The 119,154-nt window shown below is 38.9% G+C and overlaps 5 protein-coding genes and 1 long non-coding RNA gene across 7 annotated transcripts; 4 read left to right on the top strand and 2 right to left on the bottom strand.

The window, feature by feature from the left end:
• Positions 1–9,646: 9,646 nt before the first annotated feature.
• On the top strand, positions 9,647–34,513 carry LOC120108321. The gene is made up of 3 exons (XR_005509720.1): positions 9,647–10,169; positions 32,737–32,937; positions 33,266–34,513. It is a non-coding gene; the product is annotated as an uncharacterized LOC120108321 (long non-coding RNA).
• LOC120108313 lies at positions 11,876–14,661 on the bottom strand. Its single transcript, XM_039121904.1, has 2 exons — positions 12,495–14,661; positions 11,876–12,388 (listed from the first exon to the last, which is right to left on the bottom strand). Exons 1-2 carry the CDS (start codon positions 12,531–12,533, stop codon positions 12,026–12,028), a joined length of 402 nt encoding a protein of 133 aa, XP_038977832.1. The 5' UTR covers positions 12,534–14,661; the 3' UTR covers positions 11,876–12,025.
• Positions 34,514–46,240: 11,727 nt separating the features above from the next.
• LOC103719455 (dof zinc finger protein 2-like) lies at positions 46,241–48,740 on the top strand. The gene is made up of 2 exons (XM_008808705.4): positions 46,241–46,471; positions 47,180–48,740. The coding sequence occupies exons 1-2, from the start codon at positions 46,448–46,450 to the stop codon at positions 48,116–48,118; spliced, it is 963 nt and encodes a 320-aa protein (XP_008806927.1). The 5' UTR covers positions 46,241–46,447; the 3' UTR covers positions 48,119–48,740.
• Positions 48,741–55,465: 6,725 nt separating this feature from the next.
• LOC103719456 (ORM1-like protein 3) lies at positions 55,466–63,071 on the bottom strand. The gene is made up of 3 exons (XM_008808706.4): positions 62,554–63,071; positions 60,885–61,033; positions 55,466–55,936 (listed from the first exon to the last, which is right to left on the bottom strand). Exons 1-3 carry the CDS (start codon positions 62,737–62,739, stop codon positions 55,798–55,800), a joined length of 474 nt encoding a protein of 157 aa, XP_008806928.1. The 5' UTR covers positions 62,740–63,071; the 3' UTR covers positions 55,466–55,797.
• Positions 63,072–94,657: 31,586 nt separating this feature from the next.
• LOC103719457 (transcription factor bHLH155-like) lies at positions 94,658–102,795 on the top strand. Of its 2 annotated transcripts, XM_008808708.3 has the most exons (11): positions 94,658–95,176; positions 96,103–96,192; positions 96,631–96,739; positions 97,236–97,277; positions 97,671–97,730; positions 99,499–100,996; positions 101,090–101,337; positions 101,422–101,523; positions 101,646–101,798; positions 101,929–102,054; positions 102,142–102,795. In XM_008808708.3, the coding sequence occupies exons 1-11, from the start codon at positions 95,076–95,078 to the stop codon at positions 102,322–102,324; spliced, it is 2,712 nt and encodes a 903-aa protein (XP_008806930.2). In that variant the 5' UTR covers positions 94,658–95,075; the 3' UTR covers positions 102,325–102,795. The 2 variants fall into 2 exon arrangements, with proteins under 2 accessions (XP_008806930.2, XP_008806929.2); XM_008808707.3 differs by having other exon boundaries at positions 99,499–101,337.
• Positions 102,796–104,467: 1,672 nt separating this feature from the next.
• Positions 104,468–108,985, top strand: LOC103719458 (anaphase-promoting complex subunit 8). The gene is made up of 4 exons (XM_008808709.4): positions 104,468–104,702; positions 104,773–105,169; positions 106,850–108,100; positions 108,290–108,985. Exons 1-4 carry the CDS (start codon positions 104,617–104,619, stop codon positions 108,377–108,379), a joined length of 1,824 nt encoding a protein of 607 aa, XP_008806931.3. The 5' UTR covers positions 104,468–104,616; the 3' UTR covers positions 108,380–108,985.
• The last annotated feature ends 10,169 nt before the right edge of the window (positions 108,986–119,154 follow it).

The raw sequence follows: 119,154 nt of genomic DNA, 5'->3' as shown, positions 1-119,154 counted from the left end.
ACGGATGAATGCTAACTAGTTAAGTCGAATTGGCAAAACAAATTATAAAAGTTTAATTCGTTTCCATTCCAAGCTTGTGAATAAGTTGAACATAATACTCATGGAGATGATTGATTTCTAAGTCAAAGAACGTTTTCAATCTTCTAGCGGCTTCACACCCTAAGCCACTCCACTTTTAACTCCCGAACAGGATGTCGTCCAATGCCCATGGCTAATTCAAGTATGGGAACAAAAAAAAAATGAACAGAAATAAGGAACTGAAGTCATCTTATGCATCCCCTCCCCTGAAATAAGAAATCAGGTCCTCCAAATCTTTGTGTTCATCCTCATTCCTATTATATATAAAGACTCCATTTTCTAAGACCAACTCTCTTGATTTTAAATAATTTTTCTCTTCGTATGCGAACAAGAAAGAAGAATTCTACCAATCAAAAGTAAGAGAGATGAGAGCACAACCATCCTACTCACTGATTGATTGGATTAAACATTCATATGATGCTTGTCTCACTTAGACCAATCACATATGTTGCAATGTGCTAAGTGCTAATAATAGTTGGAGGGAAGCAAACTATGCAACAACCAATAATGAAAGGACGTACAGCTCTTATTACATAAGACCATACAGAAAAAGGTCTCCCGCTGTGTGCTTACACTTTATTAAACATCTGGTCTTTTCTCCATCAGGCTGTGGCGGTCATTGAGTCGTTTGAGTTGGACTCACCGGTGATGGCTAAGGACATCTAGGACCCCCCTCCGCTACCATAGCGCCCAGGTTTGTTCTTGTCTCTTGGGAGCCCCCACCTCTTGGCCATCTTAAGATGAATTTCTATGGAAGTATACCTGCCAATGGAGATTGGGCAAGAGTAGCTTTTGTGATTAGAGACCACAGAGCCAGGCTGATTACTGCGGGGGGATGTCGCTCCTCTGAGGCCTCGGCATTCGGGGCGGAGCTCAGGGTTGCATGGATGGGATTATCCCATGCGAGATATGTGCTGGAGGCGGACAGGATCATTTTGGAGGGGGACTCTGCTGTCTTGATTGATCGCCTTCAGGTGGAGAGGCGGGTGGTGGTGGAGCACCTACTTTTGTGCGACATGTGATGGATGCTACGAGATTGCCGGGCTATTCAGGTCAGACATGTTCTTCAGGAGGCGAACCAAGCTTCTGATTGGGTCGCCTCCTTCGCTGCGCAGCATTCAAAAGAGTTTCTATGGATTCAGCAGGTTTTAGTTTCAGCTGTTTTTACTAGTATTCTTGTTAGTGATGTAGCTGGCTGTGCTCATGTGAGAGCTGCTTGAGCAGCCGAGCCAACAAAAAAAGAAAAAAAAAACATCTCTAATAAATCAATACTTCACTATTGCTACAACTTGACACAATATGAGGATAAGAAAATAACCCTTAGCCTAGCTTTTATTTATTGCTTGGCATTCACCATGTCGAAGCTAGTCATAGTTAAAGCTACTCACCATTTCAAAGCCCGTAGATGATAGGAAGTATTTGTTTGAGCAGAGAGAATTTATAGAAGCTTGCCTTCCACTGAATGCGCATTCAATACACCTAACATATACTCAAAGAGCTATGTACAAGATCTTGGTGAAAATGTGGCAAGAGAACAACGGGAGGATGCCAAAGAAGACAAACGATAATAGCAACAAAAGATAAGGAGTTGTATGGCTTCTGAAGTACTATAATATGTGGCATCTCCCACCACAGTGGGAATATATTAAGGGGAAAAAACAGTTAAGGAAGGCAATGAAACAATGAAAAAAAAGAAAAGAAAACATTGATCTTGCAATCTCAAGATTTTGAAGAATATCAAAAATCATATACTTAATCTTTAGAAAATCATATTTTAAATTTTCTAAAATCACTATCTTTCAAAATACTATTAAGTATCTTGGATGTCCAGTCATATATATGATAACTAATATTCCCATTCCTTATCCTTCTTTAAACTCTTTTGCATAGTTTATTCCCAGTTGCTATTTGGCTATTTAGGTAGCTCATTTCCATCATATTTTAATTTGGTCATTGGACCAATTTATCAAACTAACAGTAGCAAATGAAAGACTTGCATGCTGCATGGCAACGGCGAGGGATTTTAGATATAAGAAATTTTTTAGAGATCTCTTAGGAGACTTTCTTGTTTTAAAATTTATTTATTTTCAAACCTAGAGCTAGCATTCTTTTTCTCTTCTTTTGCCTTGGTTCTATAAAAAGATTCAAAGCGACAAGACAGAAGTCCTCGGAGGCATCATCATTGCATATCTCACAGGTCCCAATATTTTAGGGATACTCAAAAATCACCCTTTGATGTCATGATAAGAGCAACAACCTTAGTTAATTTCTCTCTCTCTCTTTTTTTTTTTTTTGCTTTGGAATTTCTCTTTTCAATATGCCTATCAGAAATAAAGGAAGTGGCTTTCACTTCATTGAAGATGAGATCTATTTACTTGTTTGGTTTTTTTATTGAAAGGGAGGCAAAGGCCACCTAAAAATTTTATTAAAAAAAGACTAAAATAATATTTACAAAGAATGTACAAGGAAGAAATAATTAACCTAACTCTTGAAAAATCACTCACAATTTCATAGTTAACAAGATGCCTCTTAAATTTTCATGGAAACTTGGAACTAATCTTGTCCCCTCTAATACTTTTATGAGAGAAAATGAGCTTAATTTGGTTGAACAAAGCCAACCTTGGTAGTTTACCAAAAAAACACGCTGTTTCCATTCGCTGGTCGTCGGTCACGTCGATGGTTTTTTTTTTTTTTTTTTGGTAAAAGTGGAATGATGGGTTCTATTCACTTAAAAATTTTCAGGGAAAAAAACCGGCGGTCGTCTCCGCGACTATTTCCGCCGACCGGGATTTGGACCGCGTCGTCGGCCGACTTTTACACTCTCCCCCCCCCCCCCCCCCCCCCCCCGTTCGCGAATCCTCTCCCGAAGTATCGCTACCGGACGAAACGGGGGAGCCCCCGAAAGAGAAAGAGCGAAGCCGGGGGCCCCAACGATCAGCGACCGTCCAACTGATGGTCCCCGCCGACGGATGGGCTGATCTGACCCCATGATCTTGCCGATGAACACGGAGCGGCTGACGCTGGTTGTTGGTCGGCACCAAACTGTATCGGACGGACGGTATTGCTTGATGGATCCCTTTTGAAATACGGACGACTGGGGTGTTCCCGACGGTGAGGTGGTGGCCGTCTGACTCAAATCTGGTGGTGGAGAGGTTGTTGGCATGCTCTGCGCGACAGGCTGGACGGAAGTGTCGGATTCCCGACGGTGAATTGTGATGCCCCAAGATTGTACTCCTTTGGCCAGAGTTCTCAAAGTATACAAAAAAAAAAAAAACGTAACTATTTATAGAAATAAAATTTCTATTTTTATAAAAAAAATCTATATGAATATAAAAATTTTTAATTTTTATTAGCAGAAAATTAGAATAATTTTTGTTTTAAAAATATCTTTTAGCTTTTAAATAGAATATGTTCAACTAAATTTAAGTCATTTTATAATGTATCATCTTTCTACTGTCAATTAAATAAAAAATTATATTTTCGATCCATATATTCAGGCATTATTTTTTCAAAAAAAAATATTTTGATCAGAAAATATGCTTCTCGTGAATCAAATGAGTTTGCATGAATCAAACAAGTCCCATGATTAAAGTTACCATGTTTGAGGTTGGAGTATCGAGTACGCATGGGTAACGTAGAACAGTAGAAGAGTATTTTGGTCATATTCAACGATAGGAAAAAGTAAGGCGGTCGGTGCAGTTTGTCTTACGTGGTTTATGTTATCCCTAAGTTGCATCAATTTTTCAACACCTTCCATGGAGAAGGATTGTATTTTCAAGTCTCTAGGAGACTAGAACGTGACATCCTTCTACTAAGGAGCGTGCACCAACGCAACGTTTTGTGCTGCATCCGTCGTTGAAATTTGCACCAGTCTCGTGCACCAATGCAGCTCGGCAGCACCAATAACCACAGCTTCCATGTGCTTCCATGTTCTTAGAGCCTCATGAGACAAGCAGGCCACCAATCAAAAGAGCAGTCATGGACTGGTAATCTAATATATATATATATATATATTGTAAGGATGGGCTGGTGATCTAATTAATTGGCTTTCCCTCTGCTCGTGGCCTACCCCGACGACCGCATTGATCTTTAGCTTAACATTTCACCATCACGACTCGTTTGGTTCCCAAAAAAAATTAAAAAAAAAAACCTTTTATTTGGTTAGAAATTTAAAAAAAAAAAAAAATAGCATTCTCATAGAAATAAAATTTTTATATTTTATAAGAATTTTTTTTTTAGAGACATAAAAAAGCTATGTTTTTACTGATTGTGAATTGGAATTTTCTTTCCAAAAGTACTATTAAGCCATCACAATACATAAATAAGATCATTTTCTTTATTAAGAGTATAATGAATTTTTTATATAATTTTTTCAAAAAAGTAGATGTTCAACCAAATATAAGCCATTCTGAGATGTGCTAATTTTTCATGACCAACCAAATATACTAGATTTATTTTTTGAGGCATCATTTTTTTTTCTTTCTATGAACTAAACTAGTCCAAAAGAAGCCATATCTAGTCCTTCCTTTTGGCGTAGAGATCTAGCCAAGTCTTGTTATTAGCCCGACGGGAGCCCTAACGAAGTCCACACGATGAAACGTTGCACCTAATTCCCTCCTCGGAGCCTCCCACTTCATGCAAAGCTAGCCACCTCCTTTGTCTCTTAGCGGAAGCACCAAACACGTCTGTATCCTTTACTATTGGTTAAGAACTATATTATCCTTCGCAAGACTCGATAGGAATATTATAGTAGGGGATTAAGAAGTAATTCGTGACGAAGCATTGTGGAAAAGGTTTTATAATTGTCCACCTTTTACACAACAAATCCCTAGATGGGATCCTTCCTCTCACCTTCATACCCGGGATTCCTGCATGAGATGCGCCACTGCTAGGGCTTTTTGCAAAGAGACTTCATTCCTCTGTACAATGCATGTGGCGCACGTACCAAGAGATCAAAACATAATGAACAGTTAACAATGAAAATTCTATAATTAATTGAATTGTATTAGTATGTAATGTTTCTCGACACGGACGCATCGATATAACATAATTTCCGCTCTAATACAGATGTCATGTTCCTAGTGTTCTCCAATGGATGATGCTCATACTCTCCATCAGCGTGCATTTTATATTTCATAGTAATTTATGTTGTAGAATATAGCGAGTTCATGGCACCAAACCCTAGCCTACCATTAGCTTTTTGGCTCGTGTCATGTGGCTCCCCACACGTGGGGATTAGGCAGCCAGAAGGAAGAACATTAGGAGGTAATCTTTTTCCTATATTGGTGCTGCCTGAGCACCTGCTTGCAATCGTATCCATGATAGTCGAAAAATATAGGTAACACTATCGACTTTATTAATGCTAGTGCGTGGTGCAGAAAGCCATTCTTCACGTAAAATATTGACCATGTAGGATACATATGTAATCATCCCTCCGTACGTGTAGATTGGCATGCTGATCTTTGTTGCTCATGATCAATTAATTCCTTCCCATATGGACACAGTACTATCAAGAAGAGAGAAGTAGTATTAACAATTTATAGAGATGACAGTGATGATAAGTCGCATTAGGGACATGCAGTGCATGTGTAAGAGAATGAAACCAAGATGCCCAGAGGTGATTCAATGAATTGGCTGCCTTCATTGCAAAGAACTTTTTCATATATTCAACTATTTTTTCTCCGTTTCCAAATGAAGTCAGTCCTCACTATGTATCACAACCAACATGAGACATCAACTTTTGTACGTTACACATGAGAAAATTATGTATATAATGCTTTCACAATCCAGTGCTATATACATCGATCAATAGACATGCCACGCCTTAGGATAACTTATGTATATCATGAAACCAGGAGCCCAGTTACATGAATCCAAAATTCGTCAAGTAGACTAATTGGATTTTTGCTATTTGGTAGAAGTGCCGTGTAACAGACGTATCACTCCTTATCAAAATTAGAATTCCACCCTATAAAATGACTTAATAGAGCATATTATAACTGATGGCGAGTGAAGAGAAAGAGATGTATAGAACTCACCTAAAGAATTTTTTGGCCACGTATGACTCCTCGTTGGTAATGGTTATAATTATTATTTCGTAAACCATATTATAGCATGGAAAGAGCCAAGGAACGATGACTTTTTGTGAATGATTTACAACATCCAGTGATCCAGACTACGTGGGCATGTCGCCGCCCACATGCACGATTCCCTCGATCACTCCTTAGAATCTTAGATTAATGCAGTCCGGTCCAAATGCGAACTCCTCTGATACGGTTGTATTGAGGTGGTAATATGCCTTTTGTCCAAGAAATTCCCATCCCTCGTACACCAATCCAAATTAGATATTTCATGTCTAAGTCTTGCCATCAGAGCCCAGAGACACTTGTAGAGAGTGAAAGAGAAAGAGAAACCCAGATGCTGTGCCTGTGAAGGATCATGGGCTGCAGCGCTTTTTCCAGTTGCCGTGCGACAAGGTTGCCGTTGGGCATTTAAATACTGCCCATGTCATGACTCATGATAAGGTTCTCCATGATACCGTGGACGTATATTGTGGCTAGAGTGATATATATTTCAGGCAAGAGAGAGAGAAAGAGAGAGAGAGAGAGGGAGTAGAGGCAGAGGTGGATGCCGTTGCCGCCAAAATCCGAGCCCATCATAAGGCATTTTAAGATTGATGCTGATGAAATCCGTGCCCATCATAAGGCATTTTAAGATTGATGCTGATGAAATCGGCGTATACTTAGGTCAGTTTGATTTCCCTAAAGAAGATTCGCTGATCGGCGGTGACCGTGCTCGGACGAGGATATTAACACTTGTTGTTTGACCTGAAATAGAAAAAAAAAGAAGTTTACTTGTCGGAGTTTGTCTAGCAAAAAATCTTTCGATACCTAAGTCAGACAGAAATGTTAGAAAAACAACAAAAATTTGAGAAAAAGTGGCAACATGAGTATAGAAAAAGTCAAGAGAGCATCAAAAAAAAAATCCTTAAAGGTCCCTCAAGTGCTGGTTATATAGGTGAGGATCGGCATCCTTTTTTGGTCAAAAATAGGAGGGGAGGGGGAGGGACCAGCCCACCCACGTAGCAGCCCCATTACTGGGCCCCCCTTCCACTAGGGAATGTTCGATACAGGTCGCAGGTTTCGCGTGCCTTCCCCGACCCGTGGGCTCACCCCACTGGGTTCACCACCTCACGTGTGGGTACGTCACCCCAGCGCCACCTTGGTACAAGTGGAAGGAAAGCATAACCGCCAACAAGCCAGCCGAGCGTGGGGCATCCGGTCCCCTAATTTAATCGACGCCCGCGCGTTTCGAACTCGGGCAACTTGGGCGGAATTATCGCCCCCTTACCACCAGGCTACTACCTTGGTGGCATCCTTTACCAAGTAGGGCGATCACGTATTTTAACTGTTCGGTAAATGCTTGTGCATTATGCTCGCACGTTACATCTATGCATTATGCATGTAGGGTTGGCGCAATCATAGGCCGAGCTCTAACAGCCAACCATTGGAGAATATTTGAACATCTCTACGATACATTTATAAGGTCATATGGAATACTCCCATTGATTGGCACGTTCACGTCGGCTGAGGTTGGTTGTAAGGCATATCAAATTCTATTCGGATGAGCATGGAACCGACCTTTCTCGACGGTGAGGCACTTCATTTGACAGCGCACACGAGAGAGACACAACAGAGATAGAGAGATCTGAGCTAGGTTAATGCAATTGATAAGGCGGCAGATTTGAAGACTTCTCGTTCTAGAAAGTTTTCAGCGAATGGGTGGTGTCAAGTGTCATACGGCAGGTCAGTGGTGGACTTGAGCCTAGCCCTAGACTTCTGAAGGCATGGCCCAAGTTCGCTCAGTCCGCATTGGGCCCCGGTTCTAACCTCAGCGTTTGAGCGACCATGGAATTGGGATTGGTGGGGGGCATATAGAAGGTTGGATTCACTAATTAAGCCCAATTCAGGATGTTTTGCTTATAGGAATTGGGAGGTACGAATTGGTATCTGTTTTCCATCTAGCCCATTTCTCCTTTTTTTTTTTTTTTTTTTTTTTTTGTTGTTGTTGTTGTTAGAGCGGATGGCTGATACATTTCTAGTATGAATACATCTAAAAAAATTAGAAAATAGCAAGTCTCGGAGTGCTCTAGGCAGTTAGGCAGTTTCCTTTTTCCAACCCACAAGGCCTCTCCGGAGTGGTCAACCATATACGAGGCCACCCAATCCGCGGTCCCATTAGTCTCTCTATAAACATGTTTGATCTGGAAAGCAACATCGCCACTCAACATGGTTCAAATATTCTGGAACAGGGGGTGGCACCCACCTACACCATCGAGGAATGTTGATTTCTAAGGTCCCATGAAAAGGGGTGAAAAACCACAACTAAAGAGGGCTTGAGCATCATTTTTAACCGTTGGCTATAAGTTCAGGCAGCAACTAGAAGTTCTTATTTATTACATTAATAAATATTAATTATACATTAAAAATATATTACAATAAAATATTATGAAGAATAATAGTGTTATATATAATACCATATAAAAATTATTATTTGTATACTATGTTATTAGTCATATTGTTTTATTATGATATCTCGTATTGCATATTGGATTATTATTATGTTACTATAATACGATATTATGGAAATATTGTTATACTTATTACATTATTGTAATATGATTATAATTATCACAAATATTATAATTAATATGCTAATTATGTTTTAATTATTTTTACAATAATTATAATTATAGTAAAATTAGTATTAGTATTAATATTATAATAGATTAATATATTAATATAATAATAGTAATATATATAGAATAGTAGATCAATATAAAAATATGTTAATAAAACAATATTAATTATATTGATATTATTCAAAGTTAGAATACATGTTATATAAAATTAATATTTGTAATGTATGATATTATATTATTTGTGTTATATTATTTTAACATCCGACATTACTAAATCAAATATAGTTGCATTATTAGTATTGGTGATATTGATGTTATTAGTATGATGAATATTAATATTATATAAATATTCAATTAATACAATAATATTAAAAACAATATTTCTAAATAGTCATGTGGTATAACATTAATATTATAATATTAATATTTTATAATCAGTTATAGGATTTGCAAAAAAAATATTAATATTGATACACCAATATTGTTTTGTAATATTGTCAACAGTAGATTGATATTAAAATTAATTATGATAATATGTTAATATTTTATCTTAGTAATATGACTATATATTACATTGATACTAAAATTAGAATACTAATATAAACATTAAATAATATCATTATATTAATTTAGATAGAAATTAGTAAAATATTACCTTTGATAGCTATCAAATTTGCTTCAATTCCTGGCATTCCTTGTGCTCATCCAAACACAATAATTGAACTAATCAAGTTTAAACTTATGCCGGCACTCGGATGCCGACATTAGCTGCATTTAACAACTGCGTATAATATACGCCCTGTTTACAGTAACGTTACATCATATTAACGGATACTTTCCTCCGAACGGTCCGATTCGGATGGAAGGGGGAAGCCGGTCAAGAAAGCTATTTGGTGAAAAAGAAGAGGGTACCGAAACGATCCGATATTTCGATCCCCCAGCCATGGAATCCGGCAAGCCGCTGCTCTTCGAGATGCGCATGGTGACGGCCGCCAACTCCCTGGTGTTCTCCTCCTCCGATGGGCCGTCCGCCGCTCCCCATTCGTTGGCCTCGATGCCGAGTGGAAGCCCACCCGGAACCACCACGGCGGCGAGTGCGACGGCGGTGGCGGAGAAGCTACCTCTTCCGCGTTCCCCGCGCCGCCCTTCCACACCGTGACCTCCTCCAGATCGCCTGCAGGGTCCGCCGCGAGCCGTCGGATTCGGCGGTCGGCGACTCGCTGGTGTTCTTGGTGGTCCTGCTGTCCGTCCCACTCCCGGCCCTCTATGAGGTGCTGAAGGAAATGTTCATGGCTTCGTCGGTGCTGAAGCCCGGTTCAGGTTGAAGCAGGACCTCATCTATCTCTCCTCCACATTCTCCTCCCAGGGTTGCCGCGCCGGCTTCGATAGAGTACCCTCTGTCTCTCAATCTTTATTTGAGCTATTTTCTTGAAGTTTCATATGGATTTGAGGTGATAGTTTGACGTTGCGCATTATGGGAACATGTGTTTTGGGGCATAAATTTGTTAACTTGACTTGTTGATTATTGGGAGACCTATTGATAGCATCGTGGTATTTTGCATTCGTTTATTCATGTACACTTCAGTGTTGACTTTCTTTTTGTGTTCTTAATTGCGTTATTGATGGTCCTAATTTCGTTTTGTGGGACTTCTTCTTTTTCTTCTTCTGTTGTCGAGATCATTGCTAGTATTTGTCTTCTTGACGCATCTTACTGGTTCTTCTTCTTGGTCTCATCTTGTTTTACAACTTAACTGCAAGCCTTTGTAGTTGCCATGAAAGGGAAAGTAATTAAATAGCATTTATGCCTTCAAGAAAAAAAATGCTGCCATCAAGCTTTGCGCCTGATGTTACATGGAATTTGCTCCACTTGTTTGAGGAAAATGCTTTGATTAATTGCAGTAGTACGTCTACATACACATTCTCTTGGATTTTTTATTCTGCACAAGCGAAATTCTGTTGTGAGGTCGCCAGCTTAAGCTGATTTAGGTACATTTAAGGATTTCACTTACCAATGCCCGCAGGACGGGCGCTTACTATCATTAAAACTGGTGGCAGGAGTGTTTTCAATTGCCACGTGATTTTTTTTTTTGTTGTTGCTGGAGCGGATGATTCATATAGATCTAGTACGGATATATATAAAAAAATAAAAATACAACGTATCTTGGAGTGCACTTGGCAGCTCACTCTTCCCAACTCAAAGAGTATCCCTGTAGTGGTTGGCCACGTACGAAGCCACCCAGTCTGCAGCTCCATTGGCCTTTCTGTAGACATATGATGCAGGAGAAGCGGGTCGCCGCAAGCACGTCGCTTTCGATGAAGGATGGAAGAGGAAGAGCAAGCACATCGCTCTCTTGTGATCATACCACAAAAGAAAATTTGTGGAACAATTTTATTACTCAAAACTTTGATGAATCCAATACAAGGGAGTGGGGCCTTTATATAATAAGGGCGAGCCACACACACTACTAAAAAACACGCGTATAGTGACGGAGATTCCCGTCATTATACCGTGTTTCCGGTTACTAATACGGAATTTGTGACCGGAGCTCCCGTCACTGAATTGGTTACAAAAACACGCGTCACTAAATTCTTAGTGACGACAGCGATTCCCGTCACTAAACTCCGTGACCGAACCGCCGTCACTAAGCCGTTACAAATCCAAAAATTAAATATTTAAGAAATTACGTATTTTCCATCACTAACCAGTCCCTGAATTAGTGACGAAGGTAACTTGGTCACTGATTTGTCACAGAATTCGGTCACAAGTTTGGTCACGGATCTGTCACAACCTTCAGTGATAGATTTTGTCGTCACAGACATGGTCACAAATTTTGTCACTAAATTTATCATTAATTCCGTCACTAACCTAGTGACAAGGTTACCGTCACTAATTTGTCATAACTCACTGAGCAAAATCAATTTTTAGTAACCAAAATTCTGTCACTAAGTTTATGACTGCTCGTCACAATACTTGGTAAACAATTCAGTAACCAAATTTGATCACCAATCACATTCCAATAACCTGATACATTTGGTATAATGATTGGCTTATAATAATAATAATAATAATATCAGTAATAGCAAAGGCGTTTAACATTACGCAAAAGTCATTTAACATGTCATTCAAAATAGGCATCAACATGTCCTAAATCCATCAAAATCAAGGTCCAAAAGTATGTCATAGAGATCAACAGAGATTTCATTCCTCCTACGAATGCAAAGACCTATCATCTAAGGCAAAAGCAATCATAATGAAGCATGATCAGCAGAACCAGAATCACCATTACTCTCCTGATCTGCATGCCTTGGTCCAAAGCTAATCTCTTCTCTCATCTTTTGAAGAACCTCATCTTGCCATTTTTTCTTTTCGTGCTCAAGAATACCTAGAAGGTCTTCACGCGTGTGTAGCTCTGGAGCTTGACTTGTAGAGGTGGAAGAGGATGATGATTGCCCAATAATTCCAATAAGATTCTCCAGGGGACTAAAGCCATAGACATGGCCATGAGTTGGGACACCAGTTGCCTCAAACCACAAGTCATAATCACGTGGTGGAGCATCTGATGTGGAGGCATCACCATATTTTTTGGAGTATTCAGCTGAATACTTTGTCTGCCAGTTGATTTGAAAGAAGAGAAAAACATTATGGTGGATCAAACAAGAGATAAACATGAGCAAGCTCAATAATATTTATGAATCATAAAAAAATTATACTTACCATGACAGCTTCACTTCTCTTATCCACATATCCTCCCATGCCTTGCTTTGTCTTATGCGTCCGATTAAAAGATTCAACTATTGTTGGCTCCCTACCAAACTTTATTTTCTACAAAAGAGAAAAAAAAAATTCATTAACATATAATGGGCTGATTTGAGATGATTGAATAATAATATGAAAATTATTATAGAAATCTAATTGAATAAAGATGTGTACCAGTCGTTCGTCATGATTGACAAATGCGATTGATCCTCCACAGTATTTAGAGATGCTACCATTCTTCATGGTGTTTCTATTTTTTTGTTGGCTTCTGATTTCTTCTTTCATTCTAAGAAATCCAAATGTCAATTAGCTTATTCCAATTTTCTCTAGAAATCCAATTAGGGGGTTTATCACGGGCTCTATTTAAATCTTCTTTTGATTCCACAAGCTTTTGGCTTCTGACCCTTCCTAATGAGGTTGTCAACCATCGCTGACAATGCTTGTTCCAAACTTGATGCACATGATGCAATTGTCCTGGAAGAATTGTGTGTATCTCCTAACAATATATAGGTCGCAAGTAATCAGACTTACTAATTGGCAAGTGTAATAAGGGCAAAAGTTAATGATAAGAAATATAAATTAATTACATCACCTCAAACTTATTCCACATTCCAACTTTAGCATGTGCAGGGACCTCCCTCCATGACAACCAAGGACCATTGAAAAATTGGCGCATGATAGCAACAGCTTTGTGGCTGACCTCATAATCAAGATGCCTGCAATTTAAAAAATATTTATTAGAAAATAAACTAAATACTTTAATGCAACAAACACATAAACAAGTTAGTGATAGAAGAAAGTGATATTTTCATACATTTCTCTTGTGCACCTAACAATCACTTTTCTATTTGTATCAACAGGGGCTTTAAGGATTGGCTCTCGGCCATTGCTCTGTCTTGGATCAGCCCTAAGTTCATCATTCATCTGATCCTCATTCATTGCATCCTCATGATTTTGCACTGCACCATTCATCTGATCATTTATTTCTTCATCTATATCCACCTCTTCATCCATGTCCTCATCAAGGATGCAGTCATCATCATCATGACTTTCCTCGACCCGCTCAGGCAACCTAGGAGGTTGAGGAGGAACTTGAGTAGCAGCCCGAGATTGAGTAGCAGCCAGTACTAAAGCTACTTTTCCATTACCTGTTGGTTTTTCTTTTCTCTTGGCCATAGCTGCACAACAATAAAAAGTTATAGTTATTTTCCAATATGAATGTCAATAAATTCAATCAAAGTAAAGTGCAATCAGTGGACCTGTTGCTTTCCCTTTGCTCTTTTCCATATCTACACAATTATAATTTATAAGTCTAAAATTAGTTATATTAGCATTCATAAATATGCATGTTGTTTTTTAATCTTCCTCAGCCTAATGCTCCTCTTCCTCGGTTTGTTCATCTTCAAAATCTTCTTCTTCATCCTCAAAGTCATCTTCCATTTGGTTAGCTGTCAACTCAATTTCTGCTGCATCAATTTCTTCTGCATCTCTATTAACACCAACCAAAATGTCTGGATCATCAAGCTCATCTATCATCGAGATTGGGGTAGGAATCCTATGGTTCTCTTCTTGATAAAAATCAAGAAAATTTACTTCTGTCCCACTAGGAGGGAATCTACCTCTAGCTTTCGTCTTAATTACTGCCCACCACAATCTTCGATTCTTCTTCTTACCTGGGTAATCAGTGTAGAACAACTGATGTGCTTATTGAGCTAATACAAAAGGATCATTGGTTGGAAGTCTTAGTCTGTAATTGATCTCAACGAGACCATGTTGAGGGTGCACTTTCATACCCTTATTCGTATCATACCAATCACATTTGAATAACACTACTTTATTACCAACACCAAAATAGTCTAACTCGATGATGTCAACCAACATCCCATAATAGTCACTCTCAAAGTCATTGTAACTGCTTCCCTTAATGCGCACACCACTGTTGAAGGTTCTTTTATTCTTTCCATATTCTTTGGTGTGAAATCTGTACCCATTCACAAAGTAGCCCTTATAACATTTAACTTTATTCCCAGGGCCATATGATAGGTCCTTTAAGCGCCCATCAACATGATTTTTACTGTCATTAACCTAGCATGATAAAAATAATATCATAAGATCATTGAAAGAAATGATATATATATATTACACTAACTTATCCTAGTAGAATAAATCAAGATAAAGTCTAATTTATTATTATATTTATGAATTGTGTACTCACATATGACCTAAACCAAGCCGGAAACTCCATTTCGCGTCGTCTTTCCAAATCTATTTGGCTTATATTTGGATAAGATTGCCGGATATAATCATCAAAATACCTACAAGACAAAAGCTATAATCACATATGTTTTACTTAGTGTGCATTTTCAAGCATGATTATAATTAAGTACTTGTGTAACTTACTTTCCAAAAGGTTGAACCTCCTCACAATTCAGAAGAACATATAATTCAGCAGCATTATACTCCTGAGTAGTCAAATGCCTTCCAAAAGGTTTTTCAAAAGGCCGACTTGATGAGTAAAAATGGACAGATGATCCACGAGATCAAACTCTCCTTCGTCATCATTACGGGGAACTCGATTTAACCTCGTTTGTATAGAAGGCTCAAAATAATGCGAACAGAAAGTTGATATTTCTTCTATGATGTAAGCCTCGACAATGGAACCTTCAATCGATGCTCGATTCCTTACCTTCTGCTTTAGATCATGCATAAGCCTATAAATAAGATTAATATGTTAATTTCTCAAATTTAATGGATTTAAAGAAATTGTTATGTTTACAGATTTTACCGTTCAAAGGGGTACATCCATCTGTACTGCACGGGGCCCCTGACCTTAGCTTCATAAGTTAGATAAACAGGTAAGTGCTCCATTGAGTCAAAAAATACATGAGGAAATATCTTCTCAAGTTTGCAGAGAATAACCACAATATTTTTCTCAAGAACCTCCATATCTTGGACACGCAAAGTTGTGTTGCATAAATATCTAAAGTAACAGCTTAATTCTGTTAATGCATCCCACGCTGCAGCTGACAATACTTCACGGAATGCAATTGGAAGCAATCTCAGCATGAAAACATGACAATCGTGACTTTTTAACCCGTAAAACTTATAATCATCCAGGTTAACACACTTCGATATGTTTGAAGCATATCCATCGGGGAGTCTTAACCCTTTCACCCACTTGCAGACCTCCATTGCTTGGTCTTTGGACAACACATAGGAAGCTGAAAGCTTAACTAGCTTTCCATTAACAAATTGAATCCTCAACTTAGGATGTTTGCAATACAACTCCAAATCTTGCCTTGTTTTCATATTATCTTTAGTCTTCCCTTTTACATCCATACAAGTGTAAAATATATTGAGAAACATATTCCGAACAATATGCATAACATCTAAATTGTGTCGAATAAGTAGTGTATGCCAATAGGGCAACTCCCAAAATATGCTCCTTTTCACCCAATTATGCTCTTTGCCGAATCCAAGAATGGTGTGCTTAGGAGCTTTCAAACCAAATGTTATATTAGGCAAGGCAGAGACCCTATTGTTCAACTCCTCACCAAACAGTCAAGGAGGTGGGGGTTCTGTCTCTATTCTACTATTGAAGAAACCATCAACTTGGTATCTGTATGCATGGTCCATGGGCAAGAATTGACGGTGGCAGTCAAAAAAAGAAGTCTTCCCACCATGTTGTAGTGTAAAAGTTTTCGAGTTCTCCATACAATACGGGCAGGCCAACTTTCCATATGTACTCCATCCTGAAAGCATGTCATATGCAGGAAAATCGTTGATAGTCCACAATAAAGCTGCCTTCATTTGAAAATTCTCTTTTCTAGAAATGTCATAAGTGGTGACCCCTACTTCCCACAACATTTTAAGTTCATCAATCAAAGGCCTAAGCAAAACATCGATACTTTTGCTAGGGCTCTTAGGTCCAAAAATGACTAAACTTAGGAAAATATAGGGTCGTTTCATATACATTGATAGTGGAAGATTGTAAACTGTTACGAAAACTGGCCAACAAGAATAAGGACGAGCTGATTGGCTAAAATGGTTAAATCCATCCGTACATAACCCAAGTCTCCCATTACCTGGCTCGGTAGAAAAGGATGGATGAATGCGGTCAAAGTGCTTCCAAGCCTCCCCACAAGCAGGATGCACCATCTCATCTGAATCACCTCCCTTCACATGCCATGACATGTTTTCAGCTGTCTTGCTTGACATAAAAAGCCTCTGAAGTCTTGGTGTTATTGGGAGATATCGCAACCTTCTATAAGGAACATCTTTTCTCCTACCACCACCATTATTTCTTCTAAGTTTATATCGAAGATGACCACAAATAGTACACTCAATCAAATTCTCTGTTTTCTTATAGAATAGCATACAATTATTCTCACAAACATCAATATTTGTATACTTCAACCCTAATTTCCGAAGCATTTTCTTTGATTGATAGAAATCAGATGACAGCTTCTAACTTTCCGGGAACATATTCTTCACTATTTTCATGATTCGATCATAGCAAGATATACTCATATTAAATTCAGCCTTGCAATTTAATAATTGACTAATAGCAGATAACTTAGAGTGTTTTTTACACCCTTCCCACAAAGGTACTTCTGCATCTTTCAACAAAGAATAAAAATCTGCAGCATCCTTGTTTGGCTCTTCCTCATGATTAGCTTCAGGTGCACTCCCCAAATGAAGTTCCTCTTCTGGACCCATAGCTTCCATCACCATGGTTCTATATTGCTCACCATGTTCATAACCAACATCCATTGATATGGATGCTTCTGCTGCACTTGTACTTACAGGAGGAACTTCCCCAAGTAACTCCCCATGTGCAAACCATGTTGAATACCCCAGTGTAAACCCCTTTCTCAATAGATGAACATTGATCGTATCACGGCCAAGAAATTTCTGGTTGTCACATCTTATACAAGGGCATCTAATCTTATCACCACTACAATACTCTAACTGAGTAAATGCAAACTCAAGGAACCCTTTAACTCCATCACAGAACTCAGCTCTTATGTAACCATTTTCACAAAGTCGGTGATACATCCAATTACGATCAAATGATATAGTTCCTCTAAAAATCAAATGACAATCAAGAAGAAAGTGAACCTAACAAAGATAGACAATAAGCCTCTTCAGCAAAGATGATATAAAATGATATGAAAATAGAGCACACTATTTCAGCAAAGATGTGCATGAACCTAACAAAGATAGACAATAAGCCTCTTCAGTTTAATATAATTCTTCAATGGAAGCACAGAAAAGTAATCACTCTAAAAGAAGGGCCCATGAAACTGATTAGATAACTGAGGTAATGTGGCAATACTGTTTACCATGTCAAGCAAGAGCACAATAGGAAAAGGTTATCCCATGGCACTTCATGGTCAAGGTAAAGAAAAGAATTTGTCCAGAAAGGGACCTCTCTATGAGAGAAAGTAGGGGCATTATGAGAATTTCACACTATCTAATTAATAAAAGTCCCACCCCACCATTTTCCCTTCGAACGAGTACCCAAGCAACAAGTGCAACATCACAGCACAACAGCCATTCAACCCCCTCCCTCCTTTTCTCTCTCAGCCAACCCAATCCCTCCTCTCTCTTTCTTCCCACCCAAAACAAAACTACCGTCCCCAACTTCCCAAATTGCCTCTCTGCAGGCTAGGAAACTCTCCACCTCCCTTCCATCAAGGGGGAAGACTCGTAGCCAGCTCCTATTCCCGTTTTATATGGGGCCTTTGCTTCTTGTTGGTCACGGTCAGATAGAAAACAGGCAAGAAACCTCTCTCCCTCCCTCCCTCTCCTTCGCCTCTCTCTCCCTCTCTCTCTCTCCCCCTCTCTCTCCCTCTCTCTCTCCCTCGTTGGATTACCTTGTCGCCTGCTGGGATCAAAGCGTCCAAGAAAACCAGATATTCGGTTACATGGATTCAAAAGAAAAGAAGGATGCTCAGATCTAGGGCATTAAAAGAAAGGAAATCTTTTGCGCTGGACAAAGCAAAAGCAGGTGAAGAAACGAAATACGTATATATTTAAACCTCCACGGAGAGATCAAACAGACAAAAAAAGAAAAACTTACAGGGATCGAGAGACGAGAAGAGGATTGCGGGAGGAAGCGATGATCTTTCCTTCAGACGGGAGAGGGGAATATTAGGGCACGGGCAAAAGAGGCAATGGGTTTCCTTTTTTTTGCTGAAGGCAATGGCTTTTCTCGTCTGGGATTTGCGCTATTGAAAGAATTTGGGCGGGGCGGTGGGTTTCATTTTGGATTCCCTCTTTTTACTTTTTTTTAAATTTATTATTACTCAAAACTTATATTTTTAATATTTTTAGAATTAAAAATTAAATTTGGTGATGGAGATTTCTGTCAATAATCCATCACTGCCAAAAATAATCTTTTAAAAATTTATAAACACTTGGGTTACAATTTTTGTGACGGCTGAATTTCTCACTGTTTGGTTGCAATTTTGGTTATCAGTTTTGTGACAGATATCCCGTCACTACGATGGTCACTAAATTTTGGCGCCCACCCTACCCGCGGATTCTATAACCGGTCTGTCACTAATCTGTCACTAAGTTCACACCATGGTGACCAAATTTCTGTCTGTCACTAATCCGTCACAAATAGTGACTGATAACGGGTCGTCACTAGTTTTCCGTCACTATACGTTTGTTTTCTGGTAGTGACATAAGTAGAAAGACAAGAAAAATAAAGTAAACTTTTAGGGCAATAATTCTAAAAATGCTGAAAAGATTCAATAGGTTGGTTCAAGCAAAATTTTAAGACAATAATTTTCAAAAATGCTGAAAAGATTCAATGGGTTGGTTGGCTTTTCCTTCTTTGGTTGGATTCTCCAAACTAGGTGCGGCTTAGATCGCAGGTTGGAGATTTAGAGTGGATGCCTTAGTTGGCCTTTTCTTCTTTGGCTGGATTCTCCAAACAAGGTGCGGCTGAGATCGCGGGTAGGAGATTTGGAGTGGACGCCTTGGTTGGTCTTTCCTTCTTTGGCTAGATTCTCCAAATTAGGTGCGGCTGAGATCGTGGGTAGGAGATTTGGAGTGGATGCCTGCGTCAGGGCCTCCCTCCTGTGAAGAACTCGACCCTGAGTTCAATTGAGTGATGTTTGATCCGTGGTACTCGTATAAGTCCTTTACATTAAATGTTCGGGAGATATGCAAATCATCAGGAAGGTCCACGATATAGGTGTTGTCGTTGATTTTATGGAGAACTTTGCAGGGTCCAATTTTCTTTGGCTTCATCTTATTGTAGGTGCCCGTTGGGAAGCATTCTTTTTGTAGGTGTGCCATGATGAGATCACCTTCATTAAAAGTTTTGATTCGTCGATGCTGATCTACATCATGCTTGTATTTGCCGTTTGCCTCCTCGATCTTTTCCTTCACCTTGGAGTGCATGGCGGAGAGCTTTTCAATCATGTGGTTAGCGGAGATGTTCATCCCTGGGAGCTTTGGGAAGGGAACCAAATCGAGAGTATGACTCGGCGTGCGACCATACACGATTTCAAAAGGAGTCTTTCCGGTCGATCTATTGAGCATGTTGTTATATGCGAACTCTGTTTGGGCTAGTGCTAGGCCCCACTGCTTTGGCCTCTCTCCTGCAATACAACGAAGGATGTTACGCAGGGTGCCTTCCTTCATTTTGAAAGTTGTCTTCCATTCTATCTGGTGGTAGCCGCTCTTGAGGTCGACCTTGGAGAAGATCTTGGCACCTTCTAGCATATCGAGCATGTTGTCCAAGCAGGGGATAGGGAAGCGGTACTTGATGGTGATTTTGTTAATGACGCGGCTATCGATGCACATCCTCCAGCTTCCATCCTTCTTGAGCGTTAGCAATGCTGGTACCGTGCAAGGGCTCATGCTTTCGCAAACTAGTCCCTTGCAGATCAAATCCTCCACTTGGTTCTGCAGGATCTCGTGCTCCTTGGTGCTCATCTGGTGGTGTCGAAGGTTTAGGAGGCTAGCACCGGGTATGAGATCGATTTGGTGCTGAATGTCTCGCATGGGAGGAAGGCCGTTAGGTAACTACTCGGGCATGATGCCCTTGAAGTCTTGGAGTAGGGGGTGCACATCTCTTGGAAACTCCACTGGTTTGGCCTCCTCTCCTTTGATCACAAGGGCATAGGTTTCTCCGGTGTCTTTCAGATCACTTTCAAAATTATTAGTAACTAGGAAGGATCGTCCCTCCACTCGGTAAGGCTTGGGACGACTTCCTTCTCACATAGGTCTAAGGACAATCTTATGCCCATTTTTGGTGAAGGCATAAGTACTGTCTCGACCCCTATGGATGGCGTTTACATCGAACTGCCAAGGTCTTCCTAGTAGAATATAACAGGCGTTCATATCTACTATATCACATAATATCTCATCTTCATAATGTTTTCCAATAGAAAAGGGAACTCTACAGTGCAAATTTATCTTGATTTCACCAATGTCTTTAAGCCACCCGATTTTCTAGGGTGTCGGGTGCATCTCTGTAGGGAGTTGGAGCTTCTCTACCATTGACTTGAAAGCAATGTTTTCACTACTTCCGTCATCGATAATGAGGTCGCACACCTTCTGGTTGACCGTGGACCTGGTTCGAAAGATGTGATGCCATTGGGAATCAAGTTTCTGGCGTGGTGCGTATATCAATCGTTGCACCACGAGGGAGAGAGCTTCCTATTTATCCTCGTAGGTGATGGCCTCGTCGTCATTGCCCTGCTTATCTAATGCATCATCGTGTCCCTCGTCAATGTCTCGGCTTCAGCGAGATTGGTCATCACTCGTTTTGGGCATTGGTTAGATAGGTGCCCCGGTTGATTGCACTGGTAGCATTTGGTTCCTCGCGATGGAGCATACGAGTTGGTGGAAGGAACCCGTGTCGCGTTATTTCCTCCGGTCGGCTTGGATTGGTGATTGCCAGCCTCTTTGTTCACAATGGGTAAGGCCTCTCGAAGAGGAGCCTTTCCTTTGTTCGGGATGATCTCGCTTGTTGAAGAGGTTGGGGAACCTCGTCTGTAGGTAGGGCCCTTTTGAGTAGCCCGCTCTAACTGCTTTTCGACCCTTGTAGCTAGTTGGACCGCGTCATGGAGACTGTAGACTGGTTGAAGGTAGATCCTATCCTGGATAGAGAGTCGGAGTCCACCCATGAACCAAGCAACTTGTTGCGCTTCTGTCTCCTCCAAGTTGTTGCGAGCAAAGAGCTTGTAGAACTCGGCGGTGTAATCATTGATGGACCGTGATCCTTGTCGACAATTTTGATATTGCTGGAAAAGGACTTGGTCATAGTCAAGGGGAAGGAATCGGGCTCGCAGCAACTTCTTCATTCGTGATGAGGAACGTATGGGTCCTTTGCCTTGTTGCGTGCGGGAGATTTATAGTTGCTCCCACCATGCTGAAGCGCCTCCTTTAAGCTTGTAAGCTGCTAGCTTAATTTTCTTTTCCTCCGAAGTCTCAATGTAGTCGAAGAAGCGTTCGACCTCTGCAAGCCAATTGAGGAAGTCCTCGATGTGTGGATGGCCATTGAAGGGTGGGAGATCTACCTTCATGCGGTAGTCCCTCTTATTGCGGCCTCTGTAGCGGGCACCACTCCGGTGAGGGTTGCCGCCACCATAGCGATTACCATCACTATAGCAGTTGCCTCCACCCCCGAAGCGGTTTTCACCACTGTAGGGATTGTGTAGGGGTTCCTCATCGCTAGAGGAGTCGTCGTGGGGTGTGCGCGGAAGAGGATGAGTCGTGGGCCTAGGGCGAAGTAGGCCAAGAAGAGGAAGGGGGGTTCATCTCGTTCTCTGCGTCTAACATTAGGAATTGGATCCTCGTGACGAACTTGCCTTCCGGCATTAGGAGCAAGTGTCGGAGTAGAGTCGTCGTCATGGGTTTGGGCAAGTCCCAGGGCTTGGGTTATCATCACCAAAGCTTCTTAAATCTTCTTCAAATCTTGTTGCATCTTCCGTTGAGCCGCACCGAGGGCTTCAACGGCCAGCACTCCCGGAGCACCATCCGCGGAGTTGGAGCCCCCCGATCTGTTGGTGGCACCGGCCATTGGAAGGAGAGTGCCTTGTTCTGATACCACTTGACGTAGGGGAAGTGGGTCGAACCGAGCATGTCGCCTTCGATGAAGGATGGAAGAGCAAGAGCAAGCACGTTGTTCTCTTGTGATCACACCAAAAGAAAATTTGTGGAACAATTTTATTACTCAAAACTTCAATGAATCCAATACAAAGCAGTGGGGCCTTTATATAATAAGGGCGAGCCACACATAAGTAGAAAGACAAGAAAAATAAAGCAAAATTTTAAGGCAATAATTCTAAAAATGCTGAAAAGATTCAATGGGTTGGTTTGCTTTTTCTTCTTTGGCTGGATTTTCCAAATTAGGTGTGGCTGAGATCGCAGGTAGGAAATTTAGAGTGGACGCCTTGGTGGCCTTTCCTTCTTTGGCTGGATTCTCCAAACTAGGTGCGACTGAGATCACAGGTAGGAGATTTGGAGTGGACGCCTGGTTGGCCTTTTCTTCTTTGGCTGGATTCTCCAAATTTGGTGCGGCTGAGATCGTGGGAAGGAGATTTGGAGTGGACGTCTGCGTCAACATGCATGGCCTGGAAAGCCACCCGACCACAGACCAATGCTCGGATGTCTCAAATCAGAGGGTGGCACACGTCCGCACCTCCAAATGTCCGTTGAACCCATCCGACGACCGTAGCCGAATCCCCCTCAAACAACACCATGCTAGACTGCAACACTCACCAAGCATAACTAAACCCAGCCGCATGATTCTTCACCCTCTGTTTGGCTTGAGGGAAAAGGTTAAATATAGCCAGTAGAAAGTTGCCAATTTGTCATTTTCTAGAGATCATTAATTAAGCTGGCAGATGCCCCACTAAGAAATCTGTACTTGTTGAGGGCAAATGAAGTGTCAAGACAGGGTATCAGCCAAATTTGATTGAGGTCACCTACATATTTAATTGCTCTAGGATTTTGTTTGTGAAAATCATGATATCGAGGTTGTTGATGGTAGGGACACAACTGACTTAGTTTCTAATTAATTTATCTGGGCATTGGGCTCGGAAGAAATGCAAAAACTCAAAATTCCCAGGTGAAATTTGCCACTTGGTCCCATGTTTGTATCTGCTCTATGAATTGGAAAGGAGGTTTGATGTGATGTGAAATTAGCAAAGGCTTTGAAATTACGGATTTATGATATGTGGAGAAAATTCTTCACCTTTATGTACTGTCAAAATCATTTTGAAGTCTTAGAAAATACACTCAACGTGCTGAAAAGAAGTCTGATCTGATTAATGCGTACAGAAGATGCAGAGTGTTGGATTTAAGATTAGGCACCCAATAATTGGAGGTTGCAGGACTGGGCATTAAATTAAAATCCAGAAGTGTTCATTTCTACTGCTAACCAATTACATGAAGAATCTTCTCAAGAATGACCAACTACATGGGGTACATACATGGATAATTTGAAAGATACATAGCTAAGCACTTTTCTTGCTTTAGGGTTCATGTCTTCTTTCCTTGAGTTCACTTCTCATTATTCTAACTGGAATCGTGGGGATGATGTTGGATACTCTAATTTAGAACTGCCTTTTAATTGTCTATAGAGCCACAATCCTACTAAAAGGTTAAATCTGAATATTGTGACCAAACCCTTGATAGTATAAGAAAAATCTAGAATGTTAATATAAATTTTGTTCAAAACTCTTCCAGTGCTCTATTTTCTTTCACATTTCAATAAGTCTAAGTAACGTCCATACTAACCTGGTATTTTGTGCAGTACATAGGGTCCTCAACTTTTATATTTTCATAATTATTTGGATTTATTTGCTACCTTGATTTGTGAAACAGTAGGACTAGTTTCTTTGGAGGCATCATTCCGTCCATTTTATTGCCACTAGATGCTAAGTGCTATTTTTCCTCATGTGAAGAAGCAGAACTATGATGTTCTACATTGGCTGCTAGGCTGATCCAGAGAGAGTATATCATCAGTAACAGTTTGTCACTAGTACATACTAGCAAAACTGACAATCAGTTACCAATCTAGATCCACATGGCCCATCCAGTTATCCTTTTGGACAATATTTAAGCTGATGATAATGGGGGTGTTTTAAGACCTGAGAGGGAAAAGTGTAACAACTCTTGCAAAGTCTGGCATTTTCTCTTCTCCAAGTAACAAGTTATGGGAGCAAGGATTTTGTGCCAAACTTGCTAGACCCTGAGCTGTTCCTTTATATTTGAATCCAAAATGTTTTTAACCTTTGATTTATCTCCTTTTACATGCAGTAAATAGTGTGCAAACGACAAAGGATATGTGCTATATTGTTATAGAAATAAGGTTTATTTATGGAAACATATCAGGCTATCTATACCCACATGTTTATCCTAGGTTATTGATGACTTGTAGGGGCTGTTTGGATGCTGATATAAATTGTCCAGCTATTTTGTTATATATGCTATCATTAGAATAAGCTAAATAGTGAAAGGGAAGAGCGTATTCCACTAGGGAAACTGATAAAGGAGCATCTAAGAGGGCTTTAAGTCCAATCAGGCCTATTAAGTCCAAAGGGCAAGATCATTAGTTATTAAGAGCCTAGTCTTTATTGTATATTATATTATGTCCTATATTTTATTTTAAGCTTCAGCCAATAGTTATGTTACAAGTCATTTAAAAAGTTATGTGACTTGCACTTGACCTTTTTAATGAACTTGGATAGATGAGATCTAATAGAAAAAAACATGTAATGAAGGGCTGTGATGCTAGGGCTATTGGGGACCTGGTATAAAAGGTCTATTAAGAGTCTTTGTAAATACTTTCTTTTCCATCTTATGAAAATAATATGGACCTGAGAATTTCTTGGGCTCTTGCACCTAGAATCCTTTTGTTCCTAATTCAGTTTTACACTTTTTTTTGCTGTAATCGCTTTTGTTCTTACTAGAATTCCATTCTTGTTGCACCAGAAACTTAAGATTATAAAACCCCCAAAATATCAGAATACTGGAAATCACCTTGAATAATGAATTCAGTGCCCTACTTTTTGGGCATATGCTCTTGGAGGAAGGCCGGACCATGTAACTAATGCATTGACTTTCATCTCTCAGGTTGCCACACCTTCCCTAACCTAAGGTCAAATGGACAACTTATCCAAGAATGATCTATTCCTGCATCCAGGCACGTCCATGTTTAGATGTTCTAAACATATCAGCCCCTAATTACAAATAAATTAAAATTTCCTTGCATAATTTTCCATTTTAAAATGTGTACGTGCATGGTATAGTTGACCATTTTGGCATAAATTAATGATGCCATGGTTCGTTGTAATTCAAACCAAGAATTCAAGTATTGGTATGTACAAGTTTGTACAGGGAATATATTGATACTAGTTGCATGCCAACCCATGATATTTCACTTTATTTTTCTATGCTGGACCAAGAGGTGTAGCATGTTCGTATAGTACCATACTATATCAGTCCGTATAATCCCAGTAAGGTATTTGTACTGATACTTCCAGTCCTTGCCTCAAACCATCACTGAAATATGATTACATCAAAACAAACGATATTTTCTGGGAGAAGATTGGATCAGGGCCTAATCGCTTTCATGCAGTAAATAGGGTAAGGGGGATGCAAGATAGGGGCTAAAAGTGGAAAGAAAAGGAGGAGAATAAACAAATGCAAAGAAGCTAGGAAAGAGAGAAGAACTACCAGATAAGGGATCAAGCAAACCTAAGGGACTGAAAAATGGGGAGAGTCAATTCTTAGCATACATGAAGCTACTCAATCCAGTCTTTATCCAATTGGCCCAGGTTGTTGCCATCACAGTGATCCAACCAGAAAGCCTATTCCTCTTGATATTTCTATACTTCCAATCCATCCTAGGAGCATTAACGTCTTCAGGTAGGAAGCAAATATTAAACTTAGCTGAGAAGAATTTCCAAATATACTGGGAGAATCGGCATTTCACAAATAAGTAGTTAATAGATTTCATCCTCTTGATTTCATAAGGAAAACTGTACTCTGAGATTTTTAGCTGTTAAAAATTCTATGGATAATAGCAGCAGAATAAAATCTCCACCTTCTCATCATAGGATTTTTCAAATATCCTAATAGCCAATGGCAATTTTGTTCTGCCAAAGTTCAGTACTTTGTAGCAATTATTCATTGAAAAATAACCATTTCCCCTCCATCTTCAAGAAATTTTATCAGGAGCATTCATAGCATTGACTTCTTGGGGATGGTCACATAGAACAGCTAATTCTTCATTTGCTCTTATATACTGACTTGAGAATTCGATTTTCCATTCTCTCTGTTCTGCCAGGGTGCAAAGATCTGCCACTAAAATGTCCTTTCTAGAATCCATGTGATGTAAAATTCAGAAGATGTCATTAGAGCATTAGGAAGCAACCAGGCATCCTGCCAGAATTCTATCCTGCTACCACCCCCAAGAAAGAATTTTGAGCCAACTTTGAAAATTTTCTGTGCTTGTACCACACTTTCCTACCAAGAAGAAACCTGGTTCCCTAGAGGCAAGAAACAAAAATTCGGATATCTTCTGTACGATTTGTTTTTGATAAGATCCTTCCAAGTTGTTTCATCAAGCTGAAAGAAACTGCACCATACTTCATGAGTAAAGCATTGTCAAAGGTATTAGACTCATGATTCCAACACCACCTTGAGATTTTTGTTTACATACGTCTCCCCAAGTAAGCAAGCAAGTTGCTTCCCAGATTGATTTTTGCCTCTCCATGGAAAGTATTTACCTGCACATATTGCCTTAAAGTGGATACAAGTAAATTGGTATCACTGGCAACATTGCATTAATAAATGCTAAACTTCATATAATAGCAGTATTCCTTTCCAACATGGTAATTTGTTCTCTATCAAGAAGCAACAATAGTTTTTCCTCAACACCAAATGGTATAAAGGGTAACATAAGTGATTTGTAGCTTGGTTTCAGCAGCATCAATACAAGCAATAAGATATATCGATAAATGGAAAAGCATTTGCTTATCATTGATTCTCGGACACTTGTGAAACAAAAAGCTTGACAAGGTACTTGCAAAAGCCTTGATATATCTCTGATTCAATACCTGACATGATTTGAACTCATTGTTACTTGCTTGGATCAATTTGTATGCACCTAGAAGCTGTCAAGCATGCCATCAGACCCTGGGATCTTGACATTAAATTGTAGTATAGTTGATGGCATGACTATCAGCACACATTCAATATATCCAGTTTTTCTGAGTAACAATATCAGCACCAGACAAGGGCTTATTGTCTTACATACATGTTTCAGCTTTAGCAAAGCTGATAACTTGTTCATGTGATCCGTTTTGTTCTTTCAGGCTCGTACTACAGTGAAGCTCATTTGGAAAAATTGCTCCTTGCTGATATCGACCTGAAAATTGATTATTGTTGGGTCTTTATTTATTATTAAGGTTGATGTCTTTATATTCCTTGTATATAATCATTCTTTTCCTGCCAAGATGAGCATGACTTGCATTCTTCACTCTCCGTGAACATAAGGTATAAAGTAGTTATCCTCTTTTAGATAGATTTGAGAGTATTCTGATCCTTATGCAAACTGTGTTATCAATTCAATATGCGTGTGTCAGTGCAAGCCCTAGGTATAACCTTACCATCCAATTGCTTTTTTATTTCCATGTCAATAACTCAATATGCTTCATTCTATTCTTTCAACCTTTTAGCATCTACTCATTAAAAGAAAAACAAAGCTAGAGTCATCCAGGAACTTCTATTGTATTATCCACTCCCCCTTCTCTCTGAGAGAGAAAGATGAAGTTGATGACAACATAATGCAATTAATGGGCTATAACCATCACCATCTTGACCTTTGATCAAGCGGCGAGCGAAGTCTTCATCATATTTTACAGGCCCCAAGGGCTGCAAACGACCATAACTAGTGAACACAAGACGTGAAATATTTTACTGCATACTGAAGCCCAGACAAGCCAAAGTCAGCCAGAAAATCAGATACTAGGCCTTTCATGGGTCCATAGTTGGGTTTCAGTTTCCTGGCTTTGCTTACTAAATTTAAAATTATAAGACATTTTAAGTTTGATTTAATTTGTAATCTAGTGAATCTGTATAGCCCTTCCATTATCTCGTTTCATTGTGATCTTTTCCTAAAATTTAGGGATCTATACATATTCTGTAATCCACCTGGATTAAAGTAATTAGAATCCATTAAGAAATCTAATTGTGCAGTGCATTTTGTATCTTGTTGCATTGTTTAGTTCAAAACTGTACTGTGCATTCTCACAATCACTTAATGTTAGAAATAGATAGTCGCTGCATTTGACATTCCCATGTGCTTATAGAAGGGTGGCCTAGTGCACAAGGCTCCCATCATTATGAGGTCTAGAGAGGGTCAGATATATGCATCCTTACCCCACCATTACGCCAAAAATTTTGAAATCTCGCAATGAGCATGGATCAATCAACCGACCTTTAGATCTTCAGTCCGACACTCTCCCCCAACTGAGCTATCCCTGCTTGGTTGTGCCCCATGTGCTCATACTTCCTTTTATTTTAATGTGCTGCTTCTTGTTCTCAAACCAAAATCTGATAAAAAAGCTTACCCATTTCAAGCTGTACAGATTGTGGACACACGAAAGACTTCCTTCTCATTCACAATCAAAGTCACATATGCTTGCATTTGAGCAAAGTTAGATGATGCCTTATGCATCAAATGAAGAAAACAATCAGTTCATCTTTGACCAAAAAGATGATAGTATCAAACCATTACCTATACAGATGGTTGTTTTCTACATGAATACTTGAGAAAGTCATCTTGGTCTGGTTGCATGCTAACTGCTACCTTAAAATAAATCGTGAAGAAAATAATCTGTTCGACAATTGGTTTGCTGGTTGTTATCATGTATGACAATTGGTAATTTGGACAAAATTAAGTAAAGCTTATTCTACTGATCAGATTTGTTTATCCAAGTGTTTCACATTAATATATTGATCAACGAACAAAGTAAGGGTATGCTTTCCACCTGTGCAAGAAATGTTAAGGTAGCAATTCCAAATGCCGACTGACATATGGTTTCCTTGTGGCTGGGGGCCCGTTAGCACAACCAACACAGCTACTCATTCTCATCTATTCGTCAGATAATGTGCACTGAGCAAAATGAATAAGAATGCCAGTCACCTCCTGACCTACTCCCCAGCCATTGATTGGCTCTTGCAACGCTTGCCAAACTTTCTGTTCCATACGAACTATCATGAAATTTTCATGAGTTAAGTTTACTTATATAGCAGCTGAATTCATGTTACGGTTTTAACTGCAATAATCACATCTTTTAGGCATAGAATTAATTCAACAAGTATGGTAAAAACTAGCCGAGCCAAGCTGAATATCGGCCTACTTGGGCTTGGCTCAGTTTCTAAACAGGCTGCTTGAGCTCATCTCAATCTCAAGCCCAGCTTAATAAAACCTACTGGAGCTTGGCTCGGCTAAGCTTTGAGCCAAGCTTCCCCTATATTTGAACATGACAGGTGTCGAGCTGGGGTCTTGTATGAGCCAAATTCTGAAATATGTTTCAGCTTGGCTCGTTTTCCTAGTGGAGCCACTCTTAGCAAGCCAAGCCCAAGCTGCTCATGATCAGCTCAGTTTGTTTGCACCCCTATCAACATGTGGTAACTAAGAAATTTTCAAAAAAATGCACAAAATATTTAAAAATCCAATTATTAAAAATATAAATCAATTGATCCATAAATGTACTAGTGCATGCAAACAGAAGCAAGAATAACAAGACAACAACAAAAGCAAGAATAACAAAAACATATGAAGTAATAAATATTGATCCTTATTATTTTCTTTGTGTTTCACAAAACTGTTTTAATCTGTTAATAGTTCATAAAAATTATTTACTTAATATTCATTATGAGGTTGAGTATTTAGGTATAATTTGTTGAAGTTTTGCCAATACTAAATCATGACTGATGGGAATTTTTTTCAATAATTCAGAGAATATCAGGACTATAATAACATTATCTCCACATATGATCATTGGCCACTTGATGCTTTAATTAACTCCAAAGTGAAAGGTATCCCATATGTGTGATAGCTATTGCTGCTTAGAGCAAGATGCAATTTATCTGTGTCATCAACTGGTGCAATCATTTAAGAGAGCATTTTGCATCCTCACTGATAAGACTTATCTACTCTCATCTTTTGTTACCTTAAATGTTGTTGCTATGAGGACAACTATTGCCCTTGTGCCTATTAGTGATTCTCATGATGTTTTATAATATTCTGCCTCCCCTGCCTTAACCCTGAGTAGCATCAGGTTTATCAACAGATTTTTACATACTCTGAGGGCTTTCTCTTTTTTTTTTTCGGTTTAATGTTTCATGGAGCTCATTAAATTATCCTATAATTGCCAGGATGAAGATGCATTTTGGACAAATGTCTAATCAATTTTGACCTTACACTTGATCAATTATTAACAATGCATCATGCTTATTGTGTGAGATGTTTGTAGCTTCTATAATAATCTTTCAACATTTGAGAAATCTTAATAAACTTGGGGATTTGGTGGCAAGCATGGATTTGACCAGATTTTCTGTTTCTTAAAAACTATTCAGTGGTAGGAGATAATATGCATTTAGAATTCAAGCAGATAGTTTAGAGTCTAATGTTAGTTTTACGGCTTGGTCACTGTTTGTTCTTCATGGTAGCTTTCACATTCTGAAACCATCTTTCATCTTCTACAAACTGTTTTTTCAGTTTTGTATAAGGATCTTAAAACTGAGAGAGAGGGAGACAAATTACAAGTAGAAGCTTGCAAAGAAATAATTGCATCAGACAGTGATGCTGCTACTACCATTTTATCTTATACAGATATGTCCTGAGAAAACTTATTTTTCCTCTGGATAATGGAATACATAATTAGATGCAAGAAAAATATGCAACTCAAATTGAACAGTTTTCTTATTAATACTCAAACTGAAAATGGTAGCATCGATATTGCATGACTGTATAGTTTGATGGTGATGCAATGACCAATGGCAGGAACATATCATGATCTTGAATTTTTGTGATAATTTGATTATAACGAAGCGAGTGATAGTCAATATTGGTGCTTTGTTGATTGAGATAATCAATATTGGTATTGCAGTAGTTATTCTAGAAAAAGGACCAAAAAGTTTAATTTGAAACTGACCCAAACAACAAGAAGTTGGATATTATTATGGGAACACGTGATTGATTATCCTTTTAAGGAGCAAGCCAATTCTAAGCCAAGAATGTTCGTAGGGTAAAGGAAGACCTGATTTAGCTTTGATTTGTGGAAATTTGAAACATTGAGTTGATCTTAGGAAATGCTAGGTTTGATGTGATAAAGAATGCATGGACTAATTTAACATGTAAAGTCTGGGTTGCTGCTTTGTTGGGTTTGAACTTTTCTCCTTCAACTTCTATCGCTCTGAGTTTCACTCAAAAAGTGTCTTTTTAACAAGCCATTCCGTTTATATTCAAAATTGCGATCCAAATTTAATATTTTAAAGGAAGAAGAAGATGTAAGACATCATTGTGATTATCACCACTGGAAAGGGTCGTATCCATGAGGTTTTCATTGGTTTATTTGATGAAATCTTTGGCTTTGATTTGTTAAACTCTTTCAGCATAACCTATCGTCATTCCTGACATCAACCATACAGCATTGACATTTAAGCATTGGGTCTGGGTACTAGCAAGGGCTTGGATGGTTTCTGCTTGTTTAGCCCCTTGGTTTGGATAGTGGAAATGTCACTGTTTTGATGACATTGCAGCACTGAATTGGGTTTGAACCTCCCTGGATTTCTTCACCCCATGAACAGGTTTATTACCGCTCTCCCAATTGTTGATATAAGGCTTGTTGATAACAGTTATAATTGAAATTAAATTAGGCCACTAATTACTGAACATATCAATAAGAATTTTTAAAATTTGTCAGCTAATATTATGCAAGGATTTTCTGGAAGCTATCAATGGTTTTACCATATGGAGTTTATCTGGTTTTCAGCCTGTGTGCACTTACTTTTATTCTCGAGCAAAGCATAAGAGAAAGAGACCTTAGAGCTTTCTGGAAGCTAATTTATGTTTTTTTTGCATGTAATTCAAGAATAACAAACTTGGAAATTCTGCTAATGCTTCAGTTTTGATGTGCTTTATTCATTGCAGTGATTGAGGCCTTCCAATTGAAGATTACTGAGGAACGACTTATGTCAAGATGTACAAAATGCAATTGGAGCTTCATTGAGAAACACTGACCACCGAGGAAGCTATGGCAGCTTCGACCGTGTCCCAAGTCATTCCTGACCGCCTCATCAACTGGAACTTAGACTTCGGCAATGCATCGATTGCGACCAACTTTATTAGGAGGTAATCTTACCCTATTTGCCATTCTTTTTCTTTCCTTAATTTTCATTTAATTTTTGTAATGCTACCCCTTTTTTTTTCATTCAAGGTTATTTTCTTGAGTATTTAATAATCAGATATACCCATGAAGCCAGCTTTTAGTCACCGCAGATCTTATGATCAATTTTGTCATCCATTAAATTATTACTGTGTTCCTGTATCATTCTTTGCATCCTTGACTGCATCATCCATTATTGCAGCGTGCTGCTGCCACATGATAAGTTGCTAGTTACCTTCCTTGTTCTGGTTTATTTCCACTACTCGATGACAGAAGACAGCTATTTTTATACAGGGAACCCAGCACCAAACTGCCTTTCAGAAATTCATTACAGTTTGAAATTTGAATGACCGAACCAATTTGTTCTCCAAAATACAATGGCATCTCTGAAGTGAGAACTCAGTTTGCGGTACCAGGCCATAATGATGATTTTTTATGCAGAATAATAATTTAAGACTCCTTCCTGAACCTAATCCAAGGTGGGTTGGTGGATGACAGAGATGGGACCCAGGCGCATTAGCAACCAGTACATCACTCAACTTTCTTTTCTTTGTTAATGACCTTCCAGGTTCAAAGAAGATGGTGAAGAGATCTAAGTTTGACCACTGTCCATTCCTTTCAGATCATCAAACACTCTCTCTTGTATCAATTAGTAATATACAAATGCAAAGGACCAAGGAAGTACCTTGGTTTGTGCTTTAGTGTACGTTTTTATATTTCTTGCTTTATAGTGGCTGATTTGATCAAGGAGAAGAAAAAATTGGGGTCCACCAAGTTTATTTTTGTATGTTAGATTCAAATTGATTAGACTGATATCTTCTTTAAACTGGAAGGGTCAAGTTTGGTGAGATTTGGAGAGGGATATTGTCGGACCTCACCACTCACAGCTGATGGGGCTCGGTGGTCCAATCCGGTAGGACAATGGAGTGGTGGTGGGGAGACGAAGGTAACTGAGGATGGACAGAATCGGCCCAACTGCGTTGAAGCGTAGACTTTTCTTTCGTCCCTGTCGGCCTCTCAAAGCGTGGGGTTCAGAAAAGAAAGATAATATTTTGATAAATGTTCTTAAAATTTTGGAAGCATTTCTTTCAAGCTATGCTTTTGGGTGATGTAGGGGCCCCTTGTTTCAAAACCAAAGAGGTTGTGGTGTATAGTGTACTCTACTGAAGGACCCGTTGAATCATAGACTTTCTTTGTTTCAAAACCTGTAACTGAAGGGTCCTCTGGTTGGTTCGACATTTTATCTCTCTAGGCGCTCTTAAACCTAAAATATTTGTTCGGATTTCTCTGATGGGTGGATTGTTTGGGCCAGTCTAGATCTTTTTGATCATGTTATCTATAGGTCTGGCGGCACGAAGATTGTCGGTCAGATTTGTATTTTTTTGTTGGGAGTAGCATGCTTAGTATTTTTGATCAAATTTGATTTAATAAATATTAGGTTTTAAGAATTGAATTGGAAGCTACGAGAACCCAAGGAGAGAGAGAATGGAGGATCTCTCTTATCTTTTCTAAATGTCAATCTAGATGGAACAAAAGAACAGGAGAGATTTTCAAGAGAAGTTTGTTTTTGGTAGTATTTATGTGGGGGAGGGTAAAATGGAGGGCTAGAGATGATGATGTACTGTGTCCTGTGGGGATATCCCCGGTTAAGTCTCATGAATTGCTGCATGGATGGTTAAAGTTTTGTTGAAATAAAAAATACAAATCAAATTGGAAGCTGAAAATTGCCACTGATATTGAATAATTTTGTTCAAACTATATATACCAGAAAATAATCACCCTAGTATCCCCTGCCATAAGTGTCTTGTTACAAACCTAAGCTTGCATTTCTAGAGGTTAAAAAAAGATTAGAAAGCTTTACGAGAAAACAGCAAAAGTTGGAGAAGAAAGTGTAGAAGGTTTGACTTCTACATGCTCGTAACGTAAGGCAAGGCAATGTCAAAAAAGGACGCGGAATCTCGGAGTGGCATTTCTACCGTATGCCCATTAATATAAACAAAACGATGCCAAGAAATCTCTATGAAGCATATTATGTATGAGACCATGCCAAAGTTTTAGAAAGGTGTGCTCCGATGTCAAGGGTTCTAGTAGACAAATGTTATTATTATTATTATTATTATTTTGGGCCCATTGGGTTCTGGTTAAATAAGTCCTCACAAAGTGGCTCTTGGAGTGTGATGGTGATAGCCTGAGCGGTTGAGGTCCTTCCTATTTGGAGGACATCTAAGTACGGCCTTGTGTGAAAAGAAAAAAAAAAAAAAAAAAAGGCCATTGGCCCTTCATATGGAGCCTTTGTGCCTTAATTATCCAAAAAATAAGTAAATACATAAATAAGGATTATGTTGAGCTGTTGGTGGATAAATTTGACCAAATGATCATATCCAACCATATCATAGGAAGGTTTTCTTAGCACATCATATCATATCATATGAAGTTTGAAGGGTGAAGCATACTGTCATGACATTCTCTTACTTTAGAATAACCTACAGCTGATTGAAGAGCCATAAGTAATTCCTTCCATAAATTGACTTTTGATACTTTATAAGTTCTCTTCTGTGGATCGGTTGGCCAAGCTGCATGGACCGATGGAATAGTCAAGTGGGTTACTTGGTTTTCTAAACTGTTGTGCCTTCCTACATATGATAGAAAGGAAGTTCTTTTTGAATGCCACTTATTTTTTTTGTGACTTTGTTCACTTTATCCTGCCAAATAATTATATTTATATTAAAATTCTAGACTTTTAACCAATGTTTTCAACCTTTCAAATTTTATGACTTTAATAACAACCAAAGGGAAAGGTAATGGTTTATCTTGCTTAGGTCTGAAGAATGTTCAAATTTGTGGTGCTCTTTGGAGATCCCCCCAACATATCATAATCGAGAGTTTGAAATATCGGTTGATGGTTACCGGTAACAAGCATTGGTTCATATGGCGAGGGAATCAATCATTCTCTTACATGTGTTGAAAAAACCATAATTTGGCAGTAAATTAAGGATCAAGACTTTTATTAGCTAATATATTGATAGGTGACGTTGTATTGACGGTATCTCAAGATACACCATTTTTTAGTGAGAACCGATATCTTGTTACATCATATTTCTCCATGAGCAAGTTAATATATCGAAGTCCCTTATATATATATATATATATATATATATATATATATATATATATATATATATATATATATATATCATTCATCGTCCCCTAGCTCTTAATTTGTGTTACAAATCAAGTAGACGACAAGAACAACAGAACGCAGCATTCATCGTCGCCAAGCTCTTAACCTCATGACAGTGGCTGTTGGACTGCCTAAAGAGAGACAAGGAAGCAGAGAAGAAGATGGATTTGGTGACGTGCACCCACCCAGAAGGGAGCGTGCAGTCCACGTCGAATTGCGATAGATGTGACGTCACCCCACCTCCGGGGCCCACAGAATTCCCCACCCCACTCGGGCCGGTGTAGGCCAATATAATATTATATTCTTTTTCTGATAACCCGAGACCAGTATTCTTTGCTTCCATGAGGAGGTAAGCGCACGCCCACCGTGGGCCCCTCCTCGCCCAGTTTCTCTCCGCCCTCCTATCTTCTATCGATATCCATATCTTTTTATCTCGGGAGACTCAAAGTCCCCACCGCGGCAGAGAGGACACGTGTCTATCTAAGGATCGTTGGTCAACTAGGTCCAGTCTCGTCGGACGGTGCCTGTCGCCGCCGATCTGCCGACGGAACCGGCGCACCCCCGGCGGCGGCTTACAGCGGCTCGCTTGGAGACGTACGTCGGGTGTCACGTTTTTGGGTGCCCTTTCTCTGTGCCCTGTGCCGGCCGGAATCCACTAACTGCATGCAGCACGTGCGCCAGTTTTCGCACGGGCATACAGAAACGCCACAGGCGCCTCCACTACGTATTTAGATGGATTTGTAATATATATATATATATATATATATATATATATATATATATATATATATATATATATATATATGACCATTTGGTCAAGCAAAACAATAAAATGCTAGTAATAGGAATTTATTTATGAATTATTTAAGTTGTTTGTACATAACATTGTTTTCTTTCCTTCTTCTTTGCATGCGACCCAACAGGATGTAGTTTCCTTAATTAGAATATTAGCAATAATTTAAAGAGTTCGATTGTTAGTCTACTTTATATTAAATTTTTATTTTTTAAAAAAATGATAACCAATGATTGATTCTATAAATTGGAGATCCATACCATTAATTATGATTTACATTACTAAATAGATTTGAAAAATAAATAAAGGACATGTTTTGTTGATTTCTAGCATATACATCAAATGGATGAAAAAAAAAAAGAGTTTCGATATCAAAATCTATAGATTTTCAATTTATACATATTTTGACATTTCTACATCATAAGCAATCAAGTACACTTCTAATTTAAACATCTTACTATGTATTTTAATATATCACTGCAATGCATATCACAATTTTGCACCCACACAATGCATAGATTAGATATATTGGGAAATAATTTTTTTATTTTTGTGTATTTTTACATGTTTGAATCATAAATGGTAATGTGATTGATTTTGATGTCTCATAATTGGTTTTATAGTCGTTACATCTTTTACTAAAGATGTAGCATAAAATGTGTAATATAACTTCTTTTAATTAAATTTATCACATATATACCCTTGCAAATATGGTTATTACATGTTTACTCTTTGAAAATCACTATTTATATAGGTACCTCTCGAGTAATCCTTGCATGGATGCCTCTCTCTTTAGATATTTAGTTAAAAGCGTTAATAGCTAACCATTCTGGGTAGCATTTGACATTATTACCTTTTAATGTTAATATCCTAAAAATATAACATTTAATTTGTATTGAATATAATAGTTTTATATATTTTTTTAAGGATATGTATATACATTTTATACTTCAAGGATTGTTTATTAACTGTCTCAGTCAAAAAAATTTATAACAACTTCCCGTGATCTTGCCACAGTTTGCTATCATACCAATCTTTGTTTATGGTAACCAATGTGGTAACATAAAATCAGTTATTTATTAAAAAATATTTTTTTCTACTTGCAATGCATATAATTCAAGTAGAGCTATTCAACATATGGAAACAATCTTATCCATCAAAATATTATCGTTTTCTTTTTAGGGTGTGCTAGTGTCTGAGGAAAAGAACTCCACTTGTATATGCTTTAAACTTATACATTGCAAGGACTTTCATAGTAAATCTAACCAAAATTATCTTATGGTTAGATCATATGGATGGAAGAAAGTCCTTTTTTTTTTTTCTTCTCTATTGACCCGAGCTCAAGTTGGATGGAGATGAACCTCAGAAATAATTAACCTCATCTTTTGCGAAATTAATTGATAGCTGTGCAAGTTCAGTACGCTTTACGCCCAACTTTTTTTTTTTATTTATTTTTTGTCTGATTGATATAGTGGAAGTCATCTAACAACTCAAGCACTGACTTGAGCCTCACCTACCAGGGTCACTTCCAGGGAGCATGGTAGATTAAACCTAATTCTTCAAAATATAATTTCATGATCACTGTAACTACGAGACTATTCCTCCTTTCTTATATCATGTTTTATCTTCTAATTTTTTTTGGATATATTTACATTAGAACTGTATGATCTATTGGGTTCATAAAAAAAATAGAAAGTTAGACTTGAAATAAATAAATACTTCAATTAACCGACATTCGGGATTGATGGAAGTTCTACCATGCGAAGTTAGAACTATCGTTCTGTCCCTTCGTACATGTCCCCTGAGGTTCTCAAAGACACCATTGTGGGCCTCTCTTCATGGAGCATGTAGCCTCTTCATTAATCGCAAGGTTGGTGCATTTACTGTCAAATTTCCCTATAATGGCGCATCATATTGCAGCATTAAATGCAGGGCTATAATAGTTATTATTTTTTTAAAAAAAATACTCAAATAGTTTAACATGTTCAATATATAAAAAAAATTATGCATACTCATAATGTGTGTGTACGTATTATATATATTTATCTATATCACGAACGAGCATATTTATTTATGTATTTTTTTTGGTGCAATTTAGTTGAACTGGGTTTGTATTTTAGCTTGACCTAGACCTCATCTAAATTGGCTCATGCCTGTAAGTCACTAATTAAGAGTCGATCACTTTTCACCAGGAATGTGTCAGGATCAAAACTTTATCAGCTAAATCCAAACTTCTGAATAATTCTTTTCCAGGTTCAAATCCAAGCATGTCTGGTTACGCCAGGATCGTGCATGACTCAGTCAAAGTCTTGGTCTGAATTTGAAAACTACGCACAACCTCCCACAATTTTGTCCACGGCTACCTGCCAAGTCCATAACGCGTCAAATGGGACCAGATCTTGGTTAGGTCAACTCTCAGAACGGCCTGCAATCCACTGGGTCTTAATCTCCTCTCTTTTTTTTAATTAGAAAAAATTAAATTCTAAAAACCTAATCTCACCAACCAGGCTTAAGTTTGGCATATACCACTTAATCTTTGATCTGCTAAGCTTTAGATATCCTTATCAGACGCTGAGTTCAACTTGTCCACACCCACAAAAAGTGATGTTTTGTGGTGGTTGTTTATAGTGGCATAGACTGTTGGGCTGGAGACCTGACCATCTATGGTTGGTTCGTTTCAACTTTTATTATACGAGTTCTATACGATATGAAGCACTTGATGTTTCACACGCTGGGCCCAGGTTTGGTGATTAGAGAGAGTTTCATGTGCACCGAGGGAAGACAAAACCAAATGGCGTACGGATGTTGAGAGCCTCGGAACTTCTCTTTGTTTGATTGTGAGGAATGGATTTTTCTTCCCGTGGACTCTCCTAACAACTCATCAGTGAGTCCAGGGTTAGCTTTATCTCAGACCTTCAAAATTACTCCTGAAAATCTGGTATTTGGCTTGCCAAGCTGGGACCCTAAGTGCAAAGAAAATTTGGATGAGTCTTGCTGCTGCCAAAATCCAAGCTGAAGGCAATGAGGTCGGATGGGCACCGAGCGGGTAAGGTATGACGTAATTCAAGGTGAAAAAATTTCTCTTACTAGAGTTTGTTCGAAGGGAAATCTTTTGATATTTAATAGTCAGGCAAAACTTTTGGAGGAAACAAATCCTTCAATATTTGCATATAAAATCATGGCTATATATTGAAGCTATTGTATATGATTTTTTTTGTTTTTTTGTAAGGGGAAGCCGTTGTGTATAGTCATAGTTGTTGACTTTTGGATTTTGAAAACATTAGAAGTTCAAAAATAATTAAATAGGAAAAGTATTTACTTTTCTTCTTTTTTTTTCCGGAGGGGATGAGGAGTTGGAAGTAAAGGCCGGTGCCGAAAGAAAAAAAATTAGAAAAAAATCATTGGAAGGAGAGCAAGATGAAACTAGCAACCAAATGGAACTAGCTCTTGTCAAAGCTGAGATGCCGGACATCAGCATTCACCCGAAGCATCAAATCAGTAGGCAAGGACTCTTTCCATGGAAGCATCTCACCAGAGTTAAATCCAACATTGGCGAGCCAGTCAATAGCTTGGTCGTCCACCCGTTAGATGTCTGAAACTCCACAAGAGCAGCATACCATGCAAATCTGACAAACATAAAATTGATTTATATATGCTACAAAATGTATAAGTGATCATGTCTTCTCGAAACGTATAAACCATGGCAAAAGAGTACGGAATTCTAGATATGCATGTAATCCTGCGTTACGTTTGAATACACCAACTCAATTGGCACCCACGAACCTAGCCACTCAACCAGACATCTTCATCGCTTCAAGCCTTCAACTCACAGATGGATCTATTTCATCAAAAAAAAAAAAAGAAAAAAAAAAACAATTACGAATCCATTCAACATTGGCATCCACTGTATTTTGATTTTAAATGAAAGATTTTTTTTTTAAAAAAAAGTTCCCTAGTCTCCTGCTGGCACCATGATCACTTTGAATTATAACTTGACCTCCAACTGAAGCATGCTTCTAATAACTTGATATAATGGAACATTTTTGAATGGCGGAAAGATCTCGCTGGACCCAAGAGTATATATATAAGCATTATAAAAGTTCTTAACCTATCTCATATGGAACTATTATTTTTAATTATTTTTTTGCTATAATCTAAATTACAGATTAAAAAAAAAAAACTCAACCATGGGATTGGATTTTGTTTAACCTTAGATTACATTATTTTTCTCTCTCTAGTTTTGCCAAAATCGGCGGAATTGCTTGGACGGTCCCAATTTATGGACAGTTCAGCAAAACGAAAGAGTTGGCTCCATACTCATTTGCCACAAATAAAAAAAAGGGAGTATTACATCACATCTCACTTCCCTTCCGAGTTGCATGGTCATTGGAAAGCCGTCTAAAACAAGCGTTTCTGATGACCGCGACAGGCTTAGTGATCTCCAAAGTTCTAAAATTCAAACTTCAAAGTCTGGTCAAGAGGATATATCTAAACAAAGTCTCCATCTCCTTCTTTTCTCCACAACAGTGCGAGGGGCACTAATTTCTTGCTCTTATGTGACTCTAGGTTCAAAGTCCTTAGAAAGGCCTGATTACAAGCAACTAAGAGGTCTCATCAACGGCATGATGTTTTTCTAACCAAATCCACTGAAGAGGTTGGGTGCTTCCAAATGGATCCTCAGAGCATCGCAATCAAATTGAATCAGCTGAGGGACCAATGTCGGTAGTCATCGATAATTAGCCGTTAGCCCCACCATTTGGCATCATCATGGTCTCGATTCATTGTCCCCTTCTAAGTCCCACCCGGCTGCTTAGAAAATTGATGGATAATTGGTACTAGAACCACAATTGTCTTCAAATAGTGATAGTTCAGTTAATACTGTAATATTGCTGATGAAATCAATTACGATGAATGAACTATCGGATTAATGCCAAGTCCTCGTTGAAAAAACTAAAATAATACAGGATTAAGAAATCCAAATAATACTTTTCGGCTAGCTTTTTGGGGTGAAGTCTTGGGTTGTGACAAATGGTATTAGAGCGGACTCGATCCATGGCCCATGTGGACTAGGAGACACTGCAACACTGATTTATTAAGGCTAACTACGAGCTGATCATGATACTTATGATGAGATTTGAATGGATTTGAATCTTTAGTTTGACTATGACATTTTGCCTGAAACAAACGGCGTATGTGAGGAGTCGTGCGGGCGTGTGTTTGATCTCACATCAATTATTCGCTGGATCAATTTTGGGTATTTATATAGGATCAAGGAATACAAATAAGACAATATCGAGTCTTCATTGAAAAAATTAAAAGAATAACCCAAGTCTTATTCTATATCCAGTATAGGAGAACGGAGAAATTCTCTACTTGGACATTAGATGTACAATTCTAACATGGAATAGTCATGACTCATTTTCTTCACTCATTTCGTTTGAATTGGAAGCATATAACAATTATGTAAGGCTGATCGAGCTAGTAGCATCAGCACAAGACAACTCACAAAGTTCCATGGGGAATTCACAGTCCTTCACCCAGTAGAGCCCCTTGGATGTTATCACAATTTAATTATTTGATCTTAAGAGCTGTTCCGGTATGCTGCAATTTTTTAAACAAAGAGAGGAAAAATCCAACACATATTTCATTGACAAGAACTAGGAGAGGGTGAAAGAAAACCCTAAAGAAGAATGAGCTACTTGATCGGAAATCGTATTCAAATCCTAGACTAACTCAGGACCAGCTCAATGGCATGTCACGAAGTGTTTCTTAAATGGTTACCAGCCTCTGGTAGTTTTCAATCTTTCTTTCTTTGATTTATACTGGTATTCATTACTATACAAAATGACAATTTTAATGATATTAAATTGCAGATGGCTGAGTGATGACAAGGATGCCATCCAACGGGTCACCATCATCACAATATTGTTAGTGGGCCACCCGGATGTTTGAAGTTTTCCTCTCTATTGTGTTGGATGACACAAACTTCGAAATCTCTTGGATGAGGCATTTCTTTTTAATTGACATCCACATCCTTTATAGAAACTTAGTTTAATAAGGCACCAAGTTAGTATAGCTGAGATGATAGCACAGTTAAAACGGAACTTTATTTTTAACAGAGTGGCTCAGATTCAAAATACACAGATATCAATTAAATATAGAAACCGAATGCCCTCTACCTGGCTTTTCTGTTGGGAGCGCTAATGGTTCTCTGGTGCTGAGGTGACTTACTCACACGTGGGGCAACCCATGGATCGAGTCGAGTATGAAAAATTTTCTATTCATATAGAATATTTTCTAGTAGAAGAGAGATTGAGGACTGCTACGTGGGTGGGATTAGTTCTCCTCCCCTTTCTTTCAGCAAAAAAATAAAAAAAAAAGAAAAAAAAAGAAAAAAAGAAGAAGAAGAAGAAAAGAAAAAGAAGAAAAAGAAAAAGAAAGAGCGGAAAAAAAAGAAGAAGAAGAAGGTAGCAAGCTAGTAGTTTAGCGTTGCCAAAATAAATCAATGTCAGATATCATGCATTAATTGATGGTATTTAAGTTTCAGGCTCATTGATTGTAGTGTCAGACATTCCTAGGACTTGCATGTAGATGCTTCCTAGGTCTTTTCATGCTGGCATTGTACCTTTTATTATGTGTGAGCTCAGATATATTTTAGACGAGCGATTCATTTTGAAATTGAACTGCATCATTTAATTTTATCTTTTAATCTTCTTGATCCTTCATATATGTTGTGCAAAAAAACCCTAGGCTTAGAGATAGCTAAAGAGATGAAGAGAGAGAAAGATACCCAAATTTATGTGGTTCGGCCCCTACGAATTAATGATGGAGGTGATCGAAAAAGCTTCATTAATGGTGGAAAAAGTATAAAGCGGAGAACAATCCAATAAAAAGCTCTTCTTCTCATGATATATATACTTGACAAGCCCCTAAAAATACCAAAGGTGTAAATCTAAATAAAATTGTGATAGACCAATCTTATCCATGTATAAATATATACCTCCGAACCTCCTAATAGGCCAATCAGGGTGCAATATCAGGCAAAGCACAAATTATTTAAGCAGGTTGATTATTTTCGAGAACTCAAGATGAAGATGGAGATATAAATCAGAACAAACCTTCTTAAATCATCAAAAGATTTGTTTGTTTTTGTTTGTTTAAATCAACAATGTTGAGTAAAGAAAAAATAGAAAACTAAAGAAGTAATTTTTCTAAAATACCATACTTGTCCTCTTTCAAACTCCTTTTATCTGATTGTGCCAATATTGCTGGTGAGGCTAAAAAATCGAAGAACTAGGTCAAAAGGGTTTATTTTGCATAAACCCCAAACCAAACATGGCCTAGTATGAAATTCAATCCTTTAATCCATAACTTTTTTTAGTGAGGACCGTCTCTGGCCCTTAAACTTCAGGTTTTTCACTGATTGTTGTGACGAACGGTAGATGATGGAACAAATTATTCAATCTATCTATTAGCTCGGCTGATTGGCAACCCTCTTGAAAGGTTGCTTGAAAGAAATCTAGAGTTCAAACCCTAATGGTGGTGTATTACTATTGGATTGTGCAAAAAATATCTTACATATATCACTATTGATTGGTAGGATGAACATGTATGGATGTTGTTGACTCATGGAATTGGCAAACACCTGATGCTGGTGTAGGTGGTGGTCTAATGGGTGATCTTTCCATTCCATAAATTTGATACATTCTTGTCCTAACAATTGGCTTACAAACACAGATAATTAACCTTTCCAGGTTGTTTTTGCAATTTCAGCTTCCCATCTCTTCAATCTTGTACATGAGAACAAATCACCATTTTCGTGCCAATATTTAGCACGTGACTCAAGCTCCGCTACTTCCTGCGGCCACACAAATTTCTGACTGTACATCATGAAACTCGAATCTCAAGGCTCCTCCAGGAGGATGGTATCAAACAGCCCAAAAATATGATTTATAATAACGCAAAAGCTGGGGTTGGACTCAATTCAAAGATCTGATTTATTTTTCCTTCCCAAATAAATGCCCTTGTATGTTCATAAAAAAAAAAAAAGAGCATGATCTCTTTTTATCCCCATGTCTCCACCTGGCATGCAACCTCTCAGGTGCATCGCATGTACTAAATTCTAGTCGAACATAATTACAGTTGCTTTCTCTTTTATACTTTTGTCTATGAAGCTGGTGAGTCCAATCTCTCGAGTGAACCATAACCTCTCTTTTCCTCCCAACAAATGATTGTGAAAATATATTAATGAGAAGAAATTGATTATTCATTTAATTCATGATCAATAATGTTCTTGGATAAGATGGGGACTATATGCAGTAAATGTCACTCCTTTTTTCTTTTTTTTTTTCCAACTGCGGCTCACATACGACGAGTGTGAGTGCAGCCAACAGAGTCAAAGAAGATAAGGCAATGCAAGAAAAAAAGCACCGATATAGGGTCTCCTCAGACAAAGTTCTCAGAATGGTGGGCCGCAAAGGAAGCCATCTAATTAGCTGTGTTATTTGCCTCTCTATAAATGTGTTAAGCCTGTGATAAACTACACTCGTCTAAAAAATCAGCACCACGTCTCTAACCCCGAATCTACTCGATCACATGAGCCAAATCATCCTCAAAAGAAATGCAATCCGATCCCAGCATATGCCTCGCATAGGTAATACCATCTCATGCAGCTCTAAGCTCGCGTAAGCAACGGACGTATCGTAAAATCACCATTATTGAATAAAATCACATGAACCACACTCGTTGGGATGGATCTGGTGTCAATTACAGGTCCTAAGTATAGCTAAGCCACAGCCATCAAAGCCAAACGGAGCACCGGCCACCTTTCACCACCGTTCAGAGACCAATTGGTTGGTGTCGCCATCCTTGAATGGGAAAGGAATTTTGGTTGCGGACTTGCATAATATTATTCCGCCTTCCCTTCTCCTATTCTTTCTTTCTTCCGTAGAGTAATTTGGATGGGAGGGGACGTCCCCATCAGCGGCAACGCGATTTTTTCGTCCGCGCACTAACATCGGTGGCCCCCTCCGCGTGTCCTCCTTTTTAAGCTTTTGGGACGCGGGCCCCACTATTGGTCGCATGTGCCACGTCACCCCACATACGTGTGGGGCCCTGCCGCCTCGCAGTGTCAGTCTCCACGGAATGATAGCCCGGGCCCCACTCCATTTACACACCTGTCCTCCCTCTGTGGCCGACGCACAGCGTAAAAATGCACACAGCGAAACAGGCAGCAACCGGACAAGCGCCCACCCACGCAAGTAGAAATATAAGTATAAAATTTAGTATAATATTATTTTAGAATCTATCACCACATCTCTTTCTCTCTGTGAGATATGAAAGGCAACAGCGCATCACAATTCCACTCGGGCCAGCCGAAGACATTCCTTCCGTGAGGAAAGCTCCCTGGTCTTCTTCTTCTTGTTCTAAGAGGAGGAGTTTGGAATTGTTTCTTCTTTGGATCACAGGAGGCCATCAGCCAAGTCCCACAAGGAAATCTTGCATGGATACTGCCCAGTGGCCTCAGGTAAGAAGCCTGAAAACAAGATCTAGCAGCTTGATCTTGAGTCCTGATCTAGTATTGTTCTTGGTTTGTTTCTCTTGTTTTTGGTTGTGTTGGGTGGTGCAGATTTGGGAGATGGTCTTTCTTTGCTTTGATTTTATTGGGGTTTTGTGGGTTGATGAAATTTATGTAGATGACTTTTTTTTGTTTGGTTGGCATGAGGGAGGGATTGGGGGTGGCTAGCTGTTTGCCCCTCTAGATATCTCCTCAGGAAGCTGCTGCATCATCTTCTCTTTCTCACCCTTTACTTTCCTTTGGCTTTAAGCCTTTTAATCCTGTCTCCCCCCTCCTTTAATCCTTGAAAGCAGCACACCACTTTCTTTTCCCCACCTTTCCTTTCTTCCTTTATCTCTCTCCTTTTTTAGCTTGTGTGTGCAATAAAGCAGCGGCATGAAAAGGGTTACTTTGTTCTTATGATGGACAAAGTGCATGTATATATGTGATTTGTCTTTCAACTTTCGTTTGCTATCTATCTCCCATCTCTCCTCCTTTGCTATCTTTTGATCCTCTTTCTCCTAGGCTTTTGTTTCGTTTTTGTTTGTTCTCCAAGATCTTTTCTACATAGCTGCTAGCTAGCTGTTATCTATCTATCTCTATATATAGGCATGCTTGTTTGCTGATATATACTTTCTCTCTTCTTTGTCCCCATGGGGTTGTGGTGGTGCCCAATAGGAGATAGGGCTGGTGAAGCCCATGGAGGAGCTGGTGTCCTCCACCACCACCAGCACCACCTGCAGCAACACCACCAGGCCTCAGATGATGGAGAGGAGGGCCAGGCCCCAGAAGGAGCAAGCCCTCAACTGCCCCAGGTGCAACTCCACCAACACTAAGTTCTGCTACTACAACAACTACAGCCTTACCCAACCCAGGTACTTCTGCAAGACCTGCAGAAGGTATTGGACTGAGGGTGGGTCCCTCAGGAATGTTCCGGTGGGTGGTGGCTCTAGAAAGAACAAGAGGTCCTCCTCCTCCGCCACCACCTCTACCTCCGCCTCCACCACCTCCTCCACTGTCACAGCAACATCATCCACAGTCTCAACCTCCAGGAAGCTGCCGCCAGAGCTCACTACAGCCCCCATCTCTCTCTCCACCTCTTCTCAGAACCCAAAGTTCCATGAGGGCCAAGACCTCAACTTGGCCTTCCCCCATCACAGCCTGCACGAGTTCCATGACTTCCCCCACTTGGAAAGCGGCAACAACAACAAAACCAGCAGCAGCAGTAATAATGGCAACAATCCATGCACTGCTGTTGGAGCTCTTTCTGCCATGGAGCTGCTGAGGAGTGGGATGGGTGCAAGGGGGCTGGGACCCTTCGTGCCGATGCCGATGCCCGAGTACCCCGCTGGGTTTGGAGTTGGACTGCAGCAATTCAGGCCACCTACCCTCGGATTCCCCTTGGATGGTGTTGGAGGAGGGGGAGGAGGGAGCAGTGGTGGTGGTGGGGTGATGCAAGGGGTGCAGGAGAGCACTGGTGGGAGGCTACTGTTCCCTTTCGAGAACTTGAAGCCGGTTCTTTCGAGCACTGCCGCTGAGTTTGAGCAAAATGGAGGCCAAGGCGGGGATCCACCTGGGTTTTGGAATGGTATGATGGGTGGTGGAGGGTCCTGGTAGGATTAAAAGGAGAGAGAGAAGTAAGAAGAAGGCTGCTGAGAGTCTTAAGAAAAATGAAGAAGAGGTTGTGTTTATTTATCCATTTTGTTTTTCTAATGGTGGTGGTGGTGGTGGATGGCTTTGTTTGGAGTTTATTCAGCACTAACAGCAGACAGAGGATACATGGAGTTCCTTCTCTTTGCCTTCATTTCTGTTGATCACTTTTTCCCCTTTTCTTTGCTTCTCTTTTTAGTTTCTCCTATTCACGGATCACTGTGGACATGTGAAGCTTCTTTTTAGGTTGGCTTCAGAAGGGTGTGTTTACAAAGCGGACTTTGGCTGTGTGGTGATAGAGAAGAAAAGAGGCCTACAGCGACATGGGAGATGATATAACTCCATAACTTATAGGGACTGCTGCACCATTGCCTGGATGGTAAAGGGTAAAGAGAGAAGGATGGACACGGCGTACCCGTGTGATATGTTAGGATGAGTTTGGAATAATGTGGTATTGTAGAGAACTTTGGAGTTTGAGAGATTGTATGGACTGTGAAAAGGGGAAAAAAGAACTGTCTATTTGTTTATTTAAATTATGAAACAAAAGGGGATTGAGTGTAATATTTATGTATTAGTGCTTTTTTTTTGGCTCTTTGTCTGTCATTTTTCTCCCCACTTCTGTAGCAGGTCTGATATGTCATGTCTCATCATCCCAACCAAGATTCTTCCAGCCATGAAAGCACAAAGAGCAGATGAGGGGAGGAGGGATAAGTACTTAAGTAGGTATGACCACGCTTACACTCTCTCAAATGACTATCACTTCACATGGTATTAAATCTTATGTTAGGCCACTTGATCGGTGGTAATGCAGGCACTTGTACATTATTATAATATAGAAGGTACAGCCCCCTCTTCACCTTCCTTGCCTTTATCCTCCAATGTTCTCAGAAGAGAGAACAAAACCAGAGTGGATGGATGGCCTCTGATCGATGGAAATCCGAGGCCGGCTCACCTGCCTCAACCTAGAGCTCTCACCTAATGATTCCTGCACCCACTGATCCCACACACCATTTCCATGTATGATTACCCCTTCTCATCCCCCAACCCACTTTTCCCCTCCCAACGCATTCATCCCTTTTTTGAAGGAGGTGGGGGACCCATAAACATTCCCCTAGGGATGAGGGCGGAGGAATGATTCCCCCACTTTCTTGCTGCTAACCCCATTAAATAACTCCATTGTCTATTATAATACTTTGTTAGGGATGGTGAGCTGCATTTGGGCGTATGTGGTGCACCCTAGAATATAGTATTACCACCTCGATATTATCCCAAGAATATATGATCTCGGCTACAAAGGCCTCCTCATCGCACGTAATTTGTGCCAAAAACCTCCTCTTTGTGCATTTATTGCTATTCTTTTACTTGATCTTAGATATTAGTTTGTTCTCAGCCAGAAGTTTAGGTGAAAACGTTATTGCACCCATACCTTACTGTCTATGATCAATAGTAGCTACAGGATAGGTAATAACTGGGCTTTACCAACCTTATCATGACATGCTTCACAGTAATGGATAATAGCTTCAGCATACATTTGATTTTAGACAAAATCTTCCCCTAAATATACATCTTATACACACTGCAAGAAGTCCGATTTTAATCTACGTACTCTCCATTACTACCACCATTAGTCTCAATTTCTCTCCTTAAATGCCTTCGGATTTTATAAATTCTTATAAATTTATAAGTAGATTTAGTTCTTATAAATTTTTGTGCTAACTAAACATGATTTCTGTTGAGAAAAATTGTTGATTTGTTTTATTTATTTTCATAAAGATTGGCCTCCTAATGTTGGTATGAATGTTAAATAGGATCTGTAACCGTGAAGTGTCAATTCCACCCTTAAGCAACAATAAAGAATGGTGCTCAATCTATGTGTTTTCCTTAGGTGATTTTTCCTAGGACCTAAAACAACGGTTGATTAGGTTGCTGGCATGCTAGATCAAGAAGATCGATCAATGGTTTTGATCTATTAGGAGATAGGGTTCGGTATTGCCTCAATAAAAAGATTTCATAAATTTCTAGTAGGACACAAATAACATGAGGAACTTGAGGTAAGTGAAATAAACCGATGAGAATGATTTCACAAAAATATTCATGTAAAAACCAAGAGATTCGTTAAACCAAAGAATCAAGGTGCATGAGGTTCGTGGATCGTGGAAAGGTTTGTTCCATGAAAACTCATTGCAGAAGCTATGGGTAATTGTTGGAGGGCGCTAGAGATATCCTATTTGTGGCTTTGCTCATTTACCAGCAACAGAACTCATCACACATAATTGCCTTAAAGATTTCCATGTTCACTGCTCACGGGCTAGTATTTAGTTGTTCATTTGCTCGTGCTAAGCATTGATCAATCACAGAACTAAATCAGACAGAATACAGTCAGGTCGACCTACATTATCCCAAACTTCTGATGATTCCTGATTAAATTTTAGATGGAACAGCTGGGAATCCTTTTTCTGTGGTATGACTTGTAACGTGAATGTACATTAAAATATAGACTTCTTAATTTTCTTGCCCAGTGCCCAGTTGCTTTTAGGTCATCTAGGATCCATGGCTACTCTTTCTTTTATACAAGTGTTTGTGGATAAGAATTCATGGAGAACTGACTTCATGTTGATGGCCGACAATCAGAATCAACTCAATCGGTTCAGGAAGCCTTCTAAGCTTTGAATCATGCTCTGAACTGTGATGCTAAAGAGCTGCTTTTGTGATACCACCAATCAAGTTGTTTAAGTTAATGTTTATTTAAATCCATCAGTCATCAATGGTTTTACTTTAAAGAACCAAAAAATATTTGGGGGGGCCCTTCATAAAACCCTATAGACCACAGGCATGTCCTAGCTCTTGCAAATCCCTCCATGCATAGTTTAAGGCGTAATAAAACATATACAAGTAAGTCTCCTTAAATCGGGTAGCAAGCTGATGGAACTATTGAGAGTGGAAAATCTCGTCTTTCAACTTTCTAATAAGATTTCAAGTGCACCCATAAGATTGGTTTGTGACTGAAAAAAGGACGAAGAAAAAGTGAAAGAGATATTGTGCATCTTTTTAAATTCGTTAAATTGCATCTATGTGGATATGTTTCTATCCTGTTGCATGTGTATCAACAAGTTGCTTCAAACTTAAGTTTGGCATTCAGAGGATATCAAACTTAGGACTAGCTCATCAACATAACTACTATGGTTTGGGTAATCAGTATTAATAGACATTTGTGCCTAGAATTGCCTAAAGCAATGCACTAATAAGATTTAGCAAATAGAAATGAATAGTAATTAGGTAAGGCATCCGCCATGGGATAATTAAAAATCATGATAAATATGATAAGTCGTGTAATTGGAGAGAGAAGGAAGCGATTTCTTCGATCCACATAACTTGAATATCAAAAAGAATAATAGAAAATAGGTGAATTTGTGAAAGTGAGGTTCTAGGCCTCCTTATAAAAATTATCATAGAAAAACTAAAATTTTATTAGAGATAGATTGTTACATCAACTTTATCTTCAAACATTTTGCCTGATCTTCTCATACTTTGAGTTATGCCCAATCAAAGCCTAACTTGAAAAGAGAAATTTTTACTTTGACCAATCCATTTCTTAGCCCAAATATCCTCATGGGATATGTTTGTTGCATATAATGAATCTCTTAGAGGTTATTGCATCATTGTATTACTTATTGAGATCTTCATTTAGGTGCTTAATATATTTGGATGTTGAATGAGAAGCTCGGGCCTCCCGGAGTTAGGGTTCATTATGGTGTCAAAACTTTATCCAAATCTATTTAGGGCGGCAGAGTAGCCCACCATGGCTATAGTAATCCTCCTAGATTACTTAGTGATAGAATTTGACGTGTCATGTTTCATGGTCTTCTGGAGCATTGATAATATGATATATAAACTTTAACACATAAATGATTTCAAGGACATACACAATTGTCAGCTCTCTATTTAAATGCTTATAAGATACATGGATAGGTTCCTACTTCTTCAGACAGAGGCTCTCTTTATACTGCTAGCTCTTAGCAAAGGAACAAAGCGAATGCACGCTTGTTACAAATGAGTGTGTCCATTTTCACTCCAATTAATTTGCAGTCATAGCAGTCGATCGATCGAGCATGAGTTGGGATACATGATAGTCTGAATTTATGCGCATGCACATCACATGCGTAAGTCCATATGCTGACATGGACATGCAAGAGTTGGCCACATATACCATGAATGGCTGCTGCGCACCCTGCATAGAGACAACATGGCCAGCAACATTAGTGCATAGGCTTTCGCATTCGCTCAAGTTTAGCAGCGCCGAGAGGGGCAAAAAGCTCACCCAGAGACAAAATGCTTTCTTCGTAGTTAGAGAGTTAATCCCAGTACCAAGGGTTTGTACATAGTTTAATGTCAGTATCAAAGATTAATATTATTGTGAAAGGAGGCTTTGGATATATTACATTTCGTAGACTAGGTACGTAGGTTAGCTAGAGAAAAACAAGTGTTAGCATAAGCATATGCGAGGTTTTAAATGTTGTCAAGGAGAAATCTTTTAAATGCTAACACTTGGTTCGCGGAAAAAAAATGGGAGAAAGTATGGTCAACGGGAAACTAATGAGATACCTCTTGTTTGGTTGGAGTTTTCAAAGGAGAGAGGCAAAAAAGTTGTATTTTCATGGGAATATAATTTCCACATTTTATGGAAAAGTTATTCCCATGAGAAACATGGGAAAGTTACTTTCCTATGAGGCGGGAATCACTCCATTTTTACTTTTTTCCTAAAAAGGTCCTTCGGCATTAAAGAAGCATTAAAGAGGCATTAAAGACCTAATTTTTATTAAGGGCATAATAGGAATTATACATAATTTTTTTAGGAAAGTTGATGGCCAACCAAACATAAGCACTTTGGAAATTTGTCACTTTCCCATGGTCAACCAAATATGCAAAAAATACTTTCCTAGGTATCATTTTCCTATGAATATGTTTCTCAGGAATCATATTTTTAGGAGGGAAAATGCTTCCCGCGAACCAAACGAGCCCTAAGAAGATGGGATGAAACTTCACATCCTTGGGAAAGATGCTACTTGATCACTTCGAATAGAATGGAACAGGTGGATCTTCAGAAGCAAACAGCAGTCTGCAGTCGACATCCTGAGAAATTCCAAGAGGTTTCTAAGGAGATGGTCTTTGCTACAGAGCTCTAAGGATGGAGGTTTGGTGAGGAAGACCTTCCAGAAAATAGGTCACTAACATTGTTAGCTTGGTTCTATGTCCTGGATACCTTATTGATCAGGCACACCCTTCCTTTACGTCAAAAAGATCAGGCACGCCACTCCCTCTTTCTGCTGATTTCTCTTGCTTTATTCCCTATGATTTTGTAACTATTTTTTTATGATTTTCAGTATTTTTTTTGGTGCATAGCACCAACACAACTCAAAAAAAAAAAAAAATGTTGTAAAGAATGAGCATCAGCCATATTTGGCTTCCAAGTGAAGTTAATTCATCAGGATGCTTCATTACTTCTTCTTTTTTGCTAATGGGTGCTTCATTTATTTTTAAATTAAGCTTGCAACGTAGAATGAACAGTTTCAGGTTAAATCACTTTATATCCTCTTCCCATGCTCGGAGAATGGATTTATCTTTATCCACACAAGGCACTGGTCCAAGATCTCTTTGTTTGGCCCTTTTCCTTTATCCAGCAAAGGACCCTTCACGAGATGGGAATAAAACCAAATGTGCTACGTTTACTGGGAAAGCCATGCATGGCGAACCGTTTGTTCATGTTGGCCCCAAGAATAATAAGAATAACAAGGAAGTTGACTCATAATCCGGGAAAGCATCTAGCAAGAGAGAAACAAATAGTTCCTGACAACCTTGGACTACAGCAAGTCCATATTCTGTAACATAGTGATGATGTCATACATAGAGACTTTTTGGATGGATGCAACTTCTAATTACATGTATTTGGGGTTACATGGGAATACATCGTTTTGGAGTTACAAATCCTATGTCTATTTACCTATAACTGGAAGTGCAGCTGCAGTTCACCTGTTTATTTGTACATGTAACTTGGAGTATCCATTGCCCCAACATGCCATAAACTATTTTTTCCTTTAAATACAATTCAATCTAACAAAGTAACATACTCAAATACAAATCACATAGACTATTCAAAAGAAATTTGTTCTACAAAATAATAATTTGTATTTCCAAACAGGTCGATATAATAATATTCTATATTGTATCATGTACAAGCAAAATGATATATGTTTGCTGTACAAGATCTGAACTCAAATCCAGACGTCCAGATTCTAGTCCACTACATGTTTTTCAAAAATCTTATCTAAACCACTATGTAGCAAACTATAGACTCTAGTATATCATAGCTTTCGCCCTTATGCTATAAGTCCTAAATTGAATTATTTCCTATCCGAATGTGGACTTATATACTGCACACTTGAAATCTTCACATCTTAAACCACCAAGAGATCGAAGTACCTATAGTTTGAGTTGCGAATGCGTCACCATCCAAAATCTACTTACCTAAGAAATCAAATAGTGGAAATCGGCAAAGATAACCCATTTTTGCTACCAATTTGCTTGTAGGGCAGTCGTTCTCATATACCTTCTATAAAATAGGGCTCTCAAGTTGGCAAAAACGATCTCCTTTCTTCCATCAAGTTTATATGTATAAGCCATGCTATGGTAACTCAGCTGGCTTGTCCTCGCATCTACTGCCAATATGAATGGAACCCCCAATCCTTTTATTACATAAAGAGCTTGACGAAAGTTCGCACCTCCAAAGCATAATCCGTTGGGCATTTTGAAGGCCTTCAGATCCCACCTACAAGTGCACCATGAGCTCCTTTGTCTTTGCATGCATTGGGTCTAATCAATACCTGAAATGATACCATGTTATATACTCAAGAACAGGCTATACCTGTCCATGACACGCAGCATATTTCCCGGAACAGGCGCCACTGCACTACTGCCTTTGCACCTGCCTAATAGATGTTCTTTTCAATTCCTTTTAGATGTATCCTTCATTTTATCGATCTTCTCGCAGATCCATCAATGGAGAGATTTCACCATCCACCAATTCCAGGAACTGAATATTTATTCATGTTTTCATTCCAAAAAAAAAAGGAAAATTTATCCACCAGACATTTCGGCAACCACTCTTATTTTGATAGCTCTGAAGGTTTCCTTCAAAAGACAGGCTCGAATTCACCTTTGTAACCACCTTTCCAGTTGGATTGATTGTTATCCAATCAGTGCTGCTTTAAGATACTGGTTCAAATCATTCACTATAAATTGAGTCAAAAGATGAAAAAAGAAAAAAAAATGGTGCACCACTATTGTTTCATCACGCAAAATGCCCAGAAATGGCTGTAGATTAAAAAAAGTAGCACGACAAACAGGGGAACTGTACATAACACCCTGCATACTGATTCTTATGGAAAACAAATTGCAAAATGAAAGATAATCTACAGACAGCTTTCAGTTATCAGACACAGCATAACCAACATTTTTAGTTTCTCCAAGTGCTTTCTGTACAGAGATTGCAAACCATCTGCGCAAAGACTTGAGGCTACTTGCTAGTCCATGCTGAGCCCGATGCAGTCGACAAAAATATAGCTATGGTGATAACTTTCGAGCACCACCGCTCAATTTCCTGCATTGATTCCAAATATACGGACCTTGTGCATGTTAGGCAATTTGGCGACAACCAACACAATCACTGCAAGCGTGTTGAGGAAAAGCATCGGATGCCGGTAATCCGTTGTGTGTGAGGCTATCAAGTACCTGCCAGGAAAAATAAAGGAAGCCCAGAACATCAGTCAGCAAAGCAAGGCTCAACAGAATTCTGGTTTGAAGGTCTCTGGGCATATAATACAGGCAGTAATTAGATGAAAATGGATCCTGACCAATTTGGAAGTTTATTTTTAATAGAGCGCAGTCATAATCATTTTAAATTTAGGATATGATTGCAGCTAAATTTTTGCTGAAAATTCCAGCATTTCCATATGAGGCAAAAAAGAAAGGCGTGGTGAAGAATATTTTGGTGGATTTTAATGAATGGAAGACATATGAATCCATCATGTAATATTTTCCCAATGGGATAAAATACTCAAAAGTAGAGGACGGTGCATACATAATTTGCATAGGGATACTTCTTCCATGAATGTTAAAACCATGTTTATTCTCAGCAGAGAACCTTTGACACCAATAGATAACAGAATAAAGCATAAAAAAGTTCAGCAGACATCAAAAAGTAGAAATATAATTAATTTCAATAGCTAAAAATGTATTCTTATTACAAGCAGCTCACTACCAAGCATTCACTGAAACTCTTTCATCCATATCATCAATCTTCCATGTATAGCAGCATAATTATGTCAGACCATAGTGGTAGGACTAAAACAAGGTCCTAAGCATTTCAATCCTCATATTTGGGTCCATCTTCGGCACAACTATTAATGTGATATCATAGTGGCTAAAGAAAACAGACCAGGTTAATTTGAGGCCAACTAATCAGAAAAACCCAGAATAGACCAATACAACTAACAAGCCCACTCAAGTAAGATCTTTGTGACCTGGACCCAACTAAGTAGTAAAACCATATTTAAAATGTGAACATATGAAAATCATCAAGTCAAGGTTGACATGTACAGAAAAAGAAAAGGATTGACAAAAGGTGGTCCCTCTTGATGCATGTTTCTTTTGCCCACCTCAAACCATAAACTGTTCACCTAGAAAAACAAACTTTCCAGAACTACATCAAACTCAGTCCCATCCTTTCTCAGTTTTTAAAATTTCACATTTGTTCATCATTTTCTTATCCCAACAAAAGTTTCAAGAATCAATTATCAAGAAACATTACATGAATATTCACCAAATTGATGTGGTAACAAAATTTCAGAAACTTATACAATGACCAACTGAATTTGAAGGCCACCAGTAAGCATCAAACAAGTAAACGTTGTTGGTAAGACTTTGTAATTCAAAATCCTATTACTGCACATTAGAAGTACTTCTATCTTGCATTGAGATAGACAAATATATGGAATTCTGGAACCAACCAATATGCATAACGTTTCCAATACTTGCCAAGGGTAAGGTACAGCCAGTACCCAAAGGGATGATAAGAAACACTCTTATCCTTGCCATCAAGTTCTCATCTCACAAACTCCACAAAAGAAGGCCTCAAATGTTTTAAGACAAAGTGTCCAATAATAGATTGAACACTTTTCTTGCATCTAATCAGACTAAAAACAGTTTTTAGCACACTGTATTACTATAATTGATAGCTATAAAAAGTGTTGTACTATATTCATCAATGTGTTTTCCGTCCATCATTCTGTTCACACTCGAAGAACCCAACTAAAGCCACTTAAGATAACAATGGATGTTAAATAAGTAGATGATCCAGAGAACGTAGAATCAGGCTGCAAAATTAATTTACATTGCTGAAATACTTTTGAGATCTGGTTTGTATTCTTTAGAACAGAAAAATCAACAAAAGTGAGTTATGGAGGAGTAAAAAGTGGAGAAAAGAGACTGCAAGAGAAAGAAAAATAAAGATTAGCATAGGTACAGACAGAAGAGATATAATACTCAATAGAGACAAAAATAATTTCAATCTATCCGATATTCATCATCACCACTACAGAATTTACATTATCCCCTTCCCTCACTCTTTATAGCTAAAGATGTAATAATTTAGTTAAATACACGATAAGAATTACAAAACAGGACTCCTTAATTGAAGAAATAAAAAGAGAAGAAAATAAGATATATTCAAACTTTGTAAAAATAGCAAATCCATTTCACCAGAATATCTAATGTGAAAAGCCAACAAAATCAATCTAAAACACAATCCCAGCGACCAAAGTTCGCTGTCTGAGTACCGTATCCTGTATCGGTGCCACACTAACATAGTATCGGTACAGTACGGTATAAAAAATTTTTTTAACTCGGTATGCCCCCATACTGGATACCGGTATCGAACCGATACGATACGTCCCAAACCGCCCGATTTGGGCCGGTATGGCATATCCTGCTAGTGACTAAAATCTCTAGTAACCCAAACTAGAGATATGATACCGCTTTTATACACCTATCCTTCTTAAAATAGGACACAGAATTTTGCCACAAAAAAAAAACCCAAAATTGAGTACGAAAATAGCAAGAAAATAGGGGAAAAAACAAATCTTCTACCAAAGGATCCAAACAAAACTCCTAAAACTCAATTAACTGAAAATAAAAACCAAAAAATTCAAAACAATCAAATCTGAACTTAATCTAGACCTAAGGTACACTGCAGATTAACCAAGGATTAAGTCTGATCATAGCCCTGCTCCATTTCTTATAACATTGACCCTCAAAAAAATTATACGGCATATTCCATAGTATTTTTCAGCACATGTAATGACAAGGAATATCCTGTTTCAGTGTATTCTATGCGCTCAATAAAGACTGGTAAAAAAATTTCCTTCTTGTTCAGCATATATAAAGCATACACTATTGAACCACAATATAAATAACACTAACATGAATGCTTCTGCTCTCCTATAAAGAATATGCCAGATAATCAAACAGACAATAAATGGTTTATGATGAATAATTCTGTTGTTATCTACATGTGCACGTGCATATGCACATGCATGTATGCATGCACAGATATGCATGCACATACATAAATAGGGATAGGCTATGTATTTGTATAACACACTATCACAAATTTCTATCATCGCAATGAAATTCAACCTAGTAACTTCCATTCTCATACAGAAGTACAAATATCCAACAATCTCTGACTTCCAGTTATAATAAACAACACAAAAAAATATTGTTTCAATCAAGTCCTACAAATAAAAGATATGGGTCCAATTTCAACTAGAGACTCACAAACCTTGACCTCCTACTGATTACAAGTAGAGATGGTAAATTTTTGTCTAGCCCATTTGCCAGATCCACTCCAACCCAAACAATAGACCCCTTACAGAAAACCAGGCTCGGGCACTTTTTTGGCCCACTAACATGCTGAAGTTTTGGCTTTTGAATAAGGGAAATCAAAGCACTTATAATACACATTAGTTGATTTAGCTTGATTCTATGCATAGCAACTAATTCACATAGTTACTCAAAAAAAAAAAAAAAAAAAACCATCCACCCGTCTCCTTTTACCCAAACCTATATTTCTCCACTCTACACCTTTCTGCCTCCCTTTGCCCTTTCTTGAATGAAACTCTCACCCTTATAGTCTGACTGCTGCTTTCTTTCTCCCATCTGACCATCACCCTGCCCTTGCAAAAAAGACCTTTCCCTACTGGCAACCAACTAATTTTCTCATGCTCCTGTATTTCTCTTACACCACTCTCACTGTGAATCATAAGCCCTAAACGGCATAACTTGGTACCTTAAGTCCCATCTCTTAAGGGTCTCCACATGTCGTCCTTCCACCTAGGCACCCCTCTCACCTTTCTTACCCAATCTTAAGCAAGTTTATATCGGAAAGAAAATATCATGAGTGATGCCTTCTATGCTAGTCAAGCTTATTTTAATACCAGAAAACCCTAGATCATTTGGTTTCCTTCATCTCAACAAAATCCAATTCCGTCTCAATGGAAACCTTCATCTTTGCTCTTTTAATTTTTAGAGTCATAGATTTTATGGATGTAAAACTTGAAAACTCCTTATTCCAATATTCCTTAGTATATGATCAACAACTAATAATTCAATCAAAGAAAGTGGGTTCCAAATTTATAGAATTAAAACCAGGTTCAGATCCAAACATTGAATGTTGCCTGAAATTCAGGTCCATGTCAGATACAGGTTAGACATAAGTTCAAGCGATTATCCAACACAAGCCCGGTAGTCTGTCGATCCTAGTTGCAATTTAAGAACCACGCATCTAAAGCTTGATTGAAAGTATTCGATTCCTAAGGCCCCAAATTAAAATTGTTTTGAGTTCCAAAACTACAAATACCAAAGAATGTTATGCAGGAAGAACCACAAGTTGACAACTAAGGAAATATAGGATTTCTTTATTTTCGCTGTTATCAGAAGTATTTATGCCACTACTTCATAGTGCATGCCAAATCTCACAACATGATTTTCAATTATAAGTTATACATTAAAGACCTAATTCTGCATGTTAAAACGGGAGATCATTGTTAATATATGTATACTTGACCATAGCCTGAATCTCTCTAAATATGGCTAAAATCAATACATATTAAGTAACTACACTAGTCGTAGCACAAAATAGCAGGAATTTTGTTATGGTTTCTAATGAAACTAAAAAACAGCCTTACCCCATATTCACCATAAATTAATTAGTTCTATCAATCACATTTCAGCTATTAGAGCCCATTTCAAGTTATTCATCTTATAGTTGCCAATTCAGTCATTTCCCAGGGGTCTCCCAAAGGCCCATTTTATCCCCAGAGTTCATTTCAAAAAAAAAAGTCACATAGAATACTAGTTATGACCAAGTACAAAGCATGCATACATGCAATCCAACAAATTAAGCACAAGCACTTACACATGAGGCAAAGCAGAACCACATGCATGCCATACCACATACATTTTCAAAAAGTTAATTATATAAGACAAACTATTAAAATCATAGCGGCTCATGTATGCCTTTCTTAATAACTGCAGTATCATTGTCCAAATGGTCCATCATGATTTTACATGTCAACAAAATGGAAGTCAAATGGAAAGCGAATATTACAAGAATACTTACAGAACCACAGGTACGACAGTCAAAAACTTCCGATTACGTGTAAGCTGCTTGCCATTGTCCATCTGCTCCCACCAAGTCAAAGTATTGTAAATACCCTGATCATCAGCAAAGGGAGTTCCCTTCTTCCAATGGAAAAATTGATAGGTGATCTGCAATATAGGATTCAATCAGAACGTCTGTAGGACTTAAAAGGAGGCAAAGATGGAGAACGTGTTACCGAATAACATGTAAAAGCAAAGAAAAATTTTCAGAATTGGCTTGATCTTACAAGTAGAATGTAAAAAATATGAAATTCAAATGACTGAATAAAAATAATGAATGAATTATAATAAACCAAAAAAATGCAAACATATAATTTTTTTCATTTTTCATTGGAACAATCTCCACATCTAGAACTCGAGCAAACATATGTATGTTCCCATGAGAACAACACAAACAAGTTCATACGACAACCCTTTCCAACAGCATTCACATACGAGAAAAGACTTCTGCACTGTGTTTCCCAATAGCTCAAATGCATCAATACACTCATAACAGCAGAATATGCCATAACTGCAATATTCAGCTGGCATCCACCCAGTGGTTAGCGTTGAATCGCATAGGAGTGCCCAGCAACTTCCATCTATGCATATGTTATTTCAGGTTTCACAAATCAATGCTCTTAGCACCTAGCTCTACGGCAAAAAGTTTGTCCTTTGAAATGTGCCAAGGTATGTGGGAAAAAAAAAAATACCACAAACGATCTCTTGCACTGGCTCAACTTCAGAGTCAAAAATTGCATTTATTTCAGAAATAAATTATCTCCTAGCCCACTATAGGGTGAAGTAAATAATTGATTCATTATATGACTACATAAGGACAAAAATATTTAGCACCAATTTGATGAATCAAGAAAACAAATAAAGCTTATAAACTCAATAAAGTTGATCTCCACGACTAAAAAAACAAAGGAAAAGAAGGAAAAATCATGAGCTTCTCACAGTCAGTTACATATCAAATTCCTCGAACATGAGCTCCTATAGAGATGAAACAACAGACAGAATTAGAACTGAAATGAAGTAGAGTTACCTTTAAAATTATATTTCAAACATGCATAAAAAAGATTTCTTTTTCCCCAAATACAATAAGTATCAAATAAAAAAAGGAAAGAAACTTATTTATTCCCTGATTTATACCAAATTAGTCAGTTTTCCTTCTCCATCGTTCCAAAGATTGATTTTTTTTTAATTGCATCATGCACGAGATGGCTAATTTGGGAATCCAAGAATACCCAAACAAATTCAATCAAAAAATCACTTCTTGAACAATCACCCATGAAGAACCATTAAAGCAGCTCAATTTCCGACAAATTATTTCCCTCTTTCCAATCCGGAAGCCAATTAAATCTCAGAACCCCACAAGCGAACACACGAACAAACACAATCAGAAACCCGAAGCGCTTTCCGACCCGATCAGGGAAAAAAGGGATCTTTAGACCACAGATTCACGAAAAGAATCAGAAGCCCTCAAATTCAACCAACTCATTATTAAAAGAAAGAAAGAAAGAAAGAAAGAAAGAAAGAAAAAGAGAAACATGGATTCATCAATTCATCAGAAATCACCATCAAAAATCACAATTTCATCACAATATCCAATTTACGACACAGTTAGGGAAACAGCGAAGGCATACCGCAAAGTGGAACAGATTGACTATGGTCCAGGCCATCCCAGGGGTGCAGCCGAAGATCGATAGCACAAGGAGCCATGAGAAGAAGAGGATAAGGATGTAGGTCGTCCACACCCCGGGATACGTGAACCACTCCGTATTCTTGTTCAGATCCACCGGCTGCACCGCCTGAACGTAGAGTTTCGCCATCCCCCTCCTCCTCCTCGATATCTCTCCCGGTCTATCTACACAAATTCCAACCTACCAGTGCCTCGTACATATACCGATCGAGAAGAAGACGAAACCGAAACAGAGGAGGATTCCAATTGGGATTGGGATTGGGATGAGTCGATCGAGAAGAGGAGGAGCGCTGGGTTTTTATAGAGAGAACAGAAGGAATCGCGAGCGGAGAACCGAAGGAGAGGAGAAAATTTCAAAGAGGGGGAGCGAAGGAAAGAGGCGGAGAGAAAACGAACGATCGATCGGTCAATGGCGTAGGCTACTACTTTCCGGTGGGCTTTCTTCGCCGTTCATGGTTTATTTATGTTTTAATATTTTATAGGTGGCCTCGTGCGGACGCCGTTCAATATCGACGTGCTTTAGAAAGTGGAAAAATATAAATTAACTTGACCTCCATTCAATAGGGAGGGTGTTGAAAGATAATTCATCCCTCTTCTGACCTGCTCTTTTTCTCTCTTTGAAGTTGCCACCATAAGCACTAGGATAATGCCGTAAATTTTTTCATTGTTAAATTTGATTTTTTTCACCAGATAGATTATTTTAATATTTTGCTGCTATTATGTATTATTATTATTATTAAAGTTAAATAACATGTTAAACTTAGATAAAATGCTACTGATGTTGATTAATTGATGGTGTTCGTGGATTAGTAGCACCATGGTGCTCCATGTTATGGGCATCACCTGAATCACTATGATCAATATAGCATGGCTTCATGTAGCATAAAGATGTTAAAAAAAAAATTAAAAAAAAGAGGGATTTCATTATTATGGCACTTTAAAAAATTACAATATAACTTTTTAATGCCTTCCTCAAAATAATAACAATTTTTAGATGATGATAATTTCAAAATATTGATGCTGAAAATACCATAGAAGATTTATAAATATAAATGGTTATAGTTGTCTTATAATAGAGTATAACAGTAATAGTTGTTCTTTACTGATTCTGTTTTATTATTATTATTTGTTGATGTCATTCTCAAAGTCGTCGTAATATTATTTGTTTCCTAATAAATTGCATGGTAACCTCAAAGTCTTTGATTTGTCTTACAAGCTAGTAATGTTCATAAATATAAATTGTTATGGTTGTTTTATAATAGTAATAGTTGTTATTTACTACTTCTGCTTTATACTAAATTACTAGAGGTAGTTTGAAGCATTCGTAAAACACTTTGTTATTATTATTTGTTGATGTCATTCTCATAGTCGTCGTAATATTATTTGTTTTCTAATTAATTGCATGGTGACCTCAAAGTCTTTGTTTTGTCTAAAAAATAGTAATATTCATATATATAAATTGTTATAGTTATTTTATAATAGTAATGGTTGTTTTTTACTAATTCTGCTTTATGCTAAATTACTAGAGGTAGTTTGAAGCATTCGTAAAACACTTTGTTATTATTATTTGTTGATGTCATTCTCAAAGCTGTTGTGATATTATTTATTTTTTAATTAGTTGCTTGGTGACATCAAAGTCTTTATTTTGTCTGCACGCTACTGTTTTTGATCTATATACACATCAAGTCCAGTTGAATTATTCATGAACTTTATCTCTAACTATAATATAACTATTTGTCAGAAGAACGGGCAAGTTATTTATACGCCCATACTTCTTTGGTTGGTAATGTCATCGTAAGATAAGGATTGTGTTTCAATACTACAAAATATTGTTTAAACTTTTTTTGAATTATTGAATTGCGACTATTAAATAGATGAGATAATTTTGAATTATCTGGGAACTAAAAATACCAAAATGGTTTTGTACAAAACCAGTGAAAGAGGGTAGTGGTAGAATGTGAAAAGGAGAAAAAAAGTTGGTAATAATGAAAACAGAGAGAACGGAGAGAGTGAAAAGGGCAAAAACAGAGAGAAAGAAGAAAGTAAAAAAGAAGAAAAGAAAAAAGAAAAAAAAAAAAGAGAAAGCTCTAATCTTTATTTTCTATAGATAAAATGGGCCTGTATACAAGATAACTTTAAAAAATTAAGACTCCTTTAAAGGAGTTTATACCCACTTTATCTTGGATAAATGGCCAAATAATATTTTCATGCCTTGGTGTTTAATGAGACCAAGTCACTGATCTGAGTTTAAACTAGGTGTTTAGTTAAGCTAGGTCTTAGCCTAACCCCACATGTAAGGTGTAGAGAGGATTTTTTTTTTTTAATTCAATTTCATTCTAGATTGAAGATGGAAAAAAAAAAAAAAAAAGGTGGTCGTTGCCCTCCGTCCCATCACTCTTGTCCTTTACCCTCTTCTTACCTTCGTCTCTTCCTTCCTTCCTTCCTTCTTCCTTGCTTCCCCTCTTAATTGACCAGCCAAATCCCAACCTATTACTCTTTTTTCATATTCTATGCTATTCTATTATACCATACTATACTATATTATTATAATAATATACTAATGCAGTTACAAATTGTATTGGATGGTCACTAATATAATATCATAATATCATACCATATATCATTATTATAAATTGTAATAATATAATATTATAATATATCTATTATCAAATAATACTCTTTTAATATTTTTGTCGATAGGTGAATTAATATTATCTCTAAGTCATGAATTAGGCAAACATAAAAATGGAGATGGGACGGTAGGGTTGGAAAGGACAAAATTGTTCACTTTCTTGAAAATGCACTTTTTACTAAAGGTAGGCATTGAGCCGGGCCACCCATGGCTCGGCACGGCCCAGCTGGCACGGCCCGCTTGCTACAGTAACGGGCCGTATTAGGCACGGCTCATAAAAGGGGGTCGGACTGGGTTAAGGATTTCTGGCCTTCGGGCCGAGCCCAGCACGGCCCATAAGGGCCTGGGCTGGCACGATTCGTAGGCCAAGCACGGCACGGCCCGCGGGCCAGCTCGGAACGGTCTATAAGGGGTATTTTTTCGTAAAATACCTCTCAAATTAGCCGTTTTATGGCTGTTGGGAGGGGCAAAATAGGTAAAAAGCCACAAATAGCCGTTATGGGCCACCCATAACGGCTATTTTTTTGGACAGCATGTCTAGCACGGCCCGCCACCCCACGGGCTTAGGGTCGTGTCGAGCTTAGCCTTTAGGTTAAGCGGGCCGTGCCAGGCACGGTCCGTTTAGTAACAGGCCGGGCTAGGCACGGTCTGTTTGGTCTGTGGCCCAGGAGGCCTGGTTCGGGCCCGACACGGTCCGATGCCCATCTCTACTTTTTACTTGCAATAAATCACTAAATCGTGATGCTGTAAACCTGTTTACCATCCAAACGGAAAATTAACCACATCTTTTCCAAATATAAAGTAAGATTTAGTGTCTTAAACCAGGTATGCACGCTACACTACGTCCCCTGTTTGACTTCCATCAAAGTATATATAAAAAAAAAATCACCCAGTATTACTTTTTCTGTAAACCTGGTATAACATGATGGGGGCTTGGAAACCTTAGAAGCCAGTGAAGCTAATGATATTGCGAACTGAACAGCTGTTTATATAGTTTGTTATTTCGATAGAACTTATGGTCTGAAGATGAAAAATTATTTATGGCGCTCTGAAGTATTTTATTTCTAAATTTTATTATATATATTCTTACTCGTCGGACATGACCCAGAAGAAGAAGAAAAAAATAACCCACCTGGAATAGCCAAACCGGGGACAACGAGTGCTGGGGACGTGGACCCGAAGACCTAATAAATTAGGGCCTTTTTCTCCCATCCGCTCGTGCTGACTTGACAGCACTAATTTTGGCAACTATTGAAAGAACCTTGGAATACACGGCAATAAATGACATCGCTGTTCGGCTCCCAGGCGCGTCAACCCAACTGTTCGGAGATATCTGCATAAAATTGTATGGGCGAATTAGATTTATTGTAATTTTGTTTTGCAGTTAAAATGGAATAAAGAGTAAAGGCTTTCAAATCTATCATTTTAATTAAATTTGTCAAAATTAAAACAATTATTTTTGTTTTATAATAATGTTATCAAATTTGAAGTCAGGTTTGACGTCTAAAATTGATTTCTGAAATCAAAATATAAAACTTATTTTATACTCACTTAGGATAAATTTGGCGAAGATGATGGTGGTAATGGTAACAATAATGGTGCGGTTACAATAATAATGGCAGTCAGCAATTAATGGTGATGGTTAGTAGTGCCAACAGCAATTGTAGCAGTAAATGTTGATGCTAGGAGAGACTTTCGATAGTTGTTGGCAACAACATAGATAAATATAGTAGTGACAATCATAAATGGTTCTTTTATGCTATACATTTTTCTTAAAACATTATCGTTTTTTTATCTCTTGAAACTATATGTTCATCTATTTTTCTAATAAATAAAATTATTTGGGCATGTTTGAATGCTTGGGCTGAAAATTCTATTAATTTATTATTTGGATCAGTACAACTAGCAAAATTATAGAATTACAGACTGGATTAGGCATATGTTCATAAATACTAAAAAGTAGCTTTGAAATAGGTCAGCCCGAATCTTATAGAAAAAAAACCTGCTGAGTTCTTTTTTTTCTCTATATTAGAATTCGAGCCGGTCTCCTCCAAAGCTAAATCTAGGTATTTATAGATATAGTCTTATCCCAGCCTGTAATCCTATATTTTTGCTGGTTATACTGGCCCAGTTTACAAAATTTATAAAATTTTGCAGTACAATCATCCAAAATAGACTTGTCTTCTTTTTTTTCTTCTTTTTAAATACATGTCTTTTTTCTCCGTGCATAATTCGGGCAGGTGGGCACCAAAGCTACTTTTAGATATTTATAAATATAAATATATCCCAACCTTCATATTTTATAAAATTTTCAGTACAATCTTTTAAATAGGTTTTTATTCTGACCGAATCCGTTCTAGAAGCAAACCCTGGCACATGGCTGAACGAGTGAAGGATGAAGCCGACCAACACAGAAACGACATCAACTTGGACTGCCGTGCCATCCCGGTCAACTGGGTATTTATCTCACAGGCGATCAGTAGGTGGTGAGGATTCTGCGCCCTTTGTATACTTGCTTAGCTCAGGGCCTGTGAAAATATTGTATTCGGGTACTGCATGAGGTGTGGGGCCCGTACCTCGGGTGGGAGGCGACGTACTTGATGAGCCTCCGCTGAAGTCAAGGTAGATCGGCTGTCGCTTTTCAGGCGTGTGAGGACAGGCACGGGCGCGTGCGGACTGTGGAACTCTGGGTCCTAATCTGAGGCATTGGAATTTATGGAGAGCATGCGGTCGTTGAGCGATCCAAAGTCTCTTAAAAAAAGGAGTGCAGCACTTGGTGGGTTTGCCAAGAATGGTTATGCTGAGAGGCCATGGCCGGAGCTGCTGCTTTCTCAAATGATATAGAGTCTGGTGTTGAGGCAGATGCTCAGGCTTTGGCTAGCGTCTTGCCCTCTTGTGGATCGAAGATTGCAAGTACTTGATGTAGACGAGGAAATCCATGGGTATACAATGAGGCATGAGCTCATGGCCAATGCCTTTGTTATCAACGGATTGATCGATCTTCACAGGAGGTGTGGTGATATGGGCAGTGCATCGGAGCTCTTCATGAGGTGTTCGGTCAGGAATTTGGTCTCCTATAAATGTGAGAACTTTGAGGAAGCTCTTAAAATGTTGAGATACATGCAACTGGAGGAAGGGGTTGAAGCTGACTCCTTAAACTTGGCGACTGTAATTCTCACAGCTTGCGCAGCCTTCTATGCATGCATGCATGCATTTAGACGGCATAAGGAGATACACTCGTATGTGCCGAGAGGTGGCTGTCATGCGAATCCTTTTGTGGGTAGCGCCTCGGTAGTTCTACTGCCCATTCCAAGATCTGGTGGCTGCCGGAGTTGGTTTTCTTCAACATAGTCGAGAAGAATACGGTGACATGGAATGTGATGATCTCTGGTTTTGCTCGGCCTGATCGGGAGCTGCTCTTAATTAATGGTGATAGAGGATGGATTTGATCCTAACACCCACATAGGGGTGGCAAAATATGACACGACCCGTGTTCGACCCACCATACACAGGTTTGGGTTTGGCTTAAACAGATTCGGGCCGTAAACAGGTCAACCTGTTTAACCTGTTTATTAATTGGATCGGATACGGGATTTAGATGTCTGACCCATTTAAACCGTTTAATCCGTTTAACTGTTGGGCAGGTCTAAACAGGTTATACAGGTTAAACGGGTTAAACAGGTCTAAACAGGTTAAACAGGTCTAAACAGGTCAAAACGGTCTAAACAGGTCTAAACGGGTTAAACATGTCTAAACGGGTTAAACGGATCTAAACAGGTCTAAACAGGTCGGGTTGGGCAGGTTAAACGGGTTGGGTTGAGCAGGTTAAACAGGTCTAAACAGGTTAAATGGGTCGGGTTGGGCAAACAGGTTAAACAGGTCGGGTCAGGTTGGGCAAACAGGTTACCTGTTTATTAAACAGGTTAAACGGATCGGGTCGGGTTACCTGTTTATTAAATATGACAGGTTCAGGTTATAATTTCTGATATGTTTAATAAACAGGTCGAGTTCAAGTTTATGATTTTCTGACTCGATCCGTTTATGACCTGACCTGACCCGATTGCTACCTCTACACCCGTACCTGATTGCCTGTTGCACGGAGAGTGGACACAATGAATGGCTTCACAGTTGCAAGAAAGTTTTTGAAGAAGGTCGCATGGATGCATGGTCAGTTGTGCAAACATTTTGGGCAGTAGAAGTGGACAGGATAACATTTGAGTACTAACAATGATGAAATCTCTAATAAAAACTGGTTCCATTTAAGGTGGACTTAAATTCTCATCACCACTGCAACTAAAGTTGTATAATACACATTGCCCATAATCCAGAAATTAATGAAATCCAGAAGGAAAATGCTTAAGTAACTCAAAGAGTCACCCAGGTGGTTTGGCGTATTATCATTGCTCCCCTTGTCAAGTTTGCCAATAAATGAAGCAAAGTGATTGGTGCAATACACCTTAGCAACATTTTGGAGTGATTTTTCTGGGTTACCGTGGCATTGCTGCTCTTGATTCCATGAGATGCGGCATCAAACAAAATATTTTTTTAATTCACTTACGTTGTCCTACATATTACATAAGTGTGTTGCAAAATTCAACATGAAGTATAGCCGACATTGATGCATCATGTTTTATGTGAGTAATCTTCTGGACAAGAACCCGGCATATGCCATGTATGAGATTAAGAAGTATTTATTTGGATGTCCGGGATATCATCAGCTATTAGCATGCCTCAAATTTCTTTATTTATGTGAATCAATAAATACTCCACATTTTTGACTCACCTTTCTTCTTCTTTTATTTTTTTCCCCCAAAATGTCATCTATGGAAAAAGCAAGAGGCGGGACAAACCGTAGATAGATACCTTGTGGCTGAACTCCTCAACCACAAATGAGGGTTAATCAAGTATTTGTATTATAACAAAATATGATAAAAAATTACAAATATGAGCATACATTGGGATAAAATTATAGTTTACAATAGATAATACACCAATACAATATATAATACATCGGTACGTACTCCCCCACAATTGAAACAGGGTGGGACTATCTTAAGACTGGAAGAACTGAATTCTACCACTTTTTTTGATACAAAGAAGTGAATTCTATCATTTGGAGTTGCAAAAATGTCAAGTATTGCAACATGTCATTGAGAACCAAAGGAAAAAGTATGATCATACCCGGGAGGAGTTTCAAACCCTTGCAAAGGGGAAGGCTGGATCTACATCAGGTGTCTGAAATGGTACTTGTGGATAACTCAAATTATAGACCTTTGATAAAAACAAAAGGTAGAGCCAAATCCAGATATGGCCCCAGATTGATGAGATAGCCATTAGTTTATGCTTTCAGACTTGCTTTCCAACCGAACTTGTCAATGTTTGTGGTGATTATATTCATAGAATTCATTCTGATCGGCCCTTAGGCTCCAGAAATCAATTTAGCCAGAAATACTTTGGTTGAGCTGAATTAATTTTCTTATAAGTATGTATAGCTACATAAAATTAGCAGCTTTTGTTAGTTGATACGTTGTCGCGGATAATTTGTCACGCCCCGAACCCGAACCTAGGCCCGGGACGCGCCAGACGCCGCACACCCGCACGGCGGACCGCACGGGCGTGCAAGGCTGAATAATCAGACACTCAAGTCGCAACATCAGATCACAATATCAATACTAAAAATCTATCATTTATGATAATCAAATCAATAATTCAATTTCAAATGTCTCAAATAAAGTTGATAACATTTATTTACAAGATCAATTACTTATGACAAAATGAATCTAAATCTATCTATGTCCAGTGTCATAAGTCCTCTCCTCCCGAATTCCCTATCAATCATCTCCTGTAATTATGTCAAAAACAGGTATGAGCTACAACAGCTCAGTAGGTAACAACATGCAAAAAGTCACGATAACATGTATTAAAGCATATGCAATGTAACTACAGGTCATGTGCACAAAATAAATATGATGATCCGCAAACCAATCCGATACTCAAGTAATATATATATATACCATCTCAGTCTATCACATCACGCATAACATAATCCACAGATCAAACCGCATGACTACGGCCACATCACCCAGTGGCATGGTCACACCGAAGTGTCAACACTCTGCTCCTAATGGAGCCCTGCACCGCAGTGCTGCACCCCAGGGTGCCCAACCTCTACTCCTCAGAGCATGCTCCGCAGAGCCAAAACACCCCATAGTGCCGGAACTAGTTCCTCATACAAGTCGACAGGGCCAACGTTTCCACCCCATTGGCGGGAATCCTAGACAATAGTCACGCGGTCTCCAAAATCACATCCACAATTTCCAACAATCAAACTTAATATAAACATAAGTTTTCAAACCAATATCTACATAATAGATTTTCAGATGATCGATTTCCAGTCAAAAACATGCTTCTAAATAATAATGATGCCAAGAATGTAAAACATATCAATATGCTGGAAATAACCATACACATATGCATAATACATGTAAATCATACTTTGAGCAAGATTACCTACCTGGGCTCGCTTAAAAATCCCTGCCACAGATATCACGAACCCCTGATTAAACATAAATATTAATTATTTAATTAATTAAGAAACATAATTTAAACTAATTTCAATCCCCTAAACTCCTAAGTTCATAGATCCAAGAATAAATAGACTAAATCCCAAAAATCAGAATCCTTTAACCCAAAACCAATTGTGGCCCAATACAGATTAGGCCCAACTCAGCCCAAAAACAGTTCCCTAGCCCAACCCAAACCAGATCTGATCAGACCAGATCAGATCAAATTTTGACGAACCAGATTGTACTCACATCAGGCTAACCCAAACTCCTGACTCAAATTCAGACCCTAACCAAAACCCATTCACTCAAACCCAATTCATGGAGTAGGTGGAACCGGTTCACAGTTTAAACCCGGTTCAAAGTCTGGTTCACAAGTGAGGCACGGATTTCAAAGCAAGGATAAACACCCAAAGTTCATTTGTATCAGGTTTGAGACAACAACAGGGCACGGAAAACGATGCAAGGAAAGCACCCAGCCGGAAGAAGAAGAAGAAGAAGAAGAAGAAGAAAAAGAAGGAGAAGAGGAAGAAGAAGGAGAAGAAGAAGAAGAAAGGAAGAAGGGGGGGTGGCTGGTGGTTCCGGTCGGCCCTCGGCGGCCGACCGTGGCCCTCGGCGGCGGCGCTCGGCCAGCCGCCGTCGGCCATCCCACCTTCACAGGCGGCGCCGGACGGGAAGAAGAAGAGAAGAAGGAGAAGAAGAGAGGGAGGAAAGAGAGGGACCGGGGCTGGGAAGCCCGGCCCCCGTTCGCCCACCTCCGGCCGAACCCGTTTCGGCCGGATTTGACCCCGGCCGGCCGCCGTCGGCCGGCCGAATCTCCCAAAAAGAACTTCCCCGAAACAGGGGAAGTAAACCCCATTGTTTCCCATCGTTTCCCTCCCCTTAAATCCAAAAAAAATAGGTCTATGTTGTCTTGCTCACCTCCGGTCGTCGACGAGTGTTTCCCCGGCGGCGATGGCGGCTCCGGCGACCTTCTCAAAAGAGGGAAAAAAAAGAAAAGGAAGGGATGGGTTCTCAGAGAAAAGAGAGAGGGAGAGAGAGAGAGAGAGAGAGGGAGAGAGGGAGAGAGAGAGGGAGAGAGGGAGAGAGGGAAGAGGGGGGGGTGGTGCGAAGATCCCGCTGGCCGTTCGGCCGGCGTGGTCTTCGTGGGGAGACCATGAAGAGAAAACTGAAGTCGGCATCCATTGCCGACTTCAGTTCTTTGGGCCCAATAACGGGCCCAAATTCAGATCCTTACACTCTAACCAACTAAAAAAAAATTTCGTCCTCGAAATTAAAACATACCTCAATCCGAGAACAAGGCAGAAAACTTCTCTCTCATCTCCTCCTCCAGCTCCCAAGTAGCTTCTCTCTCACTGTGATTGCTCCACTGGACCTTGACATATGGGATAGTGCGTCTTCTCAAGACTTGGTCCTTCCTATCCACTATACGGACAGGCTGCTCCACATATGTAAGATCGGCGCGAAGCTGCAAAGGTGCCACATCAATCACATGATTTGGATCAGCAATATACTTCCTCAGCATGGAGACATGAAATACAGAATGAACTCCCGATAGAGCAGGTGGAAGTGCCAGTCTATAAGCAACAGATCCAACTCTCTCGAGAATCTCGAAGGGTCCCACATATCTCGGACTGAGCTTGCCTCGAACTCCAAACCGCATGATCCCTTTAGAAGGGGACACTCTGAGGAACACATGATCTCCGACCTGAAATTCCAATTTCCGCCTCCTGATATCCGCATAACTTTTCTGTCTGCTCTGAGCTGCTCGGAGTCGTTCTCTGATAAACTGAATCTTTTCCACTGTCTGCTGCACCATCTCTGGACCCAAGATCTTCCTCTCCCCCACATCATCCCAACAGATAGGCGATCTGCACTTCCTACCATATAGAGCCTCATAAGGAGCCATCTGTATGCTTGCCTGGTAGCTATTATTATAAGCAAACTCTACCAGTGACAAGTGATGATCCCAAGAGCCCCTCATATCAATAGAGCAGGCTCTCAGCATATCCTCTAGAATCTGGATGGTCCTCTCAGACTGTCCATCTGTCTGTGGATGAAAGGCTGTACTGAAGCTAAGGGTGGTCCCCAAAGCTCTGTGCAAGCTGTCCCAGAAATGTGCCACAAACCGGGAATCTCTGTCTGATACAATGGATACTGGAACTCCGTGCAGCCGTACTATCTGCTCGATATATAATTCTGCCAGCTTCTCCAGTGTCATCCCAGTCTTGATTGCCAGAAAATGAGCTGTTTTGGTCAGTCTATCTACGATCACCCAGACTGAATCATGACCTCTAAGGGTACGAGGTAGCCCTGATACGAAATCCATAGTGATATGCTCTCATTTCTACTCTGGAATCGGCAGAGGCTGTAGCATACCTGCTGGTCTCTGATGCTCAATCTTAACTTGCTGACAAGTTAAGCATTGAGATACATGCTGGGCAATCTCCCTCTTCATGTTATTCCACCAAAACACCGCTTTCAGATCCTTGTACATCTTGGTACTGCCTGGGTGCACTGTATATCCCGTACTGTGAGCTTCATCCATGATTTCCTTCTTCAGACCAGGATTATCTGGAACACAGACTCTGTTAATAAACCTCAAAGAGCCATCTTCATGTATACGGAAATCTGACTGTGTACCAGACTCGATATCCCTCCTGATCTTCTGGAGTCGAGGGTCATCAACTTGCGCTGCCTTAATTCTATCAGTAAGTGTAGGTTGGACTCGCAAGTTTGCCAATTTCATAGTAGCCTCATGTAGATACACCTCTATCTCTGCTCTCCTCAGATCTTTCAGAATATCCTTCTGAGTAGTAATCAAGGCTGCAATATTCCCTAAAGATTTCCGGCTCAGTGCATCTGCTACTACATTTGCCTTTCCAGGGTGATAGTGGATAGTCAGATCATAATCTTTTAACAACTCCAGCCACCTCCTCTGTCTCATGTTCAGCTCTTTTTGAGTAAAGAGATATTTCAGGCTTTTATGATCAGTATATACCTGACATGTCTCTCCATACAAATAGTGCCTCCATATTTTCAGAGCAAATACAACTGCTGCAAGCTCGAGATCATGTGTGGGATAGTTTTCTTCATAAGGCTTGAGCTGTCTAGAGGCGTAGGCAATAACTTTTCCATTCTGCATCAGCACACAGCCCAAACCCTTCTTAAAGGCATCACTGTAAATAGTATAATCAACACCCGTGACTGGCAGAGTCAAAATAGGTGCTGACACTAGCCGGCGCTTCAATTCCTCGAAGCTCTTCTCACACTGATCCGACCACTCGAATTTCACTCCTTTGCGAGTGAGTCGAGTCAAGGGCCCAGCAATACTAAAGAAGCCTTCTACAAATCTTCTGTAATAGCCGGCTAATCCAAGAAAACTGCGGATCTCTGATACATTTGTCGGTCTGCTCCAGTCAACTACAGCTTCGATCTTCTTCGGGTCAACCATAATTCCTTCTTTAGATACCACATGCCCCAAGAACATCACCTGATCCAGCCAGAACTGACATTTCTTCAGTTTTCCATACAATTGATTCTGTCTCAAAATTTCCAAAATAATTTTCAAGTGTTGCTCATGCTCAGTATGACTCTTGGAATAGATTAAGATGTCATCAATAAACACAATTACAAATTTGTCCAAGAAAGGTTTAAATACCCTGTTCATCAGATCCATAAATGCAGCTGGAGCATTTGTCAACCCGAAAGGCATCACCAGATACTCATAATGGCTATATCTGGTGCGGAAGGCAGTCTTGGCTATATCAGACTCCTTTATCCTCAACTGATGATATCCAGATCGCAGATCAATCTTTGAAAACACCTGGGCACCCTGAAGCTGATCAAACAAGTCATCAATCCGGGGCAGGAGGTACCTGTTCTTGATAGTCACTTTGTTAATTTCCCGGAAATCAATGCATAGCCTCATACTGCCGTCCTTCTTCCTTACAAATAACACTGGTGCACCCCAAGGAGAGACACTGGGTCGAATGAAACCCAGATCCAATAGCTCCTGCAACTGTTCCTTCAGTTCTTTTAGTTCAGCAGGGGCCATTCTGTAAGGAGGTCTAGATATGGGTGCCGTACCAGGGTTTAGATCAATGGCAAATTCCACCTCTCTAACTGGTGGTAAACCAGGAAGCTCATCAGGGAAAACATCAGGGTATTCCCTGACCACGGGTATGTCTTCAATTTTCTGTTCCGACTGCTCAGAATTCATGACGGCTGCCATATACACAGAGCACCCCTTCCTGAGAGACCGAATACCCTGTAAGGCTGCCACTATCTGAGGGGAGACACACCCTCCATCACCCACAAAATAAAACTCTTCAATGTCAGGGATTCGGAAAGTCACCCGCTTCGAGAAGCAGTCAATGGTAGCGTGATATATAGCTAACCAATCCATACCCAGAATTAAATCAAATTCATGTAAGTCCATGACAATAAGGTCAGCTTCCAAGTCTCTACCCTCTACAATTACTGGGCAAGACTTGCATATCAGTGAGGTGATCATCTTACCCCCAGCTGGGGTACTAACACATAATTCCCTCTCCAAGGGTGAGCAAAATATATCATGCTTATGCACATATGTAGATGAAATAAAAGAGTGTGTGGCCCCTGAGTCGAATAGTGCATATGCATAAGTAGAATGTACTAATAAGGTACCTGTCACTGCCGTGTTGGATGCCTGAGCATCCTGCTGTGTCAGTGCATATACCCATCCCTGGGTGCGAGACCCTCCTCCTGTCTGCTGTCTGGGAGCGGCTGGCTGAGAAATATGTGCTGGATCAGGGGGAATCTGTCGCTGAGGAGCCCTAGCGCTCGTTGGCCTCTGCACAGATCCGGCCCGGGGACAACTAGAAATCCTGTGGCCCGGCTGACCACACCCATAACAGACAATAGTCTTAGACTGGGTCTGAGGACACTGAGCCATCTTGTGGCCCTGTTGGCCACATCTGTAACATGCTCCAACCCTGGGCCGTCTCCGGGGACAATCAACGGCCTTGTGTCCAATCTGACTGCAAAAATAACAGGCTCCTGATATCACCCGGTGCTCTGGTGCAGTCCTCCCAGGTGGAGCTCGTTGTCCTGCTCCGTGACGGATCTGCACGGGTCGGCGTACATGCCGCTCACTATCCGAATCAGAATCTCTGGCCCTCTTCAGCCTCCCTTTATGTGCTTCCTGCGTCTCTTTCCAGATAATCTCCATATTCTTCGCTCTGTCTACAAGATCATCATAGTCGGTCCAATGGACAGCAGCCAAGCCTCGACGCAGGTGGGGTCTCAATCCCTCCTCAAATCTACTCATCCTGGCTACAGGGTCCTGGACGAGGGAGGGTGCAAAACGAGACAGTCTATCGAACTCTGCCTCGTAATCCTCAACTGACATACTCCCCTGAGAGAGACTCAGGAACTCTCTCTCCAACTCTCTGACACAGCTGGACGGAAAATATTTGGAATAAAAAGCCGTCCGAAATCCAGCCCAAGTCACAGTCCCGATATCCTGTATCATGGTCCGCTTTACAGACTCCCACCAATGATAAGCACGGTCCTGAAGCATATAGGTGGCAAATCTGATCTTCTCCTCCTCAGTACAACCCATGGCCCTGAAGGCCTTCTCCATCTCATCTATCCAACATTCGGCCTCTTGGGGATCGGTAGTTCCCTTGAAGGCCGGAGGAGCTAACTTCCTGAACTCTGCTATACTCCTCCCCTGATCTGAAGAACTAGCAGAGGGAAATAGCTGCTGTGGTCTCCTCTGCTGTCGGACTAACCCAACAACCTCTCTGATCAGCTCCATCACCTGGGTCGGACCTCCCATTCTGCTCTCCTGGCCATGATCTGGTCCATCCAGTACTGTCTGATCAGCCTCATCCTCCTGGACTCTCTCAGTCGGATGAGAAGTGGCTGGATCACTCCCGATAGTCTCGATCAGGCGGCGAGGTGCCACACGTGCACGGCGGGGCGGCATGCTGATACATACACAAATAACACAACATCAGGGTTAGATCCATCCACTGTAAAATTTTCTACTCCACTATCATTTCTTCACATGTGTCCCTATATTCCCTTTTTTTTTTTTTTTCGAATACACATCATTAGTGTTAGATTCACCGACCAATAAGATTTTCTACCCCACTCTCATTTCTTCACATGTGTCCCTATATTCCTAAGTTTTTTTTTTAATTATTATTATTTATTATTATATTTATTATGATTTTGTTTTAATGTCCCTAGTGATCTTTAACCTATGCTCTGATACCACTAAATCTGTCACGCCCCGAACCCGAACCTAGGCCCGGGACGCGCCAGACGCCGCACACCCGCACGGCGGACCGCACGGGCGTGCAAGGCTGAATAATCAGACACTCAAGTCGCAACATCAGATCACAATATCAATACTAAAAATCTATCATTTATGATAATCAAATCAATAATTCAATTTCAAATGTCTCAAATAAAGTTGATAACATTTATTTACAAGATCAATTACTTATGACAAAATGAATCTAAATCTATCTATGTCCAGTGTCATAAGTCCTCTCCTCCCGAATTCCCTATCAATCATCTCCTGTAATTATGTCAAAAACAGGTATGAGCTACAACAGCTCAGTAGGTAACAACATGCAAAAAGTCACGATAACATGTATTAAAGCATATGCAATGTAACTACAGGTCATGTGCACAAAATAAATATGATGATCCGCAAACCAATCCGATACTCAAGTAATATATATATATACCATCTCAGTCTATCACATCACGCATAACATAATCCACAGATCAAACCGCATGACTACGGCCACATCACCCAGTGGCATGGTCACACCGAAGTGTCAACACTCTGCTCCTAATGGAGCCCTGCACCGCAGTGCTGCACCCCAGGGTGCCCAACCTCTACTCCTCAGAGCATGCTCCGCAGAGCCAAAACACCCCATAGTGCCGGAACTAGTTCCTCATACAAGTCGACAGGGCCAACGTTTCCACCCCATTGGCGGGAATCCTAGACAATAGTCACGCGGTCTCCAAAATCACATCCACAATTTCCAACAATCAAACTTAATATAAACATAAGTTTTCAAACCAATATCTACATAATAGATTTTCAGATGATCGATTTCCAGTCAAAAACATGCTTCTAAATAATAATGATGCCAAGAATGTAAAACATATCAATATGCTGGAAATAACCATACACATATGCATAATACATGTAAATCATACTTTGAGCAAGATTACCTACCTGGGCTCGCTTAAAAATCCCTGCCACAGATATCACGAACCCCTGATTAAACATAAATATTAATTATTTAATTAATTAAGAAACATAATTTAAACTAATTTCAATCCCCTAAACTCCTAAGTTCATAGATCCAAGAATAAATAGACTAAATCCCAAAAATCAGAATCCTTTAACCCAAAACCAATTGTGGCCCAATACAGATTAGGCCCAACTCAGCCCAAAAACAGTTCCCTAGCCCAACCCAAACCAGATCTGATCAGACCAGATCAGATCAAATTTTGACGAACCAGATTGTACTCACATCAGGCTAACCCAAACTCCTGACTCAAATTCAGACCCTAACCAAAACCCATTCACTCAAACCCAATTCATGGAGTAGGTGGAACCGGTTCACAGTTTAAACCCGGTTCAAAGTCTGGTTCACAAGTGAGGCACGGATTTCAAAGCAAGGATAAACACCCAAAGTTCATTTGTATCAGGTTTGAGACAACAACAGGGCACGGAAAACGATGCAAGGAAAGCACCCAGCCGGAAGAAGAAGAAGAAGAAGAAGAAGAAGAAAAAGAAGGAGAAGAGGAAGAAGAAGGAGAAGAAGAAGAAGAAAGGAAGAAGGGGGGGTGGCTGGTGGTTCCGGTCGGCCCTCGGCGGCCGACCGTGGCCCTCGGCGGCGGCGCTCGGCCAGCCGCCGTCGGCCATCCCACCTTCACAGGCGGCGCCGGACGGGAAGAAGAAGAGAAGAAGGAGAAGAAGAGAGGGAGGAAAGAGAGGGACCGGGGCTGGGAAGCCCGGCCCCCGTTCGCCCACCTCCGGCCGAACCCGTTTCGGCCGGATTTGACCCCGGCCGGCCGCCGTCGGCCGGCCGAATCTCCCAAAAAGAACTTCCCCGAAACAGGGGAAGTAAACCCCATTGTTTCCCATCGTTTCCCTCCCCTTAAATCCAAAAAAAATAGGTCTATGTTGTCTTGCTCACCTCCGGTCGTCGACGAGTGTTTCCCCGGCGGCGATGGCGGCTCCGGCGACCTTCTCAAAAGAGGGAAAAAAAAGAAAAGGAAGGGATGGGTTCTCAGAGAAAAGAGAGAGGGAGAGAGAGAGAGAGAGAGAGGGAGAGAGGGAGAGAGAGAGGGAGAGAGGGAGAGAGGGAAGAGGGGGGGGTGGTGCGAAGATCCCGCTGGCCGTTCGGCCGGCGTGGTCTTCGTGGGGAGACCATGAAGAGAAAACTGAAGTCGGCATCCATTGCCGACTTCAGTTCTTTGGGCCCAATAACGGGCCCAAATTCAGATCCTTACATAATTACTGCTGTTGCTCTTTATATCCTTATTTAGTTATTTATCAATCACTTAAGTGCTTCTTATTTTTAATAAACAGCCAGTAAGCTCTGTCATAAACTAATGTCATCATCTCAAAGGAAACTCTGTTGCCTCATCAATTTCTGCTGCCTTTGGGGCCTCTTTCATTAAATTCATGCAAACTTGGTTTCTTAGGTAATTTATCCTGAAATTCTTGCTCTAATAAGGGCGTGTTTGGAAAGCTGGCAGATGCTTGGGTCTCTTTGTTGATGCTTTCAAATTAGGAAGTTGTGGTTCTTTTGTATTTCAATCTGGCTTATGAATTACACAGCTTCTTAGGCTGCCCCAAGGTCACGGTGATTCATTGAGATTTACTGCACAGATGCTTTTCGTCTCTGATTCAAATATATGATTGCTGACTTGCTGATCGATCTGAAAATTTGCAGTGTAGTTGTCTTCTCCTTTTTTTCCATTTCCTTGAGGGTGGATAGACATCTTCTCACCTATGTAGTTGCTTGTGTGGTATTTATCGCGTTGTTTTTAAGGTTATGTTGGGATTTATAAGTCAAAGCTAAACTGAAAATTTAGATGAATTCTTTCAGAGATGGACAATCAACAGAGGGTTAATGTCAGGTGATTGATCGAGGAAACGGTACGAAAAACAGAGGGTTGTGAAGGATGATGGATGACAAGATCTTTGGAATGATGTTTAGCATTATGTGAGCCATCATTTCCCTGTGTTTGCTTATCCTCCAATCTTTCAAGCAATATAGATATTCCGATAGGTGTTGAATCACAGGCCAAAAGGTAGTAATGAATAGGAATTCGACCTATAAGTTCGCTAATCAGCTCAAAGGCGAGACTGCTCTTTGCTTTCTGTATGGGATGATGGAGCAGGGACAAGGCATAGATAAAGCCTATGATGCACAAAGTTGCAGTGACAAAAAAAAAAAAGAAGAAGAAATCCGGATGCCATGAACATATAAGAAATAAATGCTATTTGGCAAGAAACTCTTCTCTCTTTTTTGAAAAATTGATGTCGAAACAAAGTGAACCGGAAATACCAAGTGCATGGGAATTGAACTCCTTTGGCAGGACTAAAAGACCTCTCCAGTTTTCCCATCGACACAAATGAACAGTTTGAATGCCATGTTGAGAAAGCAATCAATAGATCAATCAATAAACTATATGATAATCGAGCACTTGTTTATAAAAGAATGATCTCATCGATCTGCGATCTAGTGAATTTCCGTACAGTCATGAGTAAGTTGTCAACCTTAACAAGGAAATTATAGTTTGTTTCTTTGGGACAGCTACACCAACTCTAGAACTTGGCATGCTTGGTTGTGCATGCAATGCAGTTTGCTCTTTTGTCTGGGTCTAAGGTTGAACCAAATTGGCTTACTGCCATGTATAAAAGGTGCACATTTCTCACCTAAACTTTGTCTTACATCTTCTTGCATGTTGCCCAAGGCCAAGTGGTGGGTTCCCTTCTTCCATTTACATGCCCGGTAAGTAACAGCAAGAACTCCCCACATTTTAACCTGACCAGAGAATAAAAGGCATCAGAAGACATTTCAGAAGCATGGAATAATTAGAAAAAATACAGCAATTCTTAGGCTCCCACCTTAAAAAGTCGGCATGGATGCGGCAGGTTTAGGTTGCATCTTTCACATAAAAGAATGATTCATGTTCTTTCACGACATCAACTATTGGATCGCAGAGTATCCAATTCGAGATCCGTGCAGGCGGATGGAAGAAGGAGGTTAGAATGCTTTGAAAGCTTGCCATGCTTTCGATCCAATAGTTGACTTCGCGAAGGAATATCTGTATAGCTACTGAAAAATTGTGCTTTCTTCAAAGTCAAAGATGCTTCAGATGCTTTGCAGAGGACAAAGACTTTCACCAAGGCCTTTAGGCTTAATGCGAACAGCTTTTCTCTCGGCAACCTCCGTTGAAAGCATGCAAGTCTTAGAATGAGGTACTTGCTCAAGGAGCGTCCACTGCGTATATAACCTGCCTTTAGTAATTCAATTTGATCTCTACAATGTCCTTTGATTTTTCTATTCCCACTATTTGATTCCTGGGCCAAGATTTTCAAGTGGTTTCTTCAACAGGGTTAGGCTTGACAAAGGCTGATACTCTAATCAAAGTCAAGGTAGGTCAGCTTTGGCTATCAATGTGGGAGGATTGCAGCATAAGCCATGTCAAATGGATTATGGCCCTTTAAGTCTTTTTTCACCTGCACACAAAGCTTCTACTTAGCCACAAGTTACAATTTCCACCGATTCTTGAATCTTGATTAGTTGTTTATTTCCAACTCAGTGATGATTATTTCACATTCAGTGTTGCTTGATGCATAATTTTAATTATGGAGGTTTTCCTTCTTACATGATCAATTTGAAATTTTGCATATTTTATAGGATGCATTGTAATTTCACTAATAAATCATGTTATAGCAAATCCGGGCTTCAAATAAATATATAGTAATTTCTATAATTTCTTTTTATTCCCTTCAACTACTTCTAATTTATTATTTTATTTTCATTAGTTATTTCGATACATTACTTTATTGCTTTTCTATAAATATATTATAGAGGTATTGAAGGGAGTTAAAGGAGTCCATTGACTTCCCAATTTGAATTCCTGAGAATCTACGAGCCACACATTGCCTCTAATTAAGTTCTCCCTTTCTATGCCTCCATGAAAAGCAACTCCTCACTCCAACTGAGAATTGAGATGGCAGCATTGTTCATTTCACATTCAAAGAAGAAATGAGTTTGTTCTAGGCATGACCTGTTACTTAATGGCTCAAACCTGAATGCAAGATACAAAACAAACATGTACAATTGGATGCTTGTACACATGGTATGCCTATATACATCATTACATGGTCTTATGCAGTTGATGGGCCTTAATGAACTTAGATTTAGGCCTTAGCATCAAGAGGTTTTGTAGTTCTAGGCCGCTATGGGTTCCGTGGCCTTAACCTATATAGTTTAGGTCAATCTGATCCTGTGGCGAGCCTAACCTCTTGAGCAAGCATGACTAAGCAAGAATCATATAGGAACTTCTAAAATTACCAAGTTCTTATCTTCGGGTTTCGTGCTAAAGCCTAATTGATATCAGCTACACCTTGTATGCAGTGTTATCTAAAATACATGTCGCATGTTTAGTTTTAAACAACATTACATTGTTGAGGTAAATAACGTCGAGAAATATAACAACCATTTTTTCTGATTTTTTTCTGTTATTTTGTATCATACTATCTGGTTATAACCCAAATAATAGCCCTTACTTTTTCTTATATTTCTTAACGAATTCAAAATTCAAAATTCTTCTCAAAATTTCCACCGAAAATGATTTTATGATCCAAACAATATACTATTTTATCTAAGAAAAAAGAATGAAAAGTTAATGGCATTATTTTTATTATTGTCTGTTATTTCCTGTTGTAACATCATTATATGATCCATTATTTCAATAATTATGTTAATATCAAAAATTTTAAAATTACCTTTTTCAGTTGAATAATGAGCGTTATTACCACTAGAATGGTTAATAATGGTTTTGGTGAGGACAATTATATTGTCGCAACATATTATTTCAAATTATGGTTGCATAAAGTATATTTCATGTGGAAAATCTCGGGAGGAACTTAGATGACACAGACTGGATATATAGATGTAGCCTTGCATGTGAAGACATGCCGATACAATGGGGCATGCATTATAGCAATGATGAGTTGTTATATAGCAGTGGGGACCTAAGAAGATTGTAAAAATAGTGTACCAAAATTACATTATCCTAAAAGATTGATGAACTGTAAGCTTTAATATTTTGTTGTGAAGCCTTAGGTATATGATACCATGCATGCGGGCGGACCGTATGATGAAACTATGGAAGCTACATATAGATGGAATCGTTTGTTCTTAAAAAAATGTATACATGAATGATAACTTTTATTGCTCAATAATAACATGATATACATATATACAAAAGAATTTTACAGGAGAAGCAACCCATGCAACAGCCAAATGAGCACCATATACATTTCGTAAGAAATATCTACAAAGCAGCTCTCCTCTGTGAGAAATCAAGGGGGAAAAGACAAAATGATGAAGCATTTTCGATCCAAAAACCATCAGATGAATACTAAGTATATATAATTTTTTTAAAAGATCTAAGAACTTTCCTTCCATGCCACATGTTAGCATCAAATGCTTTCAGGTGCTCTAGTTGTTCAAGCAGTCAAAACAAGTGCTCTTTTTTTTTTGTTTCAAATTCTTTTGAGATGATATGCTCAAGCTAGTAATGTTGAAAGTCCATGGACCAAGCCAAGGGCCAAGTTGTAGGAAATTTTTCAAGTGGTGGAGCCACGTAACACGTTGGGTCACATGCCAAAGGAAAGCCAAGAGAACTAACAAAACCTGGTGCCTCAGAACTGTATCTGCGGTGCTGAGTGAATGGTTTGAACAGCAAAAAGAAAGCTGCCGAGCCAAAAAGCATAAAAGGAAGAGAGAAAAAGCAAGCAACGGAGGCAGAAAGGCAGAACAGACCAGACCTCTCTCCACTTTAATGGCTTCCTGCTTACGTTACCATAACATCATCCCCCGGACCGCAATGATCCCCGCTCCACGTGGGCGCGCAGTCCAAAGCACCCCCCCCCCCCCCCCCCGGTCCGCCCCGGCCCGGGCCGGCCGGGGGCAGGCCACCGACGCCCGTCGGTCGCCCGCTGGTCACCCTCTGCCCGGCCGGGGCCAATGGGGGACCGGCCGCGTGTCCTGCCGGTCCCGTCTCTCGGTTCGATGCCGCGGCCGCTTTTCCCGGCCTGGCCGGTTCCTGCGGGCCGACATTTTCTGCCAGCTTTGACGTAGTTCAATAATTAATCTCGTATTTCTCTCCTCGGCAGCGGTATTTAACCTCGGATCGGTATGGAAATTGGAAACTGGGAAGTTTAGCCTCCTTTAGGTGACGGGGTCTATGATAAGATAACGTCTAAAATTTGGTCGCCGGGACTGGATTTTCCGGTGAAGGGAGTGTTTGTGTCGGTTTTTTTAATGGTTTTCTGGTGGGGTTATGATTGGCTTTTGTGGCTTCTCCGGTGGTCGGTCGCACGTGATTGGGTAATTAATGCAGTTTAAGGAATCATTGTCTCCCCTTAATGACGGTAGGCCAGATCAAGTAAACATAATTCGGTTTAGATTTTATAAATCTTACAGTAAATTAAAGAATCCTCTATATTTAGAGATAAATTATATTTACATCTAATAATTTTAAAAATCTATGTTTATTCCTTGTTATTGATTTTTATTCAACATTTTCGTACATAGCTTAATAGAATATTAATTGAACCATTAACCTTGTATAAGACCCAAATGACATGCCAGAAAATTTGAAAACAAAAATCAAAATAATCTTAAATAACATAACAACAAACAAAAAATATAAGAACCTCTTTCTGACTAAAAAATAATTTTGTTTCTTCACATGAAAGAAGTATTTTCACTAACATCGATAATTTAACTATTGGGCATAAATAAAATAAATATAGATCTCAATATATATATATAATTTATTTTAAATCTTATTGCAGACAGATACAGTATGGGTTATATATTACGCAGTTCCCTTATAATAAGGTCATTTTTAACTCAAAGTATATATCCGAGTTCTCCTATGATGATTAAAAAAAAATTAATGGAGTGAATGGAAATGAAGTTAGTGTCAATAGGGCCTAGGTCGGTGGAATTAACTTGAGTTTGTCTGTGTAATTATGTCCAAAATTAACTGCTTGATATGTGGCATAGGTAATTGATACTGTGTTTTTTTTTTTTCTCTTTGTACTTTTTTCCCAAAAGAAATATTGAAGAAAGTCTTTGCCAAATTCAATATTTATAAAATTTATGCCTAATATGAAGATATTAGACTGCAAGTGTAAAAGCATGAATTAATAGCCAAATTTTCAGGCTTTGCCAAATTTCCATATGTTTAGGCTGGCCATGGTGAGCCACACATGGCTTGGAAATTAATACTTAAAGCCCAGATGGATTAAAAGCGCGCATGGTCGATCCAAATTTCTTCAAAGTTAAGGCAGGTCTGACAGCAACCACAACCATCTAACCCGAGTATTTTGTTCATTTTATGCAAAGAAACACGACAAACTATCTTGAGAAATTTTTCGATCCTATACTCTTCTGAGTCGTATCATTTGAATTGCTTTTGTGATTATAAAGCATATTCACCATGTCTTATGAACTGCTTCGCACAAACCAACTTTGCAATGCGGGAGACATCTGATAGTACTTTTAAAGAACACAAAATCCTGCTTTGGGAGTGAGGAAGAGTATCATCCATACGATGGACCTGACAGAGGATCGGAAAGCAAGCACTCAGCAGTCAACGGTCAGCAACTAGATTCAGTCCATCATGAAGTCAGGGATCATTTCACCAGCACAGTTAAATAACAAAACTAAAGTTTCAAATCTAGCGTCGTTACTCAAACCGGGCAAGGAAAATCTTGTCGAACCCCCCAAATAAACCCGACCAGTTATTTCCTAACGTATCTGGGGCCTCTAGACCTATTCTAAATATATCATTTGCCATATCGGATTGTACTAGCTAGTTGTAAAAAGTATCGGTGATTAGCAACGCTTATAAGTATCGGCGCCTTTTATAACTACCGACACTTTCAAAAAGTGACGTAAAGTTAGTTTTCAACCGTCGCATAGATGACACTTTTTCGTGTCGGCATATTCTTTATTAAAAAGCATCGGCAAAACCTTTTTTTTTTTTGTGGTGGTATAAGCGATAAGGTAACTCGAGACTTATTATTGGCATGTCCAAATCAAACTGAATGGTCAAACCAAGGTAGCCATGATTTTAGAAAAGTTAGAACTTCTCCAGTAGATCTCACATAACCCGGACAAAAATATTTTCTATGACAAGTCTAGCTCATTGCATCCAAACCCGATTCAAATCCGCCGAATAATTAGGTTGTCTCTAGGTCCAAGTCCTGAGCCCATGCGTGACAAACTCGGGTCTTTGCACTCCTAACATTACATTCCAAGCTACAAAACTACAAGTTAGTGGTCCTAGCAAGTGCCCTAGTGGACCGCCAGATCTTGGTATTTCCCACACGGTGTACCCCCACTTTTGGGTGGTCCCGTGCGGCCACTCAAATCATCACCATCCGCCCAACGATCCCACGCACCAACAGTGCGTGGCGGCCAGGCAACTCGCACCCGGTGGACCCCCAAACACCCCTCTTTGCGTCCATGCATTCCATCCAAACGCTCGTGTCCATATACATTACAAGAGTCCATTGCCAATCTTAGATCTAAATCTAGCGAAACTGACATCTTTGAAGGACTCGTAGTGCTTTCTTTAGAAAGGGATTTCGTAATCTCTACGGCAGTGGGGCATGCACTGCCACCCCACGTCAAGGATAACGACCCTCTCTAGCCTTCCCTGGTTGTGAGACTGAAACCATACTAACTTAAGTGAAAACCAGTCTCTATAGTTGAAAAGGAGGGATATAGCTGTTTGGGAACAAGTTTCATAGATATAGGTAAAGATTCCAATGCATGTATTGTCTGTTACCTAGTAAACTTTGTGGTTAATTACTTGGTGAACAGATGGGTACATGACAAGTCCCTTGGTTTGCTTACAAACAGAATCATACAATGGAGTTTGACCTTCAGTTGGCTGTGGTTGAGAGGAATATAGGGTCGGGGTTGAGTGCAGGGCCACCATGTAGATCTTATGTGAGATTAGCTTGTCTCTTATGAGCTAGCTAGGAACTTTCGTCTTTTATGAAGGCTAAAACATCTATTATATATGATATCAAATTAAGTTAAAAAAGAAACATTTTCTTCATTAGTGCTCCCCTGATGTGCATGAGCTGATATGGGCATGCAATGGCTGCTGCTTATATTATACATCGTATACATGGATGAGCCATGCATAGAGGCAAAAATAAATTCCATGTGCATGAATGCAGCATGGATGATGCTGCTATCTTATCCCTATACATAGAGGATACAAGCTGTGGTGATTCTTGCACCCATATCGACTTGATGTTCTTAATTATGTCCTAGACCATTTACGTGGACTTAGCTTGTTGGGAAGAAAAACGAAAAAAAGGGCTAAATACGTGTTTTTTTTTTTAATAGCTACTTAGATTGCATTGATTGAGTGTTACCACTTTAGTACTACGCACCATTCAAATCTTCTATAAGGTATAATGAGAAGCACATCACTGCTGATGGAATAAATAATAATCTTTTTTTGTTGAAGTTGAGCCATACTGTTTTAGAAGCTTTGAGTGCCTTTCTAGACCTTTGGTTTAGCTTGAACACTAGCTACTGGTTATTAAACGACTAAGATACGTAATACGACAGGTGGAAACATTGTTATTGCAAGCTCTCGCCAAGATATCATTAAGAATACAATGGATATACGATAGAGAAACAGCTGTAAGATAGCCAAAAGTAACCTTTCATTGGATTGGTCCACGCTTGTATCAATCAATCTAATCCATGATAATGCTGACTAAGTAGCATAAATTTGGAGGAGACACCTGCATGCATGCAGTTTAGCACATCCGTGTATACCTACAGGCTTCCATTATCTCTTAGAATATTGCTGATAAATTGATTCTTTAAGTTAAAAATCTATAGTTAAGAAAGTAGTCTGCTACTTATAACATGAAATTAACTTGTGGGTCATGCAAATCTATTGAGCATAAGTAGATCTTTATCCGGAGTGAAAAGGGGACAAGTTTTCTAATATTATCACTTTATGGCAGCTATAATGAGCTTGGTGGGCCAATAACCGATCCGCGTACAAAGACGATAATTATGATGCACTGAAACATGATTGTTCGGGGAAGAAAAGGAGCTAAAAGTCCTTGTTATACATTTGAAAGTCATTTGATATATTTAGTTTCATATGTACTGCATTAATAACAACATTGAAGACTAAGTTAAACAAAATTAATATGTCAAACCGGGAATTAGATACCATTGCAGCCAAATTCTAGAACATCGATGCGGACCACTTTCATAGATCTGCGAGACAACAGGCAAGGGTCAAGGAACTTGCTAGATTGGCTTTGGCTGTCTGATGTTTAAGTCGTAGAAGATTTTTTTGGTGGAAAGTAAGAAGAAAGAAGAAAACAAAATGAAGATGAGAAGTATGGTAATTGAGAAATAGGCAATTGAGCATTCTTCTCTCTCTCTCTCCCTTTCTGTCTCAGCAGGACTCCAAACTTATTTATAGCAAGTATCCCGAATCTTCTATAGATCGTATCTTAACAAACTCAAGGTCGTACTGTAACAGTCTACTGACGTGTCGTAGCAACCTTGAGACATGTCGTAGCCGCTTAGCATGTGATGTAATTGCCACAACCTGGTGCATATTTAGGCGATGGAATCGAGCTGCATGGATTCGCTGCAAAGAGGTTCTTCTCTATTCAAATTGGTTGCCAAGTTTGTTGGGCTGAGCTAAGAGACTTTGGCTCTGCAAGTTGGCTACTTCTAACCTACCTATTTCAGCTTTCTGGTCGGCTCAGAGGTTTCGGTCAGAATGCTTTGGGTGAATCTGACCTTAGCTATTTATTAATGCCACGATACATGAAGGCAGTGGCTTTATTTGTTATCATGAATCTGAGCCAGCTTAGTCGTGGGAAATGGGCATGAAAATTTTGCAGTTGGTCCATACTAAATAGACACTTCCCTTCATAAAAGAATGGAACGAGCGTCCAAGAACAGGATCACAAGTTTCAGAGCCCAATCCTTCAGAGAATGCAACTAATTTTAAATATCTATAACCCTTTCTGGAGATCCTTCTACAAGTACAAACTATTGTTTTTTAATGGGTCATATAATATTCAAAAACTGCAAACTTTTCCAATGTACAAAGGACATGGTCTCTACATCATTTCGATTTCTATTGGACTAACATGGTTGTCTTTTTGTTTCGGGCCAATCCACAGCTGGTAAAAAGCTCGCTGCCCTTCTTTTTGCCAGCTCTCTTTCCGCAAAGAAATGCAATGAAAACTCGAGGAAAAGAAGCACTTTTTGATGCTACTGACCTTGCAGTGAACGGCCATGATGGAAGGGAACACATCTAAAGCTCGAGGAGACAAAATGATAGGCCTTGATGCCAAGAATAATGGGGACACCTTTGTGTTTGTTGCATCTAGTGGTGGACCCGGGTGCCCCCTTCTTCTTTCTCTCTCTCTCTCTCATTCGCAGCTTTACCAACCTACAAGATGATGGTGGAGAGGTTAAGGGCTTCCCAAGGCTACAACCATGAAATAATTACAAGGGACAGGCAAACGAACAAAGGAGGAAGCCCTAGAGATATCCTTTGGTAGGTTCTCAATCATATGCGAGCAAATATGATTGGATTAGCAAGAACATAATAATCACTGAGAGTGGTCCCTCGTGGTTTTAAATAAAGAAAAGACCGGCCGGGAGTCTTGGGGGGAGGGTTGGAGCGCTGCCAGGTAAAAGCTTGGGGTCGCCAACTTTGGGTCATGGAGGTACCCTTGTGGGTTTGAAGGATTTTTTTTCAAAATAACTTTTTTTTTTTTTGGTTGTATGAGTTTCAAAATATATTTTTCTTGTCTGGGAATTAGGTGAGGGCAAGGTTAAATGGTTTTGGTCAAGATTCCTATACTGTACGTGAGGTTGTTTTTCTATTTGGAGGGGTCATATCTCTTGGCTTTTTCAAGGGAAGTGGCCTGTACAATTGTCCTAGACATCCATAATGGGATATGATGAATGATCCCTGAGCTTTATGCTTGGGGACCTTGGATACCCTAAGCTTGGGACATTTGTGTGTGTGTGTGTGTGTGTGTGTGTGTGTGTGTGTGAGAGAGAGAGAGAGAGAGAGAGAGAGAGAGACGCTGCTGGCTCCTAAACTTTAGGTTTGTGGCCGGAGAGCGAGAGACTAGTGATTCCTAAAGTTTAGGGTTGTGGCTTTTGGATCCCCCACAGTTAAGACCACTCACGTACGCATACATTTTTGCCAAGCAGCTCATACATATATCGACTAGAGAAAAAGAGGTTGCTAGCTCGCACTAATTGCAACTCACACCAGAAAAAAACTCACAATTTACACCTAGACAAATATTATTTTATGTTTTCGTCTAGATCTAGAAAGACTTTATAGGATTATTCATTGAAACCACATGCAACGTAGAATGCGAAATCATGCAAAGGGAGAATTTGAACAGGGATGTCTGAAAGGGCTGCACCTAAAACTGAAAGGCTTTGGGTTCAGGCTGGTAGGGGGGTCCTTCTTGAACGTAGGCTTTGGCTACAAACGATCACAACTTCTTGGACTGCAGAAGAACGTCTGAATTCCAAAAGCACTAAATCATGCATGGGTCAGGGCTGAATATTAATTAGCTCACTAGGAAGCAGACACAGTAGGACGAAATAGTATAGCTCTCCATCCACCTCTATATACAGGCACTCGGTCTGTTTCCAAATTCTCCAAAAATCAAAGATATATAGGGAGTTAAATATTAAAAAGCTAGAGTCCTGTCAAAGCTGGCACTGAGAGTCATATGATGTTCATATCAATTGGGTTTTCAGCTCATTAACATCAGTACCTTTTTGGTGTGAGGTTTAGTGCCGGTAATGAATCCATGCTTGCCAGTAGAGTAGAGTTCTGTTTGGAAATAAAACGTGATTCTATCAGGCTTAAACTAGAGAAACTTTAGTCCTCCAAGTTAAATTTATATTTATCTAAAAATACCTATCTTCTGTAATATAATACTATATATATATATATATATATATATAGTAATTGGGAAGATTTTGAGGTGTTAGCATGGCCATCTTATAAGAATATATCAAATTGTAAAGCCTCGCCTTGAAGACCATCCATGTTTACTTGGCCAAAACAATATTCAATATTTGAAGTAAAATTCTCAAAACATCAATTTTTTATGTGGTTGGCCATCAATGCATGACAGTCTCAATATGCATGTAGAAAAACATATATATATATATATATATATTTTTTTTTTGATACAACGGCAATTCAGCGACTCATAGTAAACGGGCATGGGTGCACCCAGAACACCAAAAAAAAAAAAAACAAAAGTTGGCAAAGAGGGGGAGGGGGAGGCATTAAATTCTTTACCGTGGCATTGTTCGGATGCGACGAGCTAAGAAGAACATATTGTCGTGTTTCCTCCTCCTAGTTAAATTATCATGTTTATGATTGGAAGTTTACAGCTTTCATACTATACAATTGCGCATATATATACTTTATGTCTGTGAAATTGATTTAAGCTTTATCAAATATGTGAGAATCATGAAAAAAAGCACATATCAGTCATGGAGTCCTTAACTACTATAAAACAATGGACATGCATGCCAGGTTTTAATCATGTGATTTTGGTCTCTTTGTAGACAGTGGAAGGCTTCAACCAGTCATCTTCTAGAACCACAGTAATATAAACCGTATTCATTAGTGTATCATCAAATTCAAATGCCATTATGACCACCCTTGATTCCAAATCTTTCGAAATAATTTCTTTTTTAATGGAAAGCATACCATATGTTAGGGGAGATATATGAAAATGTTTTTTTCTTAATTACATGCCCCAATTCCATTTTAGGTAAAGATAAGACAGGAGATCTTGCTTGGGATCTGTCACAAAATTTCATATCTTCTCTAAGATACTGCGCAAGGTGTGCTGGCCTTCGATCTCCACGTCCTTAGTTTACTTGGTATCTTACTGCTTGGCGATCTAAAGTATCAGCTGTGGAGCAAAATGAAAGAGCCATTTACTTTTCTCTATTAACTTCTATAGAGAAGACAAAAGGATAAGAAAAAGTTCCTCAAGACGGATCCCATTCTCTGTTCTAGATCTCCACCGATGCCAGGCTTTCTCAGAGGTGTTCTATATTGCAGCATTGCGCGTCAAAGACTAACAGGCCCTTGAGGTGGTTTATTTCTTTTTAAATGTGTGTCCATTTCAATCTTAGTCTGAAATTACGTAGGAATTTTGCATTTAATATCAAGTTAACCTCATCAAATCACTAACTAAAGTTGGTATAGCTGATGGCGATTTTAGATTAAATATTTGAAAGAGAAGAATAAAAAAGTACTGCTGTAATGAGTGACAATATAACACCGGCACAACTCAAAAGCTTCATTCTCAACTAATTATTTGTTATTAGATATTTCATAATCTAGACTAATCTTATTGCCATATGTTTTATTAGAGTGATACTTTTTTTAAGAAAAATTGAGTTATGTTGGTGCTAAACTACCCACAAAGCTAATAGCTTCATTATATACTTGTCTTTTTTCAATAATTTGTGCCTCATGTTGCACAAATTAACATTTCTTTGTTTCACGTGAAATCCTTATGAAATTAGTAGTAAATAATAAGTGATCTACTTTCACCAAATTTAATTATATCATGTTTCTCTCTAAACTCGCTTGGTTTGGCTGGGTTCCTGACAAAAATGAAAGTAAAAAATGTATCAAGCAACGAACAAATGAAATGAAAAGAAAAAAAAGAAACTTTTACTGTTCAGTGCAGCTAAAAAAAAACTATATAAAAGGTCAACAAAAAAAATGTTTATCAGACATAATTATGTTAAACTACTTCTTTAATTATTCATTATTATCTTAAGCTACATAAAATAAAAATTTATTTTTATTTCATCTCTTTATTTTTTAATTATCAAATAATAGAAAAATTGGATTCTGCCATCTTCTTCTAATTATTCTCTTATAATTTTTTTTTTATCATCTTCTCAGCAACCAAAATCGAGATTTACTTCTTACACATTATTAAATGTTGGCATATAAATAATATATATGGGTATATAAATAGAGAGAGTGAGACTTGGCTATACTCGAATGAATCTCTACTCAAATTCGATCAGATATATATAGAATAATTTGATTCTACATTAATGATCAAAATTGCTGAATATCATCTATTATCTCTAATTTTTTTTATATCAAATTATATAATTTAAAAAAATTTAATTTATACATCAAATAATTTGATATAGATTAGGAGTGTCTAAATTATATAATTTTGGTACGTAAGCAGTGAAAAAAGCCCCCCCTCTCTCTCTGTGTGTGTGTGTGTGTGTGTGTGTGTGTGTGTGTGTGTGTGTGTAACCAAAAGCGAACCCTGCTTGAGCTACCGCCTACTCCCGGTCATCAACCTGCAGCGCCGGGAGAGATTCTTGTCCGAGAAATTGTATTCACTCATTTACCCTCCACCTTAATAACCGAAGATCCCATTATCTCTCTCTCTCTCTCTCAATTATTATGAAATCTCTATTTAAACGAAAAATAGGTAGCCCAAAAAAACTGCCCCTCGCCGCTCCCCGGGAAACCGCTCTCCGGCTGGAGACCCCGACCGCGCGAAAAAATCGCCGATCTTTCCACCTCGCCGTAGTTCTTTTCGCGCCCCCTATACATAACTACCAACCTCTCCCTCCCTCGGCCCGGTCTCTCGTAACGGGAAAACACCATTGTGTCCGAACCCGGTCCGCCGGCAGCTACAGATCGCCCACCGTGGGAGCTGGCGGGGTAGAGTCCTCGGCAAGGGGCTAGGGTTTCTCTCCTCCTCCTCCTCCTTCTCTTCCTCCTCCTACTCCTCCTCCTCCTCCTCTTCCTCTCTCTCTAGTGTTTGCTCTGGTCTCTCCTCTGACGCTGCCTCGAGATTCGTGTGCGGAGGGAGTGATGGCGCTGGCGCCGCAGCCGAGAGGGGTGCTCGGCGGGCTGTGCACCGGGGGAGTGTGGTCGTACGGGGTTCTCTGGCGCGTGGATCGCTGCGATCCCCGGTAACGGTCGGCCTTGATCTGCTTGTTTGTTTGTCTTTATTCGTTGATTTTTATGCACGGCGTTTTCTTGGAAGGATTTGTTTTTTTTTTTCTTTGAGTTTTTTTTGTTTTGGGAATCTTTTGGACTCTTGTGTTTCCTCTGTGATGTGGGCTTTCATGGATTTGTTTTTTAGTTGAGTTTTTATGTCTTTATGCTCCTCTTTGTTCGCTGTTTTTTTTTTCCTTCCCTTTTAGTTCAATTTTAAAGCATGGTATAAATTTGATGGTAAGTAGTTCGGAAGTAAAAATTTCTCCTTTTTAACGTCCTAGTATCTATTTTTTCTTATTTATTTTTATATTAATACTTTTTTTTTTACGTTAGTGAGTGTGATGGTTTTGCGATCGATGGTTATAGGAGGATATTCTTTATTCCATGGATATATGAAGGGTTCTAGCAAATAACGGGTGCCCTTTCTTAGACAATATGTTGAGGTCCGAGTAGAACTTTTATTGAATCACTTTTCTCTTTTACTACAATCGAAAAATTTTAATTTTGATAACTTTGTTTCCCTCCTTCCCTTTTTTGGTACACTTTTTTTTTTGAAACGTAGCCATTTTTCTCATAAAAATGCTATTTTAATGCAAAGTGAAGTATACCATAATGCTCTAATGCCATCAATTCCATCAGGTTTTGCCTCTTTAAAACATGGGTTGTTGAATTGATGAAGGATGCTACTCTAATGACTTATTATGAGTGCTGATTTATATATTAATATCCTAAATTTGAGCATCAGTTCCTCAATTTCATAGCTGAGGATGGAATTCTGTTTGCCTGATCTCCTTGAAATTTTCTGATCCAGTGGGCTAGAGAATGCCACGATGGATTTAATTTGTATCGTAGTACTGAGATAATCACTTTGACTAATATTGGGACTTCTTGGTACCAGGTTGCTGATGGTGGAGGATTGCTACTTTGAAGAGCGGGTTCAAGGAGTGCTTGACAAGATACTTAATCAGGTCCACATGGTTGGAGAAGGGTAAGATCAGCATAGTTTGGTGGCTTATTGTATATGTTAGGCTTTTCTCAGGCCTAAAATTGTTTTGAGTGTCTTTGATAATTCTACTTACTCTTTTCAAATCGAATTTGTGGATCTTTAACTGGTAAAAAATTGAACTAATGTGCAGGATGAACACATAATTTTATCATTTATCTGCAGTATGCAGTGAACTTTCTGAGACAAACCGTAGTTTATTTTGCAGCTGATATATAGGCAAACTTTCTTTTCTTGTAGTTTATTGAATTTTTGGCCTGAGTGCCTCTTTCTGGTCATGCTTGTTTATATTTTATCTAATTATGGAGATATTTTGTTTGTTTATGAATCTAGCTTTGAGAATGTGTCCAAGTTCTTTTTTTTTAAAATAATAATTAAGTGGCTGCTTTTTATTTGAAAGGCTAAGTTGTCTTTTTTGATCAGAATCATTGGAGGGGCAGTTATAAGTGGGAAGCATCAGTGGATCTATTCTGATATTTATGGTATAGATTTGAGCCCGACCAACTCTACTGACAATCCAGACGTATTTCAGGTACAGTTAGACGTGTCTTCTTTTTCTCCAGCAGCATACAATGAACCTTTGAGAAGATTATTACACTTTGCTTTTGTCCAGCCTTTAAGATATCTCTGTTGATGGCAGCTTTTGAAAAAAAATCGAGTGAGACAATGCATACAGTTACATAAATAAATTTCTAATATATTAAATAAATATCATTTTCTTGGTAGTCTTAATTTATTTTGAAGTTTCCATTATATTAAGAAAAAGATTTTCAAACAAACAAAAAAGATGATTTGTGTGACTGTAAATATATAGCTTTTTTAGACTTAATGCTAATTTTGTAATGTATATCCTTGTGCTACTTTATTAGTTATCACTGGTTGTCTAAATGAACTTTTCTAGTACCTTTTTCATAATATTCTATCATTCCTTCTTGCTTTGCTACATTATTGGAGCTTGTTAAATGTCTCATAACGGTCTGTGCACATTATACTGCATTTAGTTATCTGACTAAAGTTGTCTTTTTCAGAGTAATGCGGAGTGGCAACATCAGTTTACTGCTGGAATTAAGGTTTGTGTTATTTATGTACTCTTTTGTCCTTGCCCAGGCACATGCATGCATACAGCCTTGTTTTTTAATATTGACTTGTCAAATTTGAATAAAGATTATGAGCTTTAAACAAGGTACGCCGTCTCCGTACCGGACCCCGTACCAGTGTCATCCTGTCACTGTGTAGTTATGCCTGGTATAGAGGCCGGTTCGGTGTACTGAATGTTGGTATGCCCTCCATACAATGTACTGGTATGATTACGGTATGCTCCATACATCCTAGTTCGATGTAGTATGGCATACCATGGCTCTAAAGATTATGAGATCCAAATTCCTTATCAATACACTTGCCAAATAAATCTTTGATGCCAAGCCGCATAATTTTGCCACTGAAAATAACTCTCCATCTTGCAGACTATTGTCATCATTTCTCTGCCATCACTAGGTGTGGCTCAGTTTGGTTCCCCTGAGAAGGTTAGTAATTGAAACTCCTATATACTGGCAATGTTGCCTTTGTACAGTGTAGACTGCCAATTACTTAGTCTCAAAACTTAACATTTGTTATCATAATCAGGTTAAAAGAGTAGTTATCTTAATCATGTTGTCTTGCTTGAAAAAAGTTAAACAGGTTCGGGGTGCATTAATGCAGACAGAATCATTACTCCTTGATTCACTGATTTGCACTTCTCACCATACATGGTGTAATGAATGGTCACCTTTTATCGAACAAAGAAAAGAAAAAAAACACCTATCATATTATGCAATTCATATCTATATTCAGTCCATAGATATTCTGCTTAGAATGGCACAACTTCTTTGACTCTTGCCCCTGCATGCACACCTACCCACCTCCCAACCATCAGACTCCCCTCTTCAATTAAACAATAATGATCATTCATTTATTCTATTAGCATGACCTAGCTTTAGCAGACTTGTTACATTAATTGTTTATTCATTTTATGCCCCCTAGACTATGAGTCCATAAACTTGAAACAAATTGGAAAATTTTAACAATCTTAGATAATTTCTGAAAGGACTGTTTGCTCTCTTGCACCTGAATCAACTTGTGGAGCCTTTTATTTCTTTGGGTCAACTGCAAGTCAAGGTTCCAGTTAACTTATTACCTGGTTTACTTAAGTTATGTAGACAATGAATTACACAAGGTGTTTAAAGCACTGCACTGAACACCTGAATATGATGTGACATGGGGGTAGCATGACTTATTGTTTCAAAGCTAGAGTGCCCTAAAGACAGTAGTGTGCCGAACAGGTGGCATAAAAATATATAGTGTCGCATCTGAGAACCCACAAGTTCCAAACTTTCAGTCTCGAATAATGTTACTCAGAGGACATGAAATTTACCTTACATAATATAACTACTGAATACTTCTGTAACATGGAACAACTTTTCATATAAAATTTAAGCTTTAGCTTTTAATAATTTTTCTTGCCTTTGAGAATTGAAAATTGATATGAAATAAAGGGCATCTTGTCCTTATATGTCAATGATGAACTTAAATGAAGAGCTAAGAATTAAGTGGCAGATTAGTATAGGATGGGACAAGAGTTTTCTTTGATTGATGACCCTACACAGGAAGAACTGGTGACTTGAATCTTTGCCTATTTTCTGTATCTTCAATTATAGGACATCCATAGCAGCATGCTCAAATCTTGAAAACAATGCAGATTTTGAACATATGGTGATAATGTACATGGATCTTGGTTCAGTTTGTGGTCCAGTTTCTTACCAGTTGCAAATTTGCATGTATTGAGATCAGAGTTTTCATGGATAAATGCCTAGCATCAAATCCCATCACCCTTTCCTCATTTTAGGAAAATGTGTTACATGAGTTTCTACAGGGTCATTCCTCTTGAAAAACTATCTTAATCCGCAGGATTGCAGCCTCCTTTATCGGAATTACCTGCTTGCCTTTCCTTTATTAAAGCGTGCTGGATGATTGTCATGCATGGGCTTAAGATGGTCTTGTCTTCAACTCAAATAGCTGTTTAGAAGCTAATTGATTACAGCCATGAAGAAATCGTAATAAACTGATAAACATTGTTGATGAATCAAATTATTTGGTATTAATCAATGAATGTTTTTTTTTATCTTGCATTCATTTAAACATGCTACGAAAAATTGAATTACTTGAGCTATTGCCATATCTGACCACAATGTGTCCATATTTCATCTATGTGTATGTACTATGTAGAACTTACTATTCACTCATTTTTTCCGCCAGATTCCAGAAAATTTGGAGTTTGTAAATCAAGTTAAGCATTCATTGGAGCAGGTGGAAAACATAGTGGGCCTTCTTCCACATGGAGTAGCCCATAAAGCTTTGACAACTCATGATGAGAATGCAGCATCTGCCTCTGCAAATTCTTCAGGAACTGCTTGCAATTGTTATGACAACACCAATTCCTTGCATGGAGACATAAGAGAAAAGTGTATGACAAACACGGAACCTCTGAGAGGACCTGTGCAGTTTCCAAGTATTTTCTCTCAGGGATCTTTCCATGGCTTCACATCTCATAGTGGGAGCATGAATCCTATAGTATCCATGCTAGGAGTTGCCGTTTCTGAAAGTTCCTGCGACCGATTTCAGAAAATACCCTCTGTCAGCAGGAATTCCTCATTTCACCGTGCAAACCAATATCCTGCAGCCAGTGCTGAAGCTCAAGTACTACTGTACCCTAACATACAGTTTCAGTCTGATTCTTATTTTCCCAACGATTCAGTTGCTACCAACTTGAATGCATATACCTGGGCCAAGGGAATTGCAGATCTTGCAGTGGAGCAGAGACTGTTATCTGGGATGGGGATGCAGGGGTTTTCTAGCTTGTTTCCTACTAGTTCATATCTTTCCGTTCCTCAGGTGAATGCACTTCGTCAAGTTTATGGAGACTCCTCTTCATCTTGTAGCACATATAGATCGTGTGATACAGTGCCTGGGTCAAGATCTTCTGAGATAAGCAAAACTTGCACTAATGGTGCAGAGAAGTTGCTAGAACTCCGACATTCATCTTTGTCATCTTTGACAGTGGGTGGTCTATCCGGTGCCAAATCCTTTTGCCCGGAACTTGCAGATACTTTTGTCACTTTACAAGACATGACAACTGAAAATTCTCCATTGCTTCATTCAGAGAATGATTCCTTAAATGATCTAAATCATCTGAATGATCAACCCCCAGAGCGGGCCTCTGACCGGTCTGTCAAAATGAATGAAACTCCGCTAGGTGCCAGTTCTGTATCAGCTTGTTTGGCTGAACTTGATGGGAGTGGCTGCACTCCAGTGACTGGATTACAAATTATGCCAGTTAAGAACTCCACTGCAGCACAATTGAACTCTATGGGCACAGGAAATGGTGGGAAAGAGAGCTCTTCAATTACACCCACTCAACCTCTTTCCCATAATGACCTGTTTGACGGAATGGAATTGGATCTGAGCCCAAGCATTCTTGTGCAGGAATGCTGGGATGACATAATAATGCCAGTAGGCAGTGGCAGTTGTTCAAACTTGAGTGCTAATGTCTCAGAATGCATATCAGAGTTGGACATGGGCTCCACGGCAGGTGCTGAAAAAGGACTGTTCTCAGACTCTGGTCTTGAACAATTATTGGATGCCATAGTTGGTGAGAGTGGTAATAAAGCTTCTACTCATAATTCTGCGGCTATTAATGTCGATCCTATTGCCAGTCTTGATTCAAAGCATAAGTTTTCTACAAGTACTAGAGTAGGTGGGCCTTCACTGTACACAAATCAGGTTGCGCTGGCAGGTCTTCCTTCCACAGGTACTATATCTGATGTGCTGTTACCTCATTGTAACTCAGAGAAGATCATGCATGGATCACCAAAAGAGCCACTTTCAAAATCCCGCGTCAGTTCGTGGATTGATGACAGTTGCAGTATGAATGCTGGGAGTGCTATGATCAATCAGCCAAAGAAGCCTGAAGAAGCTGTCAAGGTTGTCAAGAAAAGGGCACGACCTGGGGAAAGCACACGGCCAAGGCCAAAAGATCGCCAGCAAATACAAGACCGTGTGAAGGAGCTACGAGAGATCGTGCCAAATGGTGCAAAGGTATTCATCCAAACTTCTGCTTCAGATGCTTGCTCTGGCTATTACTGCATGCTGTGTTTACCTTGTTTTAATTGAATGTAACAGTGTAGCATTGATGCTTTGTTGGACCGCACCATAAAACACATGCTCTTTTTGCAAAGCGTAACGAAATATGCAGACAAAATCAAGCAAGCTGATGAGCCAAAGGTACATACATCACTTTTTAGTCGTCAGTTTTTACTTTTGTCCTTCAGACATGCTTCTTGACAAGCATTGGATCAATATTGATTTGCTTTCGATTTTCTTTCCTTTTATGTGAATATATATAGATGATCGGTGAGGAGAGTGGCGTCGTTTTAAAAGACAATTCAAATGGTGGCAGTAGTGGTGGTGCGACCTGGGCATATGAAGTTGCAGGACAAACCATGGTCTGCCCAATAATAGTCGAGGACCTCACCCCCCCTGGTCAGATGCTAGTTGAGGTAAAATACAGCCTTTTTTTTATTTTAATGCTGTAGATAGATTCATATGAAGAGAATGAATGGTGCAAATTTAAGATGCACCATTCTTTTTATCATCCGATTTAAGATGCCCCATTCATTCTCTTCGCAGATGCTTTGCGAAGAACGTGGGTTCTTTCTTGAGATAGCAGACATCATTCGTGGATTTGGGTTGACTATCTTGAAAGGAGTGATGGAAATTCATGACAGTAAGATCTGGGCACGTTTTTTAGTTGAGGTAGGGATGCAAAAAAGAGAACTTTCTGCTAAAATGCTTAGATCATTTTATCTGTTTCTTAGATAGATCGCTTTGATTTCATTGCAGGCTAACAGAGGTGTGACCAGGATGGATATATTTCTCTCCCTTGTTCAACTTTTGCAACAAACTAGCAGTGCTCGGTCTAGCGACCAGCCGGCTAAGGTTATTGACAAAGGGGCTCCCACATTCACTAATTATCAGCAATCTCCGGTGTCAATTCCCATTAGTCTGGAAGACAGATTGCACTGATCTAAGCATGGTATCATCTCAAGAAATGCCTTGGTAGGTCATGTGTTCCAATTGATGGCATTCTAGACTCAAGGAATCGATGTCCACCGAGACAGTAAATGGAGGTGTCTGGTCGTGCATTGCAGATGAACATGTCCATTCCTGGATAAGAATGCGACCTGCAGCAGCGACAGTGGGAGATGGAATAGAGCTTGCCATATATTTGAGAAGTACATCATCAGAGGAACGGTCAGTCTGCTTTGGATGTATAGTTTCCCTACAGAATGAAATAATCAGAAGAATCCGTGCAGGGAAACATGAGTTCAAGGCAAGAGGAATTGGCTCTGGTGCATAAGCTTGGCCAGGGGAATGTGTTTATAATTGTCTTTTAACCATGTAGAGCTGTTGATATTTGGACGTTTTGGTTCTCTGTCTAACCTGTTTATATGGAATCGATGCTTTTGACCTGATCACTGGTTCAACCTGTCTTCATTTATCGATCTCTTTCTATTTAAAGATTTTCTTAGGCAAGGCAGCAGGAAATTATATTCAGTGCTCTGATGTTATTGATGGCAATAATGTACCAAAGCCAATTTTGCTATTCCAATTTGAGGGGGAAAAACATTTTTCAATCTAGAATTCTAGATACATGTTTTGAGATGGCCGTATTTTGTGAATGAACAAGGATCTTAAGAGTGAGATGAGCACGACCAGAGTTTCCTCCCCCATCCTCTGAGGTGGCGTCGTATCATTCCTCAACTCATGTGGTCGCATTGATCTTGGCTACGAGGGCCCTCTTTTACATCGTTTAACAATCACTATGGCAATGCAAGAGTGCGAGAGAGGCTAGATAGGGTTCTGGCTACAGGTGGACTGGATGGAGACGAATCCGAAATCTAAATTGTCTCATATACATAGATTTGCTTCTGACCACTGTCCTAAACTACTAACATCTTCAACCGAGTTCTCTAGGAAGCCTACTTTTAGGCTTGAGAAGTTTTGGCTTTCTTATGAAGGAATAACCGAGGTGGTCAGATGTACATGGAAATACAGAGAGAACCATTCACCTGGTGTAAGGGTCTCTATACTTCTCAAACTAATCAGGAATGCCCTTAGAAAATGGAACAATGAAAAAGTTGGAAACATTTTCAGAAAGCATCTGAACTAGAAGGTGAAATTTTCCTACTCCATACGCTCTAGGAGGATAAATGAGAACCAAGCCACTTAGAACAAAGATTCTCAATTTTGAAGGCCTCAATCATTTTTCTACATGATACCACAAAAGATGGATGATGAACAATTTCTCGAGCGCGGTAACAAAGAATGCTGGAAGGCTAACCTTTTCAAGACCCATTCAACAGGTTAGTAGCTCTTCAAACTCAACTCTGCCTTCAGAAAGCAATCTGATTTTTTTTTTTTTTTAAAGAACAACATTTTTAGAAGTTTAGACCTTGTAAATCTTAATCCTATTCCAAAACGGAAAATAATCAACTCTCTTTTCCAACTTTTCAATACCCATAATAACCCTATCCTATTAAAATATTGAAACTATGATAGACTACTTAGGCAAATAGATCCAACAGTTCTGGTTCATAGAAAGAGGAATCCGCATGCAACTTAAAAGCTTATCTAAGTTAAGAATGCAATGTAACAAACAAGTGTATATAATTTTATCAACTATATATATTAATGTCTAATTCATGCTTACATTTTCTTAAAACTTATCCAATATGCGAGCGATAACTCTAGCAACCTCATCTATTTGCAGGTGCATCATTACCCTAGCACCAAAATCATTAACTTACGGAAAAGCCAAGAAAATAACCACATTGATGGAAAAAATCAAAACAACCTTTCAATTTTACACGCTCTATGTTTAAATTTCATGGATACCGACACGAAATAGAATATAATCGTAAACTTATAAGCTATTGATCTTTCAATGTAGCCCAACTATAGTTAATTCAAATTCAATACGAAAACACAAAAAGTAAGGACATAGCCACATGTTAGAACAATTCTATAAGAATATCTATAAGTTATCATATTTCATATCACAGCTGGTGGAAAAGGATGTAAATCTGGTCATATTATTTTGTTTTATTTTTTTCATTTTACATGTGTATAATTGTGTATTTCACAAATGCACACAGTCTCAATGATGGGCGAAGGCCCAAATGGCTCTCTTGCCCTTTGTTCCCCTTCACAGTTTCTAAGCGGCCAGCTCATACCATACTATATGTAGCCAAACCATCATTTCAATTTTAGCTTTTGCCGCTCTCTCCCCAGAAACCCAAACCCTCCGCCGAAGAGATGGCATCAAGAGAGACCTGTCGCTGCGAGCTCCGCGCCGCGATCCGCCAGCTCGGCGATCGCTGCCTCTACTCCGCGGCGAAATGGTATTTTGCTCTCTCTATACCCCCGCCTCTCTCTTCGTCTCCCTTCGCCTCACCTTATTCTCCTCCGCAGGGCAGCAGAACTCCTCGTCGGCATCGAGCCCGACGCCCTGCCCTCTTCCTCCTCCTCCGCCGCCTCCGCCTCCGTCTCCTCACGCGCCACCCCGTCCACCTCCAGCGCCTCCCGCCTTCTCCTCCCCCACCACCGCGACGGATCCAGCTTCCGCCGGCGGCTCCGTGCCGGCGGCGCCCCGGACGTCACCGCCACGCCCATCGCCGGCGTCTCCTACGTCAGCACCCCCATTCCGGACGACGATGGGATCGATGGCGTCGGCGGTGGCCCGGCCGGGGACTGCTACCTCCTCGCCAAGTCCTACTTCGACTGCCGCGAGTACCGGCGGGCTGCACACGCCCTCAGAGGTCAGACGGGGCGGAAGCATGTCTTCCTCCGGTGCTACGCTCTCTATATGGTAACGGTGCTCGTAGATGCCCTTCTTATTACTAGTTTAGTTTATTTCCCTTCTATTTGCAGTTCTTCTTGGATGGCTTTATCGTCTATTCCGAGTGCTGTTCGACGAAATGCATCTGTTAAAAGGATTAGCGTGTGCAAAAAAAAAATTTAATAACACTATTTCTAATAGTTGATGAGAAATTATTATAATTGGTACTCGTTCTTGTTATGATGATCTGTAGTTACTATTTATTGAAGAGCATAGGAACTGTGCCTTCAAATGCCTTCTGGGTGATACAAACAGCAGACTGATTTAGTTCATTTCGGCAAGGTTGGGCCGTCGTGTGAAGCATATTAGATCTATGATCTTAAGATGTGTGTATAACTCTATGCATGGTGATTACTTTCCCATTCATTGGTTGTGGTTCAACTTCTGTTTTTCTCATTTCTTCGCATACTCATCACTGGTAATTTAACCGTAGACTAGGGCAGAGTGCCTTTTCATGTATTCTGGTGATCGAACAATTTGCATTTTGAAGGTCTGGTGCACATATTAGATTGATCACTTACAAGGAATTCCATAAGCAAGATATAGATGAATCCAGATACTTGCTAAATAATAATTAGGTTATTGTACTCTATTGTTTTAATCACAAAGAATTGATGATTAATTTTTTTATGAAATTACTATGAAGATTTTGGTCCAAATGATTTAGGAACCATAAGAATGCTCAGTGCTGCTGGAACCTACAAGCATTTATTGTTTGAGACTCACGATATCCTTTTTCTTTGAGGCACTCTTTATCATCGATCTCTTTTTGCCTCAACAGTCTCTGGCTGAAAATACTTCTAAGTTCAGCTTTGAGCCAGCCACCTTGTACACATTTGGCGTGCATAATAGATGCATCAAACTTTCTTCTTTCTTAAAGGTTTCTTTGTTAAATAATTGTATTTGACAATCTTATTGAGCATCTAAGTTTTAGTGCATGGAATATTCACTTTCTTTAGGGGACATCCCTACATTTCTTGCTCTTCTTTCTAGACATCCCTTTTGTTCATACTTTGTGTTTTCAAGATTTCTTTCCTTCTCCACCACTTAGGTTTCATCTTAGCATATTTTCAGTAGATCAACATGTATATAGTTCATGCTGCCAATGCTTGGCACACATTGGCACAGCAGGCGTGCCCAGCATCGGCTTGCAGACAGAACCATGCTAGTGCCTTGTGATTGTAAGGCATTGACACAGTATGCATCATGCCATACAAACCATTCAGACTGGCACTTTAATCTATATTTGGATATCACATGTCCAGAGTCCTTTATTTCCAAATGAATAAATGTAGTTTCTAGCAACTAAACTGGACCTGAGGGTTATGTGTAGTTTTGGTACATTATGATGAGCATAATACTTAGTTTGAAGCTTGACTCTGCATTTACTTAGTGAGCATTGAGTTACAATTATCTGATAGTTTCAATTAGATTGATTATGTCCAACAGGTAAGGCCTTTTGGTTCTTAAAAATTGTTCTAAGATGCAGGATTATAGTTATCAGCAGAATCCTTTTACCAGCTTCTTTCAGGTCTTTCGGTTTATAAAGTAATTGCATTATTTTTTCATTTTCATTTGAATGCTGAATGATCCAAATCTCCCCCCCCCCCCCCCTAATTTTGATTTTGAATTTCTCTCTCTAAAATATAGGCGGGAGAAAAGCGAAAAGAAGAAGAGATGATAGAACTTGAGGGGTCCTTAGGCAAGTGCGATGCTGTGAACAGCGAATTGACTTCTTTAGAGAGAGAGTTATCCAAACTCCGCAGAACTGGTGCCATTGATTCCTTTGGTCTGTACTTGTATGGCATCATACTGAGAGATAAGGGTTGTGAGAACCTTGCTATTACCGTGCTTGTTGAATCTGTAAACAGCTACCCTTGGAACTGGAGTGCTTGGTCAGAACTTCAGTCTCTATGCACTACAACTGAAATTCTAAACAACCTAAATCTCAAAAATCACTGGATGAAAGATTTCTTTCTTGCTAGTGCATATCAAGAACTCAAGATGCATGAAGAAGCTTTGAAAAGATATGAATGTTTGATCGGTATTTTCCGGTTCAGCGATTACATCCAGGCTCAAATTGCAACAGCTCACTATAATTTGAGGGAGCTCGATGAAGCTGAAGTGATCTTTGAAGAGCTCCTGAGGACTGACCCATATCGTGTGGATTCCATGGACGTTTACTCAAATTTACTTTATGCAAAAGAATGTTTCTCTGCTCTCAGTTTCCTTGCCCACAGGGTATTTTTGACTGACAAATATCGACCTGAGTCATGTTGCATTATTGCAAATTACTACAGTTTAAAAGGCCAGCATGAGAAATCTGTTTTGTACTTTAGAAGGGCACTTAAACTTAACAGAAAATACCTCTCAGCTTGGACTCTGATGGGTCATGAGTATGTCGAGATGAAAAATACCCCTGCTGCAATTGATGCCTATAGGAGGGCCGTTGATATAAATCCTCGGGACTACCGTGCCTGGTATGGTTTGGGGCAGACATATGAGATGATGAGCATGCCCTTCTATGCTCTTTATTATTTCCGGAAATCATCTTACTTGCAGCCTAATGATGCCCGGCTTTGGATTGCTATGGCTCAGTGCTATGAAAGTGCACCACTTCAAATGCATGAGGATGCAATTAAGTGTTACACTAGGGCTGCAAACAGTAATGACAGGGAAGGGATAGCGCTACATCAGCTTGCAAAGCTGCACAGTGTTCTTGGGCATTCTGAACGGGCTGCATTTTACTACAAGAAAGATTTGGAGAGGATGGAAGCTGAAGAGAGGCAGGGGCCAAATATGATTGAAGCTCTACTTTTCCTTGCTAGACACTACAAAGCCGAGAAAAGATTCGAGGAAGCAGAGATCTATTGCACAAGGCTCTTGGATTATACTGGTCCTGTAAGTGGTCTCATCTTTAAGGGGAACTCTTACAAGATTTTATTTTTTATGTTCTTCCCAAGGAATTTGTTCATCTAAGAAAAATGAAGATAGTTTGCTTCCCTTATTTTAATAATTTGGCATTTTTTTCCTTTCACAGTTGCATCTCCTAGTCATAGTTTTCTTGTTTGGACCTACTCAATTTTGCAGGAAAGGGATACAGCAAGAAGTCTTCTTCAAGGACTGAAATCAGCTCAGCCTGGTTTTCCTTCAATGGATATTGAGCATTTTACTTCTTGAAAGTTCCAATTCGTGGATCTTTGAGAAATTGTGACAATGTGTCAGAAGAGAAGAGAATATCAATTAGGTAGTTTCATCATTACATGATATTCTGTTTTCCACAATCACTCATTGAAGAAGAAAAGCTATGACAAGCAAATTGAATCAGAAAGCAACACCTGAAGTAGTCATGCTCAGCACTAACGAAGTTATTAAAATGAGTTTCCAGAGATATTCCCACCTGATAAGCTTGAGGCCTAGATATCTGTACTGTAGGATTTGCTCTTAGTACTGCATTGTTAATGTCATCGAATTAAGCCTTGCCAAGCGGCTCCAAATGGCTGGAGATGTTATTTGCAGACGTGTTATGCTTTCATGAAGTTGCTGAAGCTTTGTAACAAGAAGCACCAATCGCCTGCATGGTGCCAGAACGAGCGTCAAAGGAATGATGCAGATGCCCAATTCCAATATCAGCATTGCAAAGACTCTTTCTGCTGGTTAGAGTGCCTGCAGGTGCATGTTTCTTGCTACCATTCCTTGTATTCAGCTTCGTGGTCCTCTTGTAATGATGAACCGGATTAATAATTTATCCAGACCTTTTATGCCCATCCATCATTTTCTTACCTCTTACTGTTGCTAGTAACCTTCTAATTCCTACTCATCTACTTCACTTCTAGTTTATGAGCTCTTATGAATCTTAATCATTGGATCCTCGATGAGGATATGTTGAAGTTTTTGTTATCGAAAGTAGGTTTTACTGGCTGGACCAATGGAGAGCAGGCTCTGTTCTCATATTTTACAGTTTGTGTTCTCATTGGTAAATCATCTCCATGGTGAACGTATAATTCTGAACTGTGAAGCGGTTTGTATCAACTAGGTGGCGATCATCAAATAGTAAATTCTGTTAGAATGTCCTGTGTCTGGTACCGATAATTGCTTTCAGTGTGAGTGATGTATTTGGCTGCCTACAAGAATCACATCATCTAGTGTTTGGAAGTTTCAGCTGATAGTCATTTCTGAGCTTCCTCGTGTCCTTTGGTCGCTGTGCATGAGAGCTATGCTCACTGGTGACGCCTAGGATCCATAAACGTGTTGTTGTCAGGCTTGTCGCTGTAGCATGCTTAAGAGTTGAGCCCAGTGAATACTGTGGAAGGTTTGTGAGGTCCTGATCTAAAGCCTCCCTGAGCTGAACTTTGAAGTGGCCTGAAGCCTGAACCTCAGAGTTGCACATGGAGAAATGAGCCTCAGACCATCATCTTCTGTGCATGTCAAGCAAGATTTGTAACTTTTGTTGTTAAAAAGAAAAATCAAGAGCTGCTCCTTTTGGGTATTTACATTTATATTTCTATTCAAAGGGCATGCAGGCACAATGGCAGTGGCCCTGCCCCAAAAAATACCCCTAACCCTCCAAATCTAAAGCAGGATTCGATTTGCAGTCATGTGGTAAAACTACCACATACTTCACAGGTGTTGTGAGCTGGTACCTTGAATTGATCATGTTCAATTTGGTACTTCTAGAATCATGCAAATCACGCCATGTTCGAAACTCCAGGACCACTGTTTGTTTACGTAAAACCAAACCAAACACCAGCTTCCTACCAAAAAAAAAAGAAAAGAAGAAACAAACAAGCACTAGCTGAGTTGTGTCGAATACCCAAAACTGTTTGATCATCTTATGCACACAAGGGTTGAACAGGCCTTGATGAAAGTTTGCTTTAGTTTCAACTCAAGACAAACGAGCAAGGTAGGGTTAACTCTACTATATGAAACTTTACTTGTTACTTCACTATTCAGTAATAGTCATCGATGGTTCTAAAAGGTTTTCAGAATTCAGAATGTTAAATTAAAGGCTGCACCGAAATCCTTGAATTGAATTAGTTTTGGCCATGGTTTGTTATCGTATGTAAGATGATCGCTGCAGTTTTTAACCTACTTGAGGGTAGGAAGTTGGCAAACCTAATAACTAATTTATAGAGAATCTTATTTTCCTTAAACCCAGTGGCCAAACAGCTTTAGTACAGTGCTTGGTTAGAATACCAAGCATCATCCATAATCCGATCCAAAATGCGAGAAAATTCACAAAATCTAAAAACTTCGGAGTGCATAAACTTCGTAACTGGATTCAATTAACCTATAAAAGCTGTTAAAATCATGTATGATGCAGTTTGGCCCTTTGAAGTTGCTGGTCTGCCCTCTGAGGGCCCTTTGTTCCTTCTTCTTTTTCTTTTATCTCAATGAATTTAGTTGGTTTCCCCTCTCTTTTTCTAGAACAATGAAAATTTAATGAACTTTTTTTTTTCTCCACCATAAGGTTCCATGATTTTGGAGAAATTATGACCAATGCCATGAGAAATTGAAATGACTCAGACATCTCTGTTAATATGAACTGTCACCTAAAGACATAGCGAGAAAGAAATATTTTCACAATCAAGATTCTCACTAATTTGTAAATATACATATTATAGAATACTTTTCCATTTCTGTTACTAGTTGAGTTGGTAAAATATTTTGTGTTTTATATAAGAGACCTGAATTTATTAATCCAGCACTCGCTACAATTTATAGTTTCCTGGTATGTTTGTGTGGGAGAGAAAATGGCATTTCTTTTTTGAGATTAAGAGAAAGACATTTCTCTTCTATAGGAAAATGAGACTTGGATTTAACCCCATCCTCAATAAAACCTACAAAGAGGATTTATGTTGGAACACTGACAGGCATAATCACAAGCATGAAGTGCTTGGTCTCGATTCCCTAAATCAGTTCTTTTAAGACTCATTCTTTGAGGTAGCATTTGGTGACCCAAATAGGATCACCAAAATGATCTTATATTAATGATGATCTTTATACTGAGGTAATCTGATTCTTGATGATCTAATATCACCGTGTTTGGTATGTTACATTTCAATGATTAAAGGTTTCTAGATATCCATAAGTAACCTATTTGATATTCTATAAGAATCTAAGATCATTGACTATATAATACCAAAACTATCCTTAATATATTACGTAATATTTATTTTGATTAAAAAATAAGCAAATAGAAATAATATATTAAACAATTTTATTGTATAAATATAAAGTGCAATAATATATTTCTATTATAATTTTAAATTATCATTGAATAGTAATATGACATTAATATGATTAATAATATATTATAACTTCAATATATAATATCAATATAATATAATATAATATACTCACTGTATATTCATATACCAATTTTTTTGATAGATTGAGGGATATTTTTGCCTCCAAATTTTAGATCACTGCCCTAGGATGATCTTAGATACTTGAGCTCAAGTATAGGTATTCCATCACCAGATTAGGCAGTGAATTGAAGAGTGAGGGTGATTTGAGATTACTGTCATATAGGATCACCGTGGTGCAAGCAAAGTAGTGATCTCGTCACCTCCACCCCCATCACTTTTGATTTTTGGATTATGAACCTATACCAAATGTTCTTTTGCATTAAGACTTTCTCGGTAAATTTCTAATGTCTATCCATATTTTGCATAACATAATTTATGCTTCAAGGCTCAATTTACCCCTTTATGATTGAAGTCTAATTTTCTCATACCAAACTAAGCTATTGGCCCATAAAAAACAGAGAGGGCTAGATGATAAACAGTCAAAAAATATATTTTATTAAACACGGGTAAGAAAAAAAAAAGGATTTACATGGTCAAATTTGAAGAAAATAAACAAGAAAAAAATTCTATACCCAAAAACAATGTGAAATGTATCTTAAGAAACACATACTGAGAACATCCATAAACGTTGGTGAGAAAAAAAAGGTAAAACTCACCAACTAAAAGGAAGAGAAGAAGAATTTAAGTGAGAAATATAAAAGATTCATCGGAGTCTACGATCTTTTGGCTGAAAATTGGCTGGGTTAAGGTTTGTTAGAGCTGAAAAAACTAAGTGAGAAGTTAAGGTTTATTAGTGTATCAATATAAGGATAAGCATTTTAGGAACAAAAAATATGACTACTTTAATCGCTTGATGGAAACTAACTTACCCATCTCCTAGGTGGGTAAGTGTTTCTACCTATTTTTAGGGTAAATACTGTTCATGAGAAATTAACATAACAGCATTACTTTGCTGAGCAGAGCATGAGAACATAGATAAGTTGGTCATCAGAAAAGTTGACAAACTTTCCCTTAATATTTTACCTAAAGAATGGAGCAGGGCATGTTCTTTGGAGGGTAAAAAAACTTGTCTGAAATTTGTATTTTTCTGGATAAGTGTTTCTCAAACAATATTTAGACAAGAAAATAATTTATCCATATTATTTTATGCATTGAAAAGTGATTCAAGAATTCGTTATTGTTGTTCTTTTGCATTACTACTTTCTCAAATAAGTTGCCAAGGTCTATTTATCCATCCATATTTCTATATATAATACCCTTTATCTACACATATATTATATAATATATTAATAATACAATATTAGCATTAGAAGTATTTTAGAAATAAAATAAAAATATTATTTTACCAGCTAATGGGGAAAATGATTTATCCACCTCAGAGGTGGGTATACAAGATTTTCTTATTTTATAGATAAATGCCATCACGAGAAAAAAAGGATTAAAATATGGATAAATTGGTCACAGAAAAGTTGACCAACTTTTTTGAGACATTTACCCATCAAATTAAGAACGGGTAAGAATATTGGGATGAATCGGAATTCCTGTGCATTTGGTGCGTGACACCTCATCCAGCTTCTCCTGTCTTCCAAAACTTCCTGCTCGAGGTGACGGAACGGAGCACCATGGCCGATAAGGTGGGTCATCCCAAACCATCGCTCCAACGCTCGAGAAGGACGGAGTTGCCGGACGGCGCAAGCTCAAATCCGTACCTCAGCATTTGGTTGCTGGTGTGATCGTTGCCTTCAATATTTTTATCTGGATGAGCAAATGCTAATTCGCAGTGCTTTGATACGTCAGTTTGGCTTTCACACAAACAAAAAGTTAGATGTCATCAACACAAAGGTAAGTGCTCCTCATGACTGAAGGTAATAAAAAGTAGGTGACAGAGAGCGAGAGGTGTTCAGTTTTTTATTTTATTTTATTTATTTTATTTTTTTTGGACTTGTTAGTGCTGACCTAATTCTAACCTAAAAAGAGAATAAAAGGAGAGAGAGAGAGAGAGAGAGCGAAGAGGGACGATACGTACGTAATTAGTGGGTTGGTGTTCCCTCCTATGGGTGTCATTTTCATGAGCCCAAATAGTGATGGGTTTCCACTCGGGAGAGCCCACTATAGAAAGTAGAAACCTCTAATATTAGGTTTAGCGTATTCATGCGCGATTGGATTTTATTGTCTCGGGCGTGGGATGCATGCGAGCAATGATTCGTACACCAAGCGATTTGCGACTCGCGTAGAACGATTGGAATTATCTTTTTCAAAGTTGGTGAGCAAATTAGGTCGATCCTCATGTGATCGGTCCTATAAATTTATTTACGTATGGCACAGCCCTTTTCTCTGGTACGTTTCCATTTTGCCGGACCATCAAAAAACTCAGTATATATGTGGAGGAAATTGCAAAATAAAAAATCAAAATGCCATCTTTTGTAATGGGCAGTAAATTTTTTACTGGATTATCGATCTGCATAGAATTCATAACCTAGAATTATTGTTTTTCCACTAGATGTTATGAACTAATGCATAGAAAAGCAAAAGAAGAGAAGAGCAAAATAATATGTCCGATTTTGAATATTGAAATATATTTAGATAAGTTAATAAATATTTAAAATTAATTATATATTAAAAATAAATATCTTGTTGTAAAGAAATTTTAATATATTAATAGACATATTAATTATATTATTATTCATAAATAATATTATTAATATTTTAATATATTAACCTGATATAGAGTTTATTTTTCAATACTAAATTATCTATTACCGAGCAAACCCTAAACCGCATCTTCTTTTTGTTATAGGTTGGAAAGTATCATTACTTCCATCAATAAAATTGTGCCGCCATGGATATACCATCACCCCTTGCAAAACTTAGATCAGATCGGTTAGAACGGTCATATGTGAAGAAAGAAAAGAATTATCTGATTTTAGAAATTTGCGTTTCAATGCCGTAACCTCTTGCAGCTCATTAGATGCATGATTTTTAATGAAATTCACGAGATGGATGAGATGGAAGGTGGCCACCAAAACCCCGATGAGACGTGGCGATTAATGGAGTTTTCTTTTGATACCCAGAAGCATCTCTCTAATTTTCTATTGCCCTTCACTAGCTTACAATCTCCAAAGAGTTTGTGAGCCTGGTTAAGTGCTCCAAGATCTTTTTTAGTGCCCACGTAACTTAGAATCCTTCCTTGCATTCCAAGCGGCCAAAGGTCCCTACTTTCGGTGCCAATGGACACCTGATACATCGGCAAACAAAGCAGGTCACCAGAATGAGTTCTAAGAAAGCTACGTCTGATGATGGCAAATAAATCTTTCTACATATGGCACTAGAAAGCATTATTCTCCGTCACACATACCTTTGTTCATTGTTTTTGAGCATTTTAAATGCTCCACACATATATCCGTCGTATAACTTGGAGGACGGTCGCATAAGATTGCAATGGTTAGAAACAGTGGTGGTTTCTTTAGATTAGATTTATCAATCGAGTAAAAAAGATAGGATTAGATGGCACAATAGCATGCCACGGAATTCTTTAGATCCTTTCAGGGCTTTCTCCGGGGCTTATCCCCGGGAGATAAGAAATGGCAGGGGAGTGTGGATGGCATATATTTATGGCTGTCGGGATGACGCAGTGGGAAGAGGATTTTGTTTTTAGGTCATGACAAGATGGCTCTGGTATAAAATTTCGAATGTGGTGTGATGTGTTGTCATGAGATGATTGGACATGATGCCACGTAGACATGGGCCTGGAACAGATCACCCCATATCTTGATCAGGTAAGGTTTGATCGATCAAACAGTTCAAAGCCAAAACTTTTTTTGAAAGTCCAGATTAGTACTTGATGTACTCGCAAAAGTGTGCCTTTCAACCTCCAGGCCTCCTAGAAGACTGCATGGCCAACTAGTTTATCTAGGCGATAACTTCAGTGAAATGCCAAGGAGTCATGTACACATTGCGAGCTGCCCCTTCTATCTGAGATGCTTTTGGTGCTGTGGAAGTCTCTATCGATAAGCCACAGGCCTCAAGATGAATTTCGACGGCAGTGTATCGGCCGGTGGTAGCAAATGTGGCGTAGGTTTTATGATCCAAGACCATGATTCTAGATTGGTCATGGCTGGAGGGTGGCGCACTTTTGACGGGTCTGTTCCTGTGGCGGAGCTGCACGTAGCATGGGAGAGTCTCAACTATGTGAGAGTACACTTGGGTGTTCGACGGATACTCTTAGAGGGTGACTCATCCACAATAGTCGACTGGATTCGGTGCTGGCAGGCTAGGCCGGACCTGCACCTGCTACTCCGAAACATTTGGAGTATGGGGGAGGAGTTAGATGTATTTCGGGCTTCGAATGTCTTTCGAAAGGCGAATAGTGCTGCGGACTGGGTCGCCTCCTATGCAGCCCATCATTCTAGATATGTTTTTTGGGGTACTTGCGATCGTGTGCCGCAGGCATTAGATCGTGTTTTGACTTGTGATTGCTCTGGGCTCTCTCATCGACGAGTGTAATGAAAAGCCGGTTCATCAAAAAAAAAAAAGAAAAAGCCACAGGCCATCAAAATCGCTTCTTGTAGCGACTAGTTAATTCACCAAAGAATTCAACCCTTGTTGCTGTCATTGCGACCATAAACAGAAGAGATAACAAATGATTTTTCAGCTGCTTGCAACACAATTTCACTATAGCAGAAAACTTCTTTATTAAGGATCTGACCAAAGAGAATAAGTTTGAAACCATACCCAAGAAATGATTGGATATAAGCTTCTTTGTAGCCCTAAATATGTGCCGAGTATACATGTATGTATATATTAATTATTACCTGAAATATATACAATAGTTTATTATATGTTAAAAATATAATACTACTATTACATTATATCAATATTATATATTATATTATATTGATATTACATTATAGTATTCTTGATATATAATATATTATAACATATTATTAATTATACTATTTTTATATTAATATTCAATTATATTTTTATAATTTAATAGAAATATATTATTGTGCTTATATTAATATCATGAATTGATTTAACATTTTACTCCTATTTTCCTTATTTTCCTAATCAGAATAAATATTAGTATTACAGTAATAATATGATATAAGTATAAATAAAAATATTAATATTATAATAACAACTAATATATTTTATATTATTATTATTATTATCTACTTTATAATAATATGTTATATATAATATAGTATTAGTTATAATAATATTGTAAAGTAAATTATATTATTACAATAATAAATTTACAATTGTATTTTATTATTTATAATTATATTTTTGTGAATAACAATATTGTTAATATAAACATCTAGTAGTATTTTTATTTAATAATATATTAAGCTTAACTATATGACTATGATAGAAGATTAGACTATTTTTATAAGATTAGAACATTACTACTATATAAATAAAATAAAAATTATTAAACAAGGTATTATGTTGTATCATTAAAATTATATAATTCATATAATTACAAATTAATTATATGACATTATAGAGAGTGCATATTACATTACATTACATTATTTTATTTTCTTTTATAGTTATTATTAATAATATATATATTAATGTAATATAATCTCAATAATACTGATAATATTGTTAATTTTATTATTAACAACATTATTAGTAATATAATCTATATTAGTGTTTTAGTTTTATAAAAAATTTTAGTGATTTTATATTTAACAATCAAATATTATATTTTAACTATAAAAGAATAGCTAGATACTTGACTCAAACTATAAATTCAATCAGGCCCATTTTAGACTCAAATCCGAATATTTTGGGTTGGATTAGGATCATACTTAGCTCTAATCTAATCTAAATGATCCCATGGGTCTAAATTTCTTTTTATTAACCGGATCTAACCTAATCCGATCAACTAATGCGCCGAGTCTAGGTCGAAGATCATGAACCCAAATATGAAATCAAGTCAGAGCATAATTAACTATGCCTTAGTCCGATCAGATCCATTTGGAGCCCTAGTCAAGAGGTTGGTGAGGAACCAAAGAGCTTGGAACACGAGATTTATGCTGGGACAATCCAAAATGGTTAGAAGGGGGGATCGTAATTTGATTGGACCGTGGAAGAGAGAGGAGAAGGGGAAAAAGATGTTTGTATGGGATTGAGTGACTGGGATGGTGGGAAGGAGAGGAAGGAGGAGATAGTTTAGCTGGGTAGGATGGTGAGAAGGAGTGAGAGATGAGATCGGGTGATGATGGAATTAATGACCAGGGAAAGAGAAGATGGTCCTGTAAGAAGAAAAGAAAATGGCAATAAACGAGGGACACATAGGGTAGAAGGAAAGGCATATTTTTCTTTTCTTATGTTAAAATTCAGAAAAACGGAATTTCGGAGGCGTTAGTATCTTCCACTTGGACTGCCAGCTAAGTTTCCACCTCGACGCGGCATCCGAGTGTAAATATCTGTGTGAGGCTTTCATACTACCATAGCATTACTTATAAAATAATTATTCTTGATCTTCTTTCCAAACAACTAAGCATGAAAAATTATTCTTGATTCCATTCTTGAAATCAAGCGGAATGTGGAATAGTAGGAACGGAACAAAATATAGGGCTGGCACCATAGAATATCATATAAGGCTTGGCTCCTATTTTGTTATATTTCTTATAGTATGCATCTTAAAGAGAAAATCCAAAAGTCAAATAGAGATAAAATTTCTTCTACTAACAGAGTCTGTCAATCATGTAACTTTTAAAAAAAAAATTGCACATGCCAAGAGAGATCGTCTATAAAGATAAACCGTCCACATCTTATTTCTTCCTCATCAAGCCATTTCTTCCATCTGTGTGCTCTTCCTTCTCTAAAGTCTCTTTCTTCTCCTCCAAATTTCTTTCTTTTCTAATATCTTTGCACCTAAGAGTTCATCGAATCTGAAGAATGATATGTATATAATTTCTTATGTCAGACAAAACTAGAAATCTGTGTACCGGTACCAATGAATACTATAATCTAAAAACTATATATTAATTTATCTAGATGTGTGTATTAGATTGCTAGATGACTAATTTGCTTGGTGCATATCATCTGGCCTTATAGTGTGCAATGGCAATAAGCATATTTTGGAAATTGTGGATTAATTTACTTGGAGATGTATATTAGATCACTGTTGGATATGTATTAAAGAAGCTTGTAACATTTATTAAGAAGTCGATAAGTATATTTTATTTGGCTATTTAGTGTGTATTGGTGAACATGATGTTTTAAAATTTATGTATTAATTTGTTTGGAGATATACATTGGGTTGCTAGATAACTAATTTGCTAAGTGTGTATCACCTGACCGTATATTATATATTGGTAAATATTTTATTTTAGAAACTGTGTATCGATTTATTTAGATGTGTGTATTGACTTATTAGATGATTAATTTATTAGTGTGTATTACCTGGTCTTGTAGTATATATTAGTATAAAATAAGTTTCGAGAATAAATAAGAAAGAAGATGCCACATGCGATTTTTTTTATTTTTTTTAAAATTATGAGACTAACAACCGTTAGTAGAAGAAACTTTTAATTTTTAGATTTCTTTTTTAAGGTGGATACTAAAAAAAATATGACAAAATAAAAAGTCCTCTCTATTATTTTTTTTTCCGATCCCGCTCCA

This window comes from Phoenix dactylifera, chromosome 2 (assembly GCF_009389715.1).
Source record: "Phoenix dactylifera cultivar Barhee BC4 chromosome 2, palm_55x_up_171113_PBpolish2nd_filt_p, whole genome shotgun sequence".
NCBI lineage: Eukaryota > Viridiplantae > Streptophyta > Magnoliopsida > Arecales > Arecaceae > Phoenix > Phoenix dactylifera.
Note: the sequence above shows the minus strand (reverse complement) of the source record. Positions and strands in the feature narration are given on the sequence as shown.

Excerpts from the sequence above, each read along its gene's own strand:
- LOC120108313 (XM_039121904.1), bottom strand. The coding sequence starts at position 12,533 with ATGGGAGGATATGTGGATAAGAGAAGTGAAGCTGTCATG. Across the intron at positions 12,389-12,494 it reads AGAGAAGTGAAGCTGTCATG|ACAAAGTATTCAGCTGAATA; the intron begins GTAAGTATAATT and ends ATCAACTGGCAG.
- LOC103719455 (XM_008808705.4), top strand. The coding sequence starts at position 46,448 with ATGGATACTGCCCAGTGGCCTCAG. Across the intron at positions 46,472-47,179 it reads ATACTGCCCAGTGGCCTCAG|GAGATAGGGCTGGTGAAGCC; the intron begins GTAAGAAGCCTG and ends GGTGCCCAATAG.
- LOC103719456 (XM_008808706.4), bottom strand. The coding sequence starts at position 62,739 with ATGGCGAAACTCTACGTTCAGGCGGTGCAGCCGGTGGATCTGAACAAG. Across the intron at positions 61,034-62,553 it reads TCAATCTGTTCCACTTTGCG|ATCACCTATCAATTTTTCCA; the intron begins GTATGCCTTCGC and ends CCTATATTGCAG. Across the intron at positions 55,937-60,884 it reads ACTGTCGTACCTGTGGTTCT|GTACTTGATAGCCTCACACA; the intron begins GTAAGTATTCTT and ends TTTTCCTGGCAG.
- LOC103719457 (XM_008808707.3), top strand. The coding sequence starts at position 95,076 with ATGGCGCTGGCGCCGCAGCCGAGAGGGGTGCTCGGCGGGCTGTGCACC. Across the intron at positions 95,177-96,102 it reads GTGGATCGCTGCGATCCCCG|GTTGCTGATGGTGGAGGATT; the intron begins GTAACGGTCGGC and ends TCTTGGTACCAG. Across the intron at positions 96,740-97,235 it reads ACAATCCAGACGTATTTCAG|AGTAATGCGGAGTGGCAACA; the intron begins GTACAGTTAGAC and ends TGTCTTTTTCAG.
- LOC103719458 (XM_008808709.4), top strand. The coding sequence starts at position 104,617 with ATGGCATCAAGAGAGACCTGTCGCTGCGAGCTCCGCGCCGCGATCCGC. Across the intron at positions 104,703-104,772 it reads CTCTACTCCGCGGCGAAATG|GGCAGCAGAACTCCTCGTCG; the intron begins GTATTTTGCTCT and ends TCTCCTCCGCAG. Across the intron at positions 105,170-106,849 it reads GGTGCTACGCTCTCTATATG|GCGGGAGAAAAGCGAAAAGA; the intron begins GTAACGGTGCTC and ends TCTAAAATATAG.